Raw genomic sequence first — 144,179 nt, forward strand, 5'->3', positions numbered from 1 at the left:
TCTTTGGAGAAAACATCATAAAATGATGCATACTGAAGCGGCAGTCCTGGCATTACTGGAGTTGTAGGCATGCAGAGAATAGGAAAGACCTCCTTTAAGCATTTGCCATGACATTCTGGGCCCCAATGGGAGAGTTCCAATATAGCCCAGTTGAATCGTGGCATGTGCCGCTGCAACCAGGGTAACCCCAGAATGATAGGGTGCATGGCCTTCTCTAACACAAAGAAGGAAGTTGACTCAGTATGGAGAGCTCCGGTGCGGAGGGATACCGGTTCGGTACAACAGGTAACATCACCCGGTATAGACAATAAGAGTAGTGGAGTCTTCAGAGTGGTGAGGGGAATCCTCAAATGTTCCACTAGTTGTCGAAGAATAAAATTACCTCCTGCCCCTGAGTCCAAGAGTCTGAAATTCCAGAGGTCCGCAGATCAGAGAGACAGGGAGAGAGAGCGTAGGAGAGGGCATAGTGAGGCCTAAGAAGAGTCCTCCCGCAGGACTTAGGCCCGTCCATTTCCCGGACATATGGGGCATGTTTGCACTGCATGACCAGCTTGTCCACAGTACATGTACAAACCATTCCTCTTCCGAAGTCTTCTCTATTTATCAGGTGACTGCGACCAAGTTGCATCGGTTCTTCCCCACTGGCAACAGGAGTCAAAGGAACCATCCTGAGTGCAGGTTTAGCATGGACTTCCTTCTGAACAGGTCCTTTACCAAGCTTGAGTTCTTGCACCTTATCACGAAGCTGGTGATCAATTCTAGTAGCTAAGGCCACTAGCTCATCCAGCGAGTCAGGTGATTCACGAGCGGCCAGCTCCATCCTTCAAGTGGGAATCCAAACCTCTGAAGAAGAGAGTTTTCAGGCATCTAGGGTCCCAATGTAATTCAGTCTCAAGAGTCTTGAACTCTACAGCAAAATCAGCCAGTGGTCGGTTGCCTTGCTTGAGGTCCACTAATGCAGAACCAGCAGGATCATCAAAAACAGATTTGAACAAGTCCATAAATCCATCAATATCCTGAAGTATGGGGTCTTTGCGTTCCCACAGCGAGGAAGCCCATGTCAAAGCCCTTCCATCCAGGTAGTTTAGAATATAAGTAGTCTTGGCGTATGCTATTGGGAAGTGAGTGAGTTGTAATGCAAAATGCATACAACACTGATTTAAGAAGCCTCTAGTTCTCTGAATCTCCCCAGAGAACCGTACTGGAGCAGCAAGAGGCATAGTAGTCTTTATAGTTACTTCAGGTAACTGACCTTCAATACCAGAAGTAGAACCTTGATTCTTCTGTGCATGCAGCTGATGAAATGCAGTAGTTAATTTCTCCAATGCGTCTTGTTGTTCAGCAATGCACAAGGCCAGGCCTGGAATGGCCTGCAAGGCATTGAACTGAGCCGGATCCATGGAGTTAGCAATCTGTTATGGTTAAGGGTGTTTGGGTGGATCCTTGGACACTGTGGCAGCTGACCATGCCCATGGGGGGCAGTCCTGTGAGGGACCCCGGTGTCAGGCTAGACTCTGGACACACAAACACAGATTTGAATCTTTTATTAAACAGTTTTGGAAACCACCAGAGGTGGCAGTAGTAACTAGTGGATGTTGAGCCCGGCTGGGCGCGTCTCCCACAGAACGGTGGAACAGCGAATCCTCTGCAAGGCTGTGCTGTAGTGGAAAGAGACTGAGAGTTATGAGTACACAATGAGAAGCATACAGAGTCCCAGGTAGAAATAGGAGAAGTTCCGAGACAGGGAGATCAGGCCTTCCAGGAGCGAGTACCTGATCCCTTAGAGTAGAGAGACTCAGTTATATTGTACTCACGTAGCAGTAACAGAGATCCCACTAGACGAGAGGTCTGGCACTGGAGCAGAGGGCAGGCCCTCGAGGAACCTGGTTCCAATGAAACAGAACTGTGGAATAGATGGTATCTGTACTCACTGATGGAAACTGTAAGTGAAGTCTTCCAAGTAGGAGGTTAGAAGTTGCAGGAAGCGACTCAGGGAACATGGGCCCTCAAGGAGTGAGTACCAGTTTCCTGATAGCACCTGAAAGAAGCAGAAGAGGCCTCCAAGGAGCGGGTACCCCGTTAGTAACCCCGAGGGGTGTAAGAGTTCCAGATAGCGCTGGAGTGGCAGAGTAGCTTAGGTACGGAGAGCGAATCCCATCCGTAAGAGTCCCTTTGCTAACTCAGTGAGCTAGCAATTACTGTAGGCTTAAATATCCAGGAGTCGTGACGTCATAACAGGGAGTCACCCCTGAGGTTCGCGCCAACGTGAGGATAAAGATGAGGGCGGCATGCGCACACACACCCTAAGGTACCTTGGAGGAGCATGGCGGGAGGCAGCACCAAAGCCGGTCCGGAGACACCGGAGAGAACGGCAAACAGATGCCGCGGCAGCCATCAGTCCAAGGTGAGCAGGAGGAGCTGCAAGTAGTGAGAGGTAGGCGGGGCGAAGCCGTCAAAGACTGATGGACGCAACAGCTTGGATGCGTCTCGCCTGCCTCGGCGCTTCTCCAGAGTCCTCCTCAGGGGACGTGCTATGAGCCAAGGGCACACTTTCTCCTCCGAATCGGGACCGCTCCCTAGCGCTCCCGTAATACTGGGCGCAGGTAGTGTGGTGCCCCCCTTGATGTCTCAGTTTGGGAATGGGGTACGGGGTTTCCCTTAACACTCCAGTTAAGGAGCATGGTGGTCCCCTTAGAGCCCCAGCCAGATTCCAGGATCCCCCCACCTCTCCCTGACCCAAGCTGGACCCTAGGATACCTTTCCAGCGGTCTTCCTTTCCCGTCCCTTACCTCTCTGTACTCCTCCAGCTGCCTACCTTTTCTCCACCCCCCCCCCCCACCCTTGCTCTTCCTCTCTTGTCCCTACCTAGTTTCTCCTCCTACCTCCTGCAGCCACCTGAGTCAGTTTCTCTGGTGGTGGTGGTTCCCAGGCAGTGGCCAAGTTAACGAGCCTTGGTGGAGAGGGAGAAGGAGGAGCTTAGCAGTAGCACCGCTTAGCAGGCATGCACTGCAGCTGCTGTGGTGTTAAAACAATGGCTGCGGGTGGATCTCAATGGTGCAAGTGCATGGAATAACCACCTCTGGTCAGGACTTGTTTCCAATAGGCAAACTAGGTGGTCGCCTAGAATGCCAAGATTTTGGGGGTGGCAAAATCCTGCCGAATATAATGTGGAGGTAGCAGAATATAAAAATTGGTAAATAAAATATCTAGAGAAGTGCTGTATCACAGCCAATATGGTCAAAGAAAGGAGTGGTGTACTGGAATTGCTGCTGCCAGTGCTTAAGTTGGAGAAGGAGGGTTTGAATGACCAAAGGTTTGCCTTGGGCACCAAATATGCTTGCACTGGCCCTGCCTCTCCTGCATGCGCTTTTTTATCTTCTCGTGCACTCCGCCCATCAGCCAAGTCACTCCTATCTGTGCCCTTCTCCTCTACTGCCAATTCCCAACTCTGTGCTTTCCATCTGACTGCACCATGTGCTTGGAATAGTCTTCCTGAGCTGGTGTGTCATGCTTCCTCTCGCCGCATTTAAATCCTATCTAAAGACCCACCTTTTTGAGGCTGCTTTAAAATCTTAGGCCTGATTGTCTGCTTTGAGCCTCATTAACTAACTTTCTTTTTCTTTTCTTTACTTTATTGTTGTGGAGGTGGATCCTTGGCCCGAGGTGGAGTTGGCGCTACCCGTGGGAAACCCCCATGGGTCCCCACCGTCGGGATGCAGGGCAGAACGGGAAGCGGAGGCCGATTGGAGCTTCGCCAATCCCAGCCCTCGTTCCCCGCAGGTTGAGCCCTTGGGTACTGGGGCCGGCTGGTCTTAGGCGGGCCTCTGCCTGGTTTATTTATTTATTTGAAATCTTTTCTATACCTTCGTTAAGTAATATACCATCACAATGGTTTACAATAAGGCACATATAGTAATGTTAAAAATTAAAAATGGGTGATACTTTATAAAAGTGCCAATAGGGTTCCGGTTACAGAAAATTTCAATATTAAGATTAGTTGATGGATGACATATGTCTTGTCCTTTTTAATACATGTATCCTCATTAATTTACATGTAAAGCTCTCTTGTAGTGTAAATTTTTATCTAAGGTTATCAATGAGTCTTAAAAAAATAACAAATAAGCACCTCAAAATCTAAGTGCTGAGTGTTGATGTTATGATGCCTGCTTTATGTACTTTCCTTTTCTCCGTTCTCTTTACAAAATGCCTGTTTAAACAGCCAGGTTTTTAAATTTCCTTTAAATAGTTTGTAATTTCTCTGTAATCTTATCTCGAGGGGCACTGTGTTCCATAGTATGGGTCCTGCCAGGGACAGTGCTCGTTCTCTGACTTGGGTAAGTTTTGGGTTGATCCCGGAGAGTGTCCACGGAGGGTGCCAGGAAGCAGCAGGGTCCGAGGGAACAAAGTCGAAGACAAGGCCAAGCCCAAGCTGAGGTCAGGGCAGGCGACTGAAGACAAGGTCAGGTCCAAGCCAGGGTTGAAAGCCAAGGAATCCGTCCATAGCATGCTCAGGAATCAGGAAGCTGGAAGTGGAACACTAGGACTGAACAGGAACACAAAGACTGGAATTAGGTCGGGTATAGGAACAGGAACACGAACAAGCAGCAACTAAGCACACGACAGGAAGCGTGGAGACCTGTTGCCAAGGCAAACTCTGACTGTTAGAGCTTGCCTTAAGTAGGCCCCGATCAATGACATCATCTCTGAGGGCCGGCAGCCTTTGCTTGCCGTGGGCCCTTTAAATAAAGTAATGGGGCGTGTGCCTAAGGAAAGCAGATGCAAGGAGCAGTCGGGGGCGGCATGTCCCCCATGTTCCTGAGCACGCCGGCAGCCAGCCCCCGCCATGGCAGCATGGCAGGTGAGGAAGGCCCATTGCGAGCTCTGCGGCCGGCTGACACAACATTCATTATCCATTGTCTCACCTTATGAAATGCCCCCAAGTCTCTTTTCTGTATGTTTGTCTTATTTGTAAGCTCTACTGAGCAGAGTCTATCTTTTTTGTATGTTGTTTGTACAACATTTTATATGTTGTGTAGCATTATAGAAATGTGAAGTAGTAGTAGTAGTAATAGTAGTGTCTGCTCCGCTGTTCTGCCGCCTCCGACTGGATGCTTTGTGGGCTGCAGCAAAGGCCATCAATAAGAGGAGAATATCAGCCTCCAGCCTGTGTCCTTTCCCCAGATTCAGGACAGGCCATTGAGCAGAGGAACAATACGGGCAGGTAGATAGAGCCTCCCCAGCATTCACCGGCAACTCTGTGCTGCTGTTCCGGCTCTCTCTCCGGCCTCCACCTTTCCCTCTCTGCTGAAGTAATGGTGCAGTGTGTCCCCAGATCAGTCCTTTCTCTTCTCCTCACACACTGTGCAGTCCAGTTCACACAACGTGCCAAAATATGGCAGCACCTCGGCTTGGTGCATTGTGGAAGCGCGAAGACTCTGGTCTGGGCTCTCATTGGCTGCTCGAGGTAGGGGAGAGGAGAGTGAATCAGAGCACCAACGTTCAGTCTGCCGCAGCCGCTGAATGCCTATGGGAGTAATGTCAGCCGCAAGCCTGGTACCATGCAGAAAATGGTGTGTACATTAGTACGGGGCTGCCCTGGACACATTGTCATTGAAGACTCACAAGACTTCGGGCCTTTGATGATGACATGTCCTGGGCAGCTCTGGAGTTAAAGTGCCGGCATATCGGACATTATACTAATTTATCCTAAGCTCTGTGGATCAGAACACAGGATCCAATAGGTCAGTTTTGGTCCATGGGCAGTAGTTTACTGCAGGGGAAAACTACTGCCAGTGGGCCAAAATCTAAAGTTGGATTTTTTTGGCTGGTTATTGAATGGTCAAGGAAGAATAGAAAGGTGCTAGAAAAATGTCTGGTACCAAAAGAAGGAGACTGAACTTTAATGTTCTAACACATGAAACTACCTCATTAATCTGTTTAAATCATTAAGTTAATTGGCAAATGAATACTAAGGTCAGGCTTGTAGCAACATATCTAATTGAGCTTGTTAAATACTAATTTGTGCAAAAGATAGTTGGGAGGTTGTGTTGGAATTGCATTACTTACAGGCTTCAACAATGTAAACAGTGTTGCATAATCTCTGATTTTTTTTTTCTGGCATAGATGAAGCAAATGTAAATCAACTTTCAGGCTTCTGGGCTAATGCAACTGCAATTTGCAAGGAGAAGAGCTGTAGGAGCGAGTTTGAATGGCAAAAACCGAGTTAGGAGCGCACTGTACTGTATCGGCTCGAAAGCTTGCTGCATTGGCATTGAGTCTTGCATGCAGAAAATATGCATTTAAATGCTGATAAAACCATGCGTCCGGCTGAACACACCTTTCTGCATCGATCTGTACAGGGATCATTTATCAAGTCGTGCTAAACTTTACTGTGCAGTAAATGTGTTGCTGCAGAGATAACGCACATAAATTTCAAATTCCAAGCATTTATATTTACTTACTTACTTAATTATTTGCAACATTTATAATCTGCCAATCTGAAAAACTTGTGCTTGGCAGGGAAGCGCATAAAACCAATCACAAAAAATATAAATATAAATATTACAGGCATTTAAACAACAACAAATCCAAATTAAAGTAAAAAAAAACCCCAAAAATCAGAATCACCCCTCAAGAGTCAAGCCATGGACAAGTGTGTTGAAACAGAAAGACTTTTCCTGTCTTTGTAAATGATATCTAGCAGTCCAGCTGCTGAAGCTCAGGTGGCAGGGGCAGCAATGGAAAAGGCCCTAGCACACGTCTCAGCTAAAGAACTGTTCTTAAGTGGTGGGACCTCTGAAAGCAACAGAGCCCCTGATTTCATCAAGCAGGACGGAACATATACAGAGGCAGCAGGGGTGGCATCACGTAATGCTTTGAATATTAGGGAAATAGCCTTAAAATGGATTTGTAATTTAATAGGAAACCAGTGCAAGTCACATAGGGGCAGATTTTCAAAGCCTACGTGTGTAAATCTAGGCGGATTTACGTGTGTGTGTGTGTGTGTGTGTGTGTGTGTGGGGGGGGTTACGCGTATGTCCTGGGGGCTCGAAAAAAGGGGCGGGGCGAGGCCGGAGCCTCCAGGCACAGCGGCCATTTGCCGCTGTGCCCGGGATTGCGGGCCAGCCGTTGGCCGGCACACGCAACCTACGCCTGCCTGGAGGCAGGCGCAACTTATCAAATAAAGGTGTGTGTGTGTGTGGGGGGGATTTAGGTAGGGCTGGGGGGCGGGTTAGATAGGGGAAGGGAGGGGAAGGTGTGTGGGGGGGGGGGGGGGGCCGAAGGAAAGTTCTCTCCGAGGCCGCTCCGATTTCGGAACGGCCTCGGAGGGAACGGGGAAAGCCTAGGGCTTTCCCCGTTCCCTCCTAGGGCTCAGCGCGCGCAATGCTGGACCACCAGAGATTTAATGTTAAGTGCTCTGGAGGGTCAGGGAGCCAGGGGTTGTGGAAAAGTAGGTCTTACTAGATTTCAGGGGATTTTTACATTACTCATAAAAAGGGAGATTGGAGGCTGCATGGCCCCTTTAAAAGATAACGGCCCTGGGATGGGGGAGCTGCCATCACGTGCTGCCACATTCCTGCTGTATTTTTCGTTGCAGTATTTCCCTCTCAGAGAAAAATACAATGGGATTCATAAATCCGTGTTACTCAGGAACGGTGAGGTCTCTTGACCAGTGATCCCTCACTGGTCAAGAGACCAGTGAGGTATCACAGATTAGTGAATCCCGTGGTATTTTTCCTTCTGGGGAAAATATCAGTGGCTTAGTGAATCTCCTCCAAAAAGAAATAATACAGAGGGCACCAGCAGCATAATCGCTAGGAAAATGCTTTGTCATCATTCCAACCCCTGCCTCTTCCTCTGCCCATGTCCAGATGGATATCCATCAATGCCGTCCCGGTCCTTGGCCTTTCACTATTCAGATGCACATTTTATATTTCGTTTTGTTGAAACCAACTGAAAATGGAGAGGTGACGCTGTACAGAAAGCTCAGTTGTGAATTTTTGCCCAGTATGCAGTTTGCCTGTGTTTGCTTTTCCTCTTCTTCCCACCCAGCATACACAATTAGTTCAGGGAAGACGGTAGTTATTAAATGCATGTGCCCCTCATGAATAAACGGTTTCTGCATGCAAGATGTCATCAGCAAATCTTGAACACCTCTGAGGGTTTACCAAAGGGGTGAAGTTATTGTTAATAAATGATAATTGATAGGGCTGACTGACTTGGTGGATAAAGATAGAGAAACAAGAATTTCACACCAAGTTTTGGACTGAGGTCTCAAAGTATTTTATTTTTCTATTTTATATGTCTTGGGCAGCGTCTGTACTTTGTTCCCGGCATTTAATCTTGATGTTTCAGTTTGATCTCTTTTGATTGTCTTCTAAGTCATGCTTGCCTCCATTTCATGTGGAGCCCCTACTGACTCCTGGGGTATTGATGACAATTAGTTCCCTCTGATTAAGTCACCGAGCACAGGAAATACTGTAACAGGGCAGAGAGTCATTCCTATCACCAGCACCAGCAGAGAGGAAACTATTACTTTATCGCAATATTTTTTAGCTTTGTATACTATTTCTTGAGAGGTATTAATAAAGCACAAGTAATACATCCTTATCAATGAAAAGGAAGTTGTAGAATTGATAGGAGGCTTTAAGATTTAGGAAGAATGTCAGGAAATATTTTTTTCATGGAAAAGATGATGGATGCCTGGCATGCCCTCTCAGGACAGGTGGTGGAAGCTAAAACAGGAATGTAATGCTCCTCAAAAAATTATGGGATAAGCATGGGCGGGAACGTGATTGGATAATGGAAGCACGACCTAGCAGCACCACAAGCCATAGGGGTAGCCTAGGAGTCGCTGCTGTGTGCAGGTTAGAATGTTGGCAACCTATATTCTTAAGGTGGCCTAGTTTAGCCAGACAAAAAATGGGAGGCTCCAGGGGGCATTCCCAGGGCAGGCTTACAACTTATCTGGCTATTGTTAGGTATATTTCTAGCTGGAACCCTAGTCACTTCATTTTTCCTGTAAATTCAGCTAAAGATAACTGGCTGAATTCAGCTGGCTATCTCTGATGTCCAGAGGCTTTTGGAAAACTGATCTATATGCAGCTAAATAATATGCATGAATACGTTGGCACATTGCAAAATGGAGTAGAAAATTATGTGTGTACATTGCATGCTTTTATCCATATAATACTCTTAGAAAATTCAGGTTACACACATAAATCTTTAATATACTCCCAGAACGTCTCTTTTGCTGTGCTAGTGAATTTATGTGCGGAAGTAAATTACTTTCAGATTTTTCAGATGACTGAAAATTCACATTGAGCTCATAGGCCTAAGGTCCATGTGCCATTTCTTATTTTACAAATTTAAGCCTCCATTACCAGTTTGAAAATGCATCCCTCATATTCTACAGTGTTCTGTCCTCCAGTGCACAGAGTTCTGGTAACTCTGTTGATTCTAGAGAGAACTGGAATCTTTGTTGGTTGTGATACGTTTGTACTACCTATCATTTCTATAACACTACTAGACATATACAGAAGAAGGATGTGCTAGTACATGAGCTTTGAAGACCACATAAATCCTTTCTTCACATCTTCCTATGCTTGACGTAAAGCTCTCTGCCAAGTAATATCACTACCTGGTAGTTTCAAGCTGCTGGAAATGAAGGAGTCTGTTTGCTAACCTGCAACATGCGTTAACATGAGTTATTTACTGCACCTCCCGTTATTGGCCATAGGGCCTATTCACTAATAAAGAGGATTACTGTGCATCACAGGTTAGTAAATAGACCCCAAAGATGGTTACCATCCTGTTCCCAAGAACTTTATAAATAGCTAGATAGACAGATATACAGAGATAGATATATAGATATATATATAAAGAGAGTTCAATATCCAGTAACGGCCTGATTTTAAATGGACGTCGTGAGTAAAAAATGGGGGTTACGCGCACGGCTGGGCCTTGCGTGCCGCATACATTTTAGAAGTGGCCCGGCCATGTGTGTCGTTACGTGCACAAGAGCCGGGCCGAAGAAAACGGATGGTCCGGAGAGCGGGGGGGGGGGGGGGGGCGGTCCAATGGACGGGGCGGGGTGGGGCTGGAGGCGGCCAGTACAGCGGGGTAGGGAGGGAGGGAGTATGGGCAGGGGGTGTAGGGAAGTTCCCTTCCAGTCCGCTCCTTAATGGGAACGGACTGGGAAGGAACTGGGGTAGGCTGCGATGCATCGCCATGCGAAAATTGCATTTTTCAATCCCCCCTTGCGCGTGCCGCCCCGGATTTTATATCATGCGCGTGCCGGGGTGCACATGTTATAAAATCGCACGTCCATGTGCGCGCGCCGGGTAGCGTGCGTATGTTTTTAAAATCTATCCCTTAGCTGGCAAGGGGCAAATTTATCCAGGGCAAGTTACATGCATAACTTTTCATGGATATTCAGCAGGACTTAACGTGCACCGTCCCCTGGCTGAATTTACTCAAGTAAAGTAAGGGATGCTGTTTTTCTGATGAGATTTTTGCACATAACGTTAGCCAGACAGCACTCAATATGTGCACACACCGATTATAGTTTAGTCCCTCCTCCAGCACACCTCCAGTGGTACCCCTTTTCGTCCAGAGAATTTCTGTGCACTTGTAAAATAGTGCATAAAATTTAAGCAGCCAGTGGGGATAACGTTTCAAAATTCAGCTTTTATGCAAGGCCTGAAAAGCTACACGACCAAAGGCTTTGAATATTGACCAGTGAGGTATCAAAAAATCATCAGAATAACTGAGCAATCTAAAACCGAGAGTAAAGATTTTGGTTGCTGGGCTCGATAGTTTGTGAGACTTTTCTTGAGATTTAGGTAAATCAAACAGTGAAAAATAAAATAAATTAGGTGTGTTTGCAGAACAAAATGCTGAATACAAAGGAAAGCAACATAATGGAACTGCAGAGAAAAAGAAATCAGATCATTCAGCCATTGTGTTAAAGGTCACCCTGACCAGGCTAAGTTACTATATACATCAACTTGGAAAAATGTACATATGATTATCCAATGATCATGTGTTATTGTGAAACCACTTTTCCTTTACAAGAATATACCTACTCATTACAAGCTATGTTGCATAATGGCCTTTTGTGAAGTAAGAAATTATTGGCTAATTTATCTCCTTTAAAAAAATTCTGAGGGCAGAGTGAAAAGGGGCCAGTCCAAGGTCTCTGTAGTGAAGAAGGATTAATGAGCAGAGGTCAGGGGCCGGTCTGGAAGATGACAGTATTGCTTTACAACAGCATGTGGCAGCGGGGGCTGAGCACAGTGAATATGATAGAAACATTCAAATATCTAGATAGAAAACTTCAAGAGAATACCAGAAAGATAAACTCAAGGGAAAAGCAGTCATGGTATGAAGTTGGAGGCATGAAGGCTCAAAGGAACTATGAGAAGAGATTACTTTACTTAGAAGGCAGTGGATACAAGACACATAAAACTGTCATGCCAATAAAGTTATCTGAATCTGAATCCATAAGCCTAGACTATCCTACCAGCAGAGGTAGTACTAACTAAAACCATGACAGGAGTCAAGCTTTTTTTTGGAGAGATGCAGAATACAGAATTATATTAAGGGGGATGGAATTGATCAGAGATTGAGTAGTGACACAGCAGGCATGGGGCAGCTGAGCATAATGGGTAGAAGAGATACTCTTGCACAAGACTGGAGACATGTTACCCCCCTAGCCAGTTGGGAGTGGGGGAGCTTATGGTGTTCAGCAGATGGCATGCAAAAAGAAAGCAGGAATGACACTATTGACTTTATATATGAAATGTTCAGCCCGGCAAGCTTCATGAAGATATTAAGTCATGTGAAGAATTAATGCCTGCTTAATAAACCAAGGTCTTGTTTATTCAGCTTGGGAGTGGATTGACTTATTTCTGGGAATGTCAGGTCCAGGAGGCAAAGGGAGGTCTAAGTTTGTGAGAAATAAAAGGAGTAGCATCTTCCACTCCCCCCACCCACCTCCCGGCCCCTCTGCCCACTAATACACACACACACACCTTCCCAGTTCAAATCTGATTCAGGACCCACTGGAGCTCATTGGTGAGGAATGCTTTTAATTCTGCTATTTGCGCCACACCTGTTATGCATAGAAAACAATTTTCAAAATAATCCATTTGAAAACATTTGAAAAGGCAACCTGCAGAAAATAAAACAGTGTGCAGGGCCTCTGGAAAGCAGAGCATAGGGCAGGAAGGAAGCTTCTGCCACTTATCATCACCCTGCAATAGGGGAAAACATCATGGCTCTCTGCTGTTGCCCTTAAGCTCCCTTCCTTTCTCTTGTAGCTGCCTCCCTTCCACCACTGCTCTCATTCATCTCTTCCCAGTCACCATTGCTTCCATCCCTCCAAATTCCCTTCTACCCTGTCTTCCCCAGTCATTACCCTTGTTCTGCTCCACCCACCTCCTCTCTCCCCTTTCCCCCAACTCCTGGCTCCCACTCCAGCCCCTTCTCCCCATCATATTGACTGTCTCCTTCCCTGCCTTCTCTGCTACCTCGTTGTTGGTAGTTCCATCTGTTAAGACGTACAACATCCATAAGTTAAAGCCTATCATATTGAAGAGAGTATGTTCTACTGTAAGGCCACCAGGAGGCACTGTTCTGTTGAGAATTAGGAGAGGAAAAATGTTTAGTCGCCTGTCCTTTATATTGTATGATAGTTGTTTTATTTTATTCAGTTATTATTCCTACTAATCCGTTATCAGCTTTATTCAGTTTTTCATTCTACTTACTCCCCGTCTCAGGCTGTAACAGGATGAAAAATCCTATGTGCTACATTAAGCCTGGTTTCAGATTTCTGCAATGTCTTGTTCCTGAGTATCAGGCCGATACAGTACAGTGCGCTCCGGTGGAGCACACTGTTAAGCCGCAATTGGACGCGCGTTTTCGATGCGCTAGCTTTACCCCTTATTCAGTAAGGGGTAATAGCGCGTCGAAAACACGCGTCCAACCCCCCCCCCGAACCTAATAGCGTCCGCAACATACAAATGCATATTGATGGCCCTGTTATGTATTCCCGCGCAATTCAGAAAGCAAAATGTGCAGCCAAGCCACACATTTTACTTTCAGAAATTAGCGCCTACCCAAAGGTAGGCGTTAATTTCTCCGGGCACCAGGAAAGTGCACAGAAAAGCAGTAAAAACTGCTTTTCTGTGCATCCTCCGACTTAATATCATGGCGATATTAAATCGGAGGTCCTAGAAGTTAAAAAAAAGTAAAAAAAAATAAAAAATTTTGGAATCGGCTCGCGGGTTGAAAACCGGACGCTCAATTTTGCCGGCATCCGGTTTCCGAACCCGTGGCTGTCAGCAGGTTTGAGGACCGATGCTGGCAAAATTGAGCATCAGCTGTTGAACCCACTGACAGCCGCCGCTCCTGTCCAAAAAGAGGTGCTAGGGACGCGCTAATGTCCCTAGCGCCTCTTTTTGCCGCGGACCCTCATTTGAATACAGCGTTTGCCCGCTCTCCCGCGACTATTACTGTATCGGCCCGTATGTGAGAACTTACGCATTTAGCAACCGACTTGTCACCTCTGTTCCCTAAACAAAAGTCTCCTTGAAGTACCTTCTGTAAAACTAGTCAGGTTAGATCTTACAAGAAAATGCTTGGTTGCAGGTCCTACATTATGGAATTCCCTCCCAGACTCTCTAAGGCTCCAGTCCAACTTCAAAGAATTTAAGAAGAAACTGAAAACCTACTTGGTATTTAATCAGTTAGCTCCTGTCTGAGTCCCTCCTACCCTTGCTTTGATGCGAACTTATGCAACTCTTCCTTTATTATGAAATGTATTATATTATGTTTTATGCTGTACTGACAATGTTGAGATTACTTACCTGATAATCTCCTTTTCTTTAGTGTATGCAGATGGACTCAGAACAAGTGGGTATAGTGTGTTCGTGCTAGCAGTTGGAGACGGATCTGATGTCAGCACGGGTACATATACCCCCACAGGAAGTGAAGCAACTCAGTAATCTTCCTTGCAAAAGCTGTTATGGATATATGTGTACTGACCGATCAGGATTCCCCTGACCGATTGAAAGTAGCTGGAGACCGCCAGCGCTCCCAACCGGAAGGCGTCGACACCTGGTAGAGTGGACGCTCTCGTGTATGAAATGACATGCCTTACCTTGAATTGGTGAAACCCATGTATACTGGCAGCCGGGCGGGATGGTGAGTCCATCTGCATACACTAAGGAAAAGGAGATTATCAGGTAAGTAATCTCAACATTTCCTAGCGTGTAGCAGATGGACTCAGAACAAGTGGGATGTACAAAAGCTACTCCTGAACTGGGCGGGAGGCTGCCTGAGGACCGCGTAGGACTGCCCTCGCAAATGCTGTGTCCTCCCTGGCCTGGACATCCAGACGGTAAAATCTGGAAAAGGTATGGAGGGAGGACCATGTCGCCGCCTTACATATCTCCGCGGGCGACAGCATCCTAGATTCTGCCCAAGAGGCCGCCTGCGCTCTGGTGGAATGAGCCTTGACCTGCAGAGGTGGTGACTTCCCGGCCTCTACGTAGGCCACTCTGATAACTTCTTTGATCCAGCGGGCGATGGTTGGCCAAGAGGCCACTTCCCCTTGCTTCTTCCTGCTGTGAAGGACGAACAGCTGGTCCGTCTTTCGTACTGCTTCTGTCTTTTCCAGGTATCTGGGCAGCAATCTGCCGATGTCGAGATGGCGTAGCAAACGCCCTTCTTCTGATTTCTTCAAACCCGCCGTGGTTGGCAAGGATATGGTTTGGTTGAGGTGAAAATGTGAGACTACTTTAGGTAAGAAAGAGGGAACCGTGGAGTGATTCTGAGAAAGGGATCAGGGCAGGACAGCGCTTGTAGCTCTGAGATGCGGCATGCTGAACAAACTGCCAGCAAGAACACCATCTTCAAAGTTAGCGAACGGAGAGACAGGCCCCGAAGGGGTCTGAAGGTGGATCCCGCGAGGAAATCCAAAACTATGTTGAGGTTCCACAGGGGCACTGGCCACTTCAGTGGCGGACGAATGTGCTTGACTCCTTTCAGGAAGCGGGACACATCTGGGTGCGTGGCAATGGTCTTGCCCTCCCTCCTGGGACCGTAGCAAGACAGCGCAGCCACCTGAACCTTGATGGAGCTTAGGGAGAGACCCTTCTGAAGCCCATCCTGCAGGAAATCCAGAACAATAGGGATAGTGGTCGCATGTGGATTGGTGCCATGAGTGTCGCACCAGGCTTCAAATACTCTCCAGATCCTTATGTAGGTGAGGGATGTGGAAAGCTTGCGAGCTCGGAGGAGTGTATCTATCACCGGCTCCGAGTAACCTCTTTTCTTCAGTCTAGCCCTCTCAATGGCCAGACCGTAAGAGAGAATTGAGCCGGATCCTCGTGGAGGATGGGACCTTGAGGAAGCAGGTCCCTGAGAGGAGGCAGGGGAAGGGGCTCCCCTGTCAGTAGTCTTCTCATGTCCGCATACCAGGGTCTTCTTGGCCAGTCTGGTGCCACTAGAAGAACTAGGCCTCTGTGCCTCTGAATCTTGTGTATAAGGGCGCCCAGCAGGGGCCACGGAGGAAAGGCATATAGTAGGGTCCCTGGAGGCCATGGCTGAACCAGGGCATCGATCCCGTGAGAGAACGGATCTCGCTTGCGGCTGAAGTATCTGGGTACTTGAGCATTGGATCTGTCTGCTAGTAGGTCCATGTCCGGAGCCCCCCACTGATCCACAATCATCTGGAAGGCTGTGGGGGACAGCTGCCATTCTCCCGGATTTAGGCTTTCCCTGCTGAAGATGTCTGCCGCGGTGTTGTCCCTTCCGGCAATGTGGACGGCGGAGATGTCCTGGAGATTCGCCTCTGCCCATGCCATCAGTGGGGCTATCTCTAGGGACACCTGTTGGCTTCTGGTTCCGCCCTGTCGGTTGATGTATGCCACCGTGGTGGCGTTGTTGGACAGCACTCTGACTGCTCTGTTTCGCAGTCTGTGAGCAAATCGCAGGAAGGCTAACCGGACTGCCCGTGCCTCTAGACGGTTGATGTTCCACCCCGACTTTTCTCTGTTCCACCGCCCTTGGGCGGTGAGCTCTTCACAGTGTGCTCCCCATCCGCTCAGGCTGGCATCTGTGGTGAGCAGAGTCCACGTGGGGAAGGACATCTTCGACCCCCTGCTCGTGTGGTTGGACTGCAACCACCACTGTAGCTGGGTCCGCAGTCTGGCTGGTAGAGGTAGATGCACGGAATAATTCCGGAAGCGTGGGCTCCATCGAGAGAGGAGGGAGTGTTGTAGTGGTCTCATATGGGCCCGCGCCCAGGGTACCACTTCCAGGGTGGATGCCATGAGACCGAGAACCTGCAGATAATCCCAAGCTATGGGCCGGCTGGCTCCCATCAAGGACCGTAGACGCGTCTGGAGTTTTAACCTTCTCTTGGTGGTGAGGCTGACTTTGTCTGCCTGGGTGTCGAACTGGACTCCCAGGTATTCCAGTGATTGGGAAGGCTGTAGGCAGCTCTTGTTTAGGTTGACTACCCATCCCAGGCTTTCCAGCAGGGAGATCACTTTGTTGGTTGCCTGATGGCTCTCCTCTCGGGATTTCGCCCTGATCAGCCAATCGTCTAGGTAGGGATGGGCAAGGATTCCTTCCCGTCTGAGCGCCGCTGCTACCACTACGATCACCTTGGTGAAGGTCTGCAGCGCCGTGGCTAACCCGAAGGGCAAAGCCCGGAATTGGAAATGTCGTCCCAGAACCTTGAAGCGTAGGTAGCGCTGATGATCCCGATGGATCGGGATATGCAGGTAGGCTTCTGACAAGTCTAAGGCCGTGAGGAATTCCCCTGGCTGTACTGCGGTCTTGACTGAGCGCAGAGTTTCCATGCGAAACCTCGGGACCCTTAAGTATCGGTTGACTGACTTGAGGTCCAATACGGGCCGGAAAGTGCCCTCTTTCTTGGGTACCATGAAATAAATGGAATAGTGCCCAGAATCCATTTCCCATGCAGGTACTGGGATTATGGCTTTTAAGGACAGGAGCCTCGCCAGGGTAGCTTCCAATGCTGCCTTCTTGTGGATTGGACACGGAGATTCCACAAACCTGTCCGGAGGGATGTGATGGAAGTCCAGATAATACCCCTTTCGGATGATGGCGAGGACCCACTGGTCCGACGTAATCTCGACCCATCTGGGGTAGAAGAGGGTTAACCTGCCCCCTATGGCTTCGTCCCCCGGTTGGATCGGCTGATTCTCATTGTGGGGTGCGGCCGGGACCCGAACCCGAGCCGGCTCCCCTCTTGTGCTGCTTGGTCCGAAAGGACTGGTTCCTGGCCTGAGGATGAGGTGCCTGGTAGCGACTCCTATAGGGAGTGAAGCGTTGGGAGCTTCTACCTCTGGAGCGCCTCGGAAAGGTGCGCTGGTTCCTCTTGGACTTGTCTTCTGGCAGCCGAGGTACTGGAGAGGTGCCCCATGTGCTGGCCAGTTTATCAAGGTCGCTGCCGAACAGAAGAGAACCCTTGAACGGCATTCTAGTGGGATGTGTCTTAGAAGGAGCATCGGCTAACCAATTCCGTATCCAGAGCTGCCTCCTGGCTGCTACTGAGGATGAGACCCCCTTGGCTGTCGTACGGACTAGGTCGGAGGCGGCATCCGTAAGGAACGAGAGAGCTGACTCCATGTCTGCTGCCGGAGCATTGTTCCTGACCTGTGACAAACAGGAACGCGTTACCACTGTGCAGCAGGTTGTGATTTGCAGAGACAGAGCTGCCACCTCAAAGGTTTGTTTCAGGATGGCGTCTAGGCGTCGGTCATGAGCCTCCTTGAGGGCCGTCCCCCCTCCACTGGAATGGTAGTGCACTTGACCACAGCGCTAACCAAGGCGTCCACCTTAGGACACGCCAGCATATCCTTGATTGCCGGGTCCAGGGGGTACATGCCGGACAGGGCCCGACCCCCTTTGAATGAGGCCTCCGGCGCATTCCACTCCGAATCGATCAGCTGTTGCGCCGCCTGCAGGAAGGGGAAATGGCGGGCTGTGGGACGAAGACCCTCCAGCAGGGGGTTCTGCGTAGATGCCTCCATGGTGCTGGGGCCTGGAATAGCCAACTCCGTCAGGCACTGAGAGACCAGGTCGGAGAGATCCTCCTTGGGAAAGAACCGCCTCATAGTTCAATATGGCTCTATCCCCGAGGGAAGTTCCCCCTCCTCGGGGGGTCCGGACTCGTCCTCCGAGACATCAGGGTCCGTATGAGCCGGACTGCCTGGAGGCGGGTGCCCGCGGTAACGGCGAGAGGGTCCGAGGGCAGGGTCAGCCGGGGCAGCAGGGCCTGGACGGGAAACCGACTGCATCTGTACGAAGGCGTGGATCCCCTTAAATAAGTCCACCCAGGAAATGGAAGCGGTCTCCAGCTGTTGGGGTACCAGGTCCCCCGGGATTCCTGGCTGTTCGAGACGGCCCGCTACATCCGGGGTGGCCCCTGGGGAACTGTCGGTAAACCTCGGTTGAGACTGGTCCTGGCCCGAGGCTCTTACGGCCTCCTCACATTGGGCACAAAGGGAGTCTGGCTCCTCGCTCTGCGTGGCTCTAAGCTGGCACGCTGAGCACAGGCCAAGAGCTTTCACGCCGGAATCAGGAGGTGCTGCCTCTGGAGACGCCGGGGTGTTTAGGTGTTCCATCGCATCTTGCGAATGCAGGGTGCCGGCGCTTATGCTGTCAGCGATATGTGCTCAATAATAATATGAGCCCAATAAGAATATGTGCTCAACAATATGCGCTCAATAATATGCGGTCAGCAATATGCGCTAAATAATAAACAATATGCCCTCAATAATATGCGGTCAGCAATATGCGCTCAATAATAAACAATATGCGCTCAATAATATGCGTTCAGCAATATGCGCTCACTAATAAACCACGCCGAATCAGCTTTTTTCCCTCCATATCCCCCTTTTCCTATTTCCAGCCCATACCAAGACATAACAGATTTCAGTAAGGGTCTAAAGCTTTATTGAGCTGCCTAAACAAAAACAGAAAGGGTGAGATGTGGGAAATATGAGCTTTGCCAGCAAGCCATTTCATCAGGGTTTAAACACTAACTTCCCTTCTCCCTGACCTTTGCCTGAATAAAAGCATCACTTGTGCTTAAGCCTCTCTGCCTAGGAAAGGATACCTGACTATCATGTTTTTCTCTGGCTTGTGCTTGGCCCTGAATTCCTGGGGGAGGGGCTGGGTGTTCCCTAGTCAGAGGCAGGACAAAGTCAGGAGGTATAGATTTCAGCAGCCAATGAAATGATCCATACACCCCCCCTGAGCCAAGCCAATAGTGTGGTGATACGTCTGTTGCTATGTGGAAAGTAGCCAATCATGTGATGACACATCATCTGCCTTTGTATGAATGTACAATAAAAAGAGGGCCCTGGGGAGTGCTAAGCGCTTCTCTTTCCCTGCCTGCCATGAAAGCTGTCTGATGTGTGTCTTCATTACTGCTACATCTGGTGATCCCGCACGTGATATACTCCATGCTCATTTCGGCTGGACATAGCTTAGGTACGTACCGTTCAACAGATTTGCAATCGTAAGTATTTTTAAAGTACTTTTTAGTATTTTTAAAGTATTTTTCAGCAAGTTTGTTCCCCACATTCGTGAGCATGGGAAGTGATTTATCTGTACAGCAAAGGCTACATGCCAGGGAGCTGCAGAAAATAATCAAGAATCATTATTTCATCACCAGAAGGAAAAAAGCACAAGTCAGCCTGGGGGACTTAGAAAAATTAATAAGTGAAATAGCTTGCCGTTGCCCTTGGTACTCAGAGGCGGGAACTCTGAATATCCAGGACTGGATTTTAATAGGCAATAGTCTTCATATGGTCCCCAGAGCTCCCATATGGCAAAAATGTACAGAGGCCATAGAACACATAGGAAAAAAAAGTTTCAAGACAGCATTTCCAAACCATGTGCTTTTAGAAGCAGGTAGGCTCAATCAGAATACCCTTCCCCCATCTTATGCTCAGACTCCCTCAGAGACAGCAAATTCTTTGTGTCTCTCCATACCCACACCCAAGCCCATTCACACCTCTTCAGAAAAGCAACCCTTGAGCACAATTGAACCACAACCTGGCCTGGGTGGGGTGATTAGCATTGAATTTCAGCAGAAACAGCAAAAGGAAAGTCTTACAGAAAAAGAATTATTAGAAGGACTTCAAGCCTTTCTCATCACAGAAAAGACCCATGAACTAGGGGGGACAGAATATGAAATAGAACATCTGGGGACACACACTCACAAGGCACTGTCCCCTACCATGGCTCCTGTGGCTTCCTCTGCGTCCATCTCAGAGAGAAGGCCCCAGGAAACTGAAAACGCTGAAATCAGAAAAACTAGCCTCCCTCCATCTTGCCTGCAACCCCCTTCCCCCACCAACCACTCCCTGTACCCTCATTTGCCATTGCATGAGACAGTCATTGATTCTGCATCACCAATTTGTCCAGGTAAATTACCATCTCAAACCACTGCTCCCGGTAACAATTTATGTGCCGCGGTCAGCATGGGATTTCACCTAGAACATGGAAATCTCACAAGGGAGGAATTATTGGAAGGGATTCAAGCCTCTCCTATTACAAAAGGGATTAAAGAACCAGGTGTGGCAGCAATAGAGTTGAGTGCCGCCCGGAGTGCCATGAGCAGTGGCTATGCCCCCAGGTCTTCAAAGAAATCAGTGTATAAGACCTTGGGCCAGGCAGCTGCACTCCTGCGTTACAAGCAAAGAAAATATCAATATGAAAAAAATGATTTAATTAGACTCCTGCGTTACAAGCAAAGAAAAAATCACTATGAAAAAAATGATTTAATTATACACTTCAATGACCTATTGAAGACCAGATTAAACAGAGTAATTGAACAGACAGTACAGATTTGGAAAAAATGGTTTCTCTTGGTCTTCGATGTTCAGTTGCAGAGGGACTGCATGCTTAAGGAGTAGTTTCTCTTTGAATTCAGTTACAGAAAATCTGCATACTCTGAGAGTATTTCCCCCACAGAAAGTGAATGCACAGCCTTATGTTAAAACTGTACTGAAATTTGAATAATATACTGTGTAAATTACATGTGAAATGTTCACTTTTTGCAAAATTAATTTGGCTCACATTTAAAATGACTCCATTTCTCTGAGACTTAAGTTTATAGCAATTGCTTGAATTGCCAGTGCACAGAACTTGTATTTTTATTGTAATTTTCCCTACAGGAGAAAGATAGAATCTGTCTGCAAGAAATCAGCAAGTCCTTGCCAGCCATTGTCTCTGGATGATGCAATCTAAATTGTTAAACAATGCTATCTTTCAGTTCCTATTGACTGAAGGATTAATTGGTTGGGTGGAGTTCTCTGCTCTGTTTGTTTTCTTTTGAGAAACACCTCCCCCTCTTACTAACTCTTGGTAGCCATTCATGGGGGGGGGGGGGTGGAGGGAGAACTTTTGAAAAAGAAAAAAACTGGACTTAGTCCTGCAGTTTCTCTCCCTAGTTTCTATATGTTATAACTCAGACAGATCAGATCTCCTGCTGATCCAAATCTTTTCCCTCAATCTTCAATGCATTCCTACCTCTGTCTTTTTGTTAATCTTTTAATACTTTCAAACTTCTTTCTGAGGTTACTGACAAGGACATTTAATAGTAGTTACAGTCACTTTAGCGTGCAGCAGACAGAGCTGAGCGAACAGCGTGTTTAATTTCCTATTCTAATAATTATATGAAGAAATTCTATTCTGATATTCCACATTGAAAGTAAGCTCAGAGTATTATTGATTGCAACCTGGAACAATAGATGCAATCTATAAAGTAATGATGGTGTCTCCACTAGGAGGCGCTATGCTATTCTACCAGTTATATTATATTATTGTTTTAATAATTCTGTTGTATAATAGTTTTTATTTTTCAGGCCTACAGTCCTCCTGACTTAAGGACACTTCAGTTTTATTTTCTTTTTCACAAAATTTATACAGAATTCTGAACCTTAAAATTTTTACTGACAGAGGTTGCTACATCTAAAGCAATCCCTCCCAAGCCTTTTCTTGCAAATCCAAATTGATTTTATTAAATTGAATAATAGAATTGATTTATCCAAGGTTAAGTAAGTAAGAATCTCACTTTAATCCTTACCTTAGTAAATTTTTTGCTGTATGCCAGTTTTTAATATTTTCCAGATTTACTGCCTTCCTGCCATGAGAGATGTGAAGATGAACACTTTGCAGCTTATTTTAACATTTTTCTAACACCTTTTGACTTTTGATCCTTGATCTAATTTTGTTTTTGATACCTTTTTGATAAGATTTTTAGCTCATATTATGTGTTATCTGTTGTCTGTCTTGATGTCAAGAAGACTATGAATGAATATTTGCAGGATGGATGAATATGTGTCAGTTTTGTGTAAATGAATATTTGCAGGATGAATGAATATGAATATGTGTCAGTCTTGTGTAACATATGTTTAATATAGTGTCTGACATACTTGTCATTTGTGATTCAGCCTACTACAAATGACTTTTCCTTTAAATGATTAATTTACATTTATTGCTATTTTACTGAATGAAAATTGATCACTGCATAAAAACTTTCTTGATAATGGGGTTACCCTCGGTTCTGAAAACTAAAAATGGCTCTATTTACTGCAGCCATTCCTTTGAATTAATTTTGTCAATAATTGAACATTAAATACTTATTTGGCATCCCCTACAACACCACAGGGCAAGCCATTGTGGAGAGAGCCAATCAAAGCCTTAAGAGCTCTTGACAAAACAAAAACAAAAAGGAGGGATTGCCCCTGCACTTCCCACTAAGAAGGACTGGCTGAACAAAGTATTGTTTAAATCATCTAAACATATCAGGTTCACATAAGACCACAGCCATGAGTAATCATTATGGGACTAGGGTTAGTCACCCACAGCCATCAGTTTTGTATAGAATATTTAATGTCTGGTACGGTCCCGTTCCCTTAAAATGGGGAACGAGGATATGCTTTTCTGCTTACTCCCACAGGTCCACTTTGGGTGGGTTTCAAGCTGTTATATCAAGCCGTGGAAAGATGGAAAGGTGTCCAGGTCTACAGGACCCGATCACCAACTTCTCCCTGAGCCTCCACAGCCCTCAGAAGGACAGAGACCGGACTCCTTGAAAAAAGCAGCACCACATGACCTGGGGACAGATCAAGGCCCTATCCAACCAATCTGCACAACTCTTAGAACAGCAAGGCCTTGAGAAAACTCCAGAGAACTTATTAGCCGCCTTTTCTTGCCTGAATGCCAACTCATTAACAATTGTGTTCTGCATCCTCCTCCTTTGCCTTATTTCTCCAGCTATGGCGATTTCAGAACAAGGACTCTGACAGAACAACATGTACATCCTTGATGCACAGAACTTTTCACACCTGTTGAATCGAACAGACTGTTGGATCTGCACACACATGCCAACCCATGCCTGCGGAGAACGACTGATACATACTGTACCAGTTAACCTTACAGTATGGACTAATTATCCTTTACAGAGAGGTGTTTTCATTAACTCTCCAGTTAATAATACCATACTACACATCGGCAGCCGTATTCAAGAGACTGCCGCTCTTTGTTGGGACTATTGATACAGGGGATGGGAAGGAGATTCGGATGGGAAAATATCCATATTGTAACCGAACCTATGTATTAATCACTGAACACTTGCATAGTTATACCACATATGTATGCAATTGGCAGATTTCAGGATGTGCAGTGGGAGACCCAAGCAGGTGCAGAAAGTATAGCGGGGACGAGGGATTTACCCTTTGTAGTTATATAACCCAAATGATATGAATTACAGAGACTTACACATCCTAGCTAACTGGACGACTGCCCTATTTAATCAGACAGTCCATGCATTAAAACTACTCACAACAGAAGTCTCTCAGATTAGAGAAGTAGCATTACAGAACAGCTACACCTTAGACCCTATTTTAGCCTTAAAGGGTGGTGTTTGTGCATTAATTGGATCTCATTGCTGTGTGTACATATCAGACTATAAAGCAAACCTCACACATACCATAGAGCAGATAGAAACAATGGTTGCTGATGCACCACTTTCAGACAGAATACCAACTTCTCCATGGGACTGGCTATGGTCTTGGCTCCCTGATATTTCTGGTCTCAAAAGGGTGATTTCTATTATAATGACCATAATTGTCTTAATTATCTGCCTGTGATGCTGTATTCAGTGCATACCCAACCCTCATATCCATATTGAAACCTTGCTCTCAGCCCGGATACAAAGATGTCTTGTAAGATGCCTAATAGGGAATCCTGAGCCCTGCAGCCGTTGGCACACCACGCTGCACCAGCTCTGGGTGATATGGAGATTCAGAAGCTCATCGGCAGCTGGCACACCACGCCGAATCAGCTTTTTTCCCTCCATATCCCCCTTTTCCTATTTCCAGCCCATACCAAGACATAACAGATTTCAGTAAGGGTCTAAAGCTTTATTGAGCTGCCTAAACAAAAACAGAAAGGGTGAGATGTGGGAAATATGAGCTTTGCCAGCAAGCCATTTCATCAGGGTTTAAACACTAACTTCCCTTCTCCCTGACCTTTGCCTGAATAAAAGCATCACTTGTGCTTAAGCCTCTCTGCCTAGGAAAGGATACCTGACTATCATGTTTTTCTCTGGCTTGTGCTTGGCCCTGAATTCCTGGGGGAGGGGCTGGGTGTTCCCTAGTCAGAGGCAGGACAAAGTCAGGAGGTATAGATTTCAGCAGCCAATGAAATGATCCATACACCCCCCCTGAGCCAAGCCAATAGTGTGGTGATACGTCTGTTGCTATGTGGAAAGTAGCCAATCATGTGATGACACATCATCTGCCTTTGTATGAATGTACAATAAAAAGAGGGCCCTGGGGAGTGCTAAGCGCTTCTCTTTCCCTGCCTGCCATGAAAGCTGTCTGATGTGTGTCTTCATTACTGCTACAGCGTGGGGCTAAGTCCTCGCCGGGACCGAGGCGCCTCTCAGCCAGGCCCGAGCCCTTCTCGCTCAGGGGCTAGATCCCTGCCGCGGTTCGGCCACCGGACCGAGGCGTAGACCTCCAAGGGATCGCGGAAATCACCTTGGGAAACTCAACTGGGGGAGGGACCCGAGGGTATCACCGCAGGAGTGCGGGGCTCGTCTTCTGAGAAATTTGGAAAGTAGAAAGTAGAAAGTAGTATTGGAAAACACGCTCAGCGAGATTGCAGGTGCTCCAAACTGCTTTGGAGATGGAAATTACTGAGATGCTTCACTTCCTGTGGGGGTATATGTACCCGTGCTGACGTCAGATCCATCTCCAACTGCTAGCACGAGCACACTATACCCATTTGTTCTGAATCCATCTGCTACACGCTAGGAAATTTGTTATATTTTAGATTTGACTTTATTATGTATGTTTTATTGTAAATTGCTTTGTTCTACTTCTATTGAAGAAGCGATATTCCCCAAATTTTTAAATAAATAAAGAACAAGCTGTAATGCCATTGGTCCTCATTGCTGGTGCTGTTTAACTCCTTGCAGCCCAGGCACCACTCGGCTCGGCTTCCTGTGAGCCACGCAGCGCTTACCGTAACCTGCAGGGAACTAAAGAGCAGACATATGAGAGCACAACTTAGGACATGCTGCCTCCTTGAAAGCAAAAAAAGGATCCACAAGGGTAGAATGGTGATCTCCCTAGGAAACACTGAGGACACTACCATTGCTAGTTGCCACATGGGGGAGCTGCAAACCCAACAAATTACTAGGGATGTGAATCGTTTTTCAACGATTAAAATTATCGTCCGATAATGTTAATATCGTCTTAAATCGTTATAGAACACGATACAATAGAAATTCTAACAATTTATCGTTAAAAATCGTTAAATCGTGTTAGTGCGCACTAAATCGAGTTAGTGCGCACTAACTCCCCGTTAGTGCGCACTAACTCGATTTAGTGCGCACTAACTGAAAATGATACAAATAAACACTTTCCAGGTCACTGAAGGTCAGTTAGGAATGAATATGTGTTCCTATTGGCTGGCTGCCCTCTTATCTATTGATGTTACCAAGGTTACCACTGAGGTGATGGTTGGGGGGATGGGAAATGGAACTGGAAACTAACGAACACCAACAGAAAATGAAACAAAGTGTTCACACTTCCCAGGTCAGTAAAGGTCACTTAGGAATGAATATGTATGTATGTATTCCTATTGGCTGGCTGTGCTCTTATCTATTGATGTTACCAAGGCTAACACTGAGGTAATGGTTGGGGGGATGTGAAATGGAAACAGTTGGAAGCTTGACAAAAAAAGTAATGTAATGATCAGCACTCACGTGACTAGAACTTGTTTGTTTATTATTTTTGTTAGCAGGCATCTGAAATGCTAGTGCATGTTGAATTTGCCAATCACTGTGCATTTTAGAAAGGTGGTCCTGGCTGGAACTGTACACAGTTCAAATATATGTAATTGATTGTTGGTAAGTGTATTTTTTAAGTAGCCACACTGGCACAAGTATGTTTACTTTTCCTCCTACTTAACTCACTAGCTCAGCTTTGTAAGAAGGGCTTCTCTGCTTGTGTGTTGTTTTTGTTTGGTGTGAGGAGAGCAGAAACATCAGATCTTTATTCAATCTACAACAGTCATCTCTTACAGTGCCCTATCCCTATTAATACCAGGAGTGTTGTGATCTTCCTGCACACAGTGCCCTAACCCTGATACCAGTCTGAGACAGCTCCCTCCCTGCATTACTAGTGAGAGGCTGGCTTCACAGACAGGGGGGAGCTGCCTGACCCTCACTCCTGACTTCCCCCATGTCCCAGCTAGTGAATGGTGTGTGGGTGAGGGGGGGGGGGGAGGATGGTGAAGTCTGAGACAGCTCCCTCCCTGCATTACTAGTGAGAGGCTGGCTTCACAGACAGGGGGGAGCTGCCTGACCCTCACTCCTGACTTCCCCCATGTCCCAGGTAGTGAATGGTGTGTGGGTGAGGGGGGGGGGGGGAGGATGGTGAAGTCTGAGACAGCTCCCTCCCTGCATTACTAGTGAGAGGCTGGCTTCACAGACAGGGGGGAGCTGCCTGACCCTCACTCCTGACTTCCCCCATGTCCCAGCTAGTGAATGGTGGGTGGGTGGGGGGGGGGGGAGGATGGTGAAGTCTGAGACAGCTCCCTCCCTGCATTACTAGTGAGAGGCTGGCTTCACAGACAGGGGGGAGCTGCCTGACCCTCACTCCTGACTTCCCCCATGTCCCAGCTAGTGAATGGTGTGTGGGTGAGGGGGGGGGGGAGGAGGATGGTGAAGTCTGAGACAGCTCCCTCCCTGCATTACTAGTGAGAGGCTGGCTTCACAGACAGGGGGAAGCTGCCTGACCCTCACTCCTGACTTCCCCCATGTCCCAGCTAGTGAATGGTGTGTGGGTGAGGGGGGGGGGGAGGATGGTGAAGTCTGAGACAGCTCCCTCCCTGCATTACTAGTGAGAGGCTGGCTTCACAGACAGGGGGGAGCTGCCTGACCCTCACTCCTGACTTCCCCCATGTCCCAGCTAGTGAATGGTGTGTGGGTGAGGGGGGGGGGGGGGGAGGAGGATGATGAAGTCTGAGACAGCTCCCTCCCTGCATTACTAGTGAGAGGCTGGCTTCACAGACAGGGGGGAGCTGCCTGACCCTCACTCCTGACTTCCCCCATGTCCCAGCTAGTGAATGGTGTGTGGGTGAGGGGGGGGGGGGAGGATGGTGAAGTCTGAGACAGCTCCCTCCCTGCATTACTAGTGAGAGGCTGGCTTCACAGACAGGGGGGAGCTGCCTGACCCTCACTCCTGACTTCCCCCATGTCCCAGCTAGTGAATGGTGTGTGGGTGAGGGGGGGGGGGGGAGGAGGATGGTGAAGTCTGAGACAGCTCCCTCCCTGCATTACTAGTGAGAGGCTGGCTTCACAGACAGGGGGGAGCTGCCTGACCCTCACTCCTGACTTCCCCCATGTCCCAGCTAGTGAATGGTGTGTGGGTGAGGGGGGGGGGGAGGAGGATGGTGAAGTCTGAGACAGCTCCCTCCCTGCATTACTAGTGAGAGGCTGGCTTCACAGACAGGGGGGGGCTGCCTGACCCTCACTCCTGACTTCCCCCATGTCCCAGCTAGTGAATGGTGTGTGGGTGAGGGGGGGGGGGGAGGATGGTGAAGTCTGAGACAGCTCCCTCCTTGCATTACTGGTGAGAGGCTGGCTTCACAGACAGGGGGGAGCTGCCTGACCCTCACTCCTGACTTCCCCCATGTCCCAGCTAGTGAATGGTGTGTGGGTGAGGGGGGGGGGGGAGGAGGATGGTGAAGTCTGAGACAGCTCCCTCCCTGCATTACTAGTGAGAGGCTGGCTTCACAGACAGGGGGGAGCTGCCTGACCCTCACTCCTGACTTCCCCCATGTCCCAGCTAGTGAATGGTGTGTGGGTGAGGGGGGGGGGGGAGGATGGTGAAGTCTGAGACAGCTCCCTCCTTGCATTACTGGTGAGAGGCTGGCTTCACAGACAGGGGGGAGCTGCCTGACCCTCACTCCTGACTTCCCCCATGTCCCAGCTAGTGAATGGTGTGTGGGTGAGGGGGGGGGGGGGGAGGATGGTGAAGTCTGAGACAGCTCCCTCCCTGCATTACTAGTGAGAGGCTGGCTTCACAGACAGGGGGGAGCTGCCTGACCCTCACTCAAGCAGAGAAGCCCTTCTTACAAAGCTGAGCTAGTGAGTTAAGTAGGAGGAAAAGTAAACATACTTGTGCCAGTGTGGCTACTTAAAAAATACACTTACCAACAATCAATTACATATATTTGAACTTTGTACAGTTCCAGCCAGGACCACCTTTCTAAAATGCACAGTGATTGGCAAATTCAACATGCACGTGTCTGCTAACAAAAATAATAAACAAAGAAGTTCTAGTCACGTGAGTGCTGATCATCACATGTCAAGCTTCCAACTGTTTCCATTTCACATCCCCCCAACCATTACCTCAGTGGTAACCTTGGTAACATCAATAGATAAGAGCACAGCCAGCCAATAGGAATACATATTCATTCCTAAGTGACCTTTACTGACCTGGGAAGTGTGAACACTTTATTTCATTTTCTGTTGGTGTTCATGAGTTTCCAGTTCCATTTCCCATCCCCCCAACCATCACCTCAGTGGTAACCTTGGTAACATCAATAGATAAGAGGGCTGCCAGCCAATAGGAACACATATTCATTCCTAACTGACCTTCAGTGACCTGGAAAGTGTCTATTTGTATCATTTTGAGTTAGTGCGCACTAACTCGAGTTAGTGCGCACTAACGGGGAGTTAGTGCGCACTAATCGGAAAAAACGATTTTTAACGATTTTTCAACGAAATAATCGTGCCAAACACGATTTTCTTCTCCTGCCACACGATTTCTATCATTAAGACGATATGGAAAACGATTCACATCTCTACAAATTACCAATCTGTCTACCCCCAAACTACATGGTATAATCCTCATCCAGTATTAGTAAGTACTAACATCATTAACGGCAGAACTGGGTCGATCCAGATCACGCATAAACGAAAGACTATTAACAGAGCGTGATCAGGAGCTTAGGACTTCCATGATGGCATGGCTAATTCAGCCTTGCTATCGATGGGAAAAAGCAAGTTTGCTTACCGTAAACAGTGTTTCCATAGATAGCAGGATGAATTAGCCATGCTGACCCGCCCTCCTCCCTGGTTAGTCGACCCTTCAATTCTAACATGCTACAGCTTAATTACAGACTGAGAAGAACCTGTTACTTTCCTATGCAGGAACCCATGCGCAGCCACAGAAGACAAAAAACTCTAGCCTCTGCTTGGAGAAGCTCCGCCTCCCGGGACCTGAAGACAGCTCCCATGACAGCATGGCTAATTCATCCTGCTATCTATGGAAACACCGTTTACGGTAAGCAAACTTGCTTTTTCGCCGAGATGCCGCAGCCACCGGGGTTCAAATTTTGCCAATGTGGTAAAATTATGTCAGTGACTGACGGACATGCTAGAAGTTACATCTGCCTCGGACCAGAACACGACCAGACGACCTGCAGGGACAGCACTACTCACCCTATTGGAGTTCTATCACGACAAAGTTACGCTGCGTACGCATCCCGCCTTCCTTCCTAAAGTGGTTTCAGTTTTCCACCTCAACCAAGCAATTGCCCTTCCGACCTTTTACCCAAAGCCACATAGCAATGAGGGCAAGCATAAACTATACACGCTGGATTGTAAGCAGGCACTCGCTTACTATAAATGCCGCACTCACACTGAGCGCAGAGCCTCCCAGATTTTTGTTTCATTTAACCCAAACGCCCCAGGACTTCCAGTTTCCAAAAGAACCCTTTCTTCCTGGATCTCAAATTGCATATAGTTCTGCTATCAGAAGCATTCGTAGACTTTGTTTGCCTCCCCTAAGGCTCACCAAGTCCGTGCTATGGCTGCTTCAATAGCTCACCTTCATGAGGTGCCCATTCTAGACATTTGTAGAGCTGCCACCTGGTCCTCGCTGCACACGTTCACAGCACACTACTGTTTAGATAAGCTGACATAGACATGGGCAAAAATTCTCAGATCAGACTTCTGGAAAACCCTAGTGCCTCCTTGCTAATGCGACCCCCCCTAATTATAATATAGCATGGCGCCCCCCTTGTGGTGCATTAGGAAAGTGGGTGCTGACTTCTCAGCACCCACGTTCCATGCTTTTTGCAGCAGCCCCTTTGGGTGAGTGAGAGAGAAACTGAGAGACTGAGACTCTTTATAAATGTTCATATAAGTAAACTATTTATACCATTGTAAGAGGCTCAACTAATAACTCTGGGTGAGGTTTTGGTGGTGAGCTAGGTTTTGGGGGGCAGTTTTACATGTACAGTCAGAGGTACAAACAGCACAGTAGACAGTGAAGAGTTGATGTGATTTGAAGTCATGAAAAGTACACAAAGATGAGATTTGTACATTGTACTCTTAACCTAGTATGATAGCAGCTAGGTAGAGCATGCTTCAAGCTAGGATGAGAGTACATTGTACAAATCTCATCTTTTTATTCTTTTTATTAAGTTGGCAAGCCTGTAGCTCTACTTTTAGGAGTCAAGGCCCATTTATTTAGTCAGGCACTTTACCAAGTACTAATGCAGTGATAATTCTTGATAAGCAGACAAACTGATTGTAAACACTGGAACAATGTAGGGTAATCGCAGGCCAATGTGACATGAATAATTCCACTAACTGATATTATCTGTTATGTGAATCATTCTTGCTTGTTTTGTTAGTCAATTTTTATTGTCCCAGCATTTGATTGTTTTATTTTTGTAAGCCACTTAGAACCAGGGATACAACAGCCTATACATTTTTTAAAATATAAAAAAAAAATGAATCAAGATTTCTTTTTGCTCTCATTCCTGTGTTTTCAGGCCTCAGTCAGTAAGAGTGTTATGTGATACCATTTAGCCTCTGAGATAAATTGCTGCACAGCAGCGTAATGTTTATAAGTCATTTATTGGACATACACCATGAAGCCAAAAGGTTTTTTATTCTGCTATGACCACAAAGAACAGGTGCTGGTGAGCAGTTTAGTTTATATACATCACAAAATCAGCGGAATATGCAGGTGTAAATGCATGTTACAGTCATGGCATACACAGCAACCAATGCTCTCAATGTGTTTGGCAAGCTTACCGGTGGCTCTAATTTCATTTGGCATTTTCAGAACAGTGACATTTTTATTATTATGAGAGACTATGGAGGTTTCTAGATTTCACAACATAATCTCTCTGAAAGCAAACAAAATGACCCTTTTTCAGAAAGTGGCTTGCACTTTAATTTCCAAATGTTTAGCTCATGTTTAATGAATATGCTTAATTTCTGTTGTCGATGCTTGGAGATGTGTGGTTACCTAATTCAGTCTAAGGCAGACAGTGTGCCGGTTAAAACAACACGATAATCCATAGAATACATTCCATGTTATAGAAAAAGCAGAGTAAGCAACGCGGAAGGAACATCAGGGCCATAGGATTACTGGAGTGGCAAAGAACTATCTCCATCAACAGGGGTTTTACAAAGAATTGAGAGAGAGAAACAGGTAATAAACTGGTTAAAGAGCTGAGCTTAACAGGATAGAAAAACAGGTCCAAAAAGACCAGTGTGCAAGAACATTTAGATGAAGTTAGAACTGGATTTGATGCCACATGTTCCACCCCTGCATATGCAAGGCAACTCTTGGATGCCAGCTAGTAGTGAAACTTTTCATTTAGTAAAGAAGCGATGGTGAAGTGACACTTGAGGTTTTAATAGATCTTCTGGCTATGGGAGCTTGAAGAGGTTGTTGAGAGAATTTTCACCCCACCGCCTCCACCTCTGGAGCCAAATCCACTGGAAGAGCTGGCGCTGCCTCCATATGACAGGCCACCGCCACCACCCATTCCACCGACGCCAAATCCTCCACCGTATCCACCACCTGAGGCCATTCCACCTCCAGAGCTGCTGATACTGCTGACCACGGCTGTGAATGAAAGCAGAGAAAAGGAAAGCACGGTTACTGCATAGTAGGGATGTGCAATAGTTTTTCCCGAATTAGGCAATGTCACCAAAATTGTCTAATTTGGAATGGTTCTGGAGAACTAAAAACAATTTAATTTTTTTTGAAATTTCAGAAAAAATTATTTTTTGCGTTAGTGCGTGCTAACTCTGCCAGGTTAGTGTCTGCTAACGGGAGTTAGCATGCATTAACTCCCGAAAGTGCTCACTAACACGAAAATCGGGGCCCCCCGAAAAAAAAAACCTGAACCGCGGGAAAAACGAAAGGGGGGGGGGGGCTGAAATGAAGCCCAACACAAAATTTTTACCCGAAGCATATCTCTACTGCAGAGATGCTCCAGGGACCCTTCCTGAGCAATGGCTCTCCACACAGAAATGGGTGTCTGGCTGCACTGCTCACAAAACCCAGCGGTCACCCTAACTAGTAGAGAGGGGCCATCAAATTGTGACTGTTAATCAGATGCCCTGCCAATGTTAGGGTGGGGTTTATAGGATCACGACCTGAGATCAGCATGAAAAGATACTCCCTCAGAACTGGGTGAAAAATAAAAGTCCTGATTGTTATTCACTTATTATCTTTCTAGACAAGAAGGAGTGGCCTCTTGGTTGAGAACAATGAACGCTGCATTTGTTTTTTTCAGTTTCAGCGGCTCACATAAAAAAATCAACATATTTAGGTTAGAGAGTCCGAAGTAAAAAAGATACAATTGTGGTCAAATAGAAATTGAGATGAGAGAGGTTTTTAGTTTTTGTTTGAAGATACTTAGAACCTTGAAACTCTCAATATCAACAGGTAGGTGATTCCAAGGAATAGTGCTAGTAGAGAGGAGGGCCAAAAATGGGACAGAGTATGGAGTGCATTTCACAGAGAGATGTGAGAATACCTGGGAACTCTCCAGATTTGGCCCAGAGACTCCAAAATTCTAAACAAATTGCTGGGTCTCTGGGCCAAAGGAGGAAATCTCCAGGTGGGATGAAGAAGCGCCCCGCACAGCCCAGGTGAATTCTTCATAGCTGCGCGGATGGTAGCTAGGAGGAGGTGAGTCAGTCGCACGCCAGAAGAGGAGGAGCATTTAGCCGGCTCAGCAGGAACATGGCAGCAGTGTTAGTGTAGCTGAGAGGACAAGGAGGTTTTCTGTTGGTGTTGTAGGCATGAGGGTGGATTCTACTGCATTGCCTCATGGCCCACAGGAAGAAGAGACTGCTACATTGCTCCTCGGCCTGAAGGAGGAGGAGGAAGATCCTGCTGCTGCCCCGAGGGTGCAAAAGAAGAGAAGGAAGTACCTGCTATTGGTGGATGCAGGATGGGGAAAGAGGTTGAATGAGTACGAGTGTGTGAGTGAGCGTGTGTGTGTGTGTGAGAGTGTGATTGAGAATATGAGCAGGTGTGGGCATATGTGAGGGAGAGTAATGTGTGAGTGAGTAGGCATGTGTGTGGAAGAGTGAGAAGTGAGTGAGCAGGTGTGTGAGAGTTTGTGCGTGGGTGAATAAGAGGAGTGGGAGTGTGTGAGAGAATGAGGATCAGTATGAATGTGTATGAGAGTGAACCTGTGAGTGTATTAGTATTAGTGTACATCTGAGTATAAGAGAGTCCGTGTACATTAACCAATCCCCTTACTCCTACTTATTCACAAGAATCTTACAATGACTGGAATTCAAGAGTTCCATGGTATGGAAATGAGCTAGAAAGACATAACGTGGAATGAGGCATTATAAATAAGGAGAAGCACAACAATGAATGAATATATAGAAACATGATTAAAGTCATATTATACTGACGGTGATATTTGATACGGGGGCCAATGAACACGTCCAGTAAAGGGGTGGCATGACATTTAAGGCCTCCTTCTGTCAGTGGCAGTTGCTATGATCTAGGCAATTCACATTTTCCTCCCGTTGATTACCCACTTGCTTTGATTATACACCTTTTCGGGCAAGGATTCATTGTAGCTCCATCTAATGTAGGATACCATGCTATAGGACACCATATAAATGCTAATACAATGGAGATTTCCCAAGCCATCTCATCTGACAAAATAAAGTGAATATATAATACACTTACAGACGCTGACAGGAGCTTGAATTTCTCCAGACATCCTAGAAGAGAAAGAAAAGCACTACAGGTAAATCATCATACAGACAAAGAAGACGCTTTTTAGCAAATGCGATACAGTTGCTGCAGAGGAATGATGCTCTGCTCAGCACATACACCAAGGTACTAAAACACCAGACAGTTTGCTTATTGGTATCATAACAATGAGAATTATGGGAGCAATTTTCATTAAGCTGCCTAGAGGCATAGTATGCGGGTTCTTCTGTACTACTCAGATAGTTTCTGTTGGAAAATGCACTTAGCACAGCATGAATTTTCAAAAGTGAATAAATGTGTAAAACTGTTTTACACAGCTTTTTAGAGGCCTTTTAGAAATTAACCTGGGGGGACGACTAAATGCATAAATGTAGGCGTGGAAGAAATTTCAAGCTTCATTTTACACGTACTTGAAAGAGGCGTTCCTCCGGAAGCACCTCATTATTTTTCAGCTATTAAATATAACTGCCTTGAAAAATAGGTAGCTCTATGTAGCTGCTCAGCTGGGGAGAATTTTAAGAACTTCTTATCTAAGGATCCTCAGATCCTACTGAATTGTGAGGAAATGTCTCAGCCTAGTCCGGAATCCGGAAGCCCTCTGGGACTGGAGTTGCCTACCCCTGGATTAACCAAAAGCTGGCCTTCCTGTTACATAAGCTGTAATAGTTGTTTCCTTTGCTCAGATGTAGTTATTATCTCTTATGCTGAGAGGTTCATCACATATTCTTTCCTCTTTAACAGGCCAACCACCAAATACAAAACACAAGCAAATGTAACATACGCAAGCAAATGTAACATATTTAAATATTATGCCCGTTTTCTCACTGAATTACAATGTATAGAAAGAATTTAAGAGCTCCAATGAGTCATGTCCACAATCGGCAGTAGCTCAGCTCTAATGATCAGCCAAAAGGAGGTCTTCCTGTTGGCCAAGCTGTACAAGCACTGTCATCTTTCTTCAGTTGTAGATGTTATCGTCATGAGATATTCATCACACTGCCTTATTTTTTTTTCTCTGCTACCAATTTGCTTCCTACACTATGTAACACTGTTCTATATATCCAGAAGTCTTTCTGGATAGAAATGCTTCATTTATATACACCATACCTTTGTTCTAGAACCTCCACCAAGTCTCATTAGGCTTTATCACCTCAGATACAACAATACTGCACGAACCTGCATTCTTCTCCCTCTAGCAGCTTCCTGTAGGTGGCGATCTCAACATCCAGGGCCAGCTTGACATTCATCAGTTCTTGATATTCCCGCAGCTGGTGGGCCATCTCTTCTTTGGCCTTCTTCAGGGCAGCCTCCAGCTCAGCTAGTTTTTCTCTGGCGTCTTTCAGTGCGAGTTCTCCACGTTCTTCGGCCTCAGCAATGGAATTCTGCAGCTGGGCACACTGTAAACAGAAAGATAAAATGCCATTTGTTGCAGTCGATTGCCACATAAAAGAAAAGTGCTTTACAGAAGTTGAGGAAATATGTGTACATAATTGAAATTGCCTGTTTTTCCCCTTCCTTTACCAGTTCACCCAGTCCTTTTCCAAGTCATCGAAATTCTCCTGTTTCTTCAGCCTGAGCTTCCCCCAATTCCCCCAGACCTCCCACCCAGCCAGTTTTATATAATAAAAAAGTTTGATATCAATTATGCAAGATAATTAGCAGAAGTAAAATTACAGAAGGAAGTTGCCAAATATATGAGTGTCCTCTTATAAAATAGGCAACTTACGTGTTTAACTTTTGGCCCCATCCTAGGGGCCACTAGACTGGCCCTTTTTTTTTCATGCATATGTGTGTGTGTGTGTGTGAAGCCTAAAATATGTGCATACTTCTGATGTTTATAAAATACCAATTATGCAAGTATAAGCTACTTATGTGCATATATGCTAATTTATATGCATGTAACTCTTGAAAATATACCCCTAATACATTTCTGGAAATCAAAATCACTGTAGGGTGCGGAGAGCCCTGAGGACCAGTTTAAGCACTGCAGGTCTATCGCTTTTGCAAATTTTCCCAAATTTGGGATGATGCTCATCTTCAAGCTTTGATTGCTTGTTCTCTAGCATGCAGTAGTTTTGCAGATTCTTAAGGGCTGTCTAGTAAGGTTTGAAAAGCAACTTCCAAGTAGCTGTCTAGATTCATAAAAGCCCATGTCATTTGAAACTTCTAGCAGGCATGATTTTATACGCATAATTATGGTCACTTTGAGAAAGAATTCATCTCTTATCTCATCTGCTTGGGCTTCAGAACTAAAAATGTCATGCTGTGACTCCTAGAAGTAGCATTTTCAGGGGCAATATATGCTCAGGGTATAGCATCCACTCATTTGAAACTGTAACCTGTCTGAATGGCATCCAAAAAGAAAAATGAAGTTTATGTTCATGTGAATTGTTCACCAATAGGATTATTTGGGGTGTACATTTATCAAAGCTTCAAGCAAGTACAAAAAATATATCTGCAGTCCCGTTTTATCCCAGCTCTTTTCCCACTAAAATTCTGGGATATTTTCATGGATAAATTTAGAGAAATTTTGTGTTAGAGCAAATAACTTGATACATTTTCACTTTCCCTTAATTTTATTTGCTCCAAGCTCATAATAAATATGCTTTAGAAATTCCTGTGAGAATTCACCATGCCTCATGAATACTTTCCTCAGATTTAGACCATTCATAGCAAAGAACTGATGTTAATTCTATAAAGAAAATTGCGCAGAAGGAGAAAGAGTGTCAAACCCTTGAATAATTAGCTACAAATCAAAAAGTGGACTTTTCATGTATCCTTTGCTTGTGAATATCAAAAAGGCAGGTGTTACCTGTTTTTTCACATTTTCAATCTCAGCTCGCAGCCTCTGGATCATGCGATTGATTTCCGAAATCTCAGCCTTGGTGTTTTTCAGGCTGTCCCCATGCTGCCCAGCTGCTGCCTGTAGTTGCTGGAACTGAATGTGGTCAACAAGACCAAAGAAAATGAAAGTTTAGCATCATTACTTGCTGCCACTGTCCTGTCAGATTTGTATAATTTCTGGCCTCTCCAATTTCATATTGGCTGAACAGCAAGACCTTGGAAGGCAGTCTAGGTGCAAATGCAAGGGGCAGGAAGAGAGAATGAAGCATCCAGCTCTCAACTACAAGTTTGGTTATGTTTTGCTGGGGGTATGGGATATAGGAAATGGAAATGGTTGCAAGACGGGACTGTAGGACATAGGGGTGTGCACAATGTTTTCTTTTCGTTTTTTTTTTATTTAGGTTTTTTTGTCAATTTGTTTATTAGTTTCTTTTTATTTATCTAAAATGAAGAATAAAACAACAAATGAGATAAAAAGAATGAAGAAAAGAAATCAAAAAACAAACCCCTCCTGTCCCTCCCCTCAGATGGCTCCTCCACTCCCCACATTTTGCTTGCCGCTTTCTCTTTTTCATCAAAAGGGGCAATTTCTGTGCCCACCTATTCACTCCGCCACGGAAAGCCCTTAGACCACCCCTTTTTTTTTGCACAGGAATGTGTGTGTGAAACCAAAAATACGTGTGTACTTTTGATATTCATAAAATACCAATACAGGAATGCAAGCTATTTACATATGTGTATGCTAATTTTCCGCATATAAACCCTTTGGCATTTTTCTCAAGAAAAAGCAGGCACAGATCTCTTTGGGTATTTTTTTTCCTAAGATGTTTTTAAAGGGAAAGTAGGGGCAAGAACTGGTACAAAATCCGCAGCTGATTATGTATCAAATTGCACAGTTCTGAAAACTGATCACTAAGGAGGTAATTTCATTTATAACTATGTGAGTTAGGGTAAAGTCTGAGAATACCTTTTAAATGCAGACCTTACCCCAAAGTTTCAAAGCAAAGTTATGCACATAAATTCTCTTTGAAAATTTGCAGGTAATTGGCCTGGTATATGCACAGATAACTAGCACAAAGTTACACCTGCTCTTGAGAGGCCTTAACTTGTGCAGGTTCATTTATGAGTGCATTTTTTAAATAAAAAAGCAATCAGGTCACATTCAGCATGTATGTTTGCCTTAGGTTTGCCACATAGCAGGCCAAACAGTAGGATCTAAGAATCCTGTTGGTCTGACCTCCTTTCACAGATTCAGCTAAAATGTTATCCGGCTCTGTCCCTGTAGTGTTCCAGGGTAAATCTATGCAGCTGAGCTACTCAATATCCCAGCTAAGTTAGCCATATACATTTATCTGTAAACTTCCCAAGCTGGCCTGTGGCTGGATATAGAACTCCATGCACATACGTTCCAACTCTGCCCCAAATCCACAGTCCAGAATGGCTTACCCCAGTTTGTCCAAAAGTCCATGTGTAACTGGGTAATGCACATATTTTTACATGGCCTGAGCTCTGTACGTACATAAAACTCAGTGGGCTTTGACGATTCACCTAAATGCATTGTTTGAACTTCTCACACCCATCACTTACAAGCCTTTGATTATCTCCAGAGCATGGCTAAGCCATTTTACAATAGATTGCAATTAGGCTATATGGAGAGGTGCTGTCAGTAAATTTTAGGGCCTGATTTTCAAAGCACTTTACATGTATAAAATCTGTTTAACGCGTATAAATCACTCTTTAAAAATCAACTGGGGGTCGTACAGGTAAAAGTGAGTGCAAATCATGATTTTGCATGTACTTATACCCACACTCACGAGGCATTCTGGGGGATGGGGAAAGGATTTAAGCACATCCTTTAGATTTTTGAACGTATGCCTGCAAATATGCATACGAGCAGGGTATAATTTTCTGTGTGTATCTTTGTGCATCTACCGGGCACCCTATGGATTTTCTGAGCAGGCTTATGAGCATAAGTCTGGTTTGATAATTTGGGCTAAAGTCTGCAGATACAAAGGAGAAAGTACCCGTAGACTTTATGTCTACTAGGGCTGTTTGAAAATGCTGATATCCTATAAATATATGGGTCTGTTGAGCCCAATATAGAAAAAATAGCTGCGCTCCTAAATTGAGATATCTATATTTGGTGCCTAGGTTAGGCCTCTATTTCCAGCCAAACTTAGGTGCCTACATTTTCAGCTGAAAAATCTCCTACATTTAGGGTCCAAAAATGTAGGCCTGCTATTCATTTGCCTAGATTTAGAAGCCTAAGTTAGAAGCTTAGTGCTGAAAATCAGTGCTAAGCTCCTACTTTGTTTTCCCTGCCCTAACTCCACCCCTGTAGCCACCCACTTTTTAGGGACCTAAAATTAAGAGCCCAGTGAAACTAATTCCTCCCAAGGATCATCACTATCACCCACGCTATTCAATATTTAGCTCCTCCCGCTCTGCCATCTACTAACCAACCTCAAGCTAACGCACTTCATATACGCGGATGACATACAGATTCTCATCCCCATAGCTGAATCACTTCACAAAACTTGGTCTTACTGGAATAGTTGTCTCACTGCAATCAACAACCTACTCACCAGCCTCAGCCTCGTACTTAACTCCAACAAAACCGAAATCCTCCTAATAGCACCAGACAACAGCATTACGCTTAACCCTCCTATCTCTTCCCAACTCCCCATCACATCTATCGACCACACAACGCATGTAAGAGACCTTGGTGGGCTACTAGACAACCAACTCAACCTAAGCAAATTCGTAAACAACACCACCAAGGAATGCTTCTTTAAATTGCAAGTATTAAAAAAATTAAAACCACTTCTGCACTTCCGAGATTTCCGCCTGGTATTACAATCTATCATCCTCCCGAAACTGGATTACTGCAACTCACTTCTCCTGGGCCTACCCGCCAGCACAATCAAACCTCTTCAGATGGTCCAGAACGCAATGGCCAGGATCCTCTCTAACTCCAATGAAAGGGAACACATCACCCCTATTCTCCAGAACCTTCACTGGCTGCCAATTAAATTCAGGATACTCTTCAAAGCCCTTATGATGATCCATAAGGCCTTACACAACACCTCCCCCCTCAACCTAACTTTCCAACTGCAGCGGCACACCACCTTGAGACCCATCAGAAGAGCGTACAAGGACATGCTACAAACCCAGCCTGCCAAAACTTCACTTAGGAAACGCGCCCTTTCCACAGCTGGCCCCTCACTTTGGAACACGCTCCCTCCAGACCTCTGCCAAGAACCCTGCCTTTTGGTATTCAAAAAGAAGCTAAAGACTTGGCTGTTTAGCCAAGCGTTCCCTGATAGCTAAGAGCCGATGAATAGAGCTTTACAGTCACTGGTCCACCAACCCCACTGTAAATATGTTTTGAATTGTTTAGGCTTTGAATTATACTTCTTTTTGCTAATCATGTTTTGAAGTGCATTCCATTGGTTTCTCTATAAGTTTTCAGTTTTCAACTACTGTTTCAATGTATCCGCCCCTGAGGTGACAGTTCAGTTCTCTGTAAACCAGTGCGATATGTATTCTATACAGGAACACCGGTATATAAAAATTAAAAATAAATAAATAAATAAATAATTGCCTACATTTAGGTACTCAGCCTTAGGAAATTTTCAAAAGGGCCAATTTAGGAGTCTAACTCCAAAAGTTAGGAACCTAACCCATTGAAAATCGGCTCTTCATATATTAAGAACATAAAAAGTGCCATGCTAGGTGAGACCAGTGGTTCATTGGCCAGTGCTCATCAGCCAGTGGTACATCTGTTAGTGGCCAGTCTGGAGGAATCCATTTCCTGTTGCTCACGTCCAGGGCTCCCCATCGGGTCATAAGCTTTTCCACATACCCTCTTACTTACCTTGTTTTGGAATGTATTTTCAGTTTCAAGTCTACTTTTGTTGGCAACATCCTCATACTGAGCCTTCACTTCAGCAATGATGCTGTTCAGATCCAGGGCACGGTTGTTGTCCATTGAAAGAATAACAGATGTATCAGCAATCTGACCCTGTATTTCACCAAGTTCCTGTAAATCATATATAAATGCACCACTTACTGATATGCTTTTATTAATCTTCCTCACTTCATGAAGGCTTTTAGTTATCTATAACATATCTCTATTTGTTATCTAAAACATTTCTTTATTTGCAAAAAAATCCAAACAATTTTAATTTTATAATGTACTTGGGTATGGTGAATTTTAGGATGTAATAATGGTACATTTTAAGAGTAGATTCAAAAGAGGCAGAGTTGCCAAATTCGAAGGGAGAATGTGTTTCCTAAATTCAGTATCCATTCCAATATAGAATTCTAGGTTCAAATTCTGACATAAGAAGATGCTTTGGTATTTAAGTTCAAGTGAATGTGAACAAAAACAGAGAACACTTCAACCAATAAAAGAAGTTTCCTACTTGGTGATTATTATTACTGTGGTTGCAGAAAGGGTAAGGAATGAAAGGTGAGGAAGGATCATAGTTGTCACTGTGACTCTGAGGATATATAATGTGGAATGATGGTGGGGACTGGTTAATGTTTATTACACTGGGAGAAGAGAACATAGGGTAAGGAATGATGGTAGGGATGGAATTGAAGGTAATTACAGTGAATGCAGAGAAGCTGGGGTAATGAATGATAAGAGGAGGCAATGGGTCAATTAGTTCATTATTACTGAGCATGTAATGGACACAAGCAAGGAAAATAGGAGTCAAGCTGATGGTTATTTTTATAGTTGTAGAGGATATGGAATGACAAGCGTTGGGAGAAGAAAAGTTAATCATTGTTATGTGGGAAGAGAGGGTATTGATGAGGAAGGATAGGAGGGGACAGGCTCATGTTTGTTACTGTAGGTAAAGAGCACGTAAGGTGAGGATTGATCGTGGGCAGACTGCAAGTTATTAAAGACATAAGGAATAGTCGGATGGAGTAAGTTCAGACTTATTATTGGATGTTTAGAGGCTATGGGCTGTAGAATGATAGCAAAAGGCTGTTTTATGGTTATTATTGAACACATGAGCTGATAGGAGGGGACAGGTTGATGGTTGTTATCTTTGCTAAAGGCCATGATAGGAAAGAGCAGCTTGATACACATTACTTTGGATGGAGTAAGAATGATAGAAGCAGGCAGGTTGATGTTTATTATAGTTTGACATTTATTACTGTTGTTGAAGAAGAAGTATGTAGAATGTGAGGAGGGGCAGGTTGATGGTCACTGCCTTTAGCACAGAGGCTCCGGGGTAAAGAATGATAGGGGGATGCAGGTTAATGGTTCTTAGGACACATGTAGGAGTGAAGGAGCAGCCTAGTAGTTAGAGTAAGAGGCTAAGAACAAGGAAGCCAGGGTTTAAATCCCACTTCTCCCATGTAAACTTCTTATGACCTCGGGCAAGTTATTTCCCCCTTTATTGCCTCAGGTATAAGCATAGGTCCTGATTAACTAAGGTTTTACCTCTTTGAAAGAAAATTGGGGAATAGACTTATTAAATCAGTCCCTTAGATTGTAAGCCTTCTGGGCCAGGAAAACCTGATGGTGCTCAGATGATTAATAACAGGAGGGGGCAATTTAATAATTATTGAAGGTATTGAAGACAATGAGTGACAAATGATGGGAACAATAGGATGATGATTATTAATATGGATGCATAGGAAATGAGGGAAAGAATGATAGAAGACACGGAATGAAGAATGACAGGAAGGGATGTTTGATGGCTGTGACTGTGGTGAAGAAGATATACGGGGAAGAATGATAAGGGCAGATCAGTTGCTATTACTTAAAGTGTGGAAGATCTGGATTGAGGATTGATAAAAATGTAATCTGAGGTTCAGATTGCAAAAGGTATAGGATGCAGAATGATAGGAAAGAGCATTTTGATGTTTATCACTGTGAGAATAGAGAATATGGGGTAAGGAATGATTGGAGGAGGAATGCTGAATGTTATTAGTATGGATGTAGAAGACATGGGATAAGTTATGAGTGAAGGGAAAGGGCCGTTACTGAGAAAGTAGAATACAAGGAGAAGGCAAGAGAGTGGTTATTACTGTGGTTGCAGATGACGTGAGGTGAAGAAAGTTAGAGGGGGGAAGTTCTGTGTTTGAAGAGAATGATAGGTGGAAGATTGATGATTCTTACAGTAGATGTTGAGGAAATGTGGTTTAGGAATGATAGGCAGGTGGCAGGATGAGTGTTATTACAGGTAATGAAAAGGATAAGGTGTGAGGGAGGGTCATAACAGAGTCATGGTTATTACCATGGGTTTAGAGATCATGGCTAATCAATAATCGGGAGGATCAGTTCATGATTTTTATTGATTATAGAGAATATGAACTGAAGATTGTTAAGAGTGGGGAAGACTAATGGTTATTATTCTGGATGTAGAGGAAAAATGAGTGTGGAATGAAAAAAGAGGGCAAGCTGATATTTATTACTTTGTGAGTAGAGGGCATTTATTTATTTATTTATTTAAAAACTTTTCTATACTGACATTCATATAAAATATCACATCAGTTTAGAAGGAACTCAGATAGGATAACATGGAAACAGAGGCAAAAGTTACAATGAACAGGGGAAAAATAACTTGGAAGTGGGAGTCAGATCTAATTTGAGATTAAAGTAGAAGACAGGATAGGGGTAACTAGCTAGAACATAACTGGATTAATTGGGGAGGCAAAAGGAAGTCTACTGATAGTCTAATGGATTTCTATACAAAGATTTACTATTTTTACTGATAGTCTAATGGATTTATATGCAAATGTTTATATACAATGGGTTATATACAATGGTTATATACAGTTAGGACACTAAAAGATACTTAAGTAAGCAAAGAGGGGGAAGGGGAATAATAGGGAGAGGTGGTGTAAGGCTGGTAATAGCGAGAGAGAGAATCGTGATGGGAGGGCTTGGTTAAGTGAAGGCTTGCTTAAACAGCCAAGTTTTTAGTTTCTTTTTAAAGGTTTGGGTACAGTGCTCCAGGCGTATATCTAGAGGCATGGAATTCCATAACGTAGGACCTGCTAAGATGAAGGTCCGCTCTTTGGTAGAGGTGAGGTGAGACAATTTAGGGGATGGTGTATGGAGGGATCCTTTGTAAGCGGATCTGACTGGTCTGTTAGAAGTATAGTATATTAAGGAATCATTTAGCCAATGAGTGTGTTGGTTGTGGAGAGACTTTGTGAATGATAGTAAGGCTCTTATGGATTATTCCAAAGCTGATGGGGAGCCAGTGCAGATCTTTGAGGATGGGGGTAATGTGCTCTTTTTTGCGGGTATTAGTGAGGATTCTGGCCGAGGAGTTTGGAGCATTTGGAGGGGTTTAATGGTCGTCATAGGGAGGCCTAGGAGCAGAGAGTTGCAATAGTCAATTTTTGACAATAAAGTGGCTTGAAGGACTGTACGAAAGTCGTTGAAGTGGAGGAGAGGTTTTAATTTTTTTAGAACTTGGAGTTTAAAGAAGCCGTCTTTAATTGTGGTGTTAATGAATTTTTTTAGGTTCAGCTGGCTGTCCAGAATGACACGTAGGTCTTTTACTTGGCGGGCGGTTTATGTGGTCGAATCAGGAGGGGAGGGGTAGATTTTTTCAGGGGAGATGATGAGTAGTTCCGTTTTTGCTGGGTTGAGGGCGAGGTTGAGGCTGGTAAGCAGCAGGTTAACAGAGTTAAGGCAGTTGTCCCAAGTCTTGAGTGATTTGGAGACAGATTTGGTTATAGGAATGAGGATTTGACATCGTCCGCATAGACAAAGTGGGTAAGGCCTAGGCTGGATAGGAGTTGGCAAAGGGGGAGGAGGTAAATGTTGAAAAGGGTTGGGGAGAGGGAAGATCTTTGAGGGATTCCACATGTTAGGATGATAGGGGTGGATTCCTTATTACCAATTCTAACCTTATAGTGTCTATCATTAAGGAAGGATTGAAACCAGTGGTGGACGGTTCCTGAAAGGATGTTGTGGTTGATAGTGTCGAACGCTGATGAGCTGTGTAATAATGTCAGGATGAAGGACTGGCCCTTATCTAATTCCCTGATGAGGGTGTCAGAGAGGGATATTAGGAGTATTTCGGTGTTAAAGAATTTATGAAAGCCAAATCGGTCAGTTGGATGTTGACTACCCTTTCCAGAAGTTTTGCTATAAATGTGAGGTTTGAAATCAGGCAAAAGTTAGCGAGTTCTCCAGGGTCCAGGTTGGGTTTCTTCAATAGTGGTTTCAGGGTCGCTTGTTTCAAGGCATTGGGGACATGTCCGAGGGAAAGAGAGTAGTTAATGATTTTGGCAAGGGGTTTAGCAATTAAATTAGTTATAGTCAACAGTAATTTTGTGGGGATAGGGTTGGAAGGGTGTGAGGAAGGTTTTATTTTCTTTAGGAGGGTTTCAGTTTCATGGGATGAGATGGGTTCAAAGGTGTTGAAGGCGGCTCCAGATAAGCTGGAATTTTTGTTGGGGGGGAGGGGAGGAAGTGAACCATAGCAGGAGTTTGGAAATTTTGTCTTGGAAGAAGACTGCAAGTTCCTCGCATTTGCTTTTCGCTTTGTTTTCTGAGATGGGGAGTGGTGGTGTTTTAATGAGATCTGAAACATACGAGAAAAGGGCCTTGGGGTCATATTGAAAGTTATGGATTTTGAGCACATAGAAGTCTTTTTTTGTTTTGAGGATAGTAGATCTGTAGGTGTGAAGGGAAGATTTATAGGATGCCTGCATAGAGGCGGATGGATCTATACGCCATTTCTTTTCTTTAGTTCTTAGTTCATGTTTTAGTTTTTTTAGTTCTGATGTGTACCAAGGTTTTTTGGTCTTAATGGCGGTGTTGAATTCGTTCGTCATTAGTGGGCAGATTTTATTGGCGATATTGTTAGTTATTTTGTGCCATGAAGAAACAGTCGATTCTGCATTGGAAAAGCCTAGGTTCTTGATGTCATTGGTGAGGTGGGAGATTAGGTCCTCTTTGGCGCAGGGTTTTCTGAAATGGATGGTATTTTTGTGTGGAGGGGGAGGATCAATTTTTTGATGGCTAAGTGGGCCTTTATGAGCGGGTGATCCGACCACGGTACTGGAGTGCAGGATAGGGTGTCGGTAGCGGAGATAAGAGAGTTTATAAATATTAAATCAAGTGTGTGACCTGCTTTGTGTGTGGGGCTAGAGATAATTTGTTTGAATCCCATGGCATACATAGATGACAGAAAAGCTTCACAGTTGGGGGATAGTGGGACCTTGTCAACATGGAGATTAAAGTCTCTGAGAATAATGGTTGGGATGTGAAGAAACGGCAGGGGGGAATGAAGAAACATGGATCTGTATTCAGGCAACAACCAACAAAGACTGAATTACATAGTCTGGATAAACAGATAAGCATGGGTGTAGCTTGCTTATTGCGGTGGTTAATACCCCTAACCAATTAAGCTATTTCACTTAGATGCTGTTCCAACACTGCTCTCTACATTAATGGCGGGGGTAGAAGGGAAATAGAATAAAAAAGTTACTAAGAGCCAAGAGTAACAGATAAGTATGAAAGAAAAAAAAAGTGTGAAAGCTTGCTGGGCAGACTGGATGGGCCGTTTGGTCTTCTTCTGCCATCATTTCTATGTTTCTATATCAATGTTTAGGTTATCAGCTATAAATTCAATGATAGGTGAGGGGTTGTTGTCTAGTAGACCCGGGGGAGTGTATACCAGGCAGATTTGTAATTGTGTGGATTTGAAGAGGCCTATTTCAGTGGTGATGATAGATTGTGAGATTAGCGGTTAGTAAAAGGCCTCTGCTAGTAAAAATCCTCCGCCTCTTTTTTTGTGCCTGGGTAGGGAAAAGATGTCGTAATGTTATGTGGGAAGTTGGTTAGTGAGAACTAGGTCTGTAGGTCTGAACCATGTTTCTGTTATCGCGCAGATCTCAGGTTGAGTGTCTAAAAGGAGGTCGTTAAGGATGGGTGTCTTTTTGACTAGCTATTGTGAGTTAAAAAGGATGAGGGAGAAAGCAGTGAGGCCAAGAAATTGGGTGAGAGGAGAAATCATGATTGGTACCATAGCTCTTGTGAGAGGAGGAGGAGAGTTGGATGGGGTTTTTTTTATATGGGAGATAGTGGTATTTGAGGGTGGGAATAGGGTGGGATAGCATCGCAGATGTTTAGGGTGGGGAAGTAGGATAAGTAATGATAGAGAGGGGTTGAAGAATGTCGCTGTAGCGTGGTTGTATAGTTTCGTGTATATTGTAGAGTACGGAAAAGGGAGTGTATATTATAGAGCACGGGAAAGGGAAGAAAGAGATAGTAATCAAGGAGGAGGTATTATCCAATGAGGAGGTCCTGTGGAAAGGGCATGTAAAGGGACTGGTGGCAGGGGGGGAGGGAAGTGGTGTGAATAGATTGTAGACTTGTGACTTACGTTGTAGGGAAGCAAATGGGAAAGGCAAGGTTGTATGTGGGCAAGGAAGAGGAAGAGCACAAAGGTGGCCACACAAAGGAGCGCAGTAAGGGGCAGGCCCCTTTGTTGCGCTCCTTCGGTGCGCGATGCCCGGCGTGCAGCGCCAAAGGCTCACTGGCGCTGGCTTTAAAGTTGTCTTGCGTCGATTCTGTCCCTTGCCGATTCGCATGGAGGGGAAAATGTCTATGAAGGAGAATGCTGAGAGATATTACAGTAGCTGTAGAGGATGTGGAATGAAGAATTTTAGGAGTCGGCATGCTGGTATTTACTACTGTAGGTGTAGGTCATACTTTGCAGAATCATGGAGGCAGATTGATGGGTTATTACAGTGGGTATAGAAGAAATGGAGTGAGGAATGATTGGAGGTGCAAGTCAGTTAATATTATATTAGTTGCAGAGGAAATGAGAAGTTAGGCGAGGGTGTGTTGCTGGCCATTACAGTGAATGTAGGGCAGGGTTGAGCAATTTTGGTTCTCAAGGGGGCCGCAAACCAGTCGGGAATTCAGGATATCCCTAATGAGTATGCACGAGATTCGTGTCTGTCTCATGCATATTCATTAGGGATGTCCTGAAAACTGGTACTCAAGGGCCAACTGTTTTGCAGTCCTTGAGTACTGGAATTGCTCAAGCCTGATATAGGGGACATATAGTGAAAAATGATAGACTTGGGCAGGTTGTTATTTGTTATTGTGGCTACAAAGGACATGGAATACAGGTCTAGATTTAAGAACAGACACTCTAAGCCTGTGCCTAAGGTGGCAAAAGTCTGGGAGTGAGAAAGTTCCTGCCCCTGCTGCCCTCCAATCCCATCCTGCACTTTCTCCCTACCTTCCATCACTGTTACCCCAGCTGTCCTGTAATCTAAGTAAAATCCCACTGCCTCCTTCCAGCCGGGCTTCCAATACTGAAAGCTGAAAAGCTGGAGTATGTGCACATTGATCTTTTGACAAGGCAGTGTGCACCGTGTGCAGGGACTAAATGACCCCATGGTCCAGTATTCACAGGCTCTGCCTACCCTATGGAATCCCAGAGGGGGCAGGGTGATGGTTATTACTGGGGGTGTAGTGGACATGGGGTGAGCAGTGATAGGAGGTGCAGGGTGATGGTTATTACTGGGGGTGTAGTGGACATGGGGTGAGCAGTGATAGGAGGTGCAGGGTGATGGTTATTACTGGGAATGTAGAGGACATGGGATTAGGAGTAATAGGAGGGAGGCAGGGTGATGGTTATTACTGGGGGTGTAAAGGACATGGGGTGAGGAGAGATAGGAGGGGGGCAGATTGCTGGTTATTACTAGGGGTATAACAGACATGGGAATGAGTAAGGTTGGGAGAGGGTAATATGATGGTTATTACTGTGAGTGTAGAAGTCATAGGTTGAATCATTATAATAGGAGGTAGATTTATGGTTATTACTGTGGGAAGAGTTTGTGGGGTGAGAAATGACAGAAGAGTGTAGGTTGACAATTATTTTCTATTCTTTTTCTGTGTAATGTGCCTAGAAGAAACAGTATTTTTCTGAAATGCTTTTAGGGGTAATATTCAAAAGCATTTATGCACATAAATGGGATTTTTAAACGTTCCCCTGAAGCTGTAGACAACTCTACAATAAAAGTATGCCGGGAAGTGATTTTGTGTATAGTGTAAAGAAACAGTCTCAGGGTCAGAGTTGTGATGGGGTATTTTCAGTTTTCAAAATTATATGCATAAATGTTCACATGAACATTTTATACCTATTGTGTAAATGTGCGTGTATATCACGTAAAAAGAATCCAAATCAAATATACAAATGAAGCAACTATAAGAAAAAAAGAAATGCTGCATATAAAAATTGAGAATTTGTTAACACAGAGAACACGTTTTCAAAATTTAAATTTGGATCTTCATATGAATGCTGAACCTTTTTTCATTCAGTATTCTCACCGCTAAAGGTCACTTATAATCATCGGTCCTGAGAGAGAATATTTTTTTGAAATTTTTCAAATGCTTATAAAAAGATATACTTCCCCTTAAACAGAATCACCGAGCCTGGTGAAAAATTTCAAAAAAGATACTTAATGAAAAAAGGTTCAGTGTCTGCAGGGTGGTATGATGGTCCAAATTTAAATTTTGAAAAAGTGTTCTCTGTATTTACAAATTCTCAATTTTCATTTGCAACATTTCTTTTTTTCTTACTGTGCGTGAATATGCCATATTAAGGAATCCATAGTCCTGCAAATTTTCAGAATAGACTTACACATGTAAGTCTGTACTTACTTTGTACATATAGATTTGAGCTCTCCACAGACTGTTAGAAAATTACCCTCCCTAGGTTTAAAGAGCCTGATATTCAAAGCTACTTAGCCGGTTGAGTAGCGACGTCTCTGGCTAAGGGGGTCATTTTCTATGTGGATCGCACGCGATACCGAGATCGGGGCGGAATCTTGTTGGGGCGGCACAGGGGCTGACGCCGCGAAGACTTTGCCGACAGCGAAAGGTACACTGCTTTTTCGCTGACAGTTTTGTGCCGAATAAATATACACCTTTTATGGTGTAGTTATTTGGCACGATGCTGGCAGCGATCGCACCGCAGGCTATTGCAGGACCACCCCCCGTTTCGCCCCCGTTACTGCCGAATTCACTATGCCTTGCGGCATTAGAAAATCCAGCCTTAAGTGGCTGCTGCTGAGTAGCTGGCTATGTTCAGTGGTCACCACTTAGCTGGTTTAGCCACTTATGGGCATAATGGGGTGGGGGGGGGGGGGGGCTCTATTTATCCAGTTAACTTAGCCGGATACCTGCCAATATTCCAATTTATCCAGTTAAGTTAAATAAATAACTTTGACCTGATATACAGCAGGTCTAACTTAGGCCTGGATTTATCAAAATTCACTAAATATTACATGCAATGGGAAAAGGAGCATGTTTTATGCTGTTTATCACAATGTGTGGTAGGTGTAGTTAATATCTGTTTTAAAACTGTGTGTTATGGCTTCACAAATTGAAAAGCCAGCCCACTTGGCCAGAAATCCCACCCCAAACTCCTCCCCTTTTCCTAATTTGCATCCCACCATGCGTTATGGTGTTTTTGCATGCTTTAAAGGTGCTTTTCGCATGCGAAAACGCCATATAACACTTTAATAAATGACCCCCCTTAGTCGGCTAAGTAGTGCTGAAAACGGAGATATTCAGCAGCATAACCATCCTGCTGTATATCTCATGTAACCCAGCGGGTAAGGTTTATTTGGCTAACTTACTTAGCCATTTTCTATTGAATATCTACCTCACAATTGCTCTGTTAAATCTATAGGGGTAGATTTTAAAAGAATGCGAGCGCGCATCCATGTGCACTCACTACCCGGTGCGCAAACATGGACGCCTGATTTTATACCATGCGCGCGAAAGTGCGCGTATGTTATAAAATCGGGGGGGGGGGGGGGGGAGGGGGGGGTTGGGGCACGTAAGGGGTGCACACTTGTGTATTCTGCGTGCGCCGACGCCCGCGGCCTTCCTCAGTTCCCTCTCAGCCGCTCCAATTTCAGAGCAGACTGGGAGGGAACTTCCCAACCCCCTACACTAACCTCCCTTCCCTTTCCCCTAACCTACCCGCCCCCTAGCCCTAACCTAGCCCCCCCCCAAAAAAACCTTATCTTATTTTTTGCACCTGCCTGAGGGCAGGCGCAGGTTGTGCACACTGGCACCCTGTTGGCACGTGATCCACTGGCACAGCGGCCTCAAGCCACACCCCTCCCCGCCCCTTTCTGACCCTCCTGGGCTTTACGCATGTAGGCCTTTTCAAATCTGTTCCATAATGTTCTATAGAATATCCAAAATGTCTCCAACATTTTAGGCAGTTCAAAAGTTCTTAAACCTTCCTGATTTCTGCCATCCCTAATGGGAACTTTGTTGTCTCTCTCAGTAGAAAGATCTTATTATTTGCGTTTACTACCAGAGAATTCTTTTTTCTAGTACCAGAGAAATATTCCAAAAAAGCCTTAAAGAAACATGGTCTGTTATTACCATAAGTTTAGTAGTGCTTAATAGAAGTAGTGAAGTGTAATCTGTAATTTGAAATGAATTAGGGTTGTCTTCAGGTTGTGGCGTGAGTCAAGGTTGTAGGGATGGACATCATCTGTATGTTTATGGAGTGATATTTTCAAAATATTAGTTTATTAACATGTTCTAGGATGTAGAATGTACTTACGGCTTCATAGAGACTTTTCAGGAAGTTGATTTCATCATTCAAGGCATTTAATCGTGCCTCCAGATCCACCTTGTTCATGAAGGCCGCATCCACATCCTGAAACATAGTTATTGGCGTATGTGCCATTGTAACTGTCATTGTCATGAGTGATGGAATAACAACTGTGTAATTACTCTGTTTTCTTTACTTTCCAGCCATGCTTCTGTTCTTTATTGGTATGATCTTTTACTTTCAGGTATATTTATGTTTGTATTAATTATTTATATTGGTGACACTCACCTTCTTGAGCACCACAAAATCATTCTCTGCAGCTGTTCTCTTATTGATTTCATCTTCATATCTTTTGAGAAATGGGAGACAGTGTTTGATTACTGCTTGTTTCTTCAAGCAAAGGATTCATTAAACTGTTGTTTCCTGTGTAAGTGAAGTCTTAATGAGGAGCTATCAGAATCTGGCATGTTTTAAAAAAAAAATTAGGGGACGGTTTTTAAAGGGTTTAGACTCTAAATTGTCCCTTTCAAAAATATACTAGGGCTAAGCTCCTAAATTTAGGCTCATGGAGTTCCATATGCAGAGACATTTGACAGGATAACTCACAAGTTATCCAGATAAATGCTGACTTTGACTATTTTGGGTACTTTACTGACTATTATGTAGCCAGATAACGTAAGGGTATTCTGTAGGTATTTCTGGAAGACGTTAGGCTAGCCAGATAATTTATTTAGCTAACTCTGACATTCAGACTTATATCCAACTAACTCTGGTCATGCTGTAGGGCTGCCCTAAAGTTATCCAGATAAATATCTCTAAGATGCCATCTGTATTCAATTGTATGGCTGCACTACTAAATATCCTTCCAAAGTTAGCCAGATAATTTTACCCTAAATTTATCTAAAATAGGCACTTAAATTAAGGACCTAAATTTAGAAGCACACCTTTTTTGAATATCGGCCTCATAATAGTCTGTCTAAACCTAATCTAATGTTTTGTGCAGAATGGTAGTCCATATACATGGATGATATAATTGGATGGAGCCCGGCAAATACATCTTATGTCAAAGTTTCTAGATCTTTGACTTAGCCTCTCTGAGCATGCTGAGCATGCATTATATCACTCATCCACGCGGGGTCCCATTCATTCTCTTCTTTTGTGCAGAGCCTAGTGTTTCGAGGTTGGGTGAGCCTGATTAATCTTCTGGGCCTAGTTTGGCCAATTCTTTATAAACCTTACTTTTTTTTGCCATTTTGTTTTCTCTGCCTCATGTGGTCGATATGGGGTCTCTTGGTTCGTCGAAGATGAGGCAGACGTCTTGAAGGACTTAATCTAGGTTTTCCAGAATCAGTTCTTCCTGCTCCCACAGTGGGGAAACCCAGGACTAGGCGGATCCTCCCCGCATGGATAGTATGAAGGTTACCTTGGCTTTGTTGGTAGGGAAGAGGGCCACCTGCAGGGAGAGGTGCATGTGGTACTGATTAATGAATCCCCGATATTTCCTAGGGTCACCGTGATAGCTCAGGGGGGAGGTAGTCAGGGATGCACCGGAGTAGGGACTGCTGGAGCCAGTGGGAAGGCACACCAGGTGATGCTGACTGTTGGAAGAGTTCGTCCATCTGCAATGCCAGTCTTTCCAGAATCCCCGTGATCTGATTCAGTACATTCTGCTGCTGCTGAATTCATTGAGCAGTACCGGGAATGGCATGGGGTATAGCCAGCTCCACTGGGACCATGGCCTCAGCAAACTGTTCAGGTGGTAGTCTTCTGGCCACACCATGAGCCCTTTTGGACTAACTGGTAGCAATATGGACACCTGTGTGGTGAGGTAATGGAACATGTGGCATGGGTGAATCCGCGCGGCTCTTCTCGCCACAGACAGAATCACCAGCAGAGGACCAATGGGCACTTCCACTCTAACAACCACTGTTCCCGCAGGTTGGGTCCTTGGTGCAGATGGTTGACAGGACTTAAGCGGGCCCCAGGGTATGGCATGAGAGGGTCCAAATCCAAGTGCATGTCAGGGCCGGCGGAAAGCAGCTGTGTCCATCAAGCGGTCCAATATCAGGGCAGGCAGCAAACAAGCAGAATCCAGAAGACAATCCAAGGTCTGGGCAGGCAGTGGGCAAGCAGAAGTCACATACGGACCTGGGGTCAGTGAAGAAGACAGCCAAGGATATCAACAGACAAGGGCAGAGGACCAGGGACAGGACAAGGCATAACCACAGGGAACAGGAAGACAAGACAAGGCTGGGAAGACAGAGGCAGAAGACATGAACTAGGTACATGCACTGAGAAGCAGGCTACTCAGGAGACCTGATTCTGAGGTGCTGGCTAGTTGCAAGAAACTTCCTTATATATTCCTGGAGAATGTGACATCATCAGCCAGTGCTACAGGAAGTCCCAGCTAGGAGACCTGTAAAGGCAGTCCAGAGTTATTAGAAGTTCCATCCCAGGTCCTTGGAACAGCATGCTGCTGGAAACTATGTTGGAGATACTTGTGATTAGAGGTGAGGGGCTTAACACCACTGCACTTCTGTAACCTGAAGTACCTGGATGGGAAGGTTATATTTTTGATGGCCATCACTTCAGCACTCAGGGTGAGTGAGCTCCAGGTCTTATTGAATTATCCACCATACACTAATTTTTTCCATGATAGGGAGGTCTTGAATACACATCCTGCCTAAGGTGGTGTCTGACTTCCAGCTTAACCAGTCCTTCGTCCTGTGAACATTCTTTTCCCAGGCGCACTCACACCAAGGTGAGCAAGCCCTGTACAGTTGGACTGCAAGAGAGCCTTAGCCTTCTATCTAGAGTGGACAGAACTTTTTGTTTCTTTTGATAGGAAAAAGTTGGTCATTATTGTTGCCAAGCAGTTGCTTTGCAATTGGCTAGCAGACTGCATCTCCTTCTGTTATACCCAGGTGGGGCTACATATTGGGGGCCATGTCAAGGCTCACTCTGTTCGAGCCATGGCAGCATTGGTGGCCTAGTTGGAACAGTTCCCATAGAGGAGATCTGGAGAGCTAGCCTGTGAAGTTCTCTCCACCCATTCACATCGCTTTACTGTCTGGATAGGGATGGCCATCGTGACAGTAGGTTTGGCCAATCTGACCTTCAGAAAATGTTGAGGTGTAGAAACCAACTCTGCTCCCGCCTAGGACCAGTTGTTTGTGTTCAGGCAGCCATTATCTTGTTAAGAAGAAAACCTGTGTTGTGCCTGTTGGCACCTAGTTGGGTATTTTGTTGGTCACCCATATGTGAGGACTACCATCCTGCTTGTCCTTGGAGAAAGCAGAGTTCTTTACTTGTAACAGGTGTTCTCCAAGGACATCAGGATGTCAGTCCCCACAAAACCCACCTAAGTTGGATTTCCATTATGCAGGTTTCTTCTCCTTTATTACTTTTATCCTTGAATTCTACGTTACAAGACTGAAGGGGAGCCCGCATGGATATGTGGTTAATGCATGCTCAGCTAGGCTAAATCAAAGTTCTGGATGTGAGATGACTGACCTCCTGTTGTCCACAGAGAACACCGGTTACAAGTAAGCAACTCTGCTTTCTCTATTGCCTTTCTTGCTATAAACTTAAAGATACACTATTTTAAAAGAGATTCTTTCCAGTGTATTACATTCTTATCTTCTCTTGCCTGAATCTTCTAGTAAAGTAATATAATCAATGTCTGTAAAACATTAGTCCTATGTTAGGACAATGGCGAGGCTTTGTCAATCATGATTGCATTACTAAGGATTTCTGTCCCAAGTCTGAACATGGGGTATCAACATTGAACACAATACATCTAATGCTGTTTGGCTGAGTTAGCTGCCTATGCTAAGAAGACTGGTCTGAGCTACTGTACCAATCTCTGAAAGCAGGTGACTAAGCACAGACTGTCTCCATAATATATTTCTGGAAGCTCCATCACTTTTAAACCAGTTCAAGAAAAATCATAGAAGTAAAAACTCGTGTTAAAAGCACTCTCTGACTCTTCCTTCCAAGGGTTAAATTTAAATATCAGGCAAAAATAGCACATCACTATCTGAAGACAAGACCAGATTTAAGATTGTGGTGCCCATAATTATCAGGATTTCACTCCAGCAGTCGGAGAGCAGCAAGGGGAGTTCTAGTTTTTGGGCACCTTCAGAATTCGGCACCTAAGGCATGTACTATGTTACTTATGGCTAAATCTCGCCCTGTCTGAACACATTTTTGGCTTTCACGATTCCCTTTTTTTCTTTTACAAAAGTTGCCATAAATTAAAAAACTAAGTCAAATAATATGCCATTTCAAAACTGGGTAGGCAAACTGCCTGGCAGGCTTTCTGCATGCTTTGTAATTTGCTTTTTCCTGATCAAGAAATTTACCCCTGATACTTTTGATTTTCCTGGAGTGTGGTGGTGACTGTGGTAAATTGCAGTGGATCACACCATTTATAAATGTAATTTGCATCTAGTAATGGTACTTGTATGTTTTGGAACAGAATTATCAAGATGCAAGCCTGTCCTTTCACCTCTGACAGAGGAGCGATGAGTAGTTACTAGTATTCATTATCGGGGTCCTAATTCCCACTCAAAGGATAATTAATGCCAGGCAGAGTTTAGTAGTGTACATAAAACCGAGCCACTGCCACTGGGACAACAGGTAAACCAGCAACTGCTCGTATTGCAGACTCAGCTTTATGCAAGCCATGACTGGAAGCCGCCAATAGGATGAGCAGGGCTTAGGATCAAGGTCATTTCTCTCTCTTGTAGAAGGATCCTAAGGTCAGCAGAACAAGTCTTTTCCCAGAAGTAACTGACCATGTTGCATTTCATAGACCTTAATTTGGAATTAATAAAGCTATCATATGAAATTATTCACGGTGGTGCCACAGGTGTGTTATTTTATCCCCGTTAATATAGAAAAAAGCCTCATACTATCTTTGGGAATCAGTGTTATTTGGGTTTCATGCGTTTCAGTTCTAGTATTATGTTCTATCTGTAGTACACCTTTGCCATTTCACATACTTGTTCTTAAAATCCTCAACAAGAGCCTGCATGTTTCTCAGTTCACCATCCATTCGATTTTTATCACTTTGCAGGCAGTCCAGCTGCTTCCGCAAGTTGCTTATGTAAGCCTCAAAGAGCGGCTCAATCCTGTTCTTGCGGGATGTAGTTGTCTGACCTCCCTGCTCTTGCAGCAAATTCCATTTGGTCTCGAGCACCTTGTTCTGTTGCTCAAGGAATCGGACCTGAAAGAAAGAAAAAAAAAATCCCACAGGCAAAAAATACTTTAGCTACTTAAGTTACTTTCAGGATCGCTGACAGCAAAGAATTATTAACACTGCTCATCCTCAGGAAATACATTAAAAAACTGATTTTGGTTTGTCATTCTTTAGAAAGAAACCTTCCTACAGATTTTAAATGTAAGAAAAACAGGAAGGATGGAAGTGCTATTGTTACTTCATGACTGCTGCCATCAGAATAAAACACATTTGGCTGTGTTTTCTTACTAGAGACAAGCTGTTGAGAAAAGGAGTCCTTCTCTCTGGCTGCTTTTGAAAGTAAGAGATGTGGAATGTAGTTTTTGCATTACACTGAAACCTCAGCAATCCTCACTCAGGCTGATACTTGGTGACACACCCACTCCTCTATCATTCCATTCTCAGAACAACCCTTCTTCAGAGGAACTAAAAGAGCAGAGACCATGCACAGGATTTTGTGCCTTTGAAAGCTCATAGTTTAAAAAAGGGGAAGAACTCCAGTAGTCAGTCAGATCTTAGAGAAAACTGTCTTTGCTTGCAGGTTGTGATATTTTTATATTGGACCAGTATTAAAATGATCAAAATTTGTTGTACATGAATTTCTAAGTTCATAGGGGTCCCTACTTCATGATATCCAAATGAAGGGACCTATCTACATTCTAAGTCCTGAAAGCTCATGTATTGCAGCTTTGGATAATTCTTGTTTGTCCAATCTTAGGTATCACAACCTACAAAGGAGCTTAGAGGCTGATATTCAAATAGTGCTGAGTGCCTCAATTTAGAAGCCTATTTTCAGATGATCTAAAGCTCCATAATTACGGGATAAATATAGTCGCCAAAATTTAACTTTAGAAGCCTTAAACTGAGGTTCCTAAATTTAAGACAGCTATTGCACTGAGTATAAGGTGTGGCACTTACACCTGAAATCAGCACTCAGCATTCCCCTAACCATCCCCACCCACTTGTAAGTGCCTAGATTTAGGCATTGAGCAAGGGAACATTTTTTTTTATTTAGGAAGATCTGAGCACCTCTCCTTAAGAGTTGGAATTCTAGATCTTTTGAATATCGGGCTCTATTTAAATGAGCCTACAGTGGTAAAACATTACAATGTTTTTAATTTAACATTTGCTGGGAGCAACATTCCTACAGTATAACTGAAGCCCTCTTATGTTGTTTTAGGATATGCAAAATCAATTGGCATTTTCCTGTCCATCTATTGGAAGTTGAAGTGTCTTCTACCATAAGCACATGCTGCAGATCTTTACATGGAACAAGATGTTTAGGTTCAGAGACTTACCTTATCAATGAACGAGGCAAATTTGTTGTTGAGATTCTTGATCTGTTCTCTTTCCTCAATTCGCACCTTCTGGATTTCTGGATCAATCGCCAAGTTGAGGGGTGCCAGGAGACTCTGGTTGATGGTAACTTCTTGGATACCACCGGGTGGACAAACTGGAAACCCAGGACCACCTCCAAACCCAAGTCCTCCACCAAACCCAAGTCCACCTGCACCACCAAATCCACCAGCACCACCAAATCCACCAGCACCAAAGCCACCACCTGCACCAAAACCGGACCTCCCACCACCACCAAATGCACTTCGAGCACTACCAGCTACAGCTTCAGAAATCTTCCTTACTCCACCAAGTTCATGGAAACTCTGGGAGCTCATGTTACCTTGACCATACTTAGATCCACTCCGAGATTTACTAGTACCTGAACTAAAGCCAGAGCGACCCCCACCTGCTACAGTAGAGCTAGAACTAAAGACCTTGCTTCTATTCATAGTGTTGGTGGGTGGTTTCCCTAAGAGCAGTGGAAACTAAGTTGAAAAAAAAAAGTTGCAAAGCTGTGGTGCAGGAGCAGAGAAAAGAGTGCAGGAGACTGAACCCCTGTGATAAAGCCTGGGCTTCCCCTTTTATGTGCTTGAAGAACTGGGCTTGGTCTCATTGGAGTAAGGAGATCACCTTACACTTATGGGCTTGACATGCCTTGCAGCAATCTGTGCAACCTGCTAAACACACCTATAGAAAGTATGAAATAAAAAATGTGTTTGCTTTCAAGATTAATTTTAAAGAAAACTGTTATCAATTAGAACTTTGTGTGGTGCAGGTTCTTAAAATATGCAGTTGTGATCTTTAGGGATTTGTTCTAATCTGTCTCATCTTCCCTTTCTATGTCATCAGATGCAAGAGCATGGCGTGTTTCACCATAAACATATACTCAGAATGCACAATTCTCTTTGCAAACCCCTCTCAAAGTTAAATATAAATTTGCCTATTGCACTGAATATGCCCAGTCCCCACTTCAGTATTTATGAAAAGCAGCAAGGCAAAGAGGTCAAAAACATATCTGTGGTTAATGGAAGATCTTCACATCACATACATTCAGTACCCCAGTGCCAGAAGTGTTCATTTCACCCCTGTTTGATAGTTCTGCAAAGGATGGACTCAAGCTGATCAGTGAGAGCAGTTAGTGTAGAGGAAAGTTCTGAATGCAAATAGAGTCACATTTCTTGACTGGCAACAGATTTTAGTGGAAACACTCCGGGCACTAAATTCATCACAGCAAGAATCACCTGCTGCACAGCTCCGGGATGAGAAACAAGGCACTCGAGCAGAGATACAAAGCAGACGGAGCACATAAAAAATTCACTGCTTTTGTTTCTGGAGTGGCCTGTTTTTATAAAGTAGGTTCCATAATGGATTTAATGATAGTAGTCTTGCAAGCGTTTAGTCTTCAAAAGGAGTTATTGGCCAAATTTTAAAACGGCCACGTGCATAAAAACCGGGGGTTGTGCGTGTGGCCAGGTCTTTCGCACGCCGCGCACATTTTCAAAGGGGCCCTGCCACACGTGTGTAACCCCTGCTACGCGCAGAAGTTTCAGGCCCAGAGAAAAGGGGTGGTCCCGGGGCGGGGAGAGGCGGGGCTGGAGGCGGCCGGTACAGTGGCCATTTGCCGCTGTGATGGGGAAGCGTGCGCCGGCAGCCTGCCGCTGTGCGCAAGTTGCTACTGCTCCTGAAGATTAGCAAGAAGTAAAATAAAAAATGTGGGGTTAGATGGAATAGTGATGCACTGAATATTTTTGTGTGCCTGCTAAAAAGTTAGCGTTATAGTGAGCTATAGAACACAGAAACATAGAAATGACGGCAGAAGAAGACTGAACTGTCCATCCGGTTTGCCCAGCAAGCTTTCACTTTTTTTTTATTTTTTCCCACCTTATCTGTTTCTCTTGCCCCTTGTAAGTGACATTTTGGTTATATTTCCCTTCCACCCCCGCCATCGATCTATTTCCCTTCCACCTCCTCCATCGATGTAGTTAGCAGTGCTGGAGCTGCATCTAATTGAAGTATCCGTGCTGGAGTTGTATCTAAGTGAAGTATCTAGCCTATTGTTTAGGGGTAGTAACCTCCGTCATAGCAAGCTAATCCCACGCATGTTTATCCAGCCTGTGCAACTCAGTCCTTGTTGGTTGTTGTCTGAATGTAAATCATTTTTTCATCATTCCCCCTGCCATTGAAGCAGAGATCTTTTCATCATTCCCCTTGCCATTGAAGCAGAGAACTATGCTGGATATCATTGAAAGTGAAGTATCAGGCTAATTTGGTTTGGGGTAGTAACCACCATATCAATCAAGCTACTCCCCTGCTTTTTTGTGGATGTAAATCCTTTTTTTTCACATTTCCTCTTGCCATTGAAGCATAGAGCAATGTTGGAGTTGCATTAACCGTGTGTATGTTTATTTAATTAGGATATTAATCTCCAGGTAGTAGCCATCATTCCCGCACGCCTCCCCCATGCCTCTTCACTTCATTCACATCCTCTATACTTTATGGATCCACAGTGTTTATCCCACGCCTCTTTGAAATCCTTCACAGTTCTGGTCTTCACCACTTCCTCCGGAAGGGCGTTCCAGGCATCCACCACGCTCTCCGTGAAGAAATACTTCCTGACATTGATTCTGAGTCTTCCTCCCTGGAGGTTTAAATCGAGACCCCTGGTTCTGCTGATTTTTTTGCAACGGAAAAGGTTTGTCGTTGTCTTTGGATCATTAAAACCTTTCAAGTATCTGAAAGTCTGTATCATATCACCTCTGTTCCTCCTTTCGTCCAGGGTGTACATATTTAGATTCTTCAATCTCCCCTCATAAGTCATTTGATGAAGACCCTCCACCTTTTTGGTTGCCCTTCTCTGTACCGCCTCCATCCTGTCTCTGTCCCTTCAGAGATATGGTCTCTAGAAATGAACACAGTACTCCAGGTGAGGCCTCACCAAGGACTTGTACAAGGCGATAATCACATGCCTTTTCTTACTTGATATTCCTCTCTATGCAGCCCAGCATTCTTTTGGTTTTAGCTATTGCCTTGTCACATTGTTTTGCCAACTTCAGATCATTAGACACTATCACCCCCAGGTCTCTCTCCTGTTCCGTGCACATCAGCCCTTCTTCCCCCATCAAATACAGTTCTTTCGGATTTCCACACTCTATATGCATGACTCTATACTTCTTGGCATTTCAGCTACCATATCTTCGACCACTCTTCCAGTTTCCTTAGATCCCGTCTTATTCTCTCCACTCCTTCCGGCTTGTCCACTCTGTTGCCGATCTTATTGTCATCCGCAAAAAGACAAGCCTTACCTTCTATCCCATCCGCAATGTCACTCACAAAGATATTGAACAGGACCGGTCCCAACATCGATCCCTGCGGCACTCCGCTCAACACAGCTCTCTCTTCAGAGTAAGTTCCATTCACCACTACACATTGTCTTCTCTCCGTCAACCAGTTTGTAATCCAGGCCACCACCTTGGCACTCACTTTCCTCATTTTATTCACCAGTCTCCTGTGCGGGACCGTGTCAAAAGCTTTGCTGAAGTCCAAGTAGATGACATCGAGTGCTCTTCTTCGATCCAATTCCTTGGTTACCCAATCGAAAAAGTCAATCAGATTTGTCTGACAGGATCTTCCCCTGGTGAATCCATGCTGCCTCTGGTCCAGCAATTCTCCCGACGGTAGATAGTTCACTATTCTTTCTTTCAACAGTGACTCTATTACTTTTCCCACCACCGAGCTTGCAAGAATAGCATGCATGCTACCCTACAACAGGGTAGCATGCATGAGTGCTGTATCTCCTGGCACAAAGCCTGAGGGGTTTCCATGGCCAGTCACCCCTTTACCCCTAAGATCAATGGGCTGCTGTCCCCCAGCTCTCATCCCTGACACTATGCACAAGGTTCCTATATGCTCCAATGACCCTTCTACCCCATTAACCCCAAGTGCAAGAGAATTGCATGGCCTAATAATACTCCACCCTCTCCCTACTCGAAGATCAAGAGGCCGCTGTGACCCCATCTCCTCCTGACACCGTGCAAAGGGCCTTTGTGCACAGTCAGTCCTCAGCATAATCAAGGGTCTGCTCGGCTCCAATGATCTCCCCCCCCCCCTGGCACCAAATTCAAAAGGCTTTAATTACCTGTTCATAGCCCCTGAACCCCCAACTTTCAAAGGTTTAAAGGCCGCCATTCCTCAGTCCCCCTGGCCCTTCCCAGCCTCTCCAGGTGCAGCCCTCCCCCTGCCACTTCTCTTTTCAATCATGGCAAAGGTAGATGGGAACAGGAGCGAGCACAACTCCTTCCTAGCCCTCTGCCACTGACTTCCAAAACAGTGCCAGCTGATCTTTCAGGCGCCTTTCCTGCATCTATGTGTGTGGAGAATAAAGAGCAAAGAATTCAATCAGTGTCATTTTGGAAGTGATGAGTAATTTTTCCTATAGACTTTCTCAAAAGGAAAGTGTGCGCAAGGGAAAATTGCCTAAGGAAGGAGCATGTACCGAGTTTGGCACCTACTTCTTCTGCAATTACATTCCCCGGCCAAATCAACATGCGTGCTTTTACCTGAAGGATTTCAGGTGGTGTAAGTGTGGTCCCTTACATCTTTGTATGAGTCACAGTACTATGAATGACAATGCAACCCTTTGCATGAGGACCCTTAATGCAGAAAACCAGTGTTCATTTGACATCCCCATTCATAAAGTGGTTAGACTTTCTGAAATGTAGGACAGGATTTTGTAGCCGCAGGTCCAGCTTCATGGCATTACTTACCAATTGCATTAAGATGGCAACCCTGTAGCTTCTACTTTTGGGAAACAACATAAGGCCCATTTATTTAAGAAGGCATTTTACCAAACACCAGAGCAGTGATCATTCTTGATAAGCAGACGAACTGATTGTAAACGCTGGAACAATGGAAGGCTATTGCAGGCCGATGTGACATGATTAATTCCACTAACTGATGTCATCTGTTATGTGAATTATTCTTGTCTTGTTTTGTTAGTCAATTTTTATTGTGCTGCTTCTATGATTGTTTTAGTTTTGTAAGCCTCTTAGAACCAGGGATACAACAGCCTATACATTTTTTAAAATAAAAAAAAAAATGAATCAAGTTTTCTCTTTTCTCTCATTCCTGTGTTTTCAGGCCTCAGTCAGTAAGAGTGTTCTGTGATACCATTTAACCTCTGAGATAAATTGCTGCACAGCAGCATAAGGTTTACAAGTCATTTATTGGACATACACCATGAAGCCAAAAGGTTTTTTATTCTGCTATGACCACAAAGAAAGGTGCTGGTGAGCAGTATCACAAAATCAGCGGAATATGCAGGTGTAAATGCATGTTACAGTCATGGCATACACAGCAACCGATGCTCTCAATGTGTTTGGCAAGCTTACCGGTGGCTCTAATTTCATTTGGCATTTTCAGAACAGTGACATTTTTATTATTGTGGAAGACTATGGAGGTTTCTAGATTTCACAACATAATCTCTCTGAAAGCAAACAAAATGACCCTTTTTCAGAAAGTGGCTTGCACTTTAATTTCCAAATGTTTAGCTCATGTTTAATGAATATGCTTAATTTCTGTTGTCGATGCTTGGAGATGTGTGGTTACCTAATTCAGTCTAAGGCAGACAGTGTGCCGGTTAAAAAAACACGATAATCCATAGAATACATTCTATGTTATAGAAAAAGCAGAGCAAGCAACGCGGAAGGAACATCAGGGCCACAGGATTACTGGAATGGCAAAGAACTATCTGCATCAACAGGGGTTTTACAAAGAAAACAGAGAGAAATAGATAATAAGCTTGTATAAGGGCTGAGCTTAACAGGATAGAAAAACAGGTCCAAAAAGACAAAAATGCAAGAACATTTAGATGAAGTTAGAACTGGATTTGATGCCACATGTTCCACCCCTGCATATGCAAGGCAACTCTTGGATGCCAGCTAGTAGTGAAACTTTTCATTTCGTAAAGAAGCGATGGTGAAGTGACACTTGAGGTTTTAATAGATCTTCTGGCTATGGGAGCTTGAAGAGGTTGTTGAGATAATTTTCACCCCACCGCCTCCACCTCTGGAGCCAAATCCACTGGAAGAGCTGGCACTGCCTCCATATGACAAGCCACCGCCACCACCCATTCCACCGACGCCAAATCCTCCACCGTATCCACCACCTGAGGCCATTCCACCTCCAGAGCTGCTGATATTGCTGACCACGGCTGTGAATGAAAGCAGAGAGAAGGAAAGCACGGTTACTGCAGAGATGCTCCAGGCACCCTTCCTGAGCAATGGCTTTCCACACAGAAATGGCTTGTCTGGCTGCACTGCTCACAAAACCCAGCGGTCACCCTAACTAGGAGAGAGGGGCCATCAAATTGTGACATAATCAGATGCCCTGCCAATGTTTAGGGTAGGGTTTATAGGATCACGACCTGAGATCAGCATGAAAAGATACTCCCTCAGAACTGGGTGAAAAATAAAAGTCCTGATTGTTATTCACTTATTATCTTTCTAGACAAGAAGGAGTGGCCTCTTGGTTGAGAATCATGAATGCTGCATTTGTTTTTTTCAGTATTTATATAGTGGCTCACATAAAAAAAATCAACATATTTAGGTTAGAGAGACCAAACTAAAAAAGATACAATTGTGGTCAAATAGAAATTGAGATGAGAGAGGTTTTTAGTTTTCATTTGAAGAAACATAGAACCTAGAAACTCTCAATATCAACAGGAAGGTGATTCCAAGGAACGGAGCAAGTAGAGAGGAGGGCCAAAAATGGGACAGAGTATGGAGTGTGCATTTCACAGAGAGATGTGAGAATACCTGGGAACTTTCCAGATTTGGCCCAGAGACTCCAAAATTCTAAACAAATTGCTGGGTCTCTGGGCCAATGGGGGAAACTCCAGGTGGGATGAAGAAGCACCCCGCACAGCCCAGGTGAATTCTTCATAGCTGCGCGGATGGTAGCTAGGAGGAGGTGAGTCAGTCACATGCCAGAAGAGGAGGAGCATCTAACCGGCTCAGCAGGAACATGGCAGTAGTGTTAGTGTCGCTGCGAGGACAAGGAGGTTTCCTGTTGGAATTGTAGGCCTGAGGGTGGATGCTACTACATTGCATAATGGCCCATAGGAAGAAGAGACTGCTACATTGCTCCATGGTCTGAAGGAGGAGGAGGAAGAAGCTGCTGCTGCTGCCCCGAGGATGCAAAATAAGAGAAGGGAGTTGCTGCTATTGATGGATGCAGGATGGGGAAAGAGGTTGAATGAGGAAGAGTGTGTGAGAGAAAGTGTGTGTGTGTGTGTGTGTGAGTGTGATTGAGAATGTGAGCAGGCGTGGGCATATGTGAGGGAGAGTAATGTGTGAGTGAGTGGGCATGTGTGTTTAAGAGTGAGAAATGAGTGAGCAAGTGTGTGAGAGTTTGTGCGTGGGTGAATAAGAGGAGTGGGAGTGTGTGAGAGAATGAGTATCAATATGAATGTGTATGAGAGTGAACCTGTGAGTGTATTAGTATTAGTGTACATCTGAGTATAAGAGAATCTGTGCATATTAACCAATCCCCCCTACTCCTGCTAATCCACAGCAATCTGGAATTCAAGGGTTCCATGGTATGGGAATGACTTAGAAGAGACATAACATAGAATGAGGCATTATAGATAAGGAGAAGCACAACAATGAATATATAGAAACATGAGTAAAGTCAACACATCCAGTAAAGGGGTGGCATGACATTTAAGGCCTCCTTCTGTCAGTGGCAGTTACTATGGTCTAGGGAATTCACATTTTCCTCCCGTTGACTACCCACTTGCTTTGATTATACATCTTTTCGGGCAAGGATTCATTGTAGCTCTATCTAATGTAGGATACCATGCTATAGGACACCATATAAATGCTAATACAATGGAGATTTCCCAAGCCATCTCATCTGACAAAATAAAGTGAATATATAATACACTTACAGACGCTGACAGCGTTTTGAATTTCTCCAGACATCCTAGAAGAGAAAGAAAAGCACTACAGGTAAATCATCATACAGACAAAGAAGAAGCTTTTTAGCAAATGCGATACAGTTGCTGCAGAAGAATGATGCTCTGCTCAGCACATACACCAAGGTACTAAAACACCAGACAGTTTGCTTATTGGTGTCATAACAATGAGAATTATGGGAGCAATATTCATTAAGCTGCGTAGAGGCATAGTATGCGGGTTCTTCTGTACTACTCAGTTTCTGTTTGAAAATTCACTTAGCACAGCATGAATTTTCAAAAGCGAATAAATGTGTAAAACTGTTTTACACAGATTTTTAGAGGCCTTTTAGAAATTAACCTGGGAGGGGGGGGGGGGGGACAAAACGGATAAAGGTAGGCATGGAAGAAATTTCAAGCTTCATTTTACATGTACTTGAAAGAGGGGTTCCTCCGGAAGCACCTCATTATTTTTCAGCTACTAAATTAACCGCCTTGAAAAATAGGTAGCTCTATGTAGCTACTCAGCTGGGGAGAATTTTAAGAACTTGTTAGCTAAGGATCCTCAGATCCTACTGAATTGTGAGGAAATGTCTCAGCCTAGACCAGAACCTGGAAGTAGAGATGTGAATCAGAACCGGAATCGGTTCGGTTCGGGTTCCGATTCAAATCATGCATTTTTTTTTCGTCCGGCCCGATCGTTTTTTTTTTATCGGCTGCGCCCGATCTGATAAAAAAAAAACCCCATCCCGACCCTTTAAAACCGCTCCCTTAGCCTCCACCACCCTCCCGACCCCCCCCAAAATGTTTTAAAATTACCTGGTGGTCCAGTGGGCGCTGGGAGCGATCTCTCGCTCTCGGGCCGTCGGCTGCCACTAATAAAAATGGCGCCGATGGCCCTTTGCCCTTACCATGTGACAGGGTAAGCGTACCATTGGCCGGCCCCTGTCACATGGTAGGATCACTGGACGGCCGGCACCATTTTTAAAGATGGCGCCGCCGGCCAGGAGGCTAAGGGAGCGGTTTAAAGGGTCAGGGTGGGTTTTTAGGTTGTGTCCTAACTCCCGTTAATGTGCACTAACCCGATTAATGATTTTTTCACAATAAATCAGTGGAATTTCTATTGTATCACTCTCTTTAACGATTAATGACGATTTAAAAAATATCGGACGATATTTTAAATCATCAAAAAACGATTCACATCCCTCCCCGGAAGCCCTCTGGTCTGGAGGCAGGAGTTCTACAGATTAGCCCAGGAAAAGCGCAACTCCAGTCCTCGAATTCCAGAATATGTCTGGTTTTCAGTTTAACCTCAATGATTATGCATGAGATTTATTTGCAAGCATTGCCTCCATCTCCCACATATTCATTATGGATATCCTGAAAACCAGACCTGTAGATGGCAGTTCAGGACTGGAGTTGCCTACCCCTGGATTAACCAAAAACTGGCCTTCCTGTTACTTAAGCTGTAATAGTTGTTTCATTTGCTCAGATGTAGTTATTATGTCTTATGGTTAGAGGTTCATCACATATTCTTTCCTCTTTAACAGGCCAACCTCCAAACACAAAACACATGCAAATGTAACATAAGCAAGCAAATGTAACATATTTAAATATTATGCCTGTTTACTCACTGAATTACAATGTATAGAAAGAATTTAAGAGCTCCAATGAGTCATGTCCACAATCGGCAGTAGCTCTAATGATCAGCCAAAAGGAGGTCTTCCTGTTGGCTAAGCTGTACAAGCAGCACTGTCATCTTTCTTCAGTTGTAGTTGCTATCCTCATGAGATATTCATCACACTGCCTTATTTTTTTTTTTTATCTCTGCTACCAATTTGCTTCCTACACTATGTAACACTGTTCTATATATCCAGAAGTCTTTCTGGAAAAAAATGCTTCATTTATATACACCATACCTTTGTTCTAGAACCTCCACCAAGTCTCATTAGGCTAAGGCTTTATCACCTCAGATACAACAATACTGTACGAACCTGCATTCTTCTCCCTCTAGCAGCTTCCTGTAGGTGGCGATCTCAACATCCAGGGCCAGCTTGACATTCATCAGCTCTTGATATTCCCGCAGCTGGTGGGCCATCTCTTCTTTGGCCTTCTTCAGGGCAGCCTCCAGCTCAGCTAGTTTTTCTCTGGCGTCTTTCAGTGCAAGCTCTCCACGTTCTTCGGCCTCAGCAATGGAATTCTGCAGCTGGGCGCACTGCAAACAGAAAGATAAAATGCCATTCGTTGCAGTCGATTGCCACATAAAAGAAAGGTGCTTTGCAGAAGTTGAGGAACTATAGCATGATTTCTTGGTTTGTAGATATGATGAAGTCCTATACAATCTGCCTCCAGCAGTAAAGGTTATTATATCAATCTGTAGATGGAATGGTGGGGCTGTGCAAATAGCTGTATATCAACAGTATTTAAGGCAGTGGTGCTCAAACCAGTCACTGGGTCCTATTCAGCCTGTTGGGTTTTCAGAATTTCCCTAATGAATATGTATGAGATCTATGTACTATCTTCAATGTATGTAAATCTCAGGCATAATTGCTATGAGGATAACTTTCAAATAACTGTATGCAGACCAATATACACGCACACATGGCTGCGCGGAGATCTACAAAAGTATTTATAACCCACGCATCCCAGGTACAAGCATATTATAAAATATGTGTATGCATACCCCAGCAAATATAGGTATGTGTGCTTATGCAGGAAAGCAAAGCATGCATGCATTAGCAAGCATTTCAATGCTTTGAACGTTCATACTTTTCCTATCAGTTTTAAAAATATATGAATGTGTCTTTTCATATGAAAAAAAGTAGGACTTGTTCTCATAAAATCCGATTCTCAAGCGGAAGTTGGTATATTTTAAAATATGTGTGCATAATTGAAATTGCCTGTTTTTCCCCTTCCTTTACCAGTTCACCCAGTCCTTTTCCAAGTCATCGAAATTCTCCTGTTTCTTCAGCCTGAGCTTCCCCCAATTCCCCCAGACCTCCCACCCAGCCAATTTTATACAATAAAAAAGTTTGATATCAATTATGCAAGATAATTAGCAGAAGTAAAATTACAGAAGGAAGTTGCCAAATGTAGAACTGTCCTCTTATAAAATAGGCAACTTACGTGTATAACTTTTGGTCCCATCCTAGGGGCCACTAGACTGGCCCTTTTTTCCACGCATATGTGTGTGTGTGTGTGTGTGTGAAGCCTAAAATATGTGCATAATTCTGATGTTTATAAAATACCAATTATGCAAGTATAAGCTACTTATGTGCATATATGCTAATTTATATGCATGTAAGTCTTGAAAATTTACCCCTAATAAATTTCTGGAAATCAAAATCACTGTAGGGTGGGGAGAGCCTTGAGGACCAGTTTAAGCACTGCAGGTCTTTCGCTTTTGCAAATTTTCCCAAATTTGGGATGATGCTCATCTTCAAGCTTTGATTGCTTGTTCTCTAGCATGCAGTAGTTTTGCAGATTCTTAAGGGCTTTTTAGTAAGGTTTGAAAAGCAACTTCCAAGTAGCTGTCTAGATTCATAAAAGCCCATGTCATTTGTAACTTCTAGCAGGCATGATTTTATATGCATAATTATGGTCACTTTGAGAAAGAATTCATCTCTTATCTCATCTGCTTGGGCTTCAGAACTAAAAGTTTCATGCTGTGACTCCTAGAAGTAGCATTTTCAGGGGCAATATATGCTCAAGGTATAGCATCCCCTTATTTGAAACTGTAACCTGTCTGAATGGCATCCAAAAAGAAAAATGAAGTTTATGTTCATGTGAATTGTTCACCAATAGTACTATTTGGGATGTACATTTATCAAAGCTTCAAGCAAGTACAAAAAATATATCTGCAGTCCCGTTTTATCCCAGCTCTTTTCCCACTAAAATTCTAGGATATTTTCATGGATACATTTAGAGAAATTTTGTGTTGGAGCAAAAAACTTGATAAATTTTCCCTTTTGCCTTAACTTTATTTGCCCCAAGCTCATAATAAGTATGCTTTAGAAATTCCTGTGAGAATTCACCATGCCTCATGAAAACTTTCCACAGATTTAGACCATTCATAGCAAAGAACTGATGTTAATTCTATAGAGAAAATTGCGCAGAAGGAGAAAGAGTATCAAACTCTTGGATAATTAGCTACAAGCAAAAAGTGGACTTTTCATGTGTCCTTTGCTTGTGAATATCAAAAAGGCAGGAGTTACCTGTTTTTTCACATTTTCAATCTCAGCTCGCAGCCTCTGGATCATGCGATTGAGTTCCGAAATCTCAGACTTGGTGTTTTTCAGGCTGTCCCCATGCTGCCCAGCTGCTGCCTGTAGTTGCTGGAACTGAATGTTGTCAACAAGACCAAAGAAAATGAAAGTTTAGCGTCATTACTTGCTGCCACTGTCCTGTCAGATTTGTATAATTTCTGGACTCTCCAATTTCATATTGGCTGAACAGCAAGACCTTGGAAGGCAGTCTAGGTGCAAATGCAAGGGGCAGGAAGAGAGAACGAAGCATCCAGCTCTCAACTACAAGTTTGGTTATGTTTTGCTGGGGGTATGGGATATAGGAAATGGAAAAGGTTGCAAGACGGGACTGTAGGACATAGGGGTGTGCACAATGTTTTCTTTTCGTTATGTTTTTGGTTTAGGTTTTTTTGTCATTTTGTTTGTTAGTTTCTTTTTATTTATCTAAAATGAATAAAACAACAAATGAGATAAAAAGAATGAAGAAAAAAAATCAAAAAACAAACCCCTCCTGTCCTGTCCCTCCCCTCAGATGGCTCCTCCACTCCCCACATTTTGCTTGCCTCTTTCTCTTTTTCATCAAAAGGGGCAATTTCTGTGCCCACCTGTTCGCTCTGCCACAGAAAGCCCTTAGACCACCCCTTTTTTGCACAGGAATGTGTGTGTGAAACCAAAAATATGTGTGTACTTTTGATATTCATAAAATACCAATACATGAATGCAAGCTATTTACATATGTGTATGCTAATTTTCCGCATATATAAACCCTTTGGCATTTTTCTCAAGAAAAAGCAGGCACAGATCTCTTTAGGTATTTTTTTTCTTAAGATGTTTTTAAAGGGAAAATAGGGGCGAGCTTTCCCTTTTAGAACTGGTACAAAATCCGCAGCTGATTATGCATCAAATTGCACAGTTCTGAAAACTGATCACTAAGGAGGTAATTTCATTTATAACTATGTGAGTTAGGATAAAGTCTGAGAATACCTTTTAAATGCAGACCTTACCCCAAATTATCAAAGCAAAGTTATGCACATAAATTCTCTTTGAAAATTTGCAGGTAATTGGCCTGGTATATGCACAGATTAACTAGCACAAAGTTACACCTGCTCTTGAGAGGCCTTAACTTGTGCAGGTTCATTTATGAGTGCATTTTTTAAATAAAAAAGCAATCAGGTCACATTCAGCATGTATGTTTGCCTTAGGTTTGCCACATAGCAGGCCAAATAGCAGGATCTAAGAATCCTGCTGGTCTGACCTCCTTTCACAGATTCAGCTAAAATGTTATCTGGCTCTGTCCCGGTAGTGTTCCAGGGTAAATCTAAGCAGCTGAGCTACTCAATATCCCAGCTAAGTTAGCCATATACGTGTATCTGTAAACTTCCCAAGCTGGCCTGTAGCTGGATATAGAACTCCATGCACATAACGTTCCAACTCTGCCCCAAATCCACAGTCCAGAATGGCTCACCCCAGTTTGTCCAAAAGTCCATGTGTAACTGGGTAATGCACATATGTTTACATGGCCTGAGCTCCATGCATATATAAAACCCAGTGGGATTTGACGATTCACCTAAATGCATTGTTTGAACTTCTCACACCCATCACTTACAAGCCTTTGATTATCTCCAGGGCATGCCTAAGCCATTTTATAATAGATTGTAATTAGGCTATATGGAGATATGCTGTCAGTAAATTTTAGGGCCTGATTTTCAAAGCACATTACATGTATATAATCTGTTTCACGATCATAAATCACTCTTTAAAAATCAATTGAGGGTCGTGCAGGTAAAAGTGAGTGCAAATCATGATTTTGCATGTACTTATACCCACACGAGGCATTCTGGGGAATGGGGAAAGGATTTAAGCACATCCTTTAGATTTTTGAATGTATGCCTGCAAATATGCATACGAGCAGGATATAATTTTCTGTGTGTATCTTTGCGCATCTACCGGGCAGCCTATGGATTTTCTGAGCAGGCTTATGAGCATGTCTGCTTTGAAAATTTGGGCTAAATCTTCAGATACAAAGGAGAAAGTACCCGTAGACTTTATGCCTACTTGGGCAGTTTGAAAATGCTTATATCCTTTAAATATATGGGTCTATTGAGCCCAATATAGAAAAAATAGCTGCGCTCGTAAATTGAGATATCTATATTTGGTGCCTAGGTTAGGCCTCTATTTCCAGCCAAACTTAGGTGCCTACATTTTCAGCTGAAAAATCTCTTAAATTTAGGGTCCAAAAATGTAGGCCTGCTATTCATTTGCCTGGATTTAGACGCCTAAGGTAGAAGCCTAGTGCTGAAAATCAGTGCTAAGCTTTTACTTTGTTTTCCCTGCCCTAACTCCACCCCTGTAGCCACCCACTTTTTAGGGACCTAAAATTAAGAGCCCAGTGAAACTAATTACCTACATTTAGGTACTCAGCCTTAGGAAATTTTCAAAAGGTCCAATTTAGGAGCCGAACTCCAAAAATTAGGAGCCTAACCCTTTGAAAATCGACTCTTCATATATTAAGAACATAAAAAGTGCCATGCTGGGTGAAACCAATGGTTCATTGGCCAGTGCTCATCAGGCAGTGGTACATCTGTTAGTGGCCAGTCTGGAGGAATCCATTTCCTGTTGCTCACTTCCAGGGCTCCAAATCAGCTCATAAGCTTTTCCACATACCCTCTTACTTACCTTGTTTTGGAATGTATTTTCAGTTTCAAGTCTACTTTTGTTGGCAACATCCTCATACTGAGCCTTCACTTCAGCAATGATGCTGTTCAGATCCAGGGCACGGTTGTTGTCCATTGAAAGAATAACAGATGTATCGGCAATCTGACCCTGTATTTCACCAAGTTCCTGTAAATCATATATAAATGCACCACTTACTGATATGCTTTTATTAATCTTCCTCACTTCATGAAGGCTTTTAGTTATCTATAAGATATCTCTATTTGTTAGCTAAAACATTTCTTATTTGCATAAAAATCCAAACACTTAATTTTAATTTTTGTAATGTACTTGGGTATGGGGAATTTTAGGATGTGATAATGGTACATTTTAAGAGTAGATTCCTTTCAAAAGAGGCAGAGTTGCCAAATTCGAAGGGAGAATGTGTTTCCTAAATTCAGTATCCATTCCAATATAAAAGTCTAGGTTCAACTTCTGACATAAGAAGATACTTTGGTATTTAAGTTCAAGTGAATGTGAACAAAAACAGAGAACACTTTAACCAATAAAAGAAGTTTCCCACTTGGTGATTATTATTACTGGGTTGCAGAAAGGGTAAGGAATGAAAGGTGAGGAAGGATCATGGTTGTCACTGTGACTCTGAGGATATATAATGTGGAATGATGGTGGGGACTGGTTAATGTTTATTACACTGGGAGAAGAGAACATAGAGTGAGGAATGATGGTAGGGATGGAATTGATGGTAATTACAGTGAATGTAGAGAAACTGGGATGATGAATGATAATGGACACAAGCAAGGAAAATAGGAGTCAAGCTGATGGTTATTTCTATAGTTGTAGAGGATATGGAATGACAAGCGTTGGGAGAAGAAAAGTTAATCATTGTTATTGTGGGAAGAGTGGTTATTGATGAGGAAGGATAAGAGGGGATAGGCTCATGTTTGTTACTGTAGGTAAAGAGCACGAAAGGTGAGGATTGATCGTGGGCAGGCTGAAAGTTATTAAAGACATTAGGTAAGGAATAGTCGGATGGAGTAAGTTCAGACTTATTATTGGATGTTTAGAGGCTGTAGAATGATAGCAAAAGGCAGTTTTATGGTTATTATTGAAGACATGAGCTGATAGGAGGGGACAGGTTGATGGTTGTTACCTTTGCTAAAGGACATGATAGGAAAGAGCAGCTTGATACACATTACTTTGGATGGAGTAAGAATGATAGAAGTGGGCAAGTTGATGTTTATTATTGTTTGACATTTATTACTGTTGTTGAAGAAGAAGTGTGAAGAATCATAGGATGGGGTAGGTTGATGGTTATTACCTTATACACAAAGACATGTGGTGTAGAATGAGAGGAGGGGCAGGATGATGGTCACTTCCTTTAGCACAGAGGCTCCGGGGTAAAGAATGATAGAGGGATGCAGGTTAATGGTTCTTAGTACACATGTAGGAGTGGAGTAGCCTAGTAGTTAGAGTAAGAGGCTAAGAACAAGGAAGCCAGGGTTTAAATCCCACTTCTCCCATGTAAACATCTTATGACCTTGGGCAAGTTATTTCCCCCTTTATTGCCTCAGGTACAAGCATAGGTCCTGATTAACTAAGGTTTTACCTCTTTGAAAGAAAATTGGGGAATAGACATTAAATCAGTCCCTTAGATTGTAAGCCTCCTGGGCCAGGAAACAACAATATCTATTGTACCTGATTATGCTCAGGTGATTAATAACAGGAGGGGGCAATTTAATAATTATTGAAGGTACTGAAGACATAAGAACATAAGAAAATGCCATACTGGGTCAGACCAAGGGTCCATCAAGCCCAGCATCCTGTTTCCAACAGTGGCTAATCCAGGCCATAAGAACATGGCAAGTATCCAGTGAATGACAAATGATAGGAGCAATAGGATGATGACTTTTAATATGGATGCATAGGAAATGAGGGAAAGTATGATAGAGGACACGGAATGAAGAATGACAGGAAGGAAGTTTGATGGCTGTGTCTGTGGTGAAGAAGATATATGGGGAAGAATGATAAGGGCAGATCAGTGTGGAAGATCTGGATTGAGGATTGATAAAAGTATAATTTGAAGTTCAGATTGCAAAAGGTATAGGATGCAGAATGATAGGAAAGAGCATTTTGATGGTTATCACTGTGAGAATAGAGAATATGGGGTAAGGAATGATTGGAGGAGGAATGTTGGATGTTATTAGTATGGTTGTAAAAGACATGGGATAAGTTATGAGTGAAAGGAAAAGGCCGTTACTGAGAATGTAGAATACAAGGAGAAGGCAAGAGAGTGGTTATTACTGTGGTTGTAGAGGACATGAGGTGAAGAAAGTTAGAAGGGGAAGTTCTGTGTTTGAAGAGAATGCAGGCTATGTAATGATAGGTGGAAGATTGATGCTTCTTACAGTAGATGTTGAGGAAATGTGGTTTAGGAATGATAGGCAGGTGACAGGATGAGTGTCATTACAGGTAATGAAAAGGATAAGGTGTGAGGGAGGGTCATAACAGTCATGGTTATTACCATGGGTTTAGAGGTCATGGTTAATCAATAATCGGGAGGATCAGTTCATGATTTGTATTGATTATAGAGAATATGAACTGAAGAGTGTTAAGAGTGTGGAAGATTAATGGTTATTATTCTGGATATAAAGGAAAAATGAGTGTGGAATGATAAAAGAGGGCAAGCTGATATTTATTACTCTGTGGGAAGAGGACATTTATTTATTTATTTTAAAACGTTTGTAAACCGACATTCATATAAAATATCACATCGGTTTACAAGAAACTTGGATAGGATAACACAGAAACAGAGGCAAAAGTTTCAATGAACAGGGGAAAAATAACTTGGAAGTGGGAGTCAGATTTAATTTGAGATTAAAGTAGAAGACAGGATAGGGGTAACTAGCTAGAACATAACTGGATTAACTGGGGAGGCAAAAGGAAGTCTATTGATAGTCTAATGGATTTCTATACAAAGGTTTACTATTTTTACTGATAGTCTAATGGATTGATATACAAACGTTTATATACAATGGGTTATATACAATAGTTATATACAGTTAGGACAATAAAAAATACTTAAGTAAGCGAAGAGGGGGAAGGGAAATAATAGGGAGAGGCGGTGTAAGGCTGGTAATAGCGAGAGAGAGAATCGTGATGTGAGGCATGGTAAAGTGAAGGCTTGCTTAAACAGCCAAGTTTTTAGTTTCTTTCTAAATTTTTGGGTACAGTGCTCCAGGCGTAGATCTGGAGGCATGGAATTCCATAACGTAGGACCTGCTAAGGTGAAGGCCCGCTTTTTGGTGAAACAATTTAAGGGATGGTGTGTGGAGGCATCCTTTGTAAGCAGATCTGACTGGTTTGTTAGTATAGTATTTTAAGAAATCATTTAGCCAATGAGTGTGTTGGTTGTGGATAGACTTGTGGATGATAGTAAGACTATTATCGATTATTCTAAACTGATGGGGAGCAAGTGCAGATCTTTGAGGATAGGGGTATTGTGCTCTTTTTTGCGGGTATTAGTGAGGATTCTGGCCGTGGAGTTTGGAGCATTTGGAGGGGTTTAATGGTCGTCATAGGGAGGCCTAGGAGCATAGAGTTGCAATAGTCAATTTTTGAGAATAAAGTGGCTTGAAGGACTGTACGAAAGTCGTTGAAGTGGAGAAGGGGGTTTTAATTTTTTTCGAACTTGGAATTTAAAGAAGCCATTAATGAATTTTTTTAGGTTCAGCTGGCTGTCCAGAATGACACGTAGGTCTTTTACTTGGTGGGCGGTTGATGTGGTCGAATCAGGAGGGGAGGGGTAGTTTTTTTCAGGGGAGATGATGAGTAGATCTGTTTTTGCTGGGTTGAGGGCGAGGTTGAGGCTGGTAAGCAGCAGGTTAACAGAGTTAAGGCAGTTGTCCCAAGTCTTGAGTGATTTGGAGACAGATTTGGTTATAGGAATGAGGATTTGACATCATCCGCATAGACAAAGTAGGTAAGGCCTAGGTTGGATAGGAGTTGGCAAAAGAGGAGGAGGTAAATGTTGAAAAGGGTTGGGGAGAGGGAAGATCCTTGAGGGACTCCACATGTTAGGTTGATGGGGTGGATTCCTTATTACCAATTCTAACCTTATAATATCTGTCATTAAGGAAGGATTGAAACCAGTGGTGGACAGTTCTTGAAATACCTATTTATGTGAGACGGTTTAAAAGGATGTTGTGCTTGATAGTGTTGAACGCTGATGAGATGTCTAATAATGTCAGGATGAAGGATTGGCCCTTATCTAATCCCCTGATGAGGGTGTCAGAGAGAGATATTAGGAGTGTTTCGGTGTTAAAGAATTTACGAAAGCCAAATCGGTCAGTTGGATGTTGACTACCCTTTCCAGATGTTTTGCTAGAAATGGGAGGTTTGAAATAGGGTGAAAGTTAGCGAGTTCTCCGGGGTCCAGGTTGGGTTTCTTCAATAGTGGTTTGAGGGTCTCTTGTTTCAAAGCTTTGGGGACATGTCCGAGGGAAAGAGAGCAGTTAATGATTTTGGCAAGGGGTTTAGCAATTAAATTAGATATAGTCAACAGTAATTTTGTGGGGATAGGGTTGGAAGGGTGTGAGGAAGGTTTCATTTTCTTTAGGAGGGTTTCAATTTTGAGGGGTGAGGTAGGCTCGAAGGTGTTGAAGGCGGTTCCAGATAAGCTGGGGTTGTTGTTAGGGGGGTGGGGGAGGAAGAGAACCTTAGCAGGGGTTTGGAAATTTTGTCCTGGAAGAAGACTGCAAGTTCCTCGCATTTGCTTTTCGCTTCGTTTCCTGAGATGGGGAGTGGCGGTGTTTTAATGAGATCTGAAACATACGAGAAAAGGGCCTTGGGGGTCATATCGAAAGTTATGGATTTTGAGCACATAGAAGCCTTTTTTGTTTCAGGATAGTAGATCTGTAGGTATGAAAGGAAGATTTATAGGATGCCTGCATAGAGGTGGATGGGTCTTTCTTTACGCTATTTCTTTTTTTTGGCTCTTAGTTCATGTTTTAGTTTTTTTAGTTCTGATGTGTACCAAGGTTTTTTGATCTTAATGGCGGTGTTGAATTCTTTCGTCATTAGTGGGCAGATTTTATTGGCGATATTGTTAGTTATTTTGTGCCATGAAGAAACAGCTGATTCTGCATTGGAAAGGCCTAGGTTCTTGATGCCATTGGTGAGGTGGGAGATTAGGTCCTCTTTGGCGCAGGGTTTTCTGAAATGGATGGTATTTTTGTGTGGAGGGGGGAGGATCAATTTTTTGATGGCTAAATGGGCCCTTATGAGCGGGTGATCCGACCATGGTACTGGAGTGCAGGATGGGGTGTCGGTAGCGGAGATAAGAGAGTTTATAAATATTAAATCAAGTGTGTGACCTGCTTTGTGTGTGGGGCTAGAGATAATTTGTTTGAATCCCATGGCATACATGGATGATAGAAAGGCTTCACAGTTGGGGGATAGTGGGACCTTGTCAACATGGAGATTAAAGTCTCTGAGAATAATGGTTGGGATTTGAAGAAATGGCAGGGGGAATGAAGAAACGTGGATCTATATTCAGGCAACAACCAACAAGGACTGACTTACATAGTCTGGATAAACAGATAAGCATGGGTATAGCTTGCTTATTGCGGTGGTTAATACCCCTAACCTATTAAGCTATTTCACTTAGATGCAGTTCCAACACTGCTCTCTACATTAATGGTGGGGGTGGAAGGGAAATAGAATAAAAAAGGTTACTAAGAGCCAAGAGTAACAGATAAGTATGATAGAAAAAAAAGTGTGAAAGCTTGTGGGCAGACTGGATGGGCTGTTTGGTTTTCTTCTGCCATCATTTCTATGTTTCTATGTTTCTATATCAATGTTTAGGTTATCAGTTATAAATTCAATGATAGGTGAGGGGTTGTTGTGTAGTAGACCCAGGGGAGTGTATAGCAGGCAGATTTGTAATTGTGTGGATTTGAAGAGGCCTATTTCAATGGTGATGATAGATTGCAAGATTAGCCTTAGCTCCTTTTTGGCGGCTAGTAAAAATCCTCCGCCTCTTTTTTTGTGCCTGGGTAGGGAAAAGATGTCGTAATGTTATGTGGGAAGTTGGTTAGTGAGAACTAGGTCTGTAGGTTTGAACCATGTTTCTGTTATCGCGCAGATCTCAGGTTGAGTGTCTAAAAGGAGGTCGTTAAGGATGGGTGTCTTTTTGACTAACTATTGTGAGTTAAAAAGGATGAGGGAGAGAGCAGTGAGGCCAAGAAATTGGGTGAGAGGAGAAATCATGATTGGTACCAGAGCTCTTGTGAGAGGAGGAGGAGAGTTGGATGGGTTTTTTTTTATAGGAGAGATAGTGGTATTTGAGGGTGGGAATAGGGTGGGATAGCATCGCAGATGTTTAGGGTGGGGAAGTAGGATAAGTAATGGTAGGGAGGGGGTTGAAGAATGTCGCTGTAGGATTATTGTATAGTTTAGTGTATATTGTAGAGTACGGAAAAGAAAGTGTATATTGTAGAGTACGAGAAAGGGAAGAAAGAGATAATGGTCAAGGAGGAGGTATTATCCAATGAGGAGGTCCTGTGGAAAGGGCATGTAAAGGAACTGGTGGCAGGGGGGGAAGGAAATGGTGTGAATAGATTGTAGACTTGTGACTTATTTTGTAGGGAAGCAAATGGGAAAGACAAGGTTGTATGTGGGCAAGGAAGAGGAAGAGCACAAAGGTGGCCACACAAAGGGGCGCACTAAGGGGCAGGCCCCTTTGTTGCGCTCCTTTGGTGTGTGATGCCCGGCGCATGGCGCCAAAGGCTCACCGGCGCTGGCTTTAAAGTTGTCCTGCGTCGATTCTGTCCCTCGCCGATTCACATGGAGGGGAAAATGTCTATGAAGGAGCATGCTGATAGGTATTACAGTAGCTGTAGAGGATGTGGAATGAAGAATTTTAGGAGTCGGCATGCTGGTGTTTACTACTGTAGGTGTAGGTCATACTTTGCAGAATCATGGAGGCAGATTGATGGGTTATTACAGTGGGTACAGAAGAAATGGAGTGAGGAATGATTGGAGGTGCAAGTCAGTTAATATTATATTAGTTGCAGAGGAAATGAGAAGTTAGGCGAGGGTGTGTTGCTGGCCATTACAGTGAATGTAGGGCAGGGTTGGGCAATTTTGGTTCTCAAGAGGGCCACAAACCAGTCGGGTATTCAGGATATCTCTAATGAGTATGCACGAGATTCGTGTCTGTCTCATGCATATTCATTAGGGATGTCCTGAAAACTGGTACTCAAGGGCCAACTGTTTTGCAGTCCTTGAGTACTGGAATTGCTCAAGCCTGATATAGGGGACACATAGTGAAAAATGATAGACTTGGGCAGGTTGTTATTTGTTATTGTGGCTACAAAGGACATGGAATACAGGTCTAGATTTAAGAACAGACACTCTAAGCCTGTGCCTAAGGTGGCAAAAGTCTGGGAGTGAGAAAGTTCCTGCCCCTGCTGCCCTCCAATCCCATCCTGCACTTTCTCCCTACCTTCCATCACTGTTACCCCAGCTGTCCTGTAATCTAAGTAAAATCCCACTGCCTCCTTCCTGCTGGGCTTCCAATACTGAAAGCTGAAAAGCTGGAGTATGTGCACATTGATCTTTTGACAAGGCAGTGTGCACCGTGTGCAGGGACTAAATGACCCCATGGTCCAGTATTCACAGGCTCTGCCTACCCTATGGAATCCCAGAGGGGGCAGGGTGATGGTTATTACTGGGGGTGTAGTGGACATGGGGTGAGCAGTGATAGGAGGTGCAGGGTGATGGTTATTACTGGGGATGTAGAGGACATGGGATTAGGAGTAATAGGAGGGAGGCAGGGTGATGGTTATTACTGGGGGTGTAGAGGACATGGGGTGAGGAGTGATAGGAGGGGGAAGATTGATGGTTATTACTAGGGGTATAGAAGACATGGGGATGAGGAATGTTGGGAGAGGGTAATATGATGGTTATTACTGTGAGTGTAGAAGTCATAGGTTGAATCATTATAATAGGAGGTAGATGTATGGTTATTACTGTGGAAAGATTTTGTGGGGTGAAGAATGACAGAAGAGTGTAGGTTGACAGTTATTTTCTATTCTTTGTCTGTGTAATATGCCTAGAAGAAACAGTATTTTACTGAAATATTTTAGGGGTGATATTCAAAAGCATTTATGCACATAAATGGGATTTTTAAACGTTCCCCTGAAGCTGTAGACAATTCTACAGTAAAAGTATGCTGGGAAGTGATTTTGTGTATAGTGTAAAGAAACAGTCTCAGGGTCAGAGTTGTGATGGGGTATTTTCAGTTTTCAAAAGTATATGCATAAATGTTCACGTGAACATTTATACCAATTGTCTAGCAGGTGTAAATGTGCATGTATATCACGCAAAAAGAGTCCAAATAAAATATACAAATGAAGCAACTATAAAAAAAGGAAATGCTGCATATAAAAATTGAGAATTTGTAAACACAGAGAACACGTTTTCAAAATTTAAATTTGGATCTTCATACCATCCCATGAATGCTGAACCTTTTTTCATTCAGTATTCTCACCGCTAAAGGTCACTTATAATCATCTGTCCTGAGATAGAATTTTTTTTGAAATTTTTCAAATGCTTAAAAAAAGATATACTTCCCCTTAAACAGAATCACCGAGCCTGGTGAAAAATTTCAAAAAAGATACTGTTCAGTGTCTGCAGGGTGGTATGATGGTCCAAATTTAAATTTTGAAAAAGTGTTCTCTGTATTTACAAATTCTCAATTTTCATTTGCAACATTTCTTTTTTTCTTACTGTGCGTGAATATGCCATATTAAGGAATCCATAGTCCTGCAAATTTTCAGAATAGACTTACACATGTAAGTCTGTACTTACTTTGTACATATAGATTTAAGCTCTACACAGGCTGTTATAACATTACCCTCCCTACGTTTAAAGAGCCTGATATTCAAAGCTACTTAGCTGGATAAGTAGCGACGTCTCTGGCTAAGGGGGTCATTTTCTATGTGGATCGCACGCGATACCGAGATCGGGGCAGAATCTGGACGGTGTCAGCCCCGGAAGAGGAGCATTCGGGGCGGCACAGGGGCTGACGCCGCGAAGACTTTGCCGACAGCGAAAGGTATGCTTCTTTTTCGCTGACAGTTTCGCGCCGAATAACTAAACCTTTTATGGTGTAGTTATTTGGTGCGACGCCGGCAGCGATCGCACCGCGGGCTGTTGCAGGACTGCCCCCGTTTCGTCCCCCGCCCCCCGTTACTACTGAGTTCACTATGCCTTGTGGCATTAGAAAATCCAGCCCTAAGTGGCTGCTGCTGAGTAGCTGGCTATGTTCAGTGGTCACCACTTAGCCGGTTTAGCCACTTATTCGCCTAAGTAGAGAGCCGAATAACTCGGGGGCAAGCAATGGGCATAATGGGGGGGGCTCTCTTTATCCAGCTAACTTAGCTGGATACCTGCCAATATTCCAATTTATCCAGTTAAGTAACTTTGACCTGACATACAGCAGGTCTAACTTAGGCCTGGATTTCTCAAAATTCACTAAATATTACATGCAATGGGAAAAGGAGCATGTTTTATGCTGTTTATCACAATGTGTGGTAGGTGTAGTTAATATCTGTTTTAAAACTGTGTATTATGGCTTCACAAATTGCAAAGCCAGCCCACTTGGCCAAAATCCCACCCCAAACTCCTTCCCTTTTCCTAATTTGCATGCCATTATGCGTTATGGTGTTTTTGCATGCTTTAAAGGTGCTTTTCGCATGTGAAAACGCCATATAACACTTTAATAAATGACCCCCCTTAGTCGGCTAAGTAGTGCTGAAAACGGAGATATTCAGCAGCATAACCATCCTGCTGTATATCTCATGTAACCCAGCGGGGTAAAGTTTATTTGGCTAACTTAGCTGTTTTCTATTGAATATCTACCTCACAATTGCTCTGTTAAACCTATAGGGATAGATTTTAAAAGAATGCGTACGTGCATCCATGTGCACGCACTACCCGATGCGCAAACATAGATGCTTAATTTTATACCATGCGAGTATAAGTGTGCGTATGTTATAAAATCAGGGGGTTAGGGCATGCAAGGGGCTGAACACTTGTGCAATCTGCGTGCGCCAGTTCCCGCAGACTTCCTCAGTTCCCTCCCAGTCCGCTCCAATTTCGGAGCGGACTGGGAGGGAACTTCCCAACCCCGTACACTAACCTCCCTTCCCCTTCCCCTAACCTACCCGCCCCCTGGCCCTAGCCTAGCCCTCCCCCCCCAAAAAACCTTTATCTTATCTTTTGTGCCTGCCTCAGGGCAGGCGCAGGTTGCGCGCACTGGCACCCTGCCGGCACTTGATTCCCCAGCACAGTGGCAAATGGCCGCTGTGCCGGGGGCCTCAAGCCACGCCCCTCCCCGCCCCTTTTCAAAGCTCCTGGGCTTTACGCATGTAGGCCTTTTCAAATCTGTTCCATAATGTTCTATAGAATATCCAAAATGTCTCCAACATTTTAGGCAGTTCAAAAGTTCTTAAACCTTCCTGATTTCTGCCATCCCTAATGGGAACTTTGTTGTCTCTCTCAGTAGAAAGATCTTATTATTTGCATTTACTACTGGAGAATTCTTTTTTCTAGTACCAGAGAAATATTCCAAAAAAGCCTTAAAGAAACATGGTTTGTTATTACCATAAGTTCAGTAGTGCTTAATAGAAGTAGTGAAGTGTAATCTGTAATTTGAAATGAATTAGGGTTGTCTTCAGGTTGTGGCGTGAGTCAAGGTTGTAGGGATGGACATCATCTGTATGTTTATGGAGTGATATTTTCAAAATATTAGTTTATTAACATGTTCTAGGATGTAGAATGTACTTACGGCTTCATAGAGACTTTTCAGGAAGTTGATTTCGTCATTCAAGGCATTTACTTGTGCTTCCAGATTCACCTTGTTCAGGAAGGCCGCATCCACATCCTGAAACATAGTCATTGGCATGTGTGCCATTGTAACTGGTTATTGTCATGAGTGATGGAACAACAACTGTGTAAATACTCCGTTTTCTTTACTTTCCAGCCATGCTTCTGTTCTTTATTGGTATGATCTTTTACTTTCAGGTATATTTATGTTTGTATTAATTATCTATATTGGTGACACTCACCTTCTTGAGCACCACAAAATCATTCTCCGCAGCTGTTCTCTTATTGATTTCATCTTCATATCTTTTGAGAAATGGGAGACAGTGTTTGATTACTGTTTGTCTCTTCAAGCAAAGGATTCATTAAACAGTTGTTTCCTGTGTAAGTGAAGTCTTAATGAGGAGCTATCAGAATCTGGCATGTTTTAAAAAAAAAAAATAGGGGACAGTTTAACTTTTTAAAGGGTTTAGACTCTAAATTGTCCCTTTCAAAAATATACTAGGGCTGAGTTCCTAAATTTAGGCTCATGGAGTTCCATATGCAGAGACATTTGACAGGATAACTCACAAGTTATCCAGATAAATGCTGACTTTGACTATTTTGGGTACTTTACTGACTATTATGTAGCCAGATAACGTAAGGGTATTCTGTAGGTATTTCTGGAAGAAGTTAGGCTAGCCAGATAAGTTATTCTGCTAACTCTGACATTCAGTGTTATATCCAACAAACTCTGGTCATGCTGTAGGGCTGCCCTAAAGTTATCCAGATAAATATCTCTAAGATGCCGTCTGTATTCAATTGTATGGCTGCACTACTAAATATCCCTCTAAAGTTAGCCGGATAATTTTACTCTAAATTTAGCTAAAATAGGCACTTAATTAAGGACCTAAATTTAGAAGCACAGCTTTTTTTTAATATTAGCCTCATAAAAGTTTGTCTAAACCTAATCTAATGTTTTGTGCAGAATGGTAGTCCTCATACATAGATGACATAATTGGATGGAGCCCGCCAAATAAAACATGTCAAAGTTTCTAGATCTTTGACTTAGCCTCTCTGAGCATGCTGAGCATGCATTATACTACTCATCCATGCGGGGTCCCCTTCAGTTTCTTCTTTTGTGCAGAGCCTAGTGTTTCGAGGTTGGGTGAGCCTGATTAATCTTCTGGGCCTACTTTGGCCAATTATAAAACTTACTTTTTTTTGTCATTTGTTTTCTCTGTCTCATGTGGTCGATATGGGGTCTCTTGGTTCGTCGAAGATGAGGCGGAAGTCTTGAAGGATTTAATCTAGGTTTTCCAGAATCAGTTCTTCCTGCTCCCACAGTGGGGAAACCCAGGTTAGGGCGGATCCTCCCCACATGGATAGTATGAAGGTTACCTTGGTTTTGTTGGTAGGGAAGAGGGCCGCCTGCAGGGAGAGGTGCATGTGGTACTGATTAATGAATCCCCGCTATTTCCTAGGGTCACCATGATAGCTCATGGGGAAAGTATTCATGGAAGCGCCGGAGTAGGGGCTGCTAGAGCCAGTAGTGAAGGCACTACAGGTGATGCCGGCTGTTGGAAGACTGTGTCCATCTGGAATGCCAGTCTTTCCAGAATCCTCATGATCTGATCCAGTACATTCTGCTGCTGCTGAATTCATTGCACTGTACCAGGAATGGCGTGGGGTATAGCCAGCTCCACTGGGACCATGGCCTCAGCAAACTGTTCAGGTGGTAGCCTTCTGGTCACACCATGAGCCCTTTTGGACTAACTGGTAGCAATATGGACACCTGTGTGGTGAGGTAATGGAACATGTGGCATGGGTGAATCCGCGCGGCTCTTCTCGCCACAGACAGAAGCACCAGCAGAGGACCAATGGGCACTTCCACTCTAACAACCACTGTTCCCGCAGGTTGGGTCCTTGGTGCAGATGGTTGACAGGACTTAAGCGGGCCCCAGGGTATGGCATGAGAGGGTCCAAATCCAAGTGCATGTCAGGGCCGGCGGCAAGTAGCTGTGTCCAGCAAGCGGTCCAAGATCGGGGCAGGCAGCAAACAAGCAGAATCCAGAAGACAATCCAAGGTCTGGGCAGGCAGAGGGCAAGCAGAAGTCACATACGGAACTGGGGTCAGTGAAAGACAGCCAAGGATATCAACAGAGAAGGGGCAGAGGACCAGAGACAGGACAAGGCATAACCAAAGGGAACAGGAATACAAGACAAGGCTGGGAAGACAGAGGCAGAAGACATGAACTAGGAACATGCACTGACAAGCAGGCTACTCAGGAGACCTGATTCTGAGGTGCTGGCCAGTTGCAAGAGACGTCATTATATATTCCTGGAGAATGTGACATCATCAGCCAGTGCTACAGGAAAGTCCCAGCTAGGAGACCTGTAAAGGCAGTCCAGAGTTAGAGGAAGTTCTATCCCAGGTCCTTGGAACAGCATGCTGCTGGAAACTATGTTGGAAATGCTTGGGATCAGACATGAGGGGCTTAACACCACTGCACTTCTGTAACCTGAAGAACCTGGACGGGAAGGTTATATTTTTGGTGGCCATCACTTCAGCATGCAGGGTCAGTGAGCTCCAGGTCTTAGTGAATTATCCACCTTACACTAATTTTTTCCATGATAGGGAGTCTTGAATACACATCCTGCCTAAGGTGGTGTCGGACTTCCAGCTTAACCAGTCCATCGCCCTGTTAATATACTTTTCCCAGATGTACTCACACCAAGGTGAGCAAGCCCTGCACAGAGACTGCAAGAGAGCGTTAGCCTTCTATTTAGAGTGGACAGAATTTTTTGTTTCTCTTGATAGGAAAAAGTTGGTCATTATTGTTGCCAAGCAGATGCTTTCAATTGGCTAGCAGACTGCATCTCCTTCTGTATACCCAGGTGGGGCTGCATATTGGAGGCCATGTCAAGGCTCACTCTGTTCGAGCCATGGCAGCATCGGTGGCCTAGTTGGAGCAGTTCCCATAGAGGAGATCTGGAGAGCTACCCTGTGGAGTTCTCTCCACACATTCACATCACTTTATTGTCTGGATAGGGATGGCCAACGTGATAGTAGGTTTGGTCAATCTGTCCTTCAGAAAATGTTTGAGGTATAGAAACCAACACTGTTCCCGCCTAGGACCAGTTGTTTGTGTTCAGGCAGCCATTATCTTGTTAAGAAGAAAACCTGTGTTGTGCCTGTTGGCACCTAGTTGGGTGTTTTGTTGGTCCTAGCCTGTAGCTAGGGATTCACCCATATGAGGACTACCATCCTGCTTGTCCTCGGAGAAAGCAGAGTTCTTTACTTGTAACAGGTGTTCTCCAAGGACATCAGGATGTCAGTCCCCCACAAACCCCGCCTAAGTTGGGTTTCCATTATGCAGGTTTCTTCTCCTTTATTACTTTTATCCTTGAATTCTACGTTACAAGTCTGAAGAGGAGCCCACATGGATACGTGGTTAATGCATGCTGAGCATGCTTACCTAGGCTAAGTCAAAGTTCTGGATGTGGGATGACTGACGTCCACAGAGAACACCGGTTACTAGTAAGCAACTCTGCTTTCTCTATTGCCTTTCTTGCTATGAACTTAAAGATACACCATTTTAAAACAGATTATTTCCAGTGTATTACATTCTTATCTTCTCCTCTTGCCTGAATCTTCTAGTAAAGTAATATAATCAATGTCTGTAAAACATTAGTCCTATGTTAGGACAATGGCGAGGCTTTGTCAATCATGACTGCATTACTAAGGATTTCTGTCCCAAGTCTGAACATGGGGTATCAACATTGAACACAACACATCAAATGCTGCTCGGCTGAGTTAACTGCCTATGCTAAGAAGACTGGTCTGAGCTACTGTACCAATCTCTGAAAGCAGGTGACTAAGCACAGACTGTCTCCATAATATATTTCTGGAAGCTCCATCACTTTTAAACCAGGAATCTTTGGAAAAAGTTCAAGAAAAATCATGGAAGTAAAAACTTGTGTCAAAAGCACTCTCTGACTCTTCCTTCCAAGGGTTAAATTTAAGGATCAGCAAAAATAGCACATCACTATCTGAAGACAAGACCAGATTTAAGATTGTGGTGCCCATAATTATCAGGATTTCACTCCAGCAGTCGGAGAGCAGCAAGGGGAGTTCTAGTTTTTGGGCACCTTCAGAATTCGGCACCTAAGGCATGTACTATGTTACTTATGGCTAAATCTCGCCCTGTCTGAACACATTTTTGGCTTTCACGATTCCCTTTTTTTCTTTTACAAAAGTTGCCATAAATTAAAAAACTAAGTCAAATAATATGCCATTTCAAAACTGGGTAGGCAAACTGCCTGGCAGGCTTTCTGCATGCTTTGTAATTTGCTTTTTCCTGATCAAGAAATTTACCCCTGATACTTTTGATTTTCCTGGAGTGTGGTGGTGACTGTGGTAAATTGCAGTGGATCACACCATTTATAAATGTAATTTGCATCTAGTAATGGTACTTGTATGTTTTGGAACAGAATTATCAAGAGGCAAGCCTGTCCTTTCACCTCTGACAAACAGAGTAGTGATGAGTAGCTACTAGTATTCATTATCGGGGTCCTAATTCCCACTCAAAGGATAATTAATGCCAGGCAGAGTTTAGTAGTGTACATAAAACCGAGCCACTGCCACTGGGACAACAGGTAAACCAGCAACTGCTCATATTGCAGACTCAGCTTTATGCAAGCCATGACTGGAAGCCGCCAATAGTATGAGCAGGGCTTAGGATCAAGGTCATTTCTCTCTCTTGTGGAAGGATCCTAAGGACAGCAGAACAAGTCTTTTCCCAGAAGTAACTGACCATGTTGCATTTCATAGACCTTAATTTGGAATTAATAAAGCTATCATATGAAATTATTCACGGTGGTGCCACAGGTGTGTTATTTTATCCCCGTTAATATAGAAAAAAGCCTCATACTATCTTTGGGAATCAGTGTTATTTGGGTTTCATGCATTTCAGTTCTAGTATTATGTTCTATCTGTAGTACACCCTTGCCATTTCACATACTTGTTCTTAAAATCCTCAACAAGAGCCTGCATGTTTCTCAGTTCACCATCCATTCGATTTTTATCACTTTGCAGGCAGTCCAGCTGCTTCCGCAAGTTGCTTATGTAAGCCTCAAAGAGCGGCTCAATCCTGTTCTTGCGGGATGTAGTTGTCTGACCTCCCTGCTCTTGCAGCAAATTCCATTTGGTCTCGAGCACCTTGTTCTGTTGCTCAAGGAATCGGACCTGAAAGAAAGAAAAAAAAAATCCCACAGGCAAAAAATACTTTAGCTACTTAAGTTACTTGCAGGATCGCTGATAGCAAATAATTATTAACACTGCTTATCCTCAGGAAATACATTAAAAAACTGATTTTGGTTTGTCATTCTTTAGAAAGAAACCTTCTCACAGTTTTTAAATGTAAGAAAACCAGTAAGGATCAAAGTACTATTGTTACTTCATGACTGCTTCCATCAGAATAAAATACATTTGGCTGTGTTTTCTTACTAGAGACAAGCTGTTGAGAAAAGGAGTCCTTCTCTCTGGCTGCTTTTGAAAGTAAGAGATGTGGAATGTAGAGTTTGCATTACACTGAAACCTCAGCAATCCTCACTCAGGCTGAGAGACTTGGTGACACACCCACTCCTCTATCATTCCATTCACAGAACAACCCTTCTTCAGAGGAACTAAAAGAGCAGAGACCATGCACAGGATTTTGTGCCTTTGAATAGCCCATAGTTTAAAAAGGGGGAAGAACTCCAGTAGTCAGTCTGAACTTAGAGAAAACTGGCTTTGCTTGCAGGTTGTGATACTTTTTTATTGGACCAGTATTAAAATGATGAAAATTTGTTGTACATGAATTTCTAAGTTCATAGGGGTCCCTACTTCATGATATCCAAATGAAGGGACCTATCTACATTCTAAGTCCTGAAAGCTCATGTATTGCAGCTTTGGATAATTCTTGTTTGTCCATTCGTAGGTATCACAACCTACAAAGGAGCTTAGAGGCCAATATTCAAATAGTGCTGAGTGCCTCAGTTTAGAAGCCTATTTTCAGATGATCTAAAGCTCCATAATTACGGGATAAATATAGTCGCCAAAATTTAACTTTAGAAGCCTTAAACTGAGGTTCCTAAATTTAAGACAGCTATTGCACTGAGTATAAGGTGTGGCACTTACACCTGAAATCAGCACTCAGCATTCCCCTAACCATCCCCACCCACTTGTAAGTGCCTAGATTTAGGCATTGAGCAAGGGAACATTTTTTTTTATTTAGGAAGATCTGAGCCCCTATCCTTAAGAGTTGGAATTCTAGATCTTTTGAATATCGGGCTCTATTTAAATGAGCCTACAGTGGTAAAACATTACAATGTTTTTAATTTAACATTTGCTGGGAGCAACATTCCTACAGTATAACTGAAGCCCTCTTATGTTGTTTTAGGATATGCAAAATCAATTGGCATTTTCCTGTCCATCTATTGGAAGATGAAGTGTCTTCTACCATAAGCACATGCTGCAGATCTTTACATGGAACAAGATGTTTAGGTTCAGAGACTTACCTTATCAATGAACGAGGCAAATTTGTTGTTGAGATTCTTGATCTGTTCTCTTTCCTCAATTCGCACCTTCTGGATTTCTGGATCAATCGCCAAGTTGAGGGGTGCCAGGAGACTCTGGTTGATGGTAACTTCTTGGATACCACCGGGTGGACAAACTGGAAACCCAGGACCACCTCCAAACCCAAGTCCTCCACCAAACCCAAGTCCACCTGCACCACCAAATCCACCAGCACCACCAAATCCACCAGCACCAAAGCCACCACCTGCACCAAAACCGGACCTCCCACCACCACCAAATGCACTTCGAGCACTACCCGCTACAGCTTCAGAAATCTTCCTTACTCCACCAAGTTCATGGAAACTCTGGGAGCTCATGTTACCTTGACCATACTTAGATCCACTCCGAGATTTACTAGTACCTGAACTAAAGCCAGAGCGACCCCCACCTGCTACAGTAGAGCTAGAACTAAAGACCTTGCTTCTATTCATAGTGTTGGTGGGTGGTTTCCCTAAGAGCAGTGGAAACTAAGTTGAAAAAAAAAAGTTGCAAAGCTGTGGTGCAGGAGCAGAGAAAAGAGTGAAGGAGACTGAACCCCTGTGATAGAGCCTGGGCTTCCCCTTTTATGTGCTTGAAGAACTGGGCTTGGTCTCATTGGAGTAAGGAGATCACCTTACACTTATGGGCTTGACATGCCTTGCAGCAATCTGTGCAACCTGCTAAACACACCTATAGAAAGTATGAAATAAAAAATGTTTGCTTTCAAGATTAATTTTAAAGAAAACTGTTATCAATTAGAACTTTGTGTGGTGCAGGTTCTTAAAATATGCAGTTGTGATCTTTAGGGATTTGTTCTAATCTGTCTCATCTTCCCTTTCTATGTCATCAGATGCAAGAGCATGGCGTGTTTCACCATAAACATATACTCAGAATGCACAATTCTCTTTGCAAACCCCTCTCAAAGTTAAATATAAATTTGCCTATTGCACTGAATATGCCCAGTCCCCACTTCAGTATTTATGAAAAGCAGCAAGGCAAAGAGGTCAAAAACATATCTGTTGTTAATGGAAGATCTTCACATCACATACATTCAGTACCCCAGTGCCAGAAGTGTTCATTTCACCCCTGTTTGATAGTTCTGCAAAGGATGGACTCAAGCTGATCAGTGAGAGCAGTTAGTGTAGAGGAAAGTTCTGAATGCAAATAGAGTCACATTTCTTGACTGGCAACAGATTTTAGTGGAAACACTCCAGGCACTAAATTCATCACAGCAAGAATCACCTGCTGCACAGCTCCGGGATGAGAAACAAGGCACTCGAGCAGAGATACAAAGCAGACAGAGCAAATAAAAAATTCACTGCTTTTTTTTCTGGAGTGGCCTGTTTTTATAAAATAGGTTCCATAATGGATTTAATGATAGTAGCCATAATGTACGCACTCTTATAGGAGGTTGTTTTCAAAAGGAGTTATGGGCGTAAATGTAACTACTGTTGTAGAAATCTTTAAAGCCCACTTACTCGTGTAAATGCTTGTTAAAATCAGGCCCATTGAAGTTTTTGATTTTCCATGTAGCTAGCAAATCTTTAGCAACTTAATAGGTTATTCTATTTTGCCTCTAATTTAAAATGGTCAAATGATTCCTGATTGTGTTTTACATTCCATGCTGAGTTTATTAACACCCCCTCTGAATGGATTTAACATTTATGGTTCACTTTGATGAAATTGCCCTCGCTAGAACTCTTTAAACCCCAAAGGCTGTGGTGTGGGTTTCAAAAGTTGAGGGCCGACCACAAAATGACCTGAGGAGCATTGAGGAATTTAGCAGTCTACAACATATGCTACATATATATATATATATATATATATATATATTTATTGATGCGATTATTGAGTTACATATCAAGAACAATTTTAAATAACATATTATATGAAGCATAATACTTTAAAAAATCAAAGCATTATTAAAGAACAATACTTCATATGTTTAAGTCCACAAGTTGTGAGGATCCAATACCTCCATTAACATTTAGAACCAACAAGAAAAAAATAAAAAGGAAAAATAACAGCACTGCATTAAGGGGGGGTAGTACAGAAAAGAGAGAGTACACTCAGCCATTTAGGGAGACAATGGTATTATTTTATCCCATAACATCCTTATGAATTTAGACCTTTATCACTCAAAAATTGTGTTAATTGTGAGGGTAAGTAAAACAAATATGAAGCTTCTTTATACTTAATTAGACTTCTGCAGGGGAATTTTAAAAGGAAATAGGTCCCTATTTGAAGGACCTTTGGTCTAAGAAGCAAAAATTGCTTCCTTTTCTTTTGTGTCATCTTGGACACATCAGGAAAGTTCCTAACCTGCAAATTCAAAAAAAGTTCTGAACAATATCTGACAAAAAGCTTCAACACCCAGTCTTTATCAGGTTCCAAAACAAAAGCCACAATCATTGTTGCTGGTGAGGCTTGAACTGAATCTGACGTCTCTAATATTTCAGAAATATTTAAAGGTGCTGTAAAGGACTCTTCCAACAATTCCTCTGCTGGCTCTTGAATCTCCTCCTTTGCTGACCCAACCACTTTAGCTTCTTGTGGCTCTTTCACTAGAGACAGATAGAACGCATGCGTGAGAGGAGGTATAGTTTCCTCTGCTACTTTTAAAATTTCCGTTAAGTATCTCTTGAACATTTCTTTTGGGGATATATATGGCAATTTAAGGAAGTTCACAAAGCGTAAATTCTTTCCTTTAAGCGTATTCTCAATATTCTCCAGTTTAGTCAACAGGAATAAATTATCTTTTATCAAAGAATCCTGCAAAAGCTTATTTGAGGTCACTGTGGTCTTAACCTCTTCATGCTGCTGCGAGGTAGTTTTAGCAGTACTTTCCAACATCTGAATACGCAATTCATGCTCATTTGATCTCTCAATCAGAGGATTGAGCTAGGTAGATATTAAATTCCCACTAGCCTTCAATTGCTACCCAAAGAGAATCTAGAGTTACCTGGTTGGGTTTAGCAAGATGAAACCGCGAGCCTGTAGATAGAGGGGTAGATGAGCTCCTTACATTCATCTCCAAACGCTCTCCCATGGGTGAGTTGCTGGGTCCCTCGTCGTATCCCAACGGGGCGACGTCTACACTCTCTCCTCCCAGGAAAGAACTCACAGCCTGGCTTCTCAAACCACCTGCAACTTTGGCTGGCAGCGCTGTCAGATTCACTTCCGGGTTTCTGAGTGTAGCAGGGTTCACCGGTGCCTCTCTCGGCATCGGGGACAACGATGTATCCAAGTCCGTCAGGGGAACCGGTACTTCATCTAAGGTTCCCTGCCGACGCGACTCCTCTCCCGATGAATGACTCCCCTGAACCACATGGGCATCCATTGGGCCAGTCAAAGAGAGTTCCGGAACAGCATCAGGGTAGGTCTTTTCCCTCGCATGCCTTTTCCTGGCACTATGGGGCATTTTTTCCATTAAGTTTCAAGAAATTTGCTGAGGAAAATTACCACTGCGTTCAGAGCTGCAGTGCCAGCGCCATCTTGGATCCCCAACATACAGTTAATTTTAATTTAATAATCCAGTGTTGTAGTTCTATATCTGGAGTCATCATCTTCATAGTAAAAATGAAGAATGGAAGGAACTTAAGCCTTCTGGCCACATAACTCCTACTGCATTCATTGGGAAACAGGTTACACCTCAGACATCCCTTTCAGATCTCCCATTGCAGCCAGAATGTTGCCTCAGTGTAGTAACTTGTAAAGTAATACCAATAACATACTGTTTTGGAAAAAGAAAAATAATAACAACACTTCTTCCTGGTGGGTCCACAATTGGGCTGCTCTGTTGAGGCTGATCTCTAAAACCGTGAATGGGAAACAAGTTCTAAATACCATTGCCCACGGATCATTCTGGAATGCACATAATTGGATGCCAAAAATAGCTGCAGTTATATTCCTCAGAAATGCTAAACTGGACCCCTTGTTTTGCTCTTTCCAAAAATATAGTAAATGCCTAATGACAGGACCATAAAGCTTTAGGGGGCCTATGCATTAAAACCTGTGCTAAGAAAATTGCAACCTGCATGCAGTAAACAGTTTAGCATGAGTGCTAAAATAGTTCTTAATGGGTGATGCACTGAATATTTTTGTGTGCCTGCTAAAAAGTTAGCTTTATAGTGAGCTTGCAAGAATAGCATGCATCAGTTCTGTATCTCCTGGCACAAAGCTTGAGGGGTTTCCATGGCCAGTCACCCCTTTACTCCTAACACCCCTAAGATCAATGGGCTGCTGTCCCCCAGCTCTCATCCCTGACACTATGCACAAGGTTCCTATATGCTCCAATGACCCTTCTACCCCATTAACCCCAAGTGCAAGAGAATTGCATGGCCTAATAATACTCCACCCTCTCCCTACTCGAAGATCAAGAGGCCGCTGTGACCCCATCTCCTCCTGACACCATGCAAGGGTCCTCTGAGTCTGCTGTGCTTCAATGATCTCCCCTCCCACCGCTGGCTCCAAGTTCAAAGGTTTTACATTACCTGATCATCCCCCCTCAACCCCCTACTTGCAAAGATTCAGGGGCCTGCATACCTCAATCCCTCCTGGTCCTTCCCAGCCTCTCCAGGTGCAGCCCTCCCCCTGCCACTTCTCTTTTCAATCATGGCAAAGGTAGATGGGAACAGGAGCGAACACAACTCCTTCCTACCCCTCTGCCACTGACTTCCAAAACAGTGCCAGCTGACCTTTCAGGCGCCTTTCCTGCATCTATGTGTGTGGAGAATAAAGAGCAAAGAATTCAATCAGTGTCGTTTTGGAAGTGATGAGTAATTTTTCCTATAGACTTGGCATCAATTCTCAAAAGGAAAGTGTGCACAAGGGAAAATTGCCTAAGGAAGGAACATGTACCGAGTTTGGCACCTGCTTCTTCTGCAATTACTTTCCCCAGCCAAAACAACATGCGTGCTTTTACCTGCATACAAATCGAAGGATTTTCAAAGAGCCCTTTTACCCAGATAAATATGCATTTACATGCTTATATGGTTTATGAAAATTGCCCTCATTCTGATGGTTTGGCCCATTCATCTTCATCTTTATCCCAAGATGTGTGCGCAATGTTTCTAGTGTGCACACCACTTTGAATGCATAAACTGCTTTTATTGCAAAAAAATAAATAATAATTTTCACCTTTGTAGTTAGAGTTCTTGGCAACCCTAGCTTCTTATTTACCACTAAGGAGAGAATTTTGGCAAATACATTAATGAATTGCCAATTGGTAATCAAATAGAAGAGAACATTAAACCAAACCTCTGGCTTGCAGTACAGATTGACTTGTAATGTTGTGAAGACAGAAAGTGTTGGCACGACACACCCTCTGACCCTCTGCAGTTGAGTATGCAGTTACTGACTTATGTGGTTTTACTCGTTTGGATGCTTTCTGTCCTTTCAAGATTCTGACACTTTTGAAAACAGGTCTTAACAGCCTTTTATTTACAGCCCAGCTCATACCATATCTGCAATTTTTTTTCCCTAATTTGCAACATTTTTTCTTCTCCCCCCTAGTAGTAATTGCCAAGTATGTTTGCTTAACTACAGGTTCAGAGGAGATCTGAATTAGATGTGCTGTCTACTCTGTGAAAAGTTAAGGATTACAAGGCATTATATTCAACATTAGGGCTGTTACATTTCCACCTTTCCTTCCTGTCCACCCAGTGTTGTGAAGCCTGCAGGTATAATCGCTTTGCTGCTTGACTGTATAAAATAAAAATGCATTTTCAGTACAAAAGGACCAATCTTCTAAACACTTACTTAAAGAGGAGTTACATTTTAGCAGGGGTTTTACCTAACGTGTGTGTGATAAAGTCATATGGCCCTGTGGAATGCAGTAAGCTAATGGGTTGCAAATCAAGCAGGAGTGTCTGCTAAAGCAAATAAACACCCTGAAAATGTGAGTTAACCTGAAAATCCGCACTAATGCAGAAAAGTGCTTTAAAAAGTGAATTAAAACAGGAATAAAGAGGTAAGTGGTGGAAGTTGGAAGGTGTGTGCCCAAAATGGCCTTGCATGCAAGATTGGCACTGGGCATCCATTCCTGACTTAGATACAACCTCACATGAATGAACATTTGGGCAAGGCATGCCTAATTAATCTCTGGGATGGGCACATACAATTGAACTATGCATCCCTGCATGTGCACTAATGAGTGCAAACCGTTTGGCTGTAGATGCCGTCCTAAGAGAGCTTATCTTTTCATTTCACTTGGCATGCCTTGCCCAAATGGCCTTGCATGCGAGGTTGTGCCCAAGACAGGATTCTTAGCCAGTGCACACTGTTCAGATGTAGGTGACTATCCCAGAGAGCTTGCGCTGGAAATTTAACCCCGTCCTGGGTCAGAGGTGGAGCACTACACTGGACACAGTAATAGATAACACTGGCCGCTAGAAATATGATTTTACTCCACTTCAGACCCAAGAGTTCAAATTCCAACATAAACTCCCTGGGGCAGGCACCAGTCACAGGTTTTTCTGCTTTTCCTGAAAGGCTGAACAGTACATCACAGCTCCAAAGTGCCCAGCCCAAAGAGCTTATGTTTTATTCAGCTAGCCTTTGGTACCTTCTCAGAGATAGATGCCTGAGCTTACACTTTGATTTTTCTTGCTGTTCTCTGACAAAATCACCTTGGAAGTGAGAATGTTCCCAAAAGAGGTGATGCAAAATACCATTCTTGCAGGCATTGCCATTTTGGCAAGGCATGGCAAGTAAAATCAAAATATAAGCTCTCTGGGGCAGGCAGCTACAGCTAGCCAAACAAAATGTAGGCTTTCTGGAATGGTCACCTACAGATGAACAAAAGGCCAAAATCAGGATGCATAGCACCAGTGCACTGTTCAGCTAAGGTGCCCACCCAGAGAGTGTTCACAGGAAATTAAACTGGATATGAGGTAAAGTAAACTCACATTTCTGGTGGCTGAAATTATTCCTTTGCTGTGTGTAATATGGTAGAGCAGCTAGATCCTATCACATTGGCAGATAAATAGAAAAAAATAGCTTTCAGAAATGTGAGTTAAGTTCTTCTCCTGCTCTGATCCAGGAGTTAAATTTCCAGCATTTAAGAAAATGTGCCTTAACCTGTCTGCCCTTTAATGTAGCCCCCTGCTTTGCTGAGAAATAGCTAATGCCTTCTTTCGCATGAGATTTGCATACACTGGGCTAATTTTAGTGCTGGATTTTACTCCTGTTTTAGTGCACATTTTTTCAGAATTAAAAACATGGTTAAATGCCAGGGTTATCTTACCATGGAAAAACGAGGAAAAATGTACACTAAAACAAGAGTAAAATCCTGCACTAATGTCAATGTATCTTACATGAGCACCATAGAAAGTGTTTCAATAGCTTTTTGGGGGGGGAAGCAGGGGAGGCAGGATTGTGTTATTCCCATCGTTGTTCTTCAGAATTCCTTGCCTGTGGCATTAGAAAGGGCTGTAGAAAAAATATCATCGTGACCTTGCAAGCAAAGCAGAATTCCTTCAAATGCAGTATATAACCAAGTAAAAAGAATGCTGTAGCTCAGCACTCATTCCAGTATCTGTAGATCTCTGGACACAGCCCTCTTGAGTAGAGGCACAAAACAGTCACAGCAATCTGATTCTAGGCAGGGAGTGGCACGCATTCCTGCAGTACCTTTTATCCTAAAAATAAAAGAAAGAAAGAAAGAAATCCGGGGCTGATTAATCTCCAGGCTTTTAAAATTCTAAAACACAAAAACATAGCATATGACAGCAGATAAAGACTACAAGGCCCTTCTAGTCTTCCCAATCCAAATCCAGTACTGCAGAGCCTACCTGATGCCTTATATCATCATATCTGTGCTTGCCCCAAGTGTAATTCCTCCATGTCCACTTACCATGTAATATTGTTCCTTTTGTCTCTGAGGGTTCTGACTTAGCCTCCAAATCTGCTGCTGGGGTCCTTGTCCTCCTGGGGGACCCACTGTCAACTCCCAATCTGCCATAAGTGTCCCTGTTGTGCTGCGAGAGGGATTTCTTTTACTTAGGTTTATATGTCAACTAGGTGCATGGTTCGCAGTTATTTCAGCTGAGCTAAGCCCATGACTATTGTAGTTATTGACTTTTGCCCAGTGTAGAAGAAATATCACCTCTCAGCCAAAAGGACAAAACTCAGTTAGCAACATGGAAAGAAAATAAGTACAAGCTCTTCCATCTTGCAGGCACCCAAGGTTTTAACCACCTCCTCCTTGTCATGCAGGGTGAGAATCTGTTTGCTTGATAGGAATGATTTTCAGTATATTTCCCAAACAAATTCTTCTTTCAGGCAGAATTCTGCAATTTAGGTGTGAAGAGTAGCAAATCTGAAAGCCCTTTGTGCTGCGTCGTTGTTGACACAACCTCAAAGGCAAACCCACATGACCTACGCCAGAAGCTGGCAAATGCACCCTGTAGCTGGACAGTCTGGAGTTTCACCTATACCAGCCACCTCCTCTGCAGGTTGAGCCTTTGGGTCCTAGTGGTTGGCGGGGCTTACAGTAGGGAGGTCCCTAGGGCAGTGAAGATAATTAGAGTCCAAAGGCACACGTGGGCCAGGACAGGCAGCAGACTAACGAAGTCAGAGAGAGGCCAAGGTTGGGGCAGGGAACTAGCAAGAGTTATCAGGTCCAGGCAGCAGGCAATCATGGTCAGGTCCAGGCAAGGGGTCAAGATCTGGCGAGTCAAGCCAAGGCTGGAAGAAGACACACTGAAGAAACAGCACAAGATTGAAAGGACAAGGCAAGGCAGGACAAGACAAGGCTTGAAGGCAAGGCTGGATGAAGCAAGGCTGGAGAGGACAAGGCTGGAGAGGACAAGGCTGGAATCAGAAATGTAGGAGAAGAGGCACCAGGAAATGAAAGCAACACATTCTGCAAGGCAGGAGAACCATTACTGAGGCAAAATAATGCTGCAGGGCCTTTGTTTTTAATAGCCTGGTCAGGAGGCATTATTCAGTGTTTCCTACTGCAGGGCCTATATTATGTGCACACGTGCGCACGTGCCTAAAGGAAGCGGTGGCTTGGCGGTGTCAGCAGTAGTCAGCAGTGTGCAGTGACAGCAGCGTTCTTCCACAACAGGAGGACTCCAATAGCATCAGTCAGCAGTGGGAATGAGTGCGGGACAGTCCTGTGAGCTGCAAAATATAACCTTACCCCTCCAAAGCCCTTACCCCATCTTCTGGGCTTGGGTTTCCTGGGGTATCTCCTATGGAATTCATATATAAGTTGGGGGGCTTGCAAATTGGAGGCTGGTTCCCAAGAATTCTTCTCAGGTGCATAGTTCTTCCAGGAGATAAGATACTGCAGCTGGTTTTGGACTCTTCAGGAAGCTAAAATCTCTTGGACCTCAAATTGAGTGTCCTCTTCCATAGAACTTCGGTGGTCTGTTCAACCAAGAGAGAATAGCAGGTTTCAGCAGTGAGATATGAAAAACATAGTGAATACATATAGATGCCAATAACTTGAGTTTGTTAGCCACAGGGCCCAATTGTAGTTCAGTGGGGAATGGACCCATGAATCACAGCATGAACTTCAGAGATGGCATCTTCAATCACAGATTTTTAATAGTGAATCAGGCCCCTAGTTTGGTTCAGAAGGCATTTCTCTCATTCTGTGTCTGAATCAGGCCCTAAGCTTCCCGGGTGAAGTTGAGGCACTGGGCAGCATTTCTCATCTGCATGTTTTTTAAAACACTCTGCTGCTTGCTCGAGGAGACGGTGTGTCTTCTGCCACAATTCCTGAAGTTCTTGTCCCAGCAAGTTAGCTGCTGGGCTAGAGTCAGAGATCGGAATAGGTCTGGGCATATGGAGGATGTACCCAAACACAATGTAGAAAGGTGATGATCCTGTAGATCTGTTCACATAGTTATTATGGGAGAATTCGGCCCATGGGAGGAGGGAGGACAATTATCCTGTCATTGGTTGTCGTAGGCTTGTAGAAAAGCCTTGAGACTGATTTACCCACTGGGGTTGTCCATTGCTCTGAGGGTGGTAAACTGAGGTGAAATCCAATGTAATTCCAAACTTCCTGCACAAGCCTTTTCAGTAGCAGGCTGTGAATTGAACTCCTCAGTCTGAGAGGATGTGAAGAGGTAGCCTGTGCAGACTGAAGATGTGATGGATAAAATGTTTAGCCAGTTCAGGCACGTATGGGAGGCCCAGAAGGGGTATGAAATGAGCCATCTTAGAAAATCTATTCATATGGTGGTGTTGCCGCCAGAGAGGGGAAGGTCAGTGATGAAGTCTGTGGCCAAATGGGTCCAGGGTTCCATGGAGGCTGATAGCGACTGCAACAATCCCCAAGGTCATGCTCACACTCTTTTATTCATGGCACACGAGGGGCTAGATTCTATGTAACACTTCATGTCGATCTTCATCTGAGGCCATCAGTAGTGTTGGATGATTAATTCCAAGGTTCGGGTGATACCTGGGTGTCCCGCAAAGTGGGAGAAATGAGCCCACTGAAAAACCTTCTGTCATAGGCACTGGGGAATCAAAGTCTTCCCAGGAGGAGCTGTAAATATGGCAGCAACCACATTCTTTGCAAGGAGACAATATGCCATGGGGATTTCAGAGAGCCCTCAGTATCAAAGGAACATGAAAGGGCATCATCTCATTGGTTCTTCTCAGTGGAACAGTACCGCAACTCAAATGCAAACTGATTAAACAACAATGATCAGCGAGCTTGCCAGAGGTTCCATCTCTGCACTTGCACTAGATGCTCTAGGTTCTTGTGATCCATATAGATAGTTACTGGGTATTTGGCTCTTTTCAGCAGGTTTCACCATTCTTGGATGCTAGCAATTCACGATCCCTAATGGTATAATTCTTCTCTGCCGGGAAGAATTTCTTTAAAAAGTAGAAAGAGGACACACATCTACCTCCAGGATGAATGGCTTGAATGAATGAGAGTGGTGTAGGCATGGATCAAGAGTGAACTCTTCCTTGAGACATTCGAAAGCTTGGATAGCATCCATGGTCCAGTTCTTGATGACCAAGTCCTTTTTAGTTAGGGTTGTGAGTAAGGCCACCAGGGAGGGGTAATCATGGATAAATTACCTATAGTAATTTGCTTACCTTGGGAAGCGTCTTAAGGCCTTGCACCGGGGCCGCTCCAGTATGGCTTGTAATTTATTTGAGTCCATACAGAGGCCTTAATGAGAGATAATATAACCCAAGAAGAGAAGTTCATCCTCTTCTAAGGTACACTTCTCTAATTTGGTGTAGAGGTGGTGCTCATGGAGTCTCTGGAGGACCTGTTTCACATGATGTTGGTGCTCCGACAATGACTTTGAGAAGGCTAGAATATCATCCAGGTAAACTACCGTATGGGAGTAGCGCCGGTCCCGGAAGATCTCATTTACTATAAGTTGGAAGACTGCAGGGGCGTTGCACAACCCGAAGAGCATCACTAGCTATTCATAGTTTCCGTCATGAGTGTTAAAAGCGGTCTTCCATGTATCGCTCTCTTGGATTCTGATCAAGCTGTATGCCTCATGAAGGTCCAGCTTGATAAATATTTGTGCACCACAAAGGCGGTCAAAGAGCTTGGAGATCAAGGGAAGAGGATAGTGATTCTTCTTGGTAATAGAGTTAAGACCATGATAAATAATGCAGGGATGTAACAACCTGTCATTCTTTCCTACAAAAAAAGAATCCAGCCCCTGCAGGTGAGGATTAAGTGTGAATGAAGCCCCTGTCCAAGTTCTCTTTCAGGAGCAGAGAGGGGGTACACTCTACCTCTGGGTGGAACTTTGCTGGGAACCAAGTCTATGGCACAATTGTAGGAACAATGAGGTGGTAGGACCTCAGCTTGCTGTTTGCTGAAAACATTTGTGAATCTGGTATATTGTGGGAGCTCTAAGGAACTGCCCAAACCATAGGCATCACAGGGGAGACTTTGGCAAGGCATTGCTCATGACAGCTAGAACCCCATCTGGTGATTTGCAATGTTGTGCAATTGATGTAGGGCTGATATAGCTGAACCACAGCAGACCCAAGATAACTGCATTGACTGTCTTGGGCAATACATAGAGACATCTGAGCTCCAAGCAGAATCACTGTTTGCATGGTCAGAGATACTGTGGCTCTTGTGACATGTCTGAGCAAAGTTTCTCGGTAAACAGAGGAGATCGAGAAGGGGGTGCCTCTCACTCTCCAGACCAGTCTTCTCCTAAGGAGACCCTTTCATTCCATGTGGTACCCAAAGCCATGAATCCTGTTATCCTGAGCCTGCCTTGGCTTCAACAGCATCAATCAGTGATAGATTAGAGTTCCTTGGAACTGGCTCATTGGGATCCTACTTGTGCTACCACCTGTCTCACTATTATTCAACCCCCACCTGACCTAACAAGACACTAGGGATGTGAATCGTTTTTTGACGATTTAAAATATCGTCCGATATATTTTAAATCGTCAAAAATCGTACATCGGGGGAAGGGGGAGGGCAGGAAAACCGGCACACTAAAACATCCCTAAAACCCACCCCGACCCTTTAAAATAAATCCCCCACCCTCCCGAACCCCCCCAAAATGTCTTAAATTACCTGGGGTCCAGTGGGGGGTCCCATTGTGATCTTCCACTCTTGGGCCACGGGTGCGTTGATAGAAATGGCGCCGGCGCCATTTTGCTTCCTGTCCCCCGACGTCACGAGCGTAGGAGATCACTCCCCGGACCCCCGCTGGACCCCCAGGGACTTTTGGCCAGCTTGGGGGGGCCTCCTGACCCCCACAAGACTTGCCAAAAGTCCAGCGGGGGTCTGGGAACGACCTCCTGCACTCGAATCGTGTTGCCGTACAGCTGGCGCCATTTTGCAATATGGCTGGCGCCATTTTGTCCCTGGGGGTCCAGCGGGGGTCCGGGAGCGATCTCCTACGCTCGTGACGTCGGGGGACAGGAAGCAAAATGGCACCGGCGCCATTTCTATCAACGCACCCGTTGCCCGAGAGTGGAAGATCACAACGGGACCCTCCCACTGGACCCCAGGTAATTTAAGACATTTTGGGGGGGTTCGGGAGGGTGGGGGATTTATTTTAAAGGGTCGGGGTGGGTTTTAGGGATGTTTTAGTGTGCCGGTTTTCCCACCCTCCCCCAATTTACGATTTACACGATATTTAAAAAAACAAAACCGCGACGATCCGATTCCCTCCCCCTCCCCAGCCGAAATCGATCGTTAAGACGATCGATGACACGATTCACATCTCTACAAGCCACTACCATACCACGACTGCCATTACAGTATCCCGAGTATGCCGACGTATTCTCCAAGCAATGGGCTGAAACCCTGTCCCCACACTGGTCCTATGACTGTGCTATAGATCTTCTGACTGAGAAGATACCCCCATGGGAAAGGGTATATTCTTTTTTGGTCCCAGAGAAAGAGCTAGGAGTCAATATATTAAAGAGAACTTGGAAAGGGGCTTTATCCAGCCTTCTTCCTCCCCGGTGGGTTCAGGCTTCTTCTTTGTGGACAAGAAGGATGGGTCCCTCAGACCTTGTATTAGTAACAGGGGCCAAAATGCATCTGTGAGCTTTTTGCAATTTAATTTTTATTAGATATTTCATTAGCATTAAATGGAATAACAATAAGGAACACAAACAAACTGAGGAAAAAAGAAGAGAATCTCTTCAATGTAACAAATAATATACCTGTTTCAGTCCATATTAAATGGGGGGGGGGGGGGGGAATCAAACACATTAAATACAAATAATACAAGTTGGAGTATACTGCTTCATTTTACCCAAACCCTCCAACCAGCTGTCTTATCTCTAATAAATATTTTGAGGTGTAAAGGGTCAGAGAACAAAAATCTCTTTCCTTGAAAGGAAACCAAACATTTACATGGATATCTAAGAAAAAAATTAGCACCCATCTCTCTTTTTTTTTTAAACTGTAAAAATTGCTTCCGACAAGCTTGCGTTACGCTGGAAACATCAGGAAAACATTAATATGCTGACTATAGAACAACCTCTCTTTATAAGTGCAAAATTTCCAAAAGATAAGATTCATATCCTGCTCTAGTGCAAAGGAAACAAGAACAGTAGCTCTAAGAAGTCAGAGAGATTAGAACTCTCTACCACTAGGGAGTCCACGACTCCTTTATCCTCTGTTGCTACACTTCTGCCTTTGTTATCTACCAACAACCAAACCTCAGTTCCCCCTTCAAAGGATCATCAACTACTAGCCATCAAGGGAACACCCTGATGTGTGGTTATGTGCAGTAGCTAAATGTGAAATAACCACTCTGTGATTATCTCTTTGTATGGCCACTGTCTTTATTCTCAAAATAATTTTTCTGTAATTTTTCTTTTTTTGATTATCCATTTGTTACGTTCAGAGGTGTGGACCCTTGGTCCGGCGATGTCCGTGTAGGCCACCGCCGGTAGGCGAGGCTGGTCCTCGGGATTGCAGGTAGGGTTGAAGAAGGTCTGGATGCAGGCGCCTCCTGCCGGTCGTGTTGTCCAGATAGCTGGCGCCTCCAGCAGGTCGGGTAAGCAGTTGCTGACGCCTTCAGCAGGTCAAAGAGCCAACCCCGAGGATCTCTCAGAAGCCCAGCCAGGACCCAGGATCTAGAGGGTACTGCAGACAGTCCAGTGATCAAGAACCAGGAAGTCCCGCAGCCAGTCCAGAGGTCGAGAGCCAGAGAGTTCCGCAGCCAGTCCAGGGGTTGAGATCCAGAGAGTATCGTAGCCGATCCGGAGGTCAAGAGCCAGAGAGTACTGCAGCCAATCCAGGGGTCGAGAGCCAGAAGATACGTCAGCCGGTCCAGGAATCAAGCACAGAGGGAACAAGCAGGAACCAGGAGCAGAGACAAACTCAGGAGCCAAGAAGCCAAGGCAAGGTCTGAGGGTTCAGACCCTGCCTTAAATGGTCACCAGCCGGTCTGAGACAGCAGGAAGGGATCACCCAACTTCCTGTGTGTGTTTCTTTAAATCCAGGCCAGAGCCACCCGCGCGGCCCTAGCAGACATCAGGGGGCAGAGCTTAGCCACGCGGGGAAGGACGCCGTGGCCATCTTAGAGCAGCAGCGGCAGCTGCCGCTGAAGGAACCCCCGACGCCAGCCTCAGCGACAGCGGTCAGTCTGGGTACTGGGGTGAGTGGCCGGTCCCGGTCGTGGCTTGCTGCGGCCGGTAGTCATAACACCATTTCTATTTCATACCTGGTCCTTGATTTTCACTCTCCCTGGCGGTGAACTCCATCTCTTAGAATGCCCGTGCTTCTTTTCGTCAATCCTTACCGATCTCTGTAATGTGGGTCAAACCCCACCCAACTGTTGTTGCTTTCCCATGAGTCAAAGCCGCCTGTCCGACATTGGCCGTGTTTCAACAAATACTTGTCTGCTTCAGGAACCTCGGATAGTTTTTACTTTAGCCACTTCATAGTTTCAAGGGCTCTGGAACACACTTCTTAAAAATATAACAAATATCACTACTGTTTTTCAGTGTTACCTTTGACTAAAAAACAAACTTATACCACATACAAGGTTCTTTTTTTACTTACATTTTTTTCTTTCAAATAATTCTTCCGTGTGACACCTTTACTGTGTCGTTCGGCGTCCTGCTTTGTCCTCCCTGCTTTTAAACTTCCTTGGACCAATCACCACGATCTGATTCAGAGCGAGGTTGCACTCACCCGAATTAAACTGAAACTTTAATAATACCTATTCTCATCCGGGATCCAAGATCCCAATGAAATCCTGATTTTGAATGTCTTGTGACCCTATATCACAAGTTCTTTCTTTACGTTCAAAACATGGCCTGATTGAGAACTGCAAAACTTACTGTCTGTGTTGAATATACTATTTTTCAAGTTTTGCAGTTCTCAAACAAATTACCATAGACAGTTTATACCTGGATATTCTACCATTGCAATGACACTTACTGCCTTAGCCAAGAAAGGCACGGATACTCAGTGCTGATCCACAAAAGCCATTGACACCTTTCAGACTCTCAAACTAACATTCCCCCAAGGACCTTGGGGGAATGTTAGTTTGAGAGTCTGAAAGGCACCCAGATCCAGACCGACCCTTCATCCTAGAGGTGGATGCCTCTACCCTTGGGGTTGGGGCTGTCCTCAGCCAGCATACTAACCAAGGGTCCCTCCTGCCTTGCTCCTTCTTCTCCAAAAAGTTTTCTCCAGCAGAGGCGAATTACATGATTGGGGATTGAGAACTCCTTGTGGTAAAACTAGCACTGGAAGAGTGGAGGCATCTCTTTGAAGGGGAAAAACCATATCACCGATCTCAAAAACCTGGAGTACCTACAACAGGCACAACAGCTCAATCCTGGACAGATCCATTGGTCCCTTTTCTTCCGTTAGTTTGACTTCAAGCCCTGCTACCATCCTGCAGCTAAAAATCAGAGAACCGTCAGATTGGCGTGGGGAGGAGGTTTTCGGGCATCGGACGAGCAACAACATTTATTTATTTATTTTATTTATTTAAAATCTTTTATATACCGTCGTTAAGTTATTTACCATCACCACAGTTTACAAGAAGGCACAGATAGTAACATTAAGTATATAAATAAAAAAAAAACCATTATAGAAATGCCAAAACAGTAATTCGGTAACAATGTGTATTCTAATATATAATTATATAATGAGTTTGTCTTGTCCTTTCACTACATGTGTCAAAGTTTAACTTACATGTAGGTCTCTCTTGCATTTCAGATTCTATCTAAGATTAACAGTGAGATATTGGATAAAAATGACTACTAAGCACACAATCACAAAGTGCTGAGTGTTGATTTTATGATGCTTGCCTTTACTTATAGCGGATTTGCTTGAAATAGAATTGTTAAAAAAAAAGTTTAAAGAAATAATTCCTGAGGAAGGCATCGTGCAGAAACTTGTACAAGTCGACATCGTTACCATTCAAAATCTTGGACACTCAGAAAATTACATTTTCAAGAAAAGAAAACAACTTAACAAGCTAAGTAAAAAAGAAAAAAAATGTTTTACTGACAGGGGATAATAATCAGGAGGCGAGTGCGCACTAGTAAAATAAATTAAAAAGTAATAAAAAAAACTTTTTACCAGTATCAAACACATTTTATTGCTATATTCTTCAATAAAAAATACTTTGTTAGTAAATGGAGGTAGGGGGAGTGAGTTAATGATTAAAAAATCGAAGTGCTAAGAGGCAACATGGAGAGTGCCCGATTAGTAAAATATGAAACACCACCCTTCCTCACAATAATTAAGTGGTTACAAAAATTTGGTAGTAAAAAAATATATACGGCAATAACATTTGATTAAGGAGATATATATATACCAGGTGATTTCTTGGGATTAGTTCAATTGATTAAAACCTGGGCAAGTGATCTTTAATTAAGCTAAAAATCAGACAGAAGATTTACCAGAGCTCCTGTAACACATAGATCTGGCAAGGTACTATAGTTTTGCTTTTCTTAGGGAAAGCCATAGGGAAGTCCCAGCATGCAATGGGATAAAACCAGGGCTGGATCAACGTGTCCTGAAAATCTGGAGCCAGTTGGAAGTCTGACCTTGGGGGCTTTTATAGATGCTGCCAGTCCCTGAGGAGTCCTGGACCCTTTTGTCTACTGATTTCATCATGGACCTCCCTCTCTCTCATGACTCCATCACGATATGGGTTGTGGTGGATAGATTCTCTGAGATGGCAATTTCATTCCACTCCTGGGATTGCCCTCTGTTCTTGAATTAGCCCGGCATTTTGTGCAACATGTCTTCCTCCTTCATGAGCTACCCTCTCACATACTCTCTCCGATTGAGGTGTCCATTTCATGGCCCAAAACTGGAAGGGGCTCTGCAAAAATTTTTGAATTAAGATGGATTTTACCACAGTTTATCATCCACAAAGAAATGGGCAAACTGAGAAAACTAATCAAGTCCTCAAGACTTTCCTCCTCAGGCTATATGTCAATTACAGGCAAGATGATTGAGCTCTTTTTCTTCCAGGGGCAGAGTTCTCACATAACAACAATGTACGCACTTCCAGTGGCTCAACACTATTTCAAGATGTCTATGGCAAACATCCCTGAGTGCCTTTTCCTCTTCCTCTGACCTGTCCAGCAACCCGTGTTACATCCCAAGAGCTCCATGACATCTGGCAAAGGACCAATCTGTTGCTTACCAAGGCAGCAGCTCGATCCAAAAAGCAAGCAGATAGGAAGTGCAGAACATAAGAACATAAGAAAATGCCATACTGGGTCAGACCAAGGGTCCATCAAGCCCAGCATCCTGTTTCCAAAAGTGGCCAATCCAGGCCATAAGAACCTGGCAAGTACCCAAAAACTAAGTCTATTCCATGTAACCATTGCTAATGGCAGTGGCTATTCTCTAAGTGAACTTAATAGCAGGTAATAGACTTCTCCTCCAAGAACTTATCCAATCCTTTTTTAAACACAGCTATAACTGCACTAACCACATTCTCTGGCAACAAATTCCAGAGTTTAATTGTGCGTTGAGTAAAAAATAACTTTCTCCGATTAGTTTTAAATGTGCCCCATGCTAACTTCATGGAGTGCCCCCTAGTCTTTCTACTATCCGAAAGAGTAAATAACCGATTCACATCTACCCGTTCTAGACCTCTCATGATTTTAAACACCTCTATCATATCCCCCCTCAGTCGTCTCTTCTCCAAGCTGAAAAGTCCTAACCTCTTTAATCTTTCCTCATAGGGGAGTTGTTCCATTCCCCTTATCATTTTGGTAGCCCTTCTCTGTACCTTCTCCATCGCAATTTTATCTTTTTTGAGATGCGGCGACCAGAATTGTACACAGTATTCAAGGTGTTGTCTCACCATGGAGCGATACAGAGGCATTATGACATTTTCCGTTTTATTCACCATTCCTTTTCTAATAATTCCCAACATTCTGTTTGCTTTTTTGACTGCCGCAGCACACTGCACCGACGATTTCAATGTGTTATCCACTATGACACCTAGATCTCTTTCTTGGGTTGTAGCACCTAATATGGAACCCAACATTGTGTAATTATAGCATGGGTTATTTTTCCTATATGCATCACCTTGCACTTATCCACATTAAATTTCATCTGCCATTTGGATGCCCAATTTTCCAGTCTCACAAGGTCTTCCTGCAATTTATCACAATCTGCTTGTGATTTAACTACTCTGAACAATTTTGTGTCATCTGCAAATTTGATTATCTCACTCGTCGTATTTCTTTCCAGATCATTTATAAATATATTGAACAGTAAGGGTCCCAATACAGATCCCTGAGGCACTCCACTGTCCACTCCCTTCCACTGAGAAAATTGTCCATTTAATCCTACTCTGTTTCCTGTCTTTTAGCCAGTTTGCAATCCACGAAAGGACATCGCCACCTATCCCATGACTTTTTACTTTTCCTAGAAGCCTCCCTTATTTAATTTGGGCCACCTGATATGCTTAAGCACACAGAATTTCCACCTCAAAATACCCTCCATCAGGCTGGTGCTCCAGTTCATTGGTCCTTTCCCATTGCTGCAACAAGTGGGCCCTGTGACCTATCGAATCAAGCTGCCACCCACTCTACATATACATACACAATGAATTCCACATATCTCTCTTGAAACTACTGACCCTTTTCTGACCTTTTCGACAACCACCTAGACCCATGGAAACAACCTCCGAGGAGTACACCAGTTTTGAGATACAAGAAATTCTGGATGCCTGCAGACGTTGAAACAAACTGGAATATCTCATAACTTGGTAGAACTATGGACCAGAAGAGAACTCCTGGGAGCTAGTGGCCAACCTTCAAGCCCTGCTGTTAGTAAAATAGTTCCATCGTCACTTTCCCCAGAAGCCAAGGCCCAGAACCTTGAGGAGGAGCTTAAGAAGAGGGGTACTATTATGTTTGGCCAGTCTACGGATGGCCCCACAACTGGCCTGTAGCCTCTGGCAGTTAATTGTAGTGTTGCAGAGTGCTGCAATCAGCCTTTGCCATGCTGCTGTCACTGCCTCTGGCCTTCTCATCTCTGGCCTCACCATCTCCAGATCTGTCTGGACACTACTGTCACCTTGAGCTTCAGGATCAGGTACTTTTTTTTCCTTATTTTTAGGGTAACACCTTTGCACCATGGGCCAGATTTTCAAAGGCTACGTCCGTAACCTGAGAAAATTTGTCCCTGCGCGCGCCGAGCAAGCCCCAGGACGCGCGTATGTTCCGGGGCTTTCAAAAGTGGGTGGTCCGGGGGCACGACGGTGGTCCGGGGGTGTGTTCGGGTCAGGGGGTGGGTCCAGGGCGTGTCCTGAGCCCTCCTCCGTTCCGGCCGTGCTGGAGGTTTGCGTGCTGGCAACTGGCCAGCATGCGCAAGATACGCCTGCCAGAGAAATAAAATAAGGTGGCGGGGGATTTAGGTAGGGCTGGGGGATGGGTTAGATAGGGGAAGGGAGTAGAAGGTGGGGGGGGGGCTGGAAAAAAAGTTCCCTCCAAGGCCGCTCCGAAATCGGAGCGGCCTTGGAGGGAACAGGGAAAGCCATCGGGGCTCCCCTCGGGCTCAGCGCGCACAAGGTGCACATGTGTGCACCCCCTTGTGCGCGCTGAGCCCAGATTTTATAACATGCATGCAGCAGCGCACGCATGTTATAAGATCGGGCGTAGATTTGTTTGCACCAGGTTGCGCGAACAAATCTATGCCCGCGCATACGTTTTAAAATCTGCCCCTAAGAGTTTTGCTTTCTCCAACGAGCCTGAGTATCCTAGGGCCCAAGTGCTCACTGAGGGTTAGGGAAGAGGAGTGCTATCTCTTATTCAGAGAACATGGATGGACTATTAAACGTCTTATGGTGGAATGGATCTGGGTCTATTCCTGGGGAGGAGAAAGAGGAGAAAATGTGTGGAACCCATCCGCTGAAAACCATATCTACATCTTAAAGATGTTAAAGAGAGAGGACTATGGAGGTACCCCATTCAGGGGTACCTCCATAGTCCTCTCTTTACAGGGAAGTAAGGAGAAAGAGTAAGACTTCCAAACTACTGGACTACGGTGTGAAAAATTGGACTTTACTTAAGTATAATTAAATTAGAACAAGATTATCCTCCACCAAATGCTGGGGGGGAGCTCTGAAACTACACCATTATTAAAAGAATCAATTGACTCTAGTAGCATCATATATTTAATAGGACTTGATCTGAAGATTATTTGACATCATTAGCATAAGAATATAAGAAATTGCCATGCTGGGTCAGACCAAGGGTTCATCAAGACCAGCATCCTGTTTCCAACAGAGGCCAAAACCAGGACACAAGAACCTGGCAGTTACCCAAACACTAAGAAGATCCCATGCTAATGATGCAATTAATAGCAGTGGCTATTCCCTAAGTAAACTTGATTAATAGCCGTTAATGGACTTCTTCTCCAAGAACTTATCCAAATCTTTTTTGAACCCAGCTACACTAACTGCACTAACAACATCCTCTGGCAACAAATTCCAGAGCTTTATTGTGCATTGAGTGAAAAGGAATTTTCTCCGATTAGTCTTAAATGTGCTACTTGCTAACTTCATGGAATGCCCCCTAGTCCTTCTATTATTCGAAAGTGTAAATAACCGAGTCACATCTACAGCAAGGGTTATTTTTCCCTATATGCAACACCTTGCACTTGTCCACATTAAATTTCATTTGCCATTTGGATGCCCAATTTTCCAGTCTTGCAAGGTCCTCCTGTAATGTATCACAGTCAGGTTGTGATTTAACTACTCTGAATAATTTTGTGTCATCCACAAATTTGATAACCTCACTCGTCATATTCTTTTCCAGATCATTTATATATATATTGAAAAGCACCGGTCCAAGTACAGATCCCTGAGGCACTCCACTGTTTACCCTTTTCCACTGAGAAAATTGACCATTTAATCCTACTCTATGTTTCCTGTCTTTTAACCAGTTTGTAATCCACGAAAGGACATCGCCTATCCCATGACTTTTTAGTTTTCTTAGAAGCCTCTCATGAGGGACTTTGTCAAACACCTTCTGAAAATCCAAATACACTACATCTACCGGTTCATCTTTATCCACATGTTTATTAACCCCTTCAAAAAAATGAAGCAGATTTGTTAGGCAAGACTTCCCTTGGGTAAATCCATGTTGACTGTGTTCCATTAAACCATGTCTTTCTAAATGTTTTGAGAAGAGAAGAAATGAAAGAAGTGTGTTTGTATGTCTGAGATTATGCATTGAGCAAGCTATTAAATAATCAGGTCAGTAGAAGGACAAGAAAAGTATGGAGGTTTTAACCTATCATCAATATTTCTGTTTCTATGCAGGAATAAAGGTCAACAAATACATTGTAGGTGAGACCTTTGCACTAGACTCGATATATTTGTGACCAGCTTCAGACAGCTGTGCTTCCTTTATCAGATCCATGCCAAATGAGTCAGGAATTACAGGTTGTATTATAATGGTTTTAGAATGGCATTTGTTTTCAACCACACTACTCCATTTCTATATATTAGTGCAGAAAGTACACTTCATATCTAATATCTTCATGACTCAAATTCTTTTACGCAATCTATTATGTTTAAAAGAATTTCAGAACTGAATACCTAATCTCAATCCTTTCATGGGTGTAGCTCATATCTTACACACACAAAATGCAAAACATTTGCACGTTTACTGAGAATTTTGCAGTCTTGTTAAATATATAGAAATTAATAGTAGTAACATAGCAATGACGGCAGAAAAGGACCAAATGATCCATCCAGTTTGTCCAGCAAGTTTCTTAAGATAGTATCTGCTCGATGTGAAGGTTACCCCCATGTTTCTCTTAAGGGTAGTAAGTAACTGCTGCTTCATGCAATTATCCCCAAGCCTTAAGATAAGGGTAGTAATACTAATATTTACAATCACAACCAGCTACTGCCAAACCCATAAAAAAATTAGTGCTAGCAACATTTTTACTGAGGGATGAGCCTTCTTGAAAATTCAGACAATGCTGCTTGATGTGCTTTGCTTTTGGACTTGGCTGTAGAAGCAGTGCTGTAATGTTTTACCCTTATGTTTGCATAGCAGTAGTAGTAAAAGCCTGTCCAAGGATGGGGAAATACTGTGAAGTGTAAAGCGCACAATTGAGATGTATGGTAGTACAGTGATACCTCGGTTCTCGAACATAATTTGTTCCAGGAGGACGGTCGAGAACCAAATTGTTCGAGAACTGAAGCAATGAAACCCAATAGGAAATAATGGAAACTGGATTAATTCGTTCCAAGCCCCAGAAAATGCCTATTTACTGGCCTAATTTGTATATAATATGTAGAAAAACATGAGTCTCAACAAGAAATAAAACATTGGCAGCCTTTATAACAGCTTTATTCTTAAGGAAAGTAGAGATGGTTGATTTTGGCACGCCATACTCAGCAGACAGATCCGAAACACGTGTGCCCTGTTCATATTTGGCAATGATTTCTTTCTTCAGCTCAATAGTTGTTCTCACAGCTTTCCGCTTACCTTTGTCTGCATTACCACTTCTGGCTTTCTTTGGACCCATGTCTAAGGGTTAAATTCAGTGTAAAGCGTGACTCTCTCCACAAAGCGTGACTCTCTCTCTGCACTCACACTGATGACGCAAGCAAGGCGCGCTGGGCCGAATGAACGCCATTCGGCTCAACTCGGCTCATCTCGGAAGTTCGAGTTCCAAATATTTGTTCGGATTCCAAGACAAAAGTTTCTCGAATCTCCTGGTCGAATACCGATTTGGTCGAAAGTCAAGGCGTTCGAGAACCGAGGTATCACTGTATAGTGCACGCTGAGCTCAAGTGTACTATGTGGTAGCAGAATGAGGATTCAACAATTTAGAGAGAGAAGGGGGCAGAAAATTTCCATATGTGGTGGTAGAGAATGGATTGGACAATGAGAGAGAGAGCCAGAGCTACAGGGGGAGAGAGGAGGAGCTTGATTTCCATACAGAAAGAGGCGGAGCTGGAGAGTACAGGGAGAAAGGGGGCGGAGTTCAATGTACATACTAATGATGTAGGCATTATAGTTAGATGTTTGCAATTTATTTAAATTAGAACCTGTGCACTAGCACATGCACCAAATGCACCAAATGGTAAGGAAAGAATTCGGCTTTAGATAGCTCCTAGGAGAAAAGTAAATACAATACAGCCCCCCGTAACCCACCCCCCTCTACCCCCTGCCACACCCCTGTGACCTCCCCCGACCCACCCTCCCCACCCTTACTCCCCCCCCCCCCACCCAACCCACCCCCTCCACACACCAGGCTCTATACTTCAATGTAACTCAAGTTAAAATGTACAGCCTCTTTCTCAAAAGCTAAGTTAAAATGTACAGCCTATGTTAATTGCTCATTAAGTTACCTTATAACCTGCTATAACCATTGTAAATAAGTTTCTATATATATACCCTGCTTTATATATATACCCTGCTTTATACACTATAGTTCCTCTTTAACCGCTATACGGTTACGTTCCTCTTTTTTCTCAGCTGCTATCCTTCCTCCTTACCTTCTCCCCCCTCTCCCCCCCCCTTTTTTTCAATCCTGCTCCATCACCCACCCCCTGTTTTTTGTAACTTTCTTCCTTTTCAAGTTTATTGTAAACCGGCGCGATGTGCTCGCACGAACACCGGTATATTAAAAGCTGTTAAATAAATAAATAAATACATAAATACAGAATATTTTCTTGCCTTGCAATTAGAGAATTGTAGGGTCTATGTACTATCCTGCATTTAAAAGTGGCAGAATATGCATATCTGTCATTTTTAATGAATGTGGGCATTAAAGTTGAACAAGTCCCAAAGTACTAAGCTATTGAGAGGTGCAACGAGGCAGCATTCACATGACTGTGTTGAAGGGAATGGGGCAATCGTAACACTACTGAATTGGAGAACTTAGTTTTCCCTGTGTTAACCAGTCCAAGGTGAAAGGACAGATAAACCTGGAACATATTCTTCTGAAGTTTGAGAAGGCCTTCAGGCTGAGCCCCTTCAGCCTCAACTTCCTGAACAGGGAATCAGGTCTCGGGGCCCTGATACACTGACCTCCTGAAGATCAAGAAAAGCCTTTTGACCATGAATCCTCTACCCACTGAAGTTGTAAAATGGACTCCAGGCCATGAATCCCTCACCCCTCTGAAGTTTTCACAAAGCCTCCAGGCCATAAATCCCCATCCATTTAGCCTCAAATCCCACTCATCTCCCTAAAGTCCCTTGGAATTCTTTATCAGTTCCTGCTGGTGCAGATTTCTAAAAGACCTTGGGTGACTGTCAGAGGGTGAAGCTGCAATCAGTGGGTTTGACAGGGAGGATGAAGCTGTTATTATTGGGGGGAAGAGAATGATTGAGTGTATTAGGGTATGAGAGAGGGACATAGAAACAGAAATGATTGCAGAAAAGGACCAATGGCCCATCTAGCCTGCCCAGCAAGCTTCCCATGGTAGTATCTGCCGTGCCATGCAAGTTACCCCCATGTATCAGTCAGTTTTGCTTGATGTGATTTGCTTAAGGACTTGGCTGTAGAAGCAGTCCTGTGTTTTTTCCTAAATGTTTGAGCAACAGTACAGTAAAAATGTCATGGTTCATGTTGACTGTCCCTGAATCCAAATTTCTCTTTCCTTTCATCCCCCACCCCTCTCTTTGAAGCAGAGAGCAATGTTGCATAAGCATCAAGGCTTATTGGTTAAGAGTAGTAATCCCATGCTTCTATTAATGGTTGTAACCGCTGCACTGTGCTCATCAGTTCTGCAGACCATAAAAATCAGGACCCTTGATGGTTGCTGTCTAATCCAGTTCCCCTTTTCCCCTGCCGTTGAAGCAGAGAGCAATTTTGGAGTTGCATCAAAAGTATCAAGGTTTATTCGGCTAAGGGTAGTAACCGCCACCCAGCATGTTATCCCCATTCACACTTTCTTTGTTTCCTTTAGGACTTGGCCATACAAGCAGTCCTCCTGTACCTTTCCCTTATGTCCGTGTAACAGTATCCCAGACCATGGAAGTCGGGGCCCTCGGTTGTCATCTGAAATTCCTCTTATCCACCTGCCTTTTAAGTGGGGAGAAACGTGGGCAGATGATGTTCAGATAAGTGTTTCTGGTTTTATCCAGTAGCAGTTTCATTAAAAGCATCAAATAATATTTGTTAAGAGTAGTAATCTTCATGCCTTCTGTTAAGGGTAGTAAATGCTGTACTAGCAAGTTATCTCCTGCCTTTAGAGATACAGTGTTTATCCCGTGCTCCTTTGAATTCTTTGACTGTTTTCTTCTTCACCACTCTCCATGAAGAAATATTTCCTGATGTTGGTTCTGAGTCCCCGTCCCCCCCCCCCCCCCCCCCCCCCCCCACACCCTTGGAGTTTCATTTTGTGACTCCTAGTTCTATTGTTTTCTTTCTAATGGAAAAGGTTTGAAGTCCATACATCAGGGGGTACAGGAGGAAGAGCCCGGGAACGACGCTGGAGGTGCCGATAAAAAGGCACTTTCACTGCTCATCTGCCTTCATTTGAACAGCTAGAAGACTCTGCACCACTTCACTTGCCACATTGCTGGAACCCGGTATTGCTCTTGCCATCCTCCTGCCGACACTGACTTCTCCCCTGCTGTGATGTTATCAGGGGGTGCAGTAGGAAGAGCCAGGGAATGACGCCGGAGGTGCTGTGTGCCGAAGGGGCATGCCCCTTTGTTAGTTTCTTCAGGAACTGCCTGTGGGGTGGATTTATCAAAATGCGGTAAGTACCGCATGCGATAGCAAAAGGGGTGTGTTTTACGCTAATATAGCTAAGTGCCAGACCTGTTGTATTTCCTTCATTCAACCACCTGGGGACCATTGGAGAGAGAGAGAGAGAGAGAGAGAGAGAGAGAGAGAGAGAGAGAGAGAGAGAGAGAGAACGAGAACCTTACTATAATGCCTATGCCCTAGACAGGTATTTTAATCCCTATGGGAGGGCCACCTACTAACTCGGGGTGGGGATTAGGTATCAGCGTTGGGGGTTGGGGGCCACTTTCGCATTAGCAAATCTTCACTAGAGACCACTGTTCTTTCCGTAGGTCTCATGTGGAATGCGAAAGTGGCCCCCAACCCCCAACGCTGATACCTAATCCCCACCCCGAGTTAGTAGGTGGCCCTCCCATAGGGATTAAAATACCTGTCTAGGGCATAGGCACTATAGTAAGGCTCTCTCTCTCTCTCTCCTCTCTCTCTCCTCGCTCTCTCCTCTCCTCTCTCTCATCCTCTCTCTCTCTCTCTCTCTCTCTCTTCTCTCTCTCTCTCTCTCTCTCTCTCTCTCTCTCTCTCTCTCTCTCTCTCTCTCTCTCTCTCTCTCTCTCTCTCTCTCTCTCTCTCTCTCTCTCTCTGAGCCTGAAACAGGCTGTCTGGAACTATCGTGGAGCACAATGATTGAATTGCAAAAACCGGCAAATATCATGCACTGTGATGAAACACCCAAAGAATCATTGCACACTGGGAATGCGATGTTTCCCCACTGCACGAAAGAAGCCTCATTTGCATTGGTAACGCCCCCTAATGTGATATTGGAAAATGAGGCCCATAGGCTTTCAAAGTAATCCATTCCATGGTCTGATCACAGACTAATTGCTTGTAATCTAATTTTTGAACCTGTTATACCTGCCAATATCACGTCATTTTCCTATCGAAAAGCATTCAAAATGGAAGATATGGTTGATCTACTTCTGTTAGAAATAGAAAATCTCTCTTTTGAAAATTCTGATAGTGCCGTATCCTCCTGGAGTAAACTTGTAAATTCTGTGGCTGATAAAATAAGTCCACTAATAACTAAAACTAATTCAAGTAAAAAAAAATCCAAATCATGGTACACTCTGAACTTAGCTGAACTTAAAAAGAATCTTAGAAAAAATGTGGAGAAAGCACCAAAATAATGATACCCTCACTTCTTACAGAACATTATAATCCAAATATAGAATAGAAATTGACCAGGCAAAACGCACAGTCATATTACACTAAAAAAAATTCATGATGTTAAATATAACCCTCAAGCTCTTTTTTCTATTGTGCAAAGTTTAGTTTCTCTTCCAGTAAATTTATCTAAATCAGCTTCTGATTTAGCGCAAACCAAATGTGAGAACATGACAAAAATTTTAAAGAAAAAATTGTGAATTTAGTATCTTCTTTCCCAAATAATTACAGAAAATTACGTTACCTTTTGATGAAGAAAGATCATGGTCCACTTTCAAAACTGCTAGTACAATTGAAATTGTTTCCATTATAAAAAAACTAAAACCTGCAAATCATCCCTGGGATCCCATCTCACTGAAATATTTTAAACTTTGTGAAGATGTAATAGCGCCAGTTCTGACAAAAATAGGCAATCTTTCTCTTATTGAAGGGTCAGTACCTGCCCCCTTAAAATGTGCAATAATTAAACCAATCCTAAAGCAGAAAAGCACAGATATTTAGTTGTAATTAGTTATTGAGTTTTTCTTTCCCCCTCTGCTTATCACCTCCCAGTTACATCCCCCTGTTTTATTGTAACTTTCCGCTCCTTCTGGTTATGGTTAACGTTATAATGCTTCTGTTCCCTGTGAACCGATTTGATTTGATCTGTATCATGAAAGTCGGTATAGAAAAGCTATAAATAAATAAATAAATAAATCAATCAATATTTCTGATTTTATTAATCTTAGACCCATTTCCAACCTCCCTTTTCTCACAAAAATACTTGAAAAAGTCCATAAGCAATTAGCTGAGCATTTAGAAAATTATAACATTTTATATCCAACTCAATTTGGTTTTAGAAAATATTTTAATACGGAATCATTGCTTTTAGCATTATCTGATACGGTTTTACGAGGATTTGATAATGGTCTTTTATTCTTGTGCTTTTAGATTTAAAAGCTGCTTTTGATACTATTGATTTTCAAATTTTACTGCACAGACTGCATGAAATTGGTATAAATGGAAGTGTATATAAATGCTTTGAATCATTTCTTTCTGAGAGAACATACCAAGTTTATTTTCAAAATGTCTTTTCACAGAAAATAGATATTGATTCTGGAGTTCCCCAAGGGTCTGCATTATCAGCTACCCTTTTTAATATTTATCTTTTACTGCTCTGTAAATTATTATCTGGACGGTATTATTTATTATATTTACGCTGAAGATGTTCGGCTTTTAATCCCGATAAAAATTCTCTTGAGGACACACAGGGGCCGGATTTTAAAGGGTTACGTGCATAAGTTATGCGCAATAAACCCTCTTAAAAGGCCCCTGCGCGCCGCCGAGCCTATTTTGCATAGGCTCGGCGGCGCGCGCAAGTCCCGGGGCTTGCAAAAGGGGGCAGTCGGGGGCGTGGCCAGGGGGCACGGTTTCCGATCGGGGGCATGTTTGGGGACGTGTGGGCGGTCCGGGGGCCCGGGGGTCCGGGGGCGGTCCGGGGGCCCGTTCCCTCCAAGGCCGCTCCGATTTCGGAGCGGCCTCGGAGGGAACGGGCAGCGCGCGCAGGGCTCAGCGCGCGCAAGGTGCACAAATGTGCACCCCCTTGCTCGCGCCGACCCTGGATTTTATAAGATACGCGCGGCTACTTAGAACTGTCTTACAATCTCTGCTTTTTTCTACACTCGATTATTGTAATGCGCTTTTTCTTGGTCTTATATTAGACCTTTACAATTACTTCAGAATAGAGCAGCTCGAGTGTTATGTGGCGGAAAGAAATTTGATCATATAACCCCTACTCTTATGGAACTGCACTGGTTACCAATTAAGCAACGAATTGAATACAAGTCGCTATGTATTTTATTCAAATCCATAAACAACAAACAAACTGAATGGTTAAATGTATTATTAAATCCACATTAAATCCACATTAAGGAAGAGAGCCCTTTCCACGTCGGGACCTATGCAATGGAACTCCCTCCCTCCGGAGCTTTGACTAGAACAATGCCCAAACACCTTTAAGAAAAGACTAAAGACATGGTTGTTTAGCGAAGCCTATGCACAACTCGGATGACCTTTTGGAACATTTCAGGCAGCGTTGTTAGCTGAACCCCTTCACTAGCAAGCCGCTCTGAGGACAGTCAAGCCATCAAATGTTTTTCTTGCAATACTCTAGCCCAGTTATCTCCTTTTTTATCCCCATTTCGTTGGATCCAAGTTTTGCTCTCCCTGTTCAATGTAATGCATCCTTCTGCAAAGGTTATTGTTAGAATGTAAACCGAGGTGATTTGTAACTTGTTACATGAATATCGGTATATAAAAGTGCCAAATAAATAAATGCATTATTGCGCCTTTATACCCCACAAAGGAATTAGCTTTCTGTAAATAAATGCTTGTTATCAATTCCATCAATCAAAACCGCACACTTAGCAGAGGTCAGAGAATGGGCAATCTCAGTTGCAGGACCCAAATTATGGAATTCATTACCTGAAGAATTAAGACTACAAAAGGACTTTAATATATTTTAAAAACAACTGAAAACTTTATTATTTAAAAATGCATATGAGCTGACGGCAGAGTAAAAAAAAAAAAATCAATATGACTGTGAGAGCAATAATCCCTTATTCTGGCTGTTTTGTTGTGTTTAAAGCTATAACATCTGGCTTATGTGTTTTTATATTTTTTAATTATGTTTTATTTTAATTTATTGGTTTATTTTATTTCTTAAGTTTTAATCTATAATTTTACCATATTAGTTATAATTTTTGTGTTTTATTGAATTTTATTTTATTATGTAGCAAATAACATGTTTTATATTGATTAATTTTCAAAATTTGTTTTATTGTAATATTATAAAGGTTTTTATATAATTGTGTACACCGTTAAGATTGTTTCAGATTGATGGTATATAAAACAAATAAAATAAATACATAAATTACATCATTGAAACCTTTTAGGTATCTGAAGGTCTGTACATATCTCCCTTGCATCTCTCTCTTCCAGGGTATACATATTCAGATCCTTCAGCCTCTCCTCATAGGTCTTCTGATACAGACCCCACACTATTTTTGTCACCCTTCTCTGGACTGCCTCCAGTCTGTCTTTATCCTTTTTGAGATATGAGCTCCAGAACTAAACACAATACTCCAGGTGAGGTCTCACCAAGGATTGTACAAGGGTATCATTGCTTCCTTTTTCTTAACTGACTATTCCTCTCACTATGTTGCCCAGCTTTTTTCTGGCTTTAGCTATCACCTTGTCACATTGTTTCTCTATTTTCTGATTTCCAGACACTATCACTCCAAGATCCCTCTCCTGGTCCGTGCACATCAGTCTTTCACCCCATCACATACAGCTCTTTCAAATTACCACATCCAAGATGCATGGCTCTGCACTTCTTGGCATGAATTTCCACTGCCCAAATCTTCAACCACTCTTCCAGCTTTTTAAAATCAGTTTTCATTCTCTCTGCTCTTTCAGGCCTGTCCACTCTGTTGCAGATCTTAGTACCATCCACAAATAGACAAATTTTACCTTCTATCCTTCCACAATGTCGCTCACAAAGATATTGAACAGAACCAGTCCCAACACTGATCGGTATGGTACTCCGCTTAACATGGCTTTCTCTTTAGAGTAGGTTCCACTTATCATTACACACTGTCTCCTATAGTTCAACCAGTTTGTAATCCATGCCACCACCTTGGTGCTCACTCCCATGCTTCTCATTTTATTCATAAGTCTCCTATGCAGGACCGTATCAAAAGCTTTGCTGAAATCCAAGTAAATCACATCGAGTGCTCACCCTTGATCCAATTCTCTAGTCACCCAATCAAAAAAATCAATCAGATTTGGCTGACAGGACCTTTCCCAGGTGAATCCGTGCTGCCTCAGTTCCAGAAGTGAGTGTGTGTGCATGTGTATAGAAGAGGGAGAAAACTGAGTGTGTGTGTGTGTGGAGAGGGGGGGAAGAATGAGCCTGTGAGTGTGGGAGAATGAGCATGTATCTGCTTGATAGTGAAAATGTTAGTGTATTAATGTATGCGTTAGAGAAACTGCCTATGCATTTGTGGCCTCTTTCTCCCTCCCCCACACACACATACGAATCCATGATAATTTCTGAGTGACTGAAAATAAAAAATTCCCAGCTATGCTCGTTGCCCCTCTCATTAGGTTAGGGGCAGATTTGAAAAAAATACGCGAGCGCGTACTTTTGTTCGCGCACTAGGCGCGAACAAAAGTACGCTGGATTTTATAAGATACGCGCGTAGCCGCGCGTATCTTATAAAATCCGGGGTCGGCGCGCACAAGGGGGTGCACATTTGTGCAACCTGCGTGCACCGAGCCCAGCGCAAGCTGTATGTTCCCTCCGAGGCCGCTCCGATTTCAGCGCTGCCTCGGAGGGAACTTTTCTTCGCCCTCCCCCCACCTTCCCCTCCCTTCCCCTACCTAACCCACCCCCCCGGCCCTATCTAAACCCCCCCTTACCTTTGTCAGCAAAGTTACGCCTGCTGAAAGCAGGCGTAAACTTTGCGTGCGTCACCGACAGCCCCGCTCCGTCCTCCGGTCCCGGGGGCTGGTCCGGAGGCCTCGACCACGCCCCCGGGCCCACCCCCGAAACGCCGGGGCACGCCCCCGAAATGCTGCGTTGTTTCAGGAACGCCCCCGGACACGCCCCCTCCCGCCCCTTTTCGAAAGCCCCAGGACTTACGCGCATCCCGGGGCTTTACGCGCGCCGGCAGCCTATGCAAAATAGGCGCACCGGCGCGGCGGGCCTTTTAAAATCTGCCCCTTAGTAAATTAGGATTTTTCTACTTTTTTTTTTTATTTGCTTTTTCAAAATATCAAGACAGCAAAATGCTTGTCATTGAATCTGGGTATAATACAGAAATGGTAAAAAGAAAACAATTATTAAACAAACCATGATCCAGAGTACACTGAAATACGGAAGAATCGAGGAAAGTCAAGGTCAAGGAGAACAATATAGAACAAGGCAGTGAAAAAAAAAGAAAATAAAGAAAGGGAGGTCCAATTATTATCTAATTAACCGCAACTACTTGGCTAGTGTTACCTGGAGGCATATGAGAATCTAAAAAAACCTGAAATTGAGATGGTTCAAAGAAAATGTAACTAACATTATTGAACTTCAAAACACATTTGCAGGGATATCTAATAATAACCTGGGCACCTAGCTGTCGAAACTGTTGACTCATAAATAAAATTTCTTTTGATGTTATTGAGTTGTTCTAGATATATTGGGGTAAATCCAAATATTTTGACCATGATACAAAATATCTCTATTGTATAGAAAAAGTCTGAGTACAGAATCATGATCAGAGTAAAAAACAAAATTAACAAGGAGAGTCTGCAGATATTCAACCTGTCTCTCTACTGATGTCTCCAAAATAGCAGAGAGATCATTGACTGGAGCAGTCACAAGTAATATATCAGAAGAAATACTATCTTTTCTTTTCATTAGGTAAGAAATAAAGCTTAGAAATGGGTGGAATAGCATCAGCTGGAAAATGAAAAACATCTTGTATATACTTCTTAAATTGGTCTCTCGGAGATATTAATTTAATACTAGGAAAATTCAAACTCTTAGGTTTAAATATCTAAGAGAATTTTCCAAGTTCTCCAACCTCTTAGAGTTAATAAGTTCACCTTGAGCCAATCCATTTTGGATAGACTAGAACTGGTTCACCTTTTGATCCAGTTCTTCAATCTTAGAAGTATGAGCTGAGTTGAGTTGATCTATAGAGTGAATACGTTGCTGAGTGAGTATCCATCATTACAGAAGTTAAAGATGGAATAGATGTTCCAGAGAGAATGCATTCCAAACAGAGTCTAAGGTTATAACAGCTGGCATGACCAAAGTGGATTGAAGTATAGAGCTTACCACACCATCTCTGCAAGTGCCTGGATTAGCCAAATCATCTCTCCGAACAGGGGTGGAAACAAGGCTGTGATGGTCTGCTTCCAAAACTGAAGTATGATGTTCCAAATGTGGTGATGCACAAATTGCAGTGCCGCTTGCTTCAGAAAACGCAGGTCGGGCTAGAAAATCTGCCCCAGCAGTGACCAACTGTACAGACGTCTTCCGTCCAGTCAGAAAACCCTGGCCCGAAGCGATGAGATGTAAAGGTGAAGAGGGAGTTGTGGGAGTTCCGGGACTCAAAGATGTTTGCATGTCCAGGAATGTCGGTGTGTACTCGTCACCAGCATTCACAATGGACCCATCGCATGGAGCAACCGGATCAGTGGCGGTGAGGAAGCCTTCAATACTCGGCTGGATTAAGGAAGGTAAGGGGGAGCAGAAGAAGCCTCCCTCACCTGTCCTTTCCTCTTAGTATGCGGCATTACGCAAAGAGGCAAATGAAAGAAAATACAAGAGGGCTACAGAGCTTCAAACACAGCATCCTCTCCTCATTTTGACACTCCGGATATTTTAGCTTTAATGATAACATTAATATTGACAGATAAACGTTTTTTGTTGCTTGTAGACACTATGGAGGTAATTTTCAAAAAGCAACATATATAAAAATTACCATATATGAGTACAAGTGGCTAATACTCGCATAATAAGTATTTTATAAATTCTTCAAAAATATGCATATAATGGAGATTTTGCCCATACATGTATGTGCGTAAAAAGGAGTGATCTAGGTGTGTTCCAGGGTGGGCCCAATATTTATGCTATTTTAAAAGAAATGTGCATAGATTTTTGCAATTTACTCGTATAATTCTAAACTTGCTAATTATCTTGTGTAAGTGACATTAAATGAGGGGTAGATTTTAAAAGAAGCGCGATCAGCCTACTTTTGCTTGCGCATCAGACTCAAGCAAAAGTACGCTGGATTTTAGTAGATACGCGCGGAGCCGCGCGTATCCACTAAAATCCTGGATCGGCGCGCGCAAGGCTATCGATTTTGTATAGCCTGCGCGCGCCGAGCCGCGCTGCCTCCCCCCGTTCCCTCCAAGGCCGCTCCGAAATCGGAGCGGCCTCGGAGGGAACTTTCCTTTGCCCTCCCCTCACCTTACCCTCCCTTCCCCTACCTAACCCACCCACCCGGCCCTGTCTACACCCCCCCCTTACCTTTGTCGGGGGATTTACGCCTCCCGGAGGGAGACGTAAATCCCCGCGCGCCTGCGGGCCTGCTGCGCGCCGGGCCGCGACCTGGGGGCGGGTACGGAGGGCGCGGCCACGCCCCCGGGCCGTAGCCACGCCCCGTACCCGCCCCCAAAACGAAGGCCGACACGCCCCCGAAACGCCGCGTCGACCGGGCCCGCCCCCCGACACGCCCCCCTCCGAAAACCCCGGGACGTACGCGAGTCCCGGGGTCTGCGCGCGCCGGTAGGCCTATGTAAATAGGCTTACCGGCGCGCAGGGCCCGGCTCGCCTAAATCCGCCCGGTTTTGGGCGGATTTAGGCGAGCAGGGCGCTGAAAATCCGCCCCTGAGTGTTTTATGTGCTATTGGCTAGGCAGCAGGTCTGAGTGAATGGGGGTGGGGGGTGGGCATTCAGGCTGAAGAGCCAGGAATGACTTGATGCCCTGTAGAAGGACTGTGTGACCTGGTGGAATAATTGGTAAAACTGGTAATATCAATTACATGTGTATATTTTAAAAATATACCAAATTATGTGCAAAATCATTTTTTATGCAACTAAGCCTAATTTAATTCCATGCATACAATGGGGCAGATTTTTAAAGGAGCGATTTTATAACATGCGCGCGCTGCTGCACGCATGTTATAAAATCCGGAGGCGCGCAAGGGGGGGCACACTTGTGCACCTTGCATGTGCTGAGCCCTAGGGGAGGCCCAATGCCTTTCCCCATTCCCTCCAAGGCCGCTCCGAAATCAGAGCGGCCTCGGAGGGATCTTTCCTTTCACTCCCCCCCACCTTCCCCCACCTTCCCCTCCCTTCCCCTATCTAACCCACTCCCAGCCCTACCTAAATCCCCCCTACCTTTGTTGTCTAAGTTACGCCTGCACAGACCGCCGCCCCAGCTTGGCCCCGCCCCCTTTTCAAAGCCCCGGGACATACGCGCGTCCCGGAGCTTGCACGCACCACCTAGCCTATGCAAAATAGGCTCGGCACACGCAGGGGGGGGGGGTTTTAAAGGCTTACGCGCGTATATTATGTGCATAACCCTTTGAAAATCTATCGCAATATGCGTGTGTACATTTTTAAAATAGGTAGGGAAAGTATGCGCATTCAATGCATTAAATTCTTGCTTTCGGTGCTTTGTGGGGCGGATTTTTAATGCCCTACGCGCGTAAATCCGGGCGGATTTATGCACGCAGGGCCCTTGCACACCGGCGCGCCTATTTTGCATAGGCCACCGGCGCGCAAGTCCCGGAGTTTTTTAAACGGGCGGGAGGGGGCGTGTCGGGGCATGGCCGAACGACGCAGCATTTCGGGGGTGTGACGCGGCGTTTTGGGGGCGGCAACGCGGGCGTGGTTTCGGCCCGGGGGCGTTCCGGGGGTGTGGCCGCGGCCTCCGGACCAGCCCCCGGGACCGGAACACGGACGGGGCAGCCGGCCAACGCGCGCAGATTTACGTCTGCTTTTCGCAGGCGTAAATCGTGCAATAAAGGTAAGGAGGGGGGGGTTTAGATAGGGCCGGGGGGGGGGGGTGGGTTAGGTAGGGGAAGGGAGGGGAAGGTGGGGGGAGGGCGAAGGAAAGTTCCCTCCGAGGCCGCTCCAAAATCGGAGCGGCCTCAGAGGGAACAAGCAGCGAGCGCTGGGCTCGGCGCGCGCAGGTTGCACAAATGTGCACCCCCTTGCGCGCGCCGACCCCAGATTTTATAAGATACGCGCGGCTACGTGCGTATCTTATAAAATCCAGCATACAAAAGTACGCAATTGAGCAATTTTTTAAAATCTACCCGTTAATGTATTTGTATTTAATGGGGGTAGTGATACACATTTAATAATGCTCAGGTATCTAATACTCGCAGGCTATAAAATAATATTGTAAAACTGCACATGGCCATATACGCACATTAATGCCACCATGTGCAATTGTTTGAAAGTTATCCTCCCTAGTTGTTAATAGGTCGGCTAAAAGAATTTGAGTCATGAAGATATTCATTAGATATGAAGTGTTTTTTCTGCACTGACACACAACAACATAGTTATGGTTGAAAACAAATGCCATCCTAAAATCGTTATAATGCAACCTCTAATTCCTGACTCATTTTGAAGGGATCTGATAAAGGAAGCATAGCTGTCAGAAGCTGGTCACAAATATATTGAGTCCAGTGCAAAGGTCTCACCTACAATGTATTTGTTGACCTTTATTCCTGCATAGATACAGAAATATTGATGACAGGTTAAAACCTCCATGCTTTTCTTGTCCTTCCACTGACCTGATTATCTAGTAGCTTGCTGAATGTCTAAACCCTACCCCTCTGGAATATAGTGGCTCTCCCGCTTACGGTGGCTAAGTTGGCAATTATGTACAATAGGGTTTCAGATGTTTCCAGTAGTCATTAAATTGAATAGTATCCCAGAGTGAGGGCCAGAAAAAGAATTCTTCCTGCTGGGTCTCCTGAAAGGAAAAGGGCTTGGAACCCACCCAGTCCGTCCCTCAGGGTAGAAGGGGAATGCAGAACTCAGAAATAGTAATAAGGTAAGATTACAGCCATTAGAGCTCAAAATCAAAATTTTAAAATTTATTTTCATTTCCAACAGTTGTATATTATTATTATGATTATTATTGAGTAGTTGTAAACAGAACACCACAAGTATGATGCTAAATAAATACTTCAAAACTTTTTCCTTTCCTTTTTAGAGAGTCTTAAATATCAAAACCAGTTCAGCCTAACTGCTTATGAAATAAGTATACTTGAAAGTTTGGTAACTGATTGTGGTTTAGAATTTGATGCCAATAGTCAGCGCTTTTAAATAATTTTGTTTGAACTTCTTTTCCACAGATGTTCCTGTGTTGGCTGTTAAGGATGGCAGGTAAATGGAGATTATTATTTTGTTAATATGTCTCTGTATTTCTTTCCTTATTCTGTTGTGTTCCTTTTTCTCTCTTTTTCTTTTATCTCTCTATGTAAGTCTTGTGTTGCAGCACTATATCTAGTTAGACCTTTTCATTTTCTTTTCTGTGTTTCGGTGTGTGTGCACACACAGGGGTAGATTTTCAAATCTACGAGCGCGCGTACTTTTGTTCGTGCACCAGGCATTTGTGCACCTTGCGCGCGCCGAGCCCTGCGCGCACTGCCCGTTCCCTCCGGGAACTGCCTCCGGGCAGTAGCAACTTACGCTTGCCGGTGCGGCAGGCCCCGACACAGGCCGCTGTGTCGGGGCACTCGGCCACGCCCCCGAAACGCCCCCAAGCTGGAAACACGCTTCCGGACATGCCACGAAAACGCCGCGTCACTCCCGACACGCCCCCTCGACACGCCCCCCCCAGGCAAGCTCCGGGAGTTACGCGCGTCCCGGGGCTTGCGTGCGCCGCTGAGCCTATGCAAAATAGGCTCGGCGCTCGCAGGGGGTTTTTAAAAGGGTTACGCGCGTACCTTATGCCCTTTTAAAATCCAGCCATTAGCTATTATCAGATAGTAGCGTGTTCTATTCTCTGCCAAACTTGGTGTTGCAGGTGGCTAAAGTTTATGGCTAGTACATCTGCCGGACTCTGCGGAGGTTCTTGCTTTCATTTTCTGGCCTCCTGAAGCTTTTGAGGGTGCAGTCTTTATCAGAGATGATCTTCTTCTCCTGAAAAAAGGCTCCTTATTCTTTAAATAAAACAATAATGTGTATCTGCCTAGGCTGCACCTGCAATTCCAAAGGTATGCTAATATCTTGCTCAGTGTAGTCTCTGACAGCTAGTTGAACTTTCTTTATCTTTGTGAAAAAAATAAAGATAACTGGTATTCTCTAGCTAAAATGTCACAGAGGCTGGATATAGTGATATCAAATAAATTTAAAATCTCTCGTTTCTTTCTCTCACTCTCTCTCTATGTTTGGAGAAGTGTATACTCTTGCAAATGTAAATGAATGTTTTCCCATTGATAGCAGGGATGAATTAGCCATGCTGTCATGGGAGCTGTCCTTCAGGTCCCGGGAGGCGGAGCTTCCCCAAGCAGAGGTTAGAGTCTTGTCCTCTGCGGCTGCGCGTGAGTTCCCGCGCAGGAAAAACAGAATCTCCTCAGTCTGTTTTTTCCGCAAATGGGATCGCACGCGGAGCTTCCTTTCTCCTCAGTGTTTTTTGTTTTGAAGAGAAAACATGTCTAAAAACCAGATCAGACCATTGGGGTTCAAACCCTGTAATTGTGGAAAAAGCATGTCCATTACTGATGGACATGATGTATGCTACCGTTGCCTGAGAACCGACCACAACCAAGGCGAGTGTACACATTGTGGACGCATGTCACCGAGGGCCTAAAGGCAACGGACCCAGAAAATCGAAAGCTTAAAAACCGGCGGGGGGAGGCTCGTATGCCCCCTCCATCAGAGGCACACTCATCGCCGGGGCCCATCAAACAACATGCCCCACCGACGAAGAGAGCGGCTTCAGTGGAACCCAGACTCTCCAGGCCAGGAGAGGAGGTAAGATACTCAGGTAAATTAAAAAAGACCCATGAGAAGGGATCAAAAATGGGGCGGGAGTTGCACCCGACACCCTCGGCGCAGGGCGGAGATAATACAGCTCACTTGCTGATGCTGAGGCCTTCCACTACGAAATCGTCGAGTTTAGTGTCGAAAGTACTAGCAGCGACGCCAAAACCGATGCACCGCCAGCCAAAACTGGTGCATCCGGCGCCGAAACCAGCACCAACCTCCGAAGCCGGCGCATCTACCACCGAAGTCAGCGCACTCACCGTCGATGACAGCCCAGTCAGCGCTGAAGCCGATGTACTCCACAAAGTCAACGCATAGAGAACCTAGGTCGACGCACTCGGTGCAAAAGAGGAAACGCTGAAAACACTCCTGGACGCGCTCAACGACTGTACAAGGCTCTCCACTTTCACAGTCTCAACATCCAGCATCATCTTGGTCACAAAACACTTCTACCACTCTGAAGGGTCAGACTTTGTCACTGGAGCCTCACGCCAAACAGAGGAGGAAACACAATACTACCCAAGCTGTCCGCCGACACCACCATACTGATCGTAACAAGCGTAATGATGAAACTGCAAGCAGACTAAGTGGACTAGCTAGCCCACATCTCTCACACTGCTCCAGTTCATCAAGTACTAAAATAACTGTGAGAACCAGTTCTTCTTCTGAAGCAGAGTGGGAACATGTACCCTCCTCTTCTGCATCCTCACGGAGTCTTTCTGAAAGATCATCCATATCTCGACCACGTCCCATACAATACCATCCTCCAGACCTTGATCCAAAGGGGAAGAAAGTCACGGGACGTGACAGGCTGAACGACAAACATCAGGTAAACCTCGAGTCGGACACACTGGGCCTCCAATGCCACCACAGACACAAAAAGCATTTTCTCAGCTGTCCAAAGCACTATCCGGATTATATGAAACCCTTCAGTCAACATTCTCTTTACCTCATGCATCTTCCTTAAGTTCTCCAGGAACACCACAACCCATGAGGGAACCATCTCCAGACCCCACAAGGTCTCCTCATTCAGTTCAGACTCCTTCACCGACTTATGAACCCAATTCACCCCAGGATATGGATTCGCCTCACTCCTCACCAAATTCCTCCACCGGGTACCCATTTGACCCTCCAGAACAACCACAGGAGCCGTACTCACCACTTGAGGACTTATCCTATCCCGGGTTCTTGGACAAGATGGGAGCGATACTACACTTAGAAATTCAGAAACTCCCTGATCCCAGAACTGAGACTTTGGGTCTCTTAAAAATGTTTGATGTTCCCGGCGAACCGTCACTTCCTCCTCATGAAGTACTTGACAAAGTATTGAAAAATCCTGGAAAACTCCTTTTTTACTACCAGCAGTTGCCAGGAAAACTGATTTAAAGTTTAAAATGTGAAAATCCCCCTGTTATTGTTCAACAAAATTACTGCACATGTCCATAGTAGTAGAGTCTGCTATGCAACGTGCTAAGAAGTCGAAACTACATGCATCTGCCCCGCCTGGTCGTGACAACCGTTGCTTAGATGAATTTGCTAGAAAGGCATATCAGAACGCCATGCTCACTAGTCGCATACAGCACCATCAATTTTACATGATGCAATACCTATATGAATGCATTCAAGCAACCAAAGGCATGCTCGTGTCCACGGCAGACTCCAATCCACAGCCTCTTCAGGACATGGAAGAGGGTGCTAGACATTTGCTTCGATCCATTTACAAAGGGTTGAAACCTCTTCCAGAGCCTCAGCTAGGGCGATTGCAGTCCGACGTATGGCGTGGTTCCGAGCCAGCTCCATACGGGAAGATCTACATGATAAACTAGCCAACCTACCATGTATGGGCGACAACCTTTTTGGAGACCGTTTTCAAGAGGCAGTGACAAAGCTAAAAGATCAAGCGGTAGCAGTACAATCTCTGACCGGCCCCACTCACTACTCGACCTTCGGCGTTATTTTGGATCCTCATGCCGTTAACAATACTCACGCTGACCATACCGGTCTTATCAATCTTACAGACCTACAACTTACCAGCCGTATCAATGGCCTCAACAACAACCATTAAACAGAAGAGGTAAACCTAGAACTCAACGGCCACAAGGCCAGCAGTCAGCACCAGCAGCAAAAACCATGCATTCTTTTTAAAAACTCTGCCGCCACCACCACATCAAGCGCCCCCGGGAAGGATCACAGCTTGCTTTCAGGCATGGGGGGGAGATAATATCAGATCGCTGGGTTCTGGACATTGTGAAACAGGGCTACCAGCTCCAATTCACAACCAGACTCTCGCTTCCTCACCCATCTGTTCAAACAGTAAGGATGTCTCATCCCCAACTCGAACAAGAGATTCTATCACTCAAACATCAAGGAGCAATCCATCCTGTTTCCCAGGAAGCCCAGAACAAAGGCTTCTTTCATTATATTTCCTCTTTCCCATGAAATCCAGTGGCCTTCAACCATGCTAACAATTTCTTTCTTAGATTGCAGGGTACAATGGTCTTTCCCGGAGGTACCGGGTGTGTAGCTGACAGAATAACTCTCTTCGTGTCAATGATATGCTGGGGGTTCATCAGGTACGTCTTCAGAGAGAAATGAGCAAGATAGGGCATCTGCTCTGACGTTCTTATCTCCAGGGTGGTATTTCAGCACAAAGTCAAATCTGTTGAAGAACAGGGACCATCTCACCTGTCTATGGTTTAGGTGCTGAGCATGACAGAGGTACTCCAGATTTTTGTGATCAGTGAAAACAGTGATGTGATTTTGTGCACCTTCAAGCCAGGGGCACCACTCTTCGAATGCCATCTTTATTGCCAGTAGTTGGGAGAAGAAAGAAAATGGATGCAAGATCTTAGAATCACTGGTCTGGCTTAGCACGGCCCCTACGCCTACATCTGAGGCATTGACTTCCACAATGAAAGGGCCATGTAGGATCCGGGTGGCGGAGGCAGAGCTTACTCGAGAAGGCATCTTTCAGCTTCTGAAATGCTGTCACAGCTTCCATAGACCAATTGGCGATGTTGGTACCTTTCTTAGTCATTGCTGTTAATGGAACAGTTAGTGAAGAGTAATTCTTGATAAATGTTCTGTAGTAGTTGGTAAATCCTAGAAATTGTCTAAGAGCTTTTAGACCGGTGGGTTGTGTCCATTTATGAATGCTCTCAAGCTTCTGATGGTCCATCTGGAAGCCTTGGTTTGAAACAATGTACCCTAGGAAGGGCACAGATTCCTTGTGAAATTCGCACTTAGACAACTTGGCGTATAAATGGTTCTCACAAAGTCTCTGCAGCACTCTTTTGACATCTTCTTGGTGGGTATTCAGGTCCTGGGAAAATATCAAGATGTCGTCGAAGTACACAACGACACATTGGTAGAGTAGATCACGTAGAATGTCGTTCATCATGTTTTGGAAGACAGCCAGAGCATTGCATAGGCCGAAGGGCATCACCAGGTATTCAAAGTGCACATCTCAGGTATTAGAAACCGTCTTCCATTCATCGCCAGAGCAGATACAAATGAGGTTATAGGCTCCTTTGAGATCAAGCTTGGAGAATATCTTGGCTCCCTGTAGTCTATCGAATAGCTCCGAGATGAGTGGTAAGGTATAGGGATGTGAATCGTTTTAGGACGATTAAAATTATCGTCCGATAATTTTAATATCGTCTTAAACCGTTATGGAACACAATACAATAGAGATTCTAACGATTTATCGTTATAAATCGTTAGAATTGTGAGCCGGCACACTAAAACCCCCTAAAACCCACCCCCGACCCTTTAAATTAAATCCCCCACCCTCCCGAACCCCCCCCCCAAATGAGTTAAATAACCTGCGGGTCCAGCGGCGGTCCGGAACGGCAGCGGTCCGGAACGGGCTCCTGCTCCTGAATCTTGTTGTCTTCAGCCGGCGCCATTTTCCAAAATGGCGCCGAAAAATGGCGGCGGCCATAGACGAACACGATTGGACGGCAGGAGGTCCTTCCGGACCCCCGCTGGACTTTTGGCAAGTCTCGTGGGGGTCAGGAGGCCCCCCACAAGCTGGCCAAAAGTTCCTGGAGGTCCAGCGGGGGTCAGGGAGCGATTTCCCGCCGCGAATCGTTTTCGTACGGAAAATGGCGCCGGCAGGAGATCGACTGCAGGAGGTTGTTCAGCGAGGTGCCGGAACCCTCGCTGAATGACCTCCTGCAGTCGATCTCCTGCCGGCGCCATTTTCCGTACGAAAACGATTCGCGGCGGGAAATCGCTCCCTGACCCCCGCTGGACCTCCAGGAACTTTTGGCCAGCTTGTGGGGGGCCTCCTGACCCCCACGAGACTTGCCAAAAGTCCAGCGGGGGTCCAGAAGGACCTCCTGCCGTCCAATCGTGTTCGTCTATGGCCGCCGCCATTTTTCGGCGCCATTTTGGAAAATGGCGCCGGCTGAAGACAACAAGATTCAGGAGCAGGAGCCCGTTCCGGACCGCTGCCGTTCCGGACCGCCGCTGGACCCGCAGGTTATTTAACTCATTTGGGGGGGGGTTCGGGAGGGTGGGGGATTTAATTTAAAGGGTCGGGGGTGGGTTTTAGGGGGTTTTAATGTGCCGGTTTTGCGATTTTTAGATTTTTAGATTTTTCACGATTTTTCACGATTTTTCACGATATTTTACCCCCCCAAACGGCAACAATACGATTCCCTCCCCCTCCCAGCCGAAATCGATCGTTAAGACGATCGAGGACACGATTCACATCCCTAGTAAGGTATAGCAGTCCTTTACAGTGATCCTGTTGAGACCTCTGTAGTCAATACATGAACGTAATGTTCCATCCTTCTTCCCCACGAAGAAGAAGCTTGCGCCGGCAGGAGACTTGGAGGGTCTTATGAAGCCTTTCTGAAGATTTTCCTGTATGTACTCTGATATAGCTTTATTTTCTATTACGGAGAGAAGGTAAACCCTTTCTTTGGGTGGTTCTGTGTTAGGCTTCAAATTGATGGCGCAATCATAGGATCTATGTGGAGGCAGCACGTCTGCGGCTTCTTTGGAAAATATATCTTGAAAGGATGCATATTGAGGCAGCAACCCTGGAAACAACGGGATAGTTGGCATGAAGGGTATTGGAGAGACCTCCATCAGACATTTACCATGGCAATCTGGGCCCCAACGTGAAAGCTACAAAGTGACCCAGTTGAATTGGCATATGTTTCTGCAGCCATGGTAGCCCCAGTACTAAAGGGTGCATGACCTTCTCTAGCACAAAGAAGGAAATAGTCTCTGTATGAAGAGCGCCAGTTCGTACGTTCATTGGTTTGGTGAGCAGGGTTACTTCACCCGGTAAGGGCTCCCCAAGAATCGAGGAGAGGAGTAGTGGAGACGTCATGGTAGTGGTAGGGATCCGCAAATGTTCCACTAGACGTTTCAATATGAAATTTCCTCCTGCCCCAGAGTCCACTAAGGCAAGGGTCTGGTATTTTAGAGGTCTGCAGATTAAGGATACAGGAAGACAGAGTGGAGGAGAGGGTGCAGTTAGACCTAAGAAGAGTCCTCCCACAGGACTTAGGTCTGCCAGTTTCCCAGACATATAGGGTATGTTTGTATAGCATGACCAGTATATCCACAGTACATGCATAGTCCCAACCTCTTTCGCGTTCTTCTCTCTTTTAAAGTCAAGTGACTGTGGCCTAATTGCATTGGTTCTTCTTTGCCAGCAACTGGACCTGTGGGAATAGGCCTGGGTGTAGAGTTAACTCGAGTCTCTCCCTGGAGCAGTCTTCTGGGACTCTTGGCCTCTTGAACCTTGTCACGAAGTTGGCGATCAATTCTTGTTGCCAACTTCATTAGTTCTGCTAAGGTCTCAGGCATCTCTCGAGCCACCAGCTCATCTTTCAACCGGGAGTTCAGTCCTTCAAAGAAGAGGGTCTTCAGGCATTTAGGGTCCCAGTGTAATTCTGACGCCGTGTTGAATTCTATGGCGAAGTCTGGAAAAATTTATTACCTTGTTTCAGATGAACCAACGTAGATCCTGCTGTCATGTACCGGGCAGGGTCATCGAATACTGATCTGAACAGTTCAAGGAACTCGGCATGATCATGCAGGATAGGGTCATCGTGCTCCCACAGTGGAGAGGCCCAAGCCAACACTCTTCCGTCCAGATAAGACAAGATATAGGTGGTCTTGGCATAAGCTGTAGGTAAATGATTAGGTTGCAGAGAAAAGTGCATGCAACATTGATTGATAAATCCTCTACATTTCCAAACTTCCCCTGAGAAGCGTGTTGGAGCAGATAGAGGTACAATTGTCTTGACCGTCACTTCTGGCGGTGTAACTTCTTTACCTGTAGTGGTCGGTGTATTCATCTGAGCGTGCAAATGGTTAAAGGCAGTAGTCAAGTTATCCAGCGAGTTCTGTTGTTTGGAGTTTCGCTGGGCCTGGCCTGGAATGGCTTGCAATGCGGTGAGCTGAGTCAGATCCATGGAGTTAGCAATCTGTAATGGTTTTGAGGTGTTGGAGTGGATTCTTAGGTACTGTGGTGATGGCCACTCCCACGAGGAGGAGCCCCGTGAGGAACCACAGTACTAGGCTAGACTCTAGACACACAAACACAGAGATTTGTCTTTTATTATAAAGCAGAAGGATACCACCAGAGGTGGCAGTAGTGAGGTGATCCAGAGGAAGCAGTCTCGGCAGAGGAGACCCGTCTCGCAGTGATAGTATAGGGAGTGCAGGATGCAGGTTCCCAGTGCTGAGCTTTAGTTGAGACAGATTGACAAAGTTAGATTATTCACTAAGATAGTAGTACTATAGATAGAGATCCCAGCAGGCAGAAGTAGTTGAATACAGGCACCTAGGCAGGGAGAGCAGGCCCTCGAGGAGCTAGTACCTGATCCCTGATAGGCACCTGAAAGAAAGCAAAGGCCCCCCAAGGAGCGGGTACCCAGGATAGAGAAATACCCCGAACGGCAGAGAGAGCTTCCAGCGGCAGGAAGGAAGCAGCAGAGTAGCTCAGACCGGAGGCATTCCAATCCTTGTTAACCCGATTTGTAGCAAACGAAGGGCAGGCTAAATACCTGGATGGCGTGACGTCACTCGGAGGGGCCGCCTCCAAGGTTCCTGCCATGACGTGGATAAAGACATGGGTGGCGTGCGCGCGCACCATAGGAGGCCCTCAGGATTACTTTGCCATTGCCATTCCGGGGACGCTGGAGAGAGTGGCATCCAGATGCGGCGGTAGCCATCTTCCCAAGGCTAGCTGGGAGAGCAGAGAGAAAGGTGAAGCACAGAGGTCGAAGCCGTCTGAGACTGACGGACGCAACATGCACCAGGACTGCCGGTAACAAAGAATTCAATGTATTGAATTCTGCTATGAAAAGCAAAAGTTGCCTGTAACTTCCCATCCAAACCTTTATCAAGTTAGGGCAGTAGCTGCCTCGATTGCGCATCTGCGACAGGTTCAACCCGTGGACATTTGCAAAGTGGCTACACGGTCCTCTTTACACACTTTCACGTCCCACTACTGCCTAGACCAACAGGCAACGGAAGACGCCAAACTAGGCCGAGCAGTTCTAAAATCGATAACTACATAACCAGGTCGACTACCACCATACCTGGATCACGCAGTGACAAAAATACAGATAACAGATCGTAATCGGGAGCTTGGGACTCCCATGACAGCATGGCTAATTCAGCCCTGCTATCAATGCAAAAAAGCAAGTTTGCTTACCGTAAACGGTGTTTCCGTAGATAGCAGGATGAATTAGCCATGCTGACCCTCCTTCCTCCCTGGTTAGTCAACCATCTACATTTATTATCACAACGCTTTATGACAGACTGAGGAGATTCTGTTTTTCCTGCGCGGGAATTCACGCGCAGCTGCAGAGAATAAGACTCTTAACCTCTGATTGGGGAAGCTCCGCCTCCCGGGACCTGAAGGACAGCTCCCATGACAGCATGGCTAATTCATTCTGCTATCTATGGAACACCGTTTACAGTAAGCAAACTTGCTTTTTTATTTCGAAGACAAACTTAAATACAATTTCATGCCAAGGTCCCATGGTATAATTCAGCATGTTGTCACAGAAAACGTTTGCTGTAGTACTGCTCTCTTCTGAAATAATAGTTTCTTTTGTTCAAAGCGCTGTGTTTCTTTTCATTGTGTTATTCATTAACAGTGGTAAAATATGCTAATACATTTGAGTCCAACTCAATTGTAGGTTCTTATTATTCACAGAAACTTCCAAAATTTTACAATTGTCTGACAACATTGAAATAATCTAATCCTGAATTTGAAGTTACTCCAAGTTTAACACAGTAATTGCAAATAAATGCTCAGATTTAACTATAGCTTTGTTTGTGAATAGAGTTGTTGTCAGTTAATTCAGACTCGATGCAGGATCTGGTACCATTCTTAGTTTTCTTTAATAATGGTAAGATGGTAGGACAGCCCAGCAATATTATCACCTTCCTCTTAAGAGGAAAGGTGTATCGACTGACTTTAACTCAACCTCACAGAATTACAGATATCATCATATCAATCACATATTAGAGATGTGAATCGTGTCCTCGATCGTCTTAACGATCGATTTCGGCTGGGAGGGGGAGGGAATCGTATTGTTGCCGTTTGGGTGTGTAAACTATCGTGAAAAATCGTTAAAATCGTGAGCCGGCACACTAAACCCCCCTAAAACCCACCCCGACCCTTTAAATTAAATCCCCCACCCTCCCGAACCCCCCCCCCAAATGCTTTAAATTACCTGGGGATCCGGCGGTGGTCCAGAACGGCGGCGGTCCGGAACGGCCCCCTCAATAGAATCGTGTTGTCTTCAGCCGGCCCCATTTTTCAAAATGGCCGCCGCAAAATGGCGGCGGCCATAGACAAAAACGATTCGACGGAGGAGGTCGTTCCGGACCCCCACTGGACTTTTGGCAAGTCTTGTGGGGGTCAGGAGGCCCCCCCAAGCTGGCCAAAAGTTTCCTGGGAGTCCAGCGGGGTTCCGAGAGCGATTTCTTGCCGCGAATCGTTTTCGTACGGAAAATGGCGCCGGCAGGAGATCGACTGCAGGAGGTCGTTCAGCGGGGGTTCCGGACCGCCGCTGAACGACCTCCTGCACTCGATCTCCTGCCGGCGCCATTTTCCGTACGAAAACGATTCGCGGCAAGAAATCGCTCTCGGAACCCCGCTGGACTCCCAGGAAACTTTTGGCCAGCTTGGGGGGGCCTCCTGACCCCCACAAGACTTGCCAAAAGTCCAGCGGGGGTCCGGAACGACCTCCTTCGTCGAATCGTTTTTGTCTATGGCCGCCGCCATTTTGCGGCGGCCATTTTGAAAAATGGCGCCGGCTGAAGACAACACAATTCTATTGAGGGGGCCGTTCCGGACCGCCGCCGTTCTGGACCACCGCCAGATCCCCAGGTAATTTAAAGCATTGGGGGGGGGGTTTGGGAGGGTGGGGGATTTAATTTAAAGGGTCGGGGGTGGGTTTTAGGGGGTTTTAGTGTGCCGGTTTTCCTGCCCTCCCCCTTCCCCCGATTTACGATTTTTTAACGATAAATCGGGGGAATTGGTATTGTATCGTGGCCCTAACGATTTTTTGACGATTTAAAATATATCGGACGATATTTTAAATCGTCAAAAAACGATTCACATCCCTATCACATATAGACAACCTTTCCTTTCATACTCTGCTACACTGAGTCTATTTCCTCATCTCAGCAGTTTTTCTTTCTCAATAACTGAACCATCTAATGTTTACCTTGGCAGGTCCAATTTACAAGTTTAACCCTTTAAAACATTTCACTCACACAATCACATTTACATACAAGTTTCATAAAATTATCCTTCTGTGTTTTCAAGATTTCAATTTGGCACTAGCCATCTCTGTGAAAGAGAAACTGCCAAGCGCATCTGCTGTTGAGCAATCCCCTAAGTGTGTCTCTCTCGAAGTTTTTATGAGACTGACATTTTTTTTTAAAAGATATCACTACTCGTCCTCTGGCATCACTAGAAAATAGTCTCAAGGGGATGCTTCAAGTTTGTACTTAGGTTGAAATAAACTATTCAAAACCTTTCTGCTTAGGTGACTTCAAAGGATAAGAAATTTGAATGGGTTTTAAACAGGATAAATGACTTGAAGTGTTCTTATGCCAGCCTCTTCACATTGTTTCCCTCCTCAGGACACCTGGAATGTTGCCAATTCCTGTTTCACTGTGGCAGAAGAGAACAAAATCCTGGATTGGATTAGCAAGAGTTACAAATAAATTTAAACTTTGACAATATTATTCTCACGGTTTTGGTAGAACCACTATTTTTAAAGAGTCTTACAAAGTTTTGGTGTTTTTAGACCCTTTTGTTGCCCAGATCTATGCCAAACAGGCCATTTTGCCTGATGTCAAAACACCTTTGTCTCTAAAATTTCAATAAAAGTTTACAAGTTGAATTTTCAACTCTTCCTCAGATGCCTCCGTGACTTTGTAATCTCATTCCCCCCACCCCCTTTATAATGCTTTTAAAACCTTTATTGAGTGTAACGGGTGTGGACCCTTGGACCGGCCAAACCCTGTGGGCAAGGGTGGAATATGCCCTCAGGAATGGAGAGGCTGGCAGGCGGCACTGAGGAGAGTCTCGGGGATGTCTTCACCGCTGGAAGTCCGAGGTTCCCCCAGGAGGGGCCCGTAGGAACCCGGACCTCTCGGACTTAAGTGGGCTCTATGCGACCAAGGACCAGAGGAAGGGTTCCTCGAGACGACACGGCGACCGCAGAAGAAGCTTCACCCTGGGATGCCCACGGTCCCCCCGGGAGGAGCCTGTGAGGACCCGAGCCACTGGGACTTAGGCGAGGCCTAAGGTGACCGGGGTACAGATACTTGCTGCAACAGACGAACAGGAAATTGGAGTCCGGGGACGAGCCAAGCTCAGGATCCAGAAGTCAGAAGTCAAAGCCAAGTTGAGGACAAAAGCGGGAGTCAAGGTCAGAGACAAGCACTCGGCCAAGGATCCGACGACACAACCGGAACCAGGAACGGAAGCAGAAGACGGAGTTGGAGGACGAAGCAAGGGTCAGAATCCAGGAATCAGACGTCAGGACGAAATGAGAAGCAGGAACCAGGAAAGACAACTAGCTGCTCAAGGAGCTAACCTCGTTGCAAGGCAAGGGAAGGCTCCAGCTGCAGGATTTAAATAGCCCTGTAGCGTCTGACATCATCCGAGGGCAGGCTCTAGCTCTCCCGCGCTGGCCCCTTTAAATCTGGAGCCCTAGCGCGCATGCGCGCCTAGGGGGCGGGGCCAGCCGCAGGAGGACTCCGGCGTCTCCTCAGGAGCGGGAGCGCCGCATCTGAGGCCTGTGCAGGCCCGTCAAAGTTGGGAGCGGCCCGGTCCAGGACGGCGGTGAGTGGCGGTCCCGGGGCCCGACCTGGGATCACAACATTGAGGCTTTAAGGAATTCCACCAATTAGCACAGTAAAGTCCTCCAAAACTGAGAACAGTAAGTCTAGGGGTTTAACACTCCCTCCCTCCCCCCCTCCCCAGATGATCCCTATATTTGTTCAGTTTTGGATGCTTTTTGAGGTAATGGGCCCTTTTTATCTCTGCGGCTGCATTATTTAAATCACAGTTCTGAAACTTACATGGGACTCTCCCTGGGCTTCCCTGATCTGGATTCGGGGATTTTTTAAATGTATTTTTAATTGACTATTTATAAATGTATATTTCTCCCAGGGCTGACCCATGGGACCTGGAAGTGGCATCACCAGGACCCCTGGAGGCCGTGCCATGTCTCCTCCAAGCAGTGGCAGCTCCCCCAAGGCTGCTTGCTGCTGCTGCTAATAAGTCACCTACGGCAGTATCGATTTACCCGCAATTGGTGGAGACAGCAGAGCTCCCTCAGCTCTTCTGCACAGCTGACTCCCCAGCTTCCTGAACAGCTGACTGCACCTCCTGCTTAGCAAAGCACGGAAAAAAAAAAAATATGGCCTGTGCCCAGCTACTTCTTCAGTAAACCAAGTAAAAAGATAGACATTTTTACTGGAGCTCCTTTAGCTCTTGTTACAAATGTATAATCTCAGACATATAAAGCCACTTCTTTCATTTCTTCTCTTCCTGTTTTGTTTGTTTTTGTTTTGTTTTTTTTTGTAGCTGTTGGACACTCTCAGATGGAATATATGGCTTTTTTGGGGGGATACTAGATGATAACGCAGAGGAATTTGCGCATCTGATTTTAAAGCAGATCAACCTGGTTTATACCCCTGGAAAATTATGCGCAGAAAAGAAAATCACAATTATGCAAAATGAATTACTTTTATTTTTTATGCAATACATTAAATGGAATAATATTTTATACGTAGGTACTTAGTACATTATAATAATGTAATAATGCTTATATCATTCTAATGAATACTGCTGGGGCTGGATTCCACAGGCCTTTTATTTTCTGTTCACGCAAAACAAAATTCCCACATGCAGCCCTCTCTTCCTCTGTGGCAACTCTTTCTTATTCTATCACTGCAAACCAAGAATAAAATAATTTTTTGTGCCAATGAGTGAATATTGCATAGGAAATAGATTTTGAAGTGTATTGAATACATATTTTTTAACCTTTAGGGCTGGCATTTTCCTGTATTGGTGTTTCGCTGCAGTTACCCTCTCTCTGTCTTCTCCTACTCTCCCTCTACCTCGCTCCTTTTTGTTTCCAGCTATAGACAGCTTCTTTCCATCACTACCTCCTCCCCCCCCCCCCAAAAAAAAAAAAGAGCCTGATCTGCTTCTGCTGCCCCCTTATTCCCACAGGCCTCTTTCCCTCTCAGGTCCCTACCCCATCAGACCACCTTTCCTTATCATCCCTCCTTCTACCTTTCCTCAGGCCCAATCCCCCTTCTTCATCAGGTCCCCTGGCATCTTCCCTCCTTAGTACCCCCTCCCTCTATTGTTTCTTTCTCCCCGTAGATCTCTCTCCTTGACCCCATCATGCTCCCTCTCCTCTTTCCCCAATTCCATTAAGCTGTTCCTCCTATCATAGCGTGGCAAAAGAGAGTTGGAGACATGCCATGGGACAGGGTACAGGCTAGCTCTGCCCCTCTCCCTTAGGAACTTTGACATGACTGTTGCTCCCCAGCTGCATACACCAATCCTGGGGCCAAGCACTGCCTCCTTACTGGTGAAAGTTGGAAAAGAATTTGGATGGATACTGATACGTACAACTCAAACTCAGGCTATGCATACACCCCTCTCATGCACTTCCTCCTTTTAGCCCTTCCACGCATTGCTCCCATGCTCTTCTTCCACCCAGACATCCTGAAGTCAGGTTCCACACATGCTGTGTTAAGATTCATGGGTCAGCCCCACGAATTGCAGCACTTAACCCCAACGCCACCATGCTGACACTAATTCTGCTGCTGGCTCTTTGCAGCTGGTCACCGCTAATGCTGGATAGTTGCACAGATGCCACCATGCTGCCCCACTCCTGGCTCTTCTTAGGTGTGTGTGTGTGCGTCCAACGGCCCAACCTTTAAAGGGCCTGTGGCAGGTAAAGGCTGTGGCGCATGAAATTGACATCACCAGCCTGGGACCTATTTAAGAACGTCACTGACAGCCCTTCTGTGCCTCAGCAACAGGTCCAGCTACCCAGCTGTTCCAGTTCTCACTCCTGCTTATTCTAATCTTCATCTGAACTTGGCCTGGTCTTCGTCCCTGTCTGTCCAAGTCTTCATTTGCCCAGCTTGTTCCAGCCTTCCTACCTGCATGCCTGTTGCAGCCCTATTTGTTCCTCCTCCTGATCCTCGGACAGATACCTGGTTTGACCTCTACTTGGACTCTGGATATGCATCTCCCAGCAGGAA

At 44.3% G+C, this 144,179-nt stretch overlaps 2 protein-coding genes across 2 annotated transcripts; both read right to left on the reverse strand.

The window, feature by feature from the left end:
- Window positions 1-31,516: 31,516 nt before the first annotated feature.
- LOC115087629 (keratin, type II cytoskeletal 5-like) lies at window positions 31,517-59,192 on the reverse strand. Its single transcript, XM_029595038.1, has 9 exons — window positions 58,601-59,192; window positions 57,067-57,290; window positions 52,349-52,409; window positions 52,070-52,165; window positions 41,353-41,517; window positions 37,444-37,569; window positions 35,808-36,028; window positions 34,605-34,639; window positions 31,517-32,507 (listed from the first exon to the last, which is right to left on the reverse strand). Exons 1-9 carry the CDS (start codon window positions 59,087-59,089, stop codon window positions 32,293-32,295), a joined length of 1,632 nt encoding a protein of 543 aa, XP_029450898.1. The 5' UTR covers window positions 59,090-59,192; the 3' UTR covers window positions 31,517-32,292.
- A 4,684-nt stretch (window positions 59,193-63,876) lies between these two features.
- Window positions 63,877-91,543, reverse strand: LOC115087628 (keratin, type II cytoskeletal 5-like). Its single transcript, XM_029595037.1, has 9 exons — window positions 90,936-91,543; window positions 89,399-89,622; window positions 84,641-84,701; window positions 84,361-84,456; window positions 73,512-73,676; window positions 70,806-70,931; window positions 68,586-68,806; window positions 66,586-66,620; window positions 63,877-64,848 (listed from the first exon to the last, which is right to left on the reverse strand). The coding sequence occupies exons 1-9, from the start codon at window positions 91,422-91,424 to the stop codon at window positions 64,634-64,636; spliced, it is 1,632 nt and encodes a 543-aa protein (XP_029450897.1). The 5' UTR covers window positions 91,425-91,543; the 3' UTR covers window positions 63,877-64,633.
- Window positions 91,544-144,179: the final 52,636 nt, after the last annotated feature.

The sequence above is a fragment of the Rhinatrema bivittatum genome, chromosome 3, assembly GCF_901001135.1.
Source record: "Rhinatrema bivittatum chromosome 3, aRhiBiv1.1, whole genome shotgun sequence".
In the NCBI taxonomy this organism is placed as follows: Eukaryota; Metazoa; Chordata; class Amphibia; order Gymnophiona; family Rhinatrematidae; genus Rhinatrema; species Rhinatrema bivittatum.

What these genes read in the sequence shown, in the direction of transcription:
- LOC115087629 (XM_029595038.1), bottom strand. Translation starts at nt 59,089, where the DNA reads ATGAATAGAAGCAAGGTCTTTAGTTCTAGCTCTACTGTAGCAGGTGGG. An exon ending in CTAGAGGGAGAAGAATGCAG is followed by an intron (nt 34,640 to 35,807) that starts GTTCGTGCAGTA and finishes TTTCTCTTCTAG; the next exon opens with GATGTCTGGAGAAATTCAAG. An exon ending in TCAAGCTCCTGTCAGCGTCT is followed by an intron (nt 32,508 to 34,604) that starts GTAAGTGTATTA and finishes TTTCATTCACAG; the next exon opens with CCGTGGTCAGCAGTATCAGC.
- LOC115087628 (XM_029595037.1), bottom strand. Translation starts at nt 91,424, where the DNA reads ATGAATAGAAGCAAGGTCTTTAGTTCTAGCTCTACTGTAGCAGGTGGG. An exon ending in ATTTTGTGGTGCTCAAGAAG is followed by an intron (nt 84,457 to 84,640) that starts GTGAGTGTCACC and finishes ACTATGTTTCAG; the next exon opens with GATGTGGATGCGGCCTTCCT. An exon ending in TCAAAACGCTGTCAGCGTCT is followed by an intron (nt 64,849 to 66,585) that starts GTAAGTGTATTA and finishes TTTCATTCACAG; the next exon opens with CCGTGGTCAGCAATATCAGC.